The sequence below is a fragment of the Camelus ferus genome, chromosome 7, assembly GCF_009834535.1.
Source record: "Camelus ferus isolate YT-003-E chromosome 7, BCGSAC_Cfer_1.0, whole genome shotgun sequence".
NCBI lineage: Eukaryota > Metazoa > Chordata > Mammalia > Artiodactyla > Camelidae > Camelus > Camelus ferus.
In genome coordinates, this window is record NC_045702.1 from 71,912,285 (window position 1) to 72,056,463 (window position 144,179).

At 37.8% G+C, this 144,179-nt stretch overlaps 1 protein-coding gene across 2 annotated transcripts; it reads right to left on the reverse strand.

Annotated features, from left to right (window-relative positions):
• Positions 1-44,156: 44,156 nt before the first annotated feature.
• GNAI1 (G protein subunit alpha i1) lies at positions 44,157-115,163 on the reverse strand. Of its 2 annotated transcripts, none has more exons than XM_032484129.1 (8): positions 114,700-115,163; positions 70,420-70,462; positions 70,183-70,324; positions 62,116-62,273; positions 58,503-58,631; positions 52,773-52,902; positions 51,753-51,906; positions 44,157-46,185 (listed from the first exon to the last, which is right to left on the reverse strand). In XM_032484129.1, the coding sequence occupies exons 1-8, from the start codon at positions 114,815-114,817 to the stop codon at positions 45,995-45,997; spliced, it is 1,065 nt and encodes a 354-aa protein (XP_032340020.1). In that variant the 5' UTR covers positions 114,818-115,163; the 3' UTR covers positions 44,157-45,994. The 2 variants fall into 2 exon arrangements, with proteins under 2 accessions (XP_032340020.1, XP_032340021.1); XM_032484130.1 differs by lacking the exon at positions 114,700-115,163 and adding an exon at positions 114,136-114,198.
• Positions 115,164-144,179: the final 29,016 nt, after the last annotated feature.

A 144,179-nucleotide genomic window follows, 5' to 3' on the forward strand; every position in this document is an offset into this window, starting at 1 on the left:
GAGGAGTAAAGTTCTCCACCCAGATTCCTTCCAAGTCAAAAACATGCATCCCCAGCTGTTCCAGTTATTTATGGTTACTAGTGCTCACTTGTGCCCCTCAGTGGGAATTACATTCAGATACAGGGAACTGCCTTTACCAGAATTATGTCCTCCCACAGGGGTGAACCATAACCAAATAGTTCCTGATGTGAGAATAAAGACCTCTTGTCTCAGTTTAGGATAATTCTAAAAGGCATTTCAGTTCCATAGCTCTCATACTTTTGGCTGAGATGAATAAATTTCTCTGCTCACAACTCCTCTTATTAGAGTTCATTTCAGGAAATCTGATTTAAGAGAGCTGGTACCAGAAGTAGTCCTAGCAAGTGGATTCTAAATTAAACTTTGGACATAGATCTCACTGGCCAGCTGGCACTGAGGACCCCATCACCAGTAGTAGTGGGAGTATGACTGGCACGCTGTGATGGATAATGGACTTGTTAAAAACTTTCACTGATGTGACCTGGGATGGGATACCAGTGCATAAGGATGTGCTGACCAATGGAGCATCTCTGGCACTTGTGAGAAATGTGTTAACTTAGAGTCTAAAACGGAGTAGCTGTTGCTGATGATCATCGTTTGAGAGAAGTAAAGATGCTCTCAGGTGATAAATCACCCGTTGAAGACAAGATGTGAGAGTCAGAGAGCCTCCTTGGCATTTTAATGAAAATCCTAACCATTTGCAGCCAAAAGCAGACAGAGGAGAGGATCAGGTTCATGGTCTATTTGTAAGAGTAGAGGAACTTCAAAGAGGTTAAAGTCCGAGCTCTAAAAGCTCTTCTGTACACCGGTAGAGCCCTAATAGGGAAAGAGTGGAACTCGGAACGGATAAATGCTGTTGAGTGCCTTGCATTCCCAGAATCCCGTGAAACCACTGAGCCAGAAGAATTGTCTCCTTCCCTCATAATACAGTGTTTTCCCTCTTTAACCTTTACTCCTACTTCCCCTGTTGGCTACCATAGTAAGCTCAAATCCAGGCACAGCTCAGTGGGTCTGTGCTGGACCTAAGGGAGGAGAACAGCTATACACTGATGGAGCTGCAAGATGGGAGTAATATGTTCTGGCAAGAGGCAGGAGCATGTGTGTGAGACTGGATCCTGAGGGCACTAGAACAAGGAGGACCTAACATAAAGTTGGATGGAGAGAGTTTTTTATGTGGTTTAGCTTCATATCTTGATAGGTGAGTCTGAATTTCCCTTATTCCCTCTCTCTAGCATGATAGTAAATAAAAACCAACATTTTATCTCTGGAGAATGTGACTCTCAGAGATTTAAAGAAGGCAGGAGTGGTTGTCCCCATCATATTCCCATTTAACTTGCAAAATTTAGATAGATCGTGGTGGCTACTACTAGATTACCATAAATGTAAACAAATAGTCATCTCAACTGCAGCTACTGTGCCTGATAAAGTGTTCACTAAGGAAGATCACTAGGGCCTCTGGCATATGCTGTATAGCCATCCACCTGGCAAATGTCTTCTTTCCCATTCATATGAGGAAGTAGGATAAAGAGGAGTTAATATTCATGTTATGACCAGGTGGACAACAGGACATATTTATGGTCTTGCCCCAGAGCAATGTCACCTCTCCTGCGGTCTATCAGACAATAATCTGAAAGAACTTTAACTATCTGGACATTCCACAGAGACATAATTTTAATCTGATGGGATGAACGAACAGTAAACAGTATGTCAGAAGCTTGGTAAACACTCTATAGAATGGGAGATACAATGTTTTAGCAACCTACTACGTCAGTAAAGTTTTTAGGAGTCTAGTAATCTTGGTGTGTCAGGACATCTTCTCCGAAATGAAGGACAATTTATTGATCTCTCATCTCCCACAACTTAAAAATATCAAAATGTTTGAAACACCTTTTAGAGCTCTACAATTAGAAATACTGCTTGAACCCACTTACCAAGTCATGTAAAAAGCTGCCATCTTTGAGTGAAAGACAAGAATAGAAAAGAACTTTGCAGGAAAGTGCAAGTCCAGGCTGTAGTAGAAGCAGCCTTGCCACTTGGGCCATACAAACTAGGGCTCTAGTACTAGTAGTGGGAATGGACACCGTGTGGATTCTCCAACAAGCCCAATAAGAGAGAGCATTGACCTGGACCATTAAGTGACTGCATGAGCTGCAATCATAGTCATAAGTAGCAGAAGGCCCAGCAACAGTGCCTTGTAAGATGGAAATGGAACATCTGGAACTAAACATGAGCAGAGCCAGAAACCACAAGTAAAGTGCACGAGTCCACAGCCCAGATCCCCGGTCATCTGCCACTGTTGTATGACCCTTCCCCCTTAGCTCCTGCTGCTACTGCCTCACAGAGAGCCTTTTATGGCTCCTATGGAGGAGGGGAAAGAAGGAGCAGTGTTAACCGAGTCCAAGCTTGACTGCTACATGACAGGCCAATAAACTGAGAGATGAAGCGTTGGGGCAAGGAATAGAGACTTTATTTAGAAAGCCAGCGGACTGAGAAGATGGTGGACTAGTTAGTGATCTAAAGAACCATCTTTTCTGAGTTAGAATTGAGGCTTTTTTATACTAAAAGGGGAGAGGGCATAGCTTGTTGTTGCAAACTGTGCAGAAATCCTTTGTTCTTACAGCTGTCCACATAGGTCTGGTCCCCATGTTCCTATAAGCCTCCAACAAGACAATTATTTTCTGTTCTGCAATATTTTATCTCTATGTGAATGGGAAAGTGTTATACCTTTAAAGGTCAGAGCCTTGAGAATGGGCTAGCATGTATATTTAAGGAAATAGTCACACTTTTACGAAGGTGTAGAGCCAGTATGACTGAGCTCAGGCAACAGCACATGGATTAGAGCCAAAGGAATAGATACAGTATGGAGTCATGTTTGCTCTCTGTTACAGCAGGATTAATGGATGGATCAGCTGGTATGGTAGGTGCAAGCTAAAACTCCATGTTTCTTCACTGCAGGTAACTCAGAGCTGGCCCTGAAAGACTTCAGTGAGGAAAAGTCCTAATGGGCAGAGCTTCTTATGGTGGGCCTGGTCAGCCGTTTTGTGTGGAAAGAGATGTGGCGGGAGGTTAGTGCCACAGCCCCAAGATTGAGAGCCTCCTGAGTATTGAACCCCGGGTCCCTCCCTGGCCTCATACTGTATCAAGGGATCCACTGGTCCTGTCACATTACTGCACAACTCAGAACCCAGCAGCCTGATGGAGATGGATTAGCCTGTTAGAAGCACAGCTGCTTGGGGAGGAAGGATGCCGATGAGAACCGGGCCACCTTCCAGGATGTGATCTGCTGCCGGAAACAACTTCTGTTGTGTGAGGTTGTATGAGGGAGAATTCAGGGGCTTGGGAACCGAAGAGTTAAAGTAGGAGTGGCTCCGAGAATGTCCACTCCCAGTGATCCATTTGGAGGGAATCTGTGTTGTCCACCCATGAAGTTTTAGATTCTGCAAGTCTAGAGACTCTGGTTCCCGGTAACAGCACCACAGAGATTCAGCCTCCTTCCCGCTGCCGCCCGGTGTTCCAGGATCCTCGCGCCAAGAGCCCAGCAGGGCGGGAAAGCAGCCACCAGCCCAGCCGCGAGGACTGAGCCCATCCTCAGGAGGAGGCGGGACAGCCGCGGCCCAGCGCGGGGAGGGACAAACGTGTTTGGCCCGAGTTTGGCCCGCGGGGAGTCCGTCGGCACCCGGCGCCCGCTTCTAATGGTTACAGAAAAGCAGCCGCGGCCGGAAATGGCCCAGTGACCAGGGGCTCCGCCGCTTCAGGAAGGAGCGCGCGGGCCACCCGACCAGGCCGACTGCCCGCACCAGCAGGGGTGTCGGCTGAGGGAGAGGAATCTCGGATGAGTGGTCGCGGAGGGGATGGTGAGTATCGGTGGTAGCTTTAGGATCAGGTGCAGCAGCAGGGGCTGTGGTTCCTCCCGCCGACCCTTCTCTCACAGGAAACCAGGCCAAACAGAACCCTGGCTACGCTCTTCCCTGACGGGGAGAAATTACCAGGAAGCAAGTGGGTTGAGCCCCTCAGGCAGAGATGTGGCCGAAATTGTGGGCTCCACCCGGATGCCCTCTGTGGGGCCAGTGACTCCAGTCCTCAGCTAAGGGCCGCCCTCCCCTCGGTCACTTGTCCTCAGTTCAGGGCACCGCCGGGCACAAGCGGCGCAGGCCGGTGTCTGTCCGCTGTGGGATGTGAGGGCCCGGGCCCTTTGTTTCAACTGGAAGGATTCGGTGCTCGCCACAGACTCAGCTGAGGCCTGCGTAGGAAGACAGTGTAGGTCCCCTTCTCCCTCTGCTTCATTCGTCTTCTTCATCTCCTGACTAGGGCAACTCTAGGAGAACGTCCCCTCACCCCTTTCGTCCAGAATTCTGGTCACAGACTCTGTTTCTAGAGACCCAGCGGCGTGAGACCTGGGGTAGGAAGGAGGCTGTAAAAGTAGGGGTGGGGGGCACAGACAGTAACAGCCACAGCGCTATCAATCCAGACTTCAATTAAAAAAAAATACTAATTTATTCCTCCCCACCCCTGTCCCCTCTGGTAACCATAAGTTTGTTTTCTATGTCTGTGAGTTTGTTTCTGTTTTGTAAATAAGTTCATTTGTGTCATTTTTTAAGATTACACATATAAGTGATGTCATATGGTATTTTTCTTTCTCTTTCTGGCTTACTTCACGGGAAGGGATAAATTGGGAGATCGAGATTGCAGATACTAACTACTATATATAAAACAGACATACAAGAAGTTTATTCTGTGTAACACAGGGAACTATATTCAACATCTTGCAATAACCTATGATGAAAAAAAATACATGTATATATATGTATGACTGAACTATTATGCTGTACGCCAGAAATTGGCACAACATTGTAAACTGACTATACTTAAAAAAATAATCATAAGCAGAAAGGAATACGGTGGTAGTTCCAAGAAGCAGGTGGGGTTGAGAGAGTTTTTTCTTTTGTTGTTATTGGCTGTTTTTTTTAAGATGGGAAAGACTTAAGTATGCTTCATTGTTGACAAAACAGAGAAGGAGAGTCAGAACATACACAAAAAGATGAAAATGAATGGAATGAAGTCACAGAGGTGAAAGGAAGGACAGGGATCAAAGGCTTAAACAGCAAGTTAAGAGTTAACCTTATTTCAGTGTATGGTGTGATTTATAACTCTGACAATATTTTGCCAATGGTTAGTCACTCATTTCAACACTATTTTTGACTAGTTTTATCACAAACTTTTATCACAAACTAAATCCTCATATATTCATGATATGTTTTTAGACTCTTCTATTCATTACCTCTATCAAGTTCTCATCTAATATTAAATTGATAAAATTACTAGTTTTATATGACATTCTGCTAACTGGTAAGACAAAAACTTCCTCATCATTGCCCTTCTTTTTTAAAATTTCAAAATTTATTGCATATATATCACAAGTTTTATTTTGCTTTTTAGGTTTATTTCCAGGATATGTTTTATTTTTGTTGCTAGTCAGAATTTTTACATTGTATTTTCAAATTTTTGTTTGTTGAGATGGGGAGGGGATACAAATAGATTTTACTGCATTGATCTTTTATTAATCCCGTTATGGAATTTTTTTTTTTTTTGAGTTTTTCATTTGTTCATTTCCTTTAGGGTGTTTTTTTCCAGATAGCAATTTTTCTTTTATCAACAATTTATATATAATTTATTTTTTGTTAACTTGATTAGCTATAATCTACTATACTGTCCTCTGAGATGGAGATTTGAGCACAGGAAGATTTGGGAGTGGTAGTCTTGAGGGACGAGGGAAGAGAGGGAAATAAGATTGAGCAGATAGAGAAAGTGGGTTGTTATGCAATCACAGTAAAGGCCTTAACAACCTATATGGAGCTCTAAAGCTTCCAAGATCCTTGAAGAGTTTGGCAGGGGACCCCAGATGTCCAGTCACTGGGTGCTGGCTGGTCCTGAAAGGGACAGGGCCTGAGGCCAAGTGACACATCAAATTATGCAATTCCTGAGGAAAGCTGAGGGCTGAGGGTTTTTGACCAGGCAGCCCTCCCAGCAGCCCCATCAGCAGTGAGAAAATAAGTGCGTCAGTCCTGGAGGGGGGTCTGGGTAGCATGTAACAGCATTCATTACACTCATTGCATGATGAGGACATTTTTGCATTTATGTATCATCTAATCTCTACTTTCCCATTTTTGGGGTACACTGCCAAGTTTTTCTTTTGGTCTTTAATAGAGAGATTTTTAGTTTTGTTAGGTGGCTTTTATTTCAAAAATTGCAACTTTTATATTCTTTTCTGCTATCATATTCCACATTATTTTAGCATTAAGTCTGTGTTTCAATGGATTACATATTCATAACTGGTCTTCTACACAGTGACTTCTGATTGATGAATTATGTATGTATGCATGTATATACTTAGGACATGAATTTATTCTTGGGCACTTGTTTATTGGAGAATGTCTTTCTGATGCCTACAATTAATATATTTTAGTGAGACAAACTTTTTCATCACAACTCAGCAGATATCACTTCATTGATCTGTGGTATAAAATACTGCTGAGAAGACATCTGAAGTCAGGGAAGTCATGAAAATGTATGTGATCATTTTTTTTAATCCAGTATTTTACTGTTTAAGTGATAAATCTTTAATGTTTATAAATCAGAAGATTCATTATAATTTTTAAGTGTATTTGAATTAAAAATATAAGTTCCCCTTTTTCCCTTTCTTCTTCACTCCCAGTTTACCAGTTTAATGTATATCAGAGTCAGAGGTGCCGCCTTTGCCAGCTTACTGTCTATCTCTTCCTATTCCTTTTTTTTTTTTTTTTTTTTTTTTTGGTGATTATCCATTCTTTTTATAATTACCATCACAGCTTTATAGCTATCATCATGACAGAGAATAATAATTTGCCTTGGTGAAAAATAAGTATTTTATTTTGTAAACAATTTGAACTTCCACATCATAGACCAAACTCTCTTGAGGGTGGTCTCTTGCTCTAATGTTCACCACTTTTCCAGAAATAGGAGCTATGCATGTGTCTCTCTTCTCCATCTTTCAAAGAGTATACAGTTATGTTTCTCTACAGAATGTCTCTCACTTTGAAGTGGACCTTCTTTCGTTTGGAGAGGCTAGGAGTGGCTCAGGCAGTTTTCAGGTTTTTTCAGAGGAAGGTGTTCCATGTGCAACTGTAGACTTGTGTTTGTGGGAGGAGGTGAGTTCAGAATCCTCTTGTGTAGCCATCTTGAATGGGAAACCCATTTTTTAGTTTTACAAGATGTGGTTATAAGCATTCATATTATACAGCATTTTTTGTTCATTCAGTAATCTATCTTAGGCACTCTTTATTTCCAATATCCTTTTTTTAATGTAAAGAGGTTTTAAATTTTAATTCAAATTAAATTGTTTAATTTAATCTGTTTATTATCTTTATGAGTTCTTCTATTTAAGCATTTCTAAATGTGTAAATGGAACCTAAAATATATTTAGATGTTACAGCAATGTGGGGCATTTAATTTTATTAACAGCAAGGAATATTACTTTTTCATGTCTCTAAAATATAACTGAAATAAGGATTCAAGAGAAAACTGAAAAGAAAATAGTGTTTGAAAGTCTGCTTCTGTGCTAATGTGATTATCTGATTATCCTGAGCCACCCAAATCTGTGACAGCTTCAGTGTCCCTGTTCAGTGTCATTTTGTAAAACTCAATCTTTTATGCCAGGGATATTCTCTGTTTCAATGCCTGATTTTACAGTGGTGTCTGTACAAATGCAGACCTGGCAGAAATCAGTCATGTTCACTACAATCTTAATAACTTGCTTCTTTCCATTCACTGAAATCTTAATTTCTAACACAAAGCTTCTTGCTTTAGCTACTGCTTTCCCCTAGGGTTATGTCTTTAACATTTGTTTATTTCTCTGTCCCTAAAGGTTTTTTTTTTCTTATTTTTATTTTTATTACTGCATTATAAGTGCATTCATTTGCCTGGTGAGTGTGAGACTTACACACCTTATATATTTAGAAAGGATTTTAGTCTTTTATTCTCTTTTATATTTTCACTTGAAGGATGCCTGATTCTATATAAGGCTCTATTTTCCCAACACCATATCTGTGGCCTTCCTTAGGGTCTGTTTTTGCGTCCAAAGCCTACTCTTCATATTGATCACTTGCACGTGTAAGTAATGATGGTTTTCAGATGTCCACGTGGGATTCTGCCAACAGAGCAGTGACTTCTTTCACATTGAGCCGTCTGGTCTCACCCTGCTCACTCTAACCTTCACATTTTTTTCTCTCTTCTAGATATATTTTTCCCCCTTTTCCTAGGCCCTCAGACCCTACTAACCTTTCATATTCTGAATACGTTCAGGGATTAACTGACTTCCACAGTATGGGAAAAACTGCTGCTAAAATGTACCGGTATATTTGTGCTACCTTTTTTGTTGGGAGTCGAGCACGACTTCCCTCTCCCAGAGTCTAGCCTCTAGTTCCCTCCACCCCTCGCCCAGCGCTGCGCCCAACACGTGTAACAGCCAGAGGCCTAGGCATGACCTCTGCCAAAATCGCTACCAGGAGGTTCCAGTTTAGGTTCCGCTGATCAGAAGCACCTGCCAGAGGTCTGGAGGCCGGAAGCGGCGCGGAGGCCATTTTGTTGCACTTCCGGCAGCAGAAGCGCGCGCGCGGGTTTCAGCGGAGACGCGGCCGCAGCCTCTGGGCGTTTTCCCGGGAGTCCTCTGCCTCAGTTTGCACGGCGTAATCCAGCCCTGCGGTTTTCAAAGCGCCATCAGCGTCGCCACATTCCTGGACCTTCCCTAGACCTACCGGTTCGGAAGCTCGGAGGTAAGCGTTTTTTACTGGCTCCTTCAGTTGTTTCTACAAACCAAAATTGAGAGCATCTGAAGCGGATTTTGATGGAACAGGTATGACGGGAGTTTTCAAACTGGGTTTGGTTAACATAGTCACCAGGAGTGAGTCTAAAAACTACAGATTCTTGGGTCCAGCCACAAATCTCCCCACAAACAAGACTCTCCAAGAAAAGGCCCCGTGAATCTGTAGTCTTACAAGTTGATTGTGATTTTGTGGAAAGTTGGTCGAGTATTGCTCTGTGGTCTCCCCAGTTTCTTGTGTAAACATTGCCTTTTTGTTATAGTCGCAAAGAAAGGGGAAAACAGTTATGTTTTAACGGAAAAGCTCTGACTTATTTGGTAAAGTGTGCACTCAGAATAGTATCCCCCTTTTAAAACTTGCATCCTAGGTTCTGTATTTCTCAGAAAGACTAACCAGCTAAGGATGGTTCCATCACAATCACTGTTGAAATTGCAGACACCTGGGTTCCATTTAGACTTAATTGAATTGGCTCTCTGAGAGTGGGGGCATTTTCAGCAAACACCAGCACCCTAGAATGTTGAGAACCACCAAGCAGTTTTTCTGTAATTTATACTAGACTACACTAGAATGTATCACAAGATATGCTGTCTATACTCCAATTAAATGTGATAAAAGGAAACCTACAGAGTCCTAATATAGGATCTGGGCTTCAGTTTCTTCATGGAAAGTTGAGAGTGTGAAAATAGATTATCTCTTATTTCTCTTTCTGTTCTGAAGTGCTTTGATTAAATTGTGTGTTTGTCAACCTGTACCACAGCCACTTACAGGAACCATAAATAATGTTACATTGTTTTCTTTGGGCCTTCTGCTTGACCGCGTTATTTACTGCATTGGCTAGGGGCAAATATTTCAGCTTTATCACCATTGGTGCAAAACAAAGGGAAGAAAGAGGGGAGTGCTCTAAGTATTTCGTTCATACTTGAATCCATTTCTTACAAATTTGTTATTCCTTTTTCTAAAAATATTCAAAATGATGGTCATATTCTTGAACAGTTTTACAAGATGATTTATGTAGATTTTAATTCCAAATGAAAATATTAAAATTCTTAATGAAAAATCAAAAAGTCAAAAAAATCCAAAAACATGCAATTTTAACTCAATGTTTAATTTTAGTCAAATATTATTTATTATAAAATACAGTCTGTATTAATGTTATATAAATGGCTAACATGACTACATGTTTAATCATTCAGGCTTTTTATTGTTGTTTTGAGTTAAAATGTGTCTTCTTAGCCTACGAATAAGCAATAATAAATAATCTATATACTGGAAGAGAAACTATTGAGAAGCATTAGCACCGTGTGTTGCATTGGTATTTAGTAAATGCTTCTTGAATGGTGGTAAGTTACTTCGCAAATTATTTCTGACACAAATGATGATTTTTAAAAATGCCTTTGCATGATTTGACTAATGAACAGTAAATCCTTCTGTGGGCTTAGAGATGTTTCAGGGATTTTTTTGGTCTACAATTTTAATTTCTTAAAACAATTTCCCTTTGCCCTGAGATGCTGAAATTGCTTTGGATAAATTAAGAGTTCTTAAGGACATGGAAGTGACAACCATGAAACTGCAGAAACTGCATTATTTCTTCTGTAATTTTGGGGTGTACAGGGACCATCTGATTGAAGAAGGATATATCTGGAAAAATTGGGATAAAGGAAAAATCCAGCAACCATCCAAAATTGATTAAAAGGTCTCATGTTGTTTGGTGACTTAACCTGGAATGATAAGTAAATAAGAAATGTTGGTTTGTTGGCTTTTCTTGTCAGTTTTTAGGCTGCTTCCCAAAGCTAATTTACCAGTTACCTTACTTCTGGAGCATTTCAGTCTGGTCAGGTGTTCTGAGTTAATGACAAGGAAAGGGCGGAGCCATGGCTAAGGGTCACTGTTCAATAAAACCAAGTCTGTAAGCCTTCAGAGCTCAGTTCAGGTTCTGTCTGTTTAGCCAGGTATTTTTCCTAATTGAGGAGACATCAGCCAGTTTCTTAACTTCAAAATTACATTATTTAATTTTATTTTGATGATTTATTTTGATAATTATATTCACAGTTCTGGTGATGTTTGATATTGGTACATTTTTACTAATGAAAGTCTATAGTGATTAATGTGTTTTTGGCCTTTAAGTAGATTTCATTTTGTTATTGCTAAGAATAATACTGGTACAATAAAATGTATATATATAGGTTGTACAAAATATGCCAAACATTTTAAAACATGTAATTTTTGTAAATTATTCAAAATGAAAATTTCCTCCTTTCTAGAGACTTTATTCACCAGCTGGCATAAGAAATGTTTGTGTGCGAAGCAGAAAGAATAATATTAAGACCTTTGACATTGTGGGATTCATATTTTTTTTAAAGAGTAAAAGTTATTTTATATAAAAAATTAAATTCCTATCCTGAGTTATATTTGATGTAAAATAATGCAAAGTTAAAGAAAAAGTGGATTTTACTTTTAAACAAGAGCATTGAAATGGTTTGTGTATATTTGAGAAATACATCAGGCTTAGTTGTAAAATCAGATTTTCCTTGGTAATATTTTGTTGGAAGAAAAATGGTCTTTTGTAAACTAACGAAGTTTCCTAGGGAACTGAAAGAATGATAATGCCATGTAAAGAATAATGAATTAGCACGAGCAGAGTAAGATGTGCTTGATTCTGACTCTGAGTTAGGAGATAGCCGACCAGCTCCAAGCACTGGTTTTGTCAAGAGTTGCAGAATAGTTTCAGGTGGAAAAATCATGACCAACCTTTTTCGCAATCATGAGCAATAGTGAACCATCAGATTATTATATATTCTCTCATTAATATGCATCATTCTAAAGAAAGGGTCTTTTCCTTTATTTGAATCAGAATAAAAAAATTTTAAAGCAGAAAGATCAGCACAAAAAGTATTTTGAGGAAATTCTTCAAAAGTCTGTTTACTTCTCACATCTATAATAAAATAAAAGCACACCATAGTTGCCTCATCTGTGTTTCCATTTTGGTGTTTGGGCAGTACACAAGGTGTGAAACTAAAAAGACTCCACATATCTAAATTAATGAAAGAATAGGAAAAGTTAGTTCCTCTCGCAAAAAATAAATCATTTTTAAACTTCTCATTTCCACAATGATTGCCTTAGATAGTGGTTCTTGAAGTCTGTTTTCTGGACCACCAACCACAGCACCTTAAGACTTGTTATAAATGTAGATTCTCAGGCCCCACCCAGACCTACTGAATCAGAAACTGAGAGTAGGGCCCATCAGTTCTGACAGCTCACCACAGAATTCTGATGCCTACTGAAGTTTGAGAACAACCACCTTAGACAATGGACATAAATTAACAAAGCTGAGATAGATGGGTCTGAATTTCTGGGTAGACTCATTGGTTCTCCTTGGATCTCAGTCCTGCCTGCTGATCCCACTTTGGGATGTTTTCAAGGCCCTGACTCAGATCAGTTAAATCAGAATCTCTACCTGAGCATCAGCATCTGAAAAGTTCTCTGGTGGTTCTAATGAGCAGCAGGGTGGACAGATGCTGTTGTAGGTTACACACACTTGCTCTGTAGGTCAGTTGCTGGCCGCGTGTTCAGCACAGACTAACCTGTGGTTGTTCCTGTTGCCCTTTTCTGCTGACACTGCTTCCCTGCTTTTCCCTGTTATCCCAGTAGCTGAGTACACAGAGCCAAAGAGTGTGGGCCAGCTGCCAGAGCAGCTTAGATATGAGTTCCTCCCATCTTTGGAAATTTTATATTCACTTGAAAAATAAACCCACTGTCCCTTGGATTATTAAAACAGGCTCCACTACTGATTTTCTTAGACTTAAGTCTTTCCAATCTCTTCTCTGCATTGTAGTCAGTGTCATCTTTCTAAAATGCAAATATGATCAGCTCCAAACTCTTAAAAATGGCTTGCAAGACTGCATAAGCTCCCACCTACTCTGCCTACTATACCCTCCCCCATTCCTCTGTGCTGTGGCCACACTAATACTTAGTTTAGGATATTAGTTTGAATCCAGCATGTTTTCTCTCTCCTCCTGTTGGCAGAACACATGTTATTCTCTCTACTTGGAACACTGGTCCCTGACAGATGGTCACCTCACGATCACGCACTCATTCAAGTCTTTGATATGATAGCTTCCAAGAAAACTTGACTGACCATCCAAGCTTGAGATAACATTTTCTGAGGTACCTTAGAATCTCCCTTATGACACTTTGTTATGGCTTCCTTAATTAGCTGAAATTCCCTGGGGACTGGAAAATTAAAGAAGGTATTCTTAATATTTGATTGCTAAATTTTTATTTCTACACCTGGCACAGAGCCTGGACATAATATGTTTTCAGTGAACTTTTATTGAATAAATGAAAGGATGAATTTAAAACAACCTCAAGACAGGTAACACAACCAAATAGCAAATTAAAAGTAAACAAAACATGAACCAAAATTTTAAGAAAATGTAATCTACAGTCAGGAGTGAAAATTATGCATTAAATGTGTTAATGACAGACATAAGGCCCAGATGACTCATCTCCCAGGTAAATATCCTTTTTCTTACACCATCCTGACACGTTAATCCTTCAGTTTTCATCTGTGTGAAGTAACTGGCTTCTGGCAAAACATCTCAGAGATGCTATTTTCTTATTAAAAAGATGTCCATTTCTCTTAGTTTGTCAGTATTTCCCATACTATTTTCCTCAGGCTCTAGAGTCACAGGATTTTAATAGACATTTCATATAAAATGTTCTCTGGTCAAATAAGTTTGGGAGGTACAAGGTTAAATTAAGTTAAGCAGCTTCCTTTAGTGCAGACACATTCAGAGTCTTTATTATGTTTGTATGCTTTGTAAATCTCCAAAAGAGAAAAATAGTAAGCACTAAAGAGCTCTTATTCATGGAACCATGGAACTCATTAGTATAGAACCCCTAACTGGTCTACTTTAGAGGGGCCTAGTGGACATTGTGTGTCTGTGCATGTGCACATGCACATGCATTCATGCTCCACTACTCTTTCCTTGGGGAATGTTTCTCTTCTATTCAGTGTAGTTCTAAGGGAGTGTGTCAATCACATGGTCCTACCATCTCCTACCCACCCCTCTGGAACCCAGATCTGACCTATATCATCAGGATAATCTTATTTCCCTAGTCAACGAGTACAGCAGTCCAAGGGTGGATATGCAACCCAAGCGGGACCTACTTGAGTCCGTTATGAGATTAGATAGACACTGGGAGAAAGAGATGCTCTTTCTTTTCGTTCCTAAACTATGGAGATCTTGACCTGAGCCTGACAGCAGCCATCTTTCCTACCATGTGGAAAAGCTTGCATAAAAGAATGAAGTCATTGCATAGAGGCGAGCAGAGGCCAGAGATAGAAAACTGAGTCTGATAGCTTTGTTAGAGACCCTGGATCGAAATGTGCTCAAAGTCTACCCCGTGCTTAGACTTCCTAGATGTATGAGTCAATACTAAATTTATTTACTTGATTATTTGCTTACTTCCTTATGCCAGCTTGAATTTGCATTCAGTTTCTTTTGAATATGTGTATGTTTTTATTGAAGTATAGTCAGTTTACAATGTTGTGTCAGTTTCTGGTGTACAGCATAATGCTTCAGTCATGCACGAACATACATATATTCCTTTTCATATTCTTTTTCACCATAAGTTACTATAAGATACTGAATATAGTTCCCTGTGCTATATAGTATAAGCTTGTTGTTTATCATTATATATATATTAGTTAGCATCTGCAAATCTCGAACTCCAGTGTATCCCTTCCTACCCCCTTCCCCTCCCTGGTAACCATGTTTGTTTTCTATGTCTGTGAGTCTGTTTCTGTTTTGTAAATAAGTTTGTCTTTTTTTTTTTTTTTAAAGATTCCACTTATAAATGATACCATATGTTTTTTTTTTCTTTCTCTTTTGGCTTACTTCGCTAAGAATGACATTCTCCAGGCCTATCCATGTTGCTGCAAATGGCCTTATTTTATGGGGGTTTTTCATGGCTGAGTAGTATTCCATGTAAGTATACCATAGCTTCTTTATCCAGTCATCTGTCAGTGGACATTTAGTTTGTTTCCATGTCTTGGCTAGTGTAAATAGTGCTGCAGTGAACATTGGGGTGCAGGCGTCTTTTTGAATTAAGGTTCTCTCTGAATATACGTCCAGGAGTGGCATTGCTGGATCATACGGTAAGTCTGTTTTTAGTCTTTTGAGGAATCTCCATACTGTTTTTCCATAATGGCTGCACCAAACTACATTCCCAGTGTAGGAGGGTTCCCTTTCTCCACAGCCTCTTCATCATTTATCATTTGTGGACTTTCGAATGATGGCCATCCTGACTGGTGTGAGGTGATAGCTCATTGTAGTTTTGATTTGCAGTTCTCTGATAATTAGCAATACTGAGCATTTTTTTTTATGTGCCTATTGGCCATTTGTTTCTTCATTTGAGAATTGCTTGTTTAGGTCTCCTGCCCATTGTTTGGATTGAGTTGTTTGTTTTTTTCTTATTAAGTTGTATGAGCTGCTCTTATATTCTGAAGATTAAGCCCTTATCAGTCTCATCTTTTGCAGATATTTTCTCCCATTCCATAGGTTGTCTTTTTGTTTTGCTTAGGGTTTCCAGAATTGTCTATGCAAAAGCTTTTAAGTTTAATTAGGTCCCATTTGTTTATTTTTACTTTTATTTCTATTACCTGGGTAGACTGCCCTAGGAGAACATTGCTGAGATTTATGTCAGATAATATTTTGCCTGTTTTCTTCTAAAAGGTTTATAGTGTCTTGTCTTATGTTCAAGTGTTTCAGCCATTTTGAGTTGTATTTTTGTGTATGATGTGAGACAGTATTCTAACTTCATTGATTTATATGCAGCTGTCTGATTTTCCCAACATCGTTTGCTGAAGAGACTGTCTTTACTGCATTGTATATTCTTGCCTCATTTGTCAAAGATTAATTGACCAAAATTTTGTGGATTTGTTTCTGGGCTCTCTTTTCTGTTCCATTGATTCATGTCTGTATTTGTACCAATACCATGCTGTTGGGATTACTGTAGCTCTATAGTATTGTCTGAAGTGTGGAAAGGTTATTCCTCCAGCTTTATTATTTTTCTTTAGTATTGCTTTGGCAATTCTGTGTCTTTTGTGATTCCATATAAATTTTAGGGTTAATTATTCTAGTTCTTTGAAAAACATCCTGGGTAATTTGATAAGGATTGCATTAAATCTGTAGGTTGCTTCGGGTAGTATGCCCATTTTAACAAATTGATTACTCCAATCCAAGAACGTAGAGTATGTTTGCATTTCTTTAAGTCATCTTTAATTTCCTTAGTCAGTGTTTTGTAGTTCCCTGTGTGTAAGTCTTTCACTTCCTTGGTCAGATTTATTCCCAAGTATTTTATTTTTTTGGACACAATTTTAAAAGGGATTGTTTCTTCACTTTCCCTTTCTGATGTTTCATTGTTAGTAAAGAAATACCACTGATTTCTCTATGTTAATCTTGTATCCTGCTACCTTGCCAAATTCTTTTATCAGCCCTAGTAGTTTTTGTGTGGAGCTTTTAGGGTTTTCTATATATAGTATCATGTCGTCTGTATATAATGACAATTTTACCTCTTCTTTTGCAATATGTATACCTTATTTTTATTTTTTGTCTAATTGCTATGGCTAGGACATCCAATACTATATTGAATAGAAGTGGTGAGAATGGGCATCCTTGTCTTAGTCCAGATTTTAGCGGGAAGACTTTCAACTTTTCACTGTTGAGTATTATGCTGGCTATAAGTTTGTCATAAATAGCTTTTATTATGTTGAAATATGTTCCCTCTGTACCCACTTTGGTTAGAATTTTTATCATTAAATAGGTGTTGAATTTTATCAAATGCTTCTTCTGCATCTGTTGAGATGATCATGTGATTTTTGTCCTTCCTCTTGTTGAAGTGGTGTATCACGTTGATTGATTTGCATGTGTTGAACCATCCTTGTGTCCCTGGGATGATGTTGGATTCTGTTTGCTAATATTTTCTTGAGGATTTTTGCATCTATGTTTATCAGTGTTATTGGCCTATAGTTTTCTTTTTTGGTAGTGTCCTTGTTTGGCTTTGGTATCAGGGTGATGGTGGCGTCATAGAATGAGTTTGGTATGAGCTCTTCTTTGTATGTTTGATAGAATTCCTCAGTGAAGCCATCTTGTCCTGGACTTTTATTGCCAGGGTGTTGGTTTTTTTTTTCATTGTAGTGATTGTTCTGTTCAAGTGATCTGTTTCTTCTTGATTCAGTTTTGGTGGACTGTATGTTTCTAGAAACTTGTCCATTTCTTCTAAGTTGTCCAATTTATTGCCGTATGGTTGTTTGCATTTGGTTTCATTTGGAGAGAGGTCTTTAATAATGGATAGACCATCTTTCTTTTTACAAGAAGGAGGCAAGGAATGAATGAGGCCACTGGCAGAAGTTTTCATCGGGATGTTGGAGAGCATGGCCTTAGGGACTTGGGAAGAGGGGATGATGTTTAAGTGAGCCACAGACTTGCAGAATGCCCAGGATTTCCCATAAAGTTAGCAGTGATATCTTATGTCCAGTTGCACCATTGGGAGGAACAGCAGTCAGTCCCTGGCAGTTCCACATGGACCATAGTACCCTGATGGAAGAGAGGAATTAGAAATGGAGTTTGGCTTCTAGGAGCTTTATTTGAGCTGTTCCTCCCTTGGAGTCTTAAGGGTAAGACCAGGACAAATATTTCATAATTCACTGCAAGCAGGTGTTGGACATTTCTAGAAAAGGGAAGTCCTTACATATATTAGAATTTCTATAAGTAAGGTTGGTGGTGACTTATAGCTATTGTGATTTAAGGTACAGTCTTAAATCTAACCTCACACTATTTATATTGAGAAAGAAGTGAGAAGAGATCATTCCAGAGAAAGGAAAATACTGACAATGAAACTTTGGAATTTTCATAACGTTTTGAAGAGACCAGACTGACAAGACTAGGTGAAATTTTGGACGAAGTTGTGAGAAGTAAGTCTGGCTCGTTTTAAGAAGGCTGGGCTAGGTTGCACCTTGCAGAGAAGTTTAAATTGGATTTAGTAAGAAATAGGAGGTAAGAGAGAAGGGTTTTACATCACTGAGTAATGTGAATTTAGCATCACCTACTTGTAATATAAATAAAATCACACTTCTTATTTTCCAGTTGTTCAAGGTTTCAAGTTTCGTTGTACAACATAAGGTCTTCTATTTCCCTTTTTGAGACTTTAAGTCTATAGCCTCATCCCAGTCCCACACCGAATGGTCTCAGAACCAAGGGTCTTACTCAATACAGAGGAGACTAGTTCTACTTTGAAACACCAGACAGGAAGTGAGGACTGTAAGGTCAGATTAGTCCACATCTGCCATTAGTTTGGTTACGGGCATTTCAAACAGTCAGGTATGTTTCCCCCTCCCGCAGGGAGTCCCATGCTAGTCCCGATGCTGGCACAGGATAGAGTTGTGACCATCTTTCAGCTTCAAGGATACAGATTTTAGGTAAATATTTTCTCAGACATTGTTTCCTAAAACAGGACACCGTATCTCTGGTGCTCGCTCACAGTGAAGCAAAAACACAGAGATGTTCTTAGAAGGTGAACTCAAAATTCCACAAGCTCTGCCTCCCAGCAGCTGATTGTGGAGTAAACTTTGCTACTCTGCTGCAAATTAGCTTCAAATTTAACAATACTAAGTGTTCTTGAGGCTGTGAATAAGCTGCAAGTTTTATAGAGTGCTGGTAGGAGTACAAATTGCTACACCCACCTTGAAAAACAATTTCACATCTAGTGAAATTGGAGATGTGAATTTGCTTGTACTCAGTAGTTCTACTTCCTAAGTATGAGGATTCCCAAGATGAGCATGTTCATGGATGGCAGTACTGGCAAAAAAGGGGAAATGGTTGAAACGTCCAGCAATGGAGAATGACTACATAAATTATGATACGGTCAGGCAGTGGATTAAAATTCAGCAGTGAGAATGAATGAACAAGGGCTACACACGTCAACATAGATAAATCTCACAATGTTGAGTAACAACAAAGGCAAGTCATACAAGAACATGCAGTTTGAGGCCATTCATCATTTCAAAAATAGGAAACACTAAACAACATACAGTTAAAGGATATGTGCATGTGTGATAAATTAATAAAGAAACATAACGGAATAATAAACACAAACTTCAGCATCCTGATTAACTCTTGAGGGCATGGAGAGAGATGTGGTCAGAGAAAGACCTATGGGGGACTCCAAAGATACTAACTATACAGTATAGAAAACAAAGTGTTTATTGTTTAAACCAGACATTTTAGGTTTGTACACACCCATCTACATACATACACATATATAACTTCATAATTAAAAAATTTTTTAAAGAATTGTTTAAGTCAGGAAATGAAAAAACATGTGCCTAAGGGTCTCAGGAGCTTGCTGAGAGGAAAATCAAAAACATCAACTCTTACTTAGCTGTTCTCTGCAAATAGACATTTGTGACTATGACATCAGACAGTGGGAGAGTTTCCTCACACAGAAGCCTTCCTGTAGTTCATGCCCACCCACATCTTCCAGCAGTTTTACCTCCAAGCCTGTTCTCTCCAGGCATCCACAGTTATGAAATGTAGCCTCTTGTTTACCCATCTGGTCTACCTTTGTTAAATATTTCTAGTCTTCTGACTTCTTTTGTCCGTCTATCTTCCTTTTTTGCCCTACTTCCCAATTTTTTTTAACCTTGATTCTCTACTTGCCAAACTCTTAAAGCTCAAAGTAATAGGGGAAAAAAATGGGGTGGAAAGAACAGAAAAAGAAAAGAAAGTTCTTTCAAACAGTGTTCTAAATATACTCATTGTGTCCCTGTAGGTATTTGAGAGGGATGGAGCCTCCTTTATTAAATAAACAAAGCAGATACAAAAAAATGTTTTGTTTTCAAGCAGGCTTATCAGAGTCCTTGAAACTCTAAGAGGAGGATTATAGCATGCTGTTTATTTCCAAATTTGTTTGACACAAAGTTTCCCTGTTTTCCAGATGCCCCTCTTAGATAATACTATGTTCAGTGGAAAAGTTACGGAAAATGCTGAGTTTGAATTATGACCAAGAATGTTCTTTCAGAAAGAGAGGAGTCAAACATATTTTTTCTACTTTAAATATTTGTCATAAAATATTTTAATTGGATTCTCCTACTTTCTACAATGGATTCTTTTTTGATATGGATAGTACAAAGTCTTTATGGTAAATATTGCAGTTTAGTGAATACTGTCTCAATATAATCACCTTTTAAAAAATTTTATGTCATGGTTTCTCCCTCAATACTGAATGAGTCCCTACTCTATTAGATGCTGTCTTAGTGCTACGGACACAAAAATAAAAAATATAGACATCACTTTTCTTATGGAACTTGTAAGAAAAAAATTAATAGAAATTAATCACTTCACTGTTAAATGTACTTAATATAATAGTAAAATAAGAAACAAAATTTTAAGGCAACTTGAATATGACTTTGAGTCTCAGGTGTATTTTTTCCCAAATTATTACAACTCTTATGCAAGTAGAAGCCCGAATTGGTTACCGGGGTATTCATTACGTATTTGAGTTCCCCATAGTAAAAAATACTGCACAGGGAAGAAAAAGTCATCATATGATGAAAAATTCATTTAGAGCTTTTGATGCAGTTAGTCCCTGCTCAAACATCCCTCTTCTGTTAACAGGACTACGTTGTATCACCCATGATGGCAATATCTTTACCCATCCAGGCTTTTAATTATTCTATTTGTGTTTTATGACCTGATGTTCTATGTAAATATGATTCAAACTATGAATTAAAATTACCAGCGTCATTCAGACGATAAGATTTAATGCCATTGACAAAAATAATGTTGGCGAAATACTATAAACAAATCCCATAAAGAAATGAAAATCTGGCAGAGTAAAAATTGTTAGCAAATAAAGAAAAATATAAGAATGGTAATACAACGGATTATTCAGGGTGAATTATTAAGAGAGGTACTTGAGAAATTTGGTATACTCAAATAGATTTTTAGAAATGACTCTGTAAGATCAGTCCATTAAGCCAAATATGAAGGCAGTCATACTCTATAAAAAAAATTTTTTTTAAAAAATGCTATACCAAAAGAAGTACTAAAAGACTTCTTACACCTAAACAAGAATTTAGAGCACAATTGAAATGTAATGTAAATTTGGTTAAACATATGTATTTTTTTAATTTTCAATTTTATCTGTCAAGAAAACATCTGGTCAGACTTGTTGATCATTATTTATTATGAATTTCCCCCTATTTTACAAGTATTTACTTTAAGTCTTTTTCATTGTTGATTATTCTCAGATAATGAAGATTTCCAACACTGGTTGGAAATCTCCTAGTTTAAACATATGCATAAAAGTCACATTGAACTTTGGAGCCCTATGTTCTCAGTAAATGAGTACCTGATTCTGGTTTTGGCAGTTATAGCTGATGTAGTCATATGCCTGAGATTCTTAAACTATTGAACCTTTCATCTTTAATAGGGTGATACTTGGTTCCAAGTACTATGTTCTTGATACCAAAGCAATGAACACAGTGAGTCTCTGTGTAGGCCGAATAATGGATCCCCAAAGTTGTTTATGCCTGGAACCAGTGGATACATTACTTTACATCCTAAAAGGAACTTTGCAAATGTGATTATGTTAATGATCTTAAAATAAAAGAGAGGAACCTGGATTATCCAGGTAGGTCCAGTGTAATCACATGAATCCTTCTAAGAGGGATGCAGGAGAACCGTAGCACTTGTACAAAAATATAAGGATGGAAGCTGAGGTCAGAGGGAAGAGGTGAGGCTGTAGGTTCTGAAGACAGAGGAAAAGGCCATGGGGCAAGAAATGTAGGCCTCTAGAAACTGAAAAAGAGCCTCCAAATGACAGGCAGTCCTGTGAACCCATTTTAGACTTCTGACCTCCAGAACTGCGAGAGAGTCTATCTGTATTGCTTTAGGGTGGTGATTTGGTGGTGATTGCTACAGCAGCAAGAGGAAACCAACAGTCTCATGTGGAATCTGCTCTGCTGAAAACTGAAGGAAAACTTAGCTCTCGCTTGCCCAGTCCCCTTTCAGGAGGAACTTGGCAAGGAACAGAGAAATGGCTCTCCTTTGCTAACCATTCCTTGTATGCATCAGCTCCAGAGTTTTTTCCTCCTTGAGGCCTTAAGCCCATCCCCAGCCTCTCAGGTCAGGTTGCCTTTATTGACAGTGACCATAGGTCAATTCTGAAGGTGCAGTGGGATGATTATGCTAGAACAGGGCTAAACTGGAACAGTGTTGGGCAGATGGTCACCCTACTTATATTTTCACTGTGGTGCTCATTTCATTTTGTTTAAAATTACAGTTAAATACTTGTCTTTCTCCCCATCTCCTTCCTCTTCTGCCAGAGATAAGAGAAGTTTTCATTTCTGTTCTCCATAATATATCCATCGTCCCCTTTGCCAGCATCATCTTTGTCGTCGTCACCATCACCATCGTTATAACTGAATCTTCCATCACACTTACTGCATGTTAGGCACATCCTGTGCATTATATGTAATAACTCAGCTAATCCTTGCAACAACTTATAGGAAGATGGCACTATTATATCCTCGTTTAAGAGAGAAATTACTGAGACACAGAGAGGCTAATTAACATGCTGAGGTTCACGCAATGGGAGGTGGCAAGACCAGGATTCAGTTTCAGACAGTTTGATTTCTTTATCACTATTGTCCCCAAATAGGACTTTTCACAGAGAAGAGTAGGTTGTCATTTGAAAAGTAAGGGAAACCTAGATTCACATGCTTATACCCTTAATTCTAAATTTTAATAGGAAAAAGGGGCTTGGAAATAAACAAGAATTTCAGTGTAATAATTTGTATTTTATCTATTGCAAAATTTAAAAAAGGATATCCACACAAATTGTCCCTGGTCTTCTGATAAATGAAAATTATTAGAATTGATTTAGGGAAATAGAAGTTACTGGAAGGAACATAGGCATTTTTATTTATTTTCTAGTTTTACTGAGCTATGTGTAATGACATACATCACTGTCTAAGTTAAAGGTGTGCAGCATAATGATTTGACTTACTATTGTGAAATTATCACTAAGTTTTGTTAACATCCATTATCTCATATTGAAGCAAGAAGGAAAAAGTTTTTTTTTTTGTAACGAGAACTCTTCAGATCTACTCTCAAAAACTATCGAATATACCACATAGTAGTGTTTACTGCAATCATCAAGTTGTACATTACATCCTCAGTATTTATTAATCTTATAACCCGAAGTTTGTACCTTTTGAGTACCTTAACCCAATCCCCTCCCTACCCCGGATGCTTCCCCCACTCTGGTAACCACAAATCTGATCTCTTTTTCTGTGAGTTTGGTTAGGGTTTGGGTCAGGGGTCAGAGGTGGGGGGGATTGTTTGTTTTTTAGATTCCCCAGATAACTGAGATTATACAGAATTTGTCTTTCTCTGTTTAACTTATTTCACTTATCATAACCTCAAGGTCCATCTGTGCTGTCAAAAATGGCAGAATTTCCTTCTTTTTATGGCTGAATAGTACTCTATTTTGTGTATGTTTATGTATCAATTTTTTTATCCATTCATCCATCAGTGGACACTTAGGCTGCTTCCTTCCTTGTCTTGACTATTTTAAAAAATGCTTGCTATGAACATGAGAGTGCAGATATCTTTTCCACATGGTGTTTTCATTTCCTTCAGATATATTCCCAGAAGTGGAATTGCTGGATCACATGGTAGTTAAGTTATTAATTTTTTGAGGAACCTCCATAATGTTTTCCATAATGGTTGTACCAATTTACAGTCCCACCAACAGTGCACAAGGATTCCTTTTTTTCCATGTCTTCTCCAGCATTTATCTCCTCATTTTGATGGTAGCCAGATAGGAGTTAGATGTTATCTCATTGATTTTTGATTTGCATTTTCCTGATGATTAGTGATGTTGAACACCTTTAATGTACCTCTTGGTCATGTGTGTATGTTCTTTGGAAAAATGTCTATTTGGGTTCTTTGCCCATTTTTAATTAGATTATTTGATTTTTTTTTGTTGAGTTGTATGAGTTGTTCATTTATTTTCATTGTTAACCCCTTATCCATTATATGGTTTGCAAAAATTTTTTCCAATTCTGTAGGTTGTCTTTTCATGTTGTTGTTTCTTTGGCTGTGCAGAAACATTCTAGTTTGTTATATAGTCCCACTTGTTTACTTTTGATTTTGTTGCTGTGCTTCAGGTGTCATATCTAAAGCAGTTGTTGCTATAACTGGTGCCTGTTGCCTGTTGCCTGTGTTTTCTTCTAGGAGTTTTATGCTTTTCAGTCTTACATTGAAGTCTTTAATCCATTTTGAGTTAATTTTTTGTGACGGGTGTAAGTTAGATGATCTAGTTTCATTCTTTTACTTAGGAATATCCAATTTTCCCAGCTCCATTTATTGAAGAGACTCTTTTGTCAAAGGAGTTTTCTTGGCTCCCTTGTCAAGTATTAGTTGACTGTACATGCATGGGTTCACTTCTGGACTCCCTATTCTGTTCCATTGGTCTGTATGTCTGTTTCTCTACCAGTACCGTATTTTGATTACTACAGCTTCATAATACAGCTTGGAAATGTGATACCTCTCCTTTTTTTCTTCTTTCTCAGGGTTGCTTTGGGTATGAGGCCTTTTGTGGTTCCATATAAATTTTAGGGTTTTTTTTTTGTTGTTGTTTTTTCTACTTCTGTTAAAAAATGTTACTAGAATCTTGATAGGAATTACACTGAATCTATAAATGGCTTTGAGTAGTAGGAACATTTTAACAGTATTAATTCTTCTGATCATTGAAAATATAATACCTTTCCATTTATCTGTGTCTTCAGTTTCTGTCATTGATACCTTGTAGTTTTAAGTGTAGAGATTTTTCATCTCCTTGGTTAAATTTACTCCTAAGTATTTTATTGATTTATGTTCTTTATTTATTTTTCAGATAATTCATTGTTATTTATAGAAATACTACTAAATTTTGTATATTAATTTTGTATTCTGCAACTTCACTGAATTTGTTGATTAGATCTAACAAGTTTTGTTTTGGTTCTGCCTTTAGGATTTTCTATATATAAAATCATGTTATCTGCAAATAAGGACAATTTTACTTTTTTTCAGTTTTGATGCCTTTATTTCCTTTTTTCTCTTTTCTTTTTCTTTTTCCTTTTCTTTCTTTCTCTCCTCCTCCTCTCCCCCTCCCCTCCCCCTCCTCCTCCTCTTCTTCTTTGCCTAATTGCTCTGGCTAGGTCTTTCACTACTATATTGAATAGGAGTGGTGAAAGCAGGTACCCTCATATTGTTGTTCCTGCTCTTAGAGGAAAAGTTTTCAGTCTTTCACTGTTGAGTATGATGTTAGCTGTGGTCTTGTCACATATGGCCTGAATGAGGTACATTACTTCTAACCTAATCTATCACGAGTTTTTATCATGAGTGGATATTGATTTTTTCAAAGCTTTTTCTGCATCTATTTAAGAGGATCGATTTTTAATATAATTTTTTTTCATTCTGTTAAGGTAATGTATCACATTTATTGATTTCCATGTGTTGAACTATCCTTGTATCCCAGGATAAATCCCACTTGATTATAGTGAATGATGCTTTTAATGTGCTGGTGAATTTAGTTTCCTAGTATTTTATTGAGAATTTTTGCATCTATATTCATCAGTGATATTGACTTGTAGTTTTCTTTTCTTACAGAGTTGTTTTCTGGCCTTGATATCAGGGTAATGCTGGCCTCCTAAAACAAGTTTGGGAGTTTTCCCCTCTCTTTGATTTTTTGTAAGAGTTTGAGAAGAATTGGCATTAATTCTTCTCTAGATGTTTGGTGAAATTCAGCAATGAAGTCATCTAGTCCTGGGCTTTCCTTGACTGAGGATTTTTGATTATTGATTCAGTCTCCTTAATAGTAAATAGTCTGTTTAGATTTTCCATTTCTTCCTGATTCAGTTTTGGGTTGTATATTTCTAAAAACGTGTCCATGTCTTCTAGGTTGTCTGGTTTGTTGGCATATAGTTGTTCATAGTAGCCTCTTAAGATCCTTTGTATTTCTGTGGTATCAGTTGTAATGTCTACTTTTTCATTTTTCATTTTGTTGATTTTGGTCCTCTCTTTTCCTTGGGTAGTCTAGCTAAAGGTTTGGCCATTTTGTTTATATTTTCAAAGAACCAACTTTGAGTTAGGTTAATCTTTTGTATTGTTTTCCTGTTCTTGATTTCATTTGTTTCTGTTCAGATTTATCATTTTCTTACTTATGCTAACTTTTGGCTCAATTCCCTTTTTTTTTTTTTTTTCTGATTCCTTGAGGTACAGAGTTAGGTTGTTTATTTGAGATCTTTCTTTTTAATGTAAGTGTTTTATTGCTATGAGCTTTCCTCTTAGAACTGCTTTTCCTGTATCCTGTAAGTTTTTAATTTCCTCTTTAATTTCTTCTTCTGTTCATTGGTTGTTCAGGAGAGTGTTTAATTTTCATATATTCATGAGTTTTCTAGCTTTCCTTCTGTTATTGATTTTTAGTGTCATATCATGATAGAGAAGATGTGGTGTGCTTTCAGTCTTCTTGAATTTACTAAAACTCGTTCTGTGGTCTAACATGTGGTCTGTCATATAAAATGTTCCACGTGTGCTTGAGAAGAGTATGTATTTCGCTGTTATTGAATGTTCTGTAGGTCTGTTAGAATCATTTTGTCTATAGTGTTGTTCAGATCTGCTGTTTTTTACTGATTCTCTGTCTAAATGATCTATTCATTGCTGAGAGTTGGGTATTAGAGTCCCCAGCTTTTATTGTATTGCTGTTTATTTCTCCTTTCAGCTCTGTTAGTGTTTGCTTATATATTTAGGTGCTCTAATGTTGGGTGCATAAATATTTACACTTGTTAAATCTTATCGATAAATTGTTTCCTTTATTATTATGTAGGGATTTTCTGCCTCTTTTTACCCCTGTTAGTTGAAAGTCTATTTTGTCTGATAAAAGTATAGCAACCTGTATTTTTTGTTTTGTTTTGTTTTTGTTCTTTTTGTTACCATTTGTTTGAAATGCTTTCTTTTAATCCCTTCACTCCTAGTCTATGTTTGTCTTTAAGGCTAAAGTGAATCTTTTGTAGGCATCTTATCATTGGTTCTTGGTTTTTTTTTTTAATCCGTTCGGACAGTCTGAGTCTTCAGAGAATTTAATCCATTTACATTTAAAATAATTAATAGGTAAGGACTTACTATTGCCATTTTGTTAATTGTTTTCTGACTATTTGATAGATGCATTGTTTCTTGTTTCTTATCCTGCTGTCTTTTTTTGGTATTTCATGTTTCTTTGGTATCAGTATGCTTTGACTACTTTATCATGGTCTTCTGTATAATAACTACAGGTTTTTCCCTTGTGATTACCATGGGGCTTATGTAAAGTATCTCAAAATTATAACACCCTGTTTTAAACTGATAGCATCTTAACTTTGATAGCATTCCTAGAGTTTATACTTTTACTTCTTTTCCCCCTCACATTTTAGGTTATTGACGTTATAGTTTACATACTTTAATATTTTATATTCAATAAGAGATTATTATAGCTATGGTTATTTTTGCTACATTTGTTTTTTAATTTTTAAAATAGAGTCATAAGTGAATTATGCACCATCATTACCATATTACATACTTCTTCTGCATGGTCAAGTCTGCTTTTGAAGCTCTCTATTCAGGTCTTGATCAGTCATTTTATTTTTCAGCTCTGGTATCTCTGGTTTTTTGGATGATTCCTATTTGTTGAACTTCTTGTTTTGTTCATGAATTGTTTTCTTAATTTTATTTTGTTGTCTGTGTGTTTTTGTAGTTCACTAAACTTCTTTTTAAGAGAATTATTCTGAATTCTTTATCTGACAGTTCATAGATTTCCATTTCTTTAGGGTCTGTAATTAGAGCTTTTTGGTTTCCTTTGGTGGTGTCACATTTACTTCATTTTTTGTGATTCTTGATTTCTTACATTGGGATCAGCATATTTGAGTTAAGTGGTCTCTTCTTCCAGACTTCAGAGCTTCACTTTGGCAGAGACAGTTCTTCATCAGTGAACTTAGTCTGAGCTTCTGAATGTGTCCCTTGCAACATTGTTGGGCAGGTGGAGCTTGCTATCAGGGTCTGTTTTTGGGTGAAGCCACTGCCCAAACTGTGATGTTGGGGGTACTCTTGGCTGAGAACAGTTAGTTCTATGACTGTGACTGCTGACTTGGTCCCCCTACCCAAGTAAGGCTGTAAGATGGTTTCTGCAGTTGTGTGGGTTCTCTGGTCAGGCTTGCTAGATGGTTGAAACTGTGTGCTATACTCAGTAGTAGGCAGGCCTATGAATTAGCTTCCCTTTCTGCTGCCCTGGCCAGACAGCAGAAAGGGCCCCAAGGCCTGCGTGGCTCATTGTTTGGGGACCAAAATCAGACAAGACTATGCACTGAATTTCCTGGCCAAATGGGACCACCAGTTTGCTCTGCAGAGGGAGAGAGCCCTGGGCTGGACTCTGTTCAAGTGCCACTGTAAGCAGGGAGGTTGGATGGATATGCAGCCTCCCAGGTACTCTAGTTGAGCCTGATCAGACCTGCTGAAGGCTATCTTCAGCAAGAGGTGGAGCCACAACTTAGTTTCCCTTCTCCGGTAAAGTGGGAATATCAGCTCTAAGGCTGGAAAGGTCTTGACTTTGTGGTCTTCACTCAAGCTGATCCATCCACCAAGTTTTCTGCCTGAACAGGGCTACCCTGTGAAAGATCAGCTCTGCCTGCTGAACTCTGCTCAAGTGTTGCTGGGCTATGCCGATGTCCAGGTGCTTCAGCCAGGCTTTGTGGTTATTCAGGGTTGGGAGCTATACTTAGCAAGCAGTACACTGGGCTATGACTCAACCACACTCCTTCCCCCCAGTTCACGTGTGTGGGGACAGACCAGGTCCCAGAGCCAGCAAGGTCCTTATTTGAGGACCTGAATCAGGCAGACCTGTATCCCAGCTAGTTCCCTGACCAGACTGCACCATCATCTTGGTTCTGCAGATGAGCAAAGCTGCTGGTTGGGTCTTCTACCTGGGTACAGAAGTCGGAAGTCAGTCTGTCCAGATCCAAGTTCTGGTTGTTGCAAACCCCTCCTCCCTTCTCTGTCACAATCCGGTCCTCAGTGGTCAAGTCTGAAAGATTGCTCCATAGTTTCTATGGGACGAGAGCAGAGTGGGGCTCCCAAGAAACAACCCACAATGCTGGGGGAGCTAGATGTCCACCCAGGGATCTTTTCCCACTAGAGGAACCATAGGCTCAGGGGAGATGTCTCAGGGTGGTGCTGCGCCAGCCTGGGGGAGGGGCAATGCAATCAGCATGGAGGTGCTCCTCTTACCCTTTGAATGCAGTCTGTCCTGGTCTTTGTGATGCAAGGGTATGCTTCAGTGTCACCCCTTTGTTCTAGAATTTTCTCCGTGGTGTCTTGTCAATGAACAATAATTGGGTTGTTTTTATCACAAAGTCAGAAACCACCTTGGTGGTTTACCATCTTGGTGACGTCATTCTTGCATTTTTAAGTTGTTTTTTGATTAATAGTTAATCATAGTTTCTATAAGTGGAGCTGGTTTAACAGGTCACATGCTTCCCAGCTGTCCTTGACAAGAACTTTAAAAAAGGACATTTTTGCCAAAGATTCGAGGAAAAGAAAGGTACCATTTAATTAGAAAATATGGAACATTTATACAGCTTATTAGATGAACTCTTTTGCCAAATTTGAGACAAGTCATGTTGAGAAAGAACTCTGGGCTGAAGCTGCCAGCCAAGTGTGTGAAGTCTTCTGCTTAATAAACAGAATAACCACTGATTTGGGTTATCCACACACTTAGGCCAAGAAAAATTACAATCCTAAAAAGCAAAGTTGCACTCTAGGAAATTATGTGAAAGACTGATGCTAATTTTTTCCCATGGAAAATACTGTTTCCTATGTGAACCGTGTTGTATTTAAGTAATGGTTAAGTGCAATCTGTTGGTTTAGTGATATGAAGGATAGAAAAAGGTGAAATTACCAGAATGAAGATAGGGCTTGTGTGAGTATGAGTATGCTTTGATTTCATAAAAACAGATTCTTTCAAACATTAGATTGTTTGATATAAAAATATGAATGTAAATTTATTTAAGTCTTAATACATTTATCGAATACATAATCAGTTAAATGATAATTATGTTGATATAAAATCTTGTCTTTGTCTTATAATTGTTAAGGCAACTTAAGTCAACTTTAATCATTTAAGCTGTTCCAAACTTAAAAAACAAAACTACACGTATTTCTAAAATGTCTCTTGATAATTTCACCTATTTACAAATGAAATTGTTCACATATAGTTTTATTTGGTACTCGTTGTACCAAGTAGAAAACATCTTATTTCTCATGAAATGATTTGTTTGTGTACTCTGATGAGGAGTATACATAATATATGCATATATGTAAAATAAATTTTTTCATGATACTAGTAAACGAATGAACTCAAATCCTGAGGGAAGTTTGAGAATTTAGAAAGCATGTAAGGTCATGGAATACATGGAATATCCTATCCTGCTCCAAGTCCTGCAGAATATCAGATTCTTGTCCTCCTCCGCACCTCCAGGGAGCTACTCTTTCTGAAAAAAGTTCGAAAGCTTTTTTAATGCATGGCTGTGCTCAGCCCAGTCCTGTGGGAGGTGTGGAGGAAGAAAGGAATTTGGCCGGGGGAACTGAAGCATATTAAAAAACAAAACAACACAATAACAACATTAAAAAAAACCCTAATATTGTGATTTGGCTTAAGGACACTGAAGAGATGGGTTTGTAAACCAGGATTTAGCGATTTTCCAGGACCCTGATGCCTCTATTTCTATTCCATATATTGTAACTAAAAATAAAGATACGGCTACTCAAAAACTCAGTTTTAGAGTATGCATTTAAAATGTGGATTGCCGTCTTTTATCAAAGCTGACATGTTTGAGAACGAGAGAGCCAACCCTGCTCCCCTCAGTAAAGGCCATATTACATCAACCCAAACCATAGCATGTTATAACTGGGATAGTCCTCAAATCTTAGCTTTTTAACCATGGTTTCTGCTTCTCTAAAATTTGGGAATTTTTCCATGGGATGCAAATAGAGTGTGGAAGAAAAAACTGTGTTTCACTTCCCAAATAGAATTGTATGTAACGCAAGATGCTTGATTATTTTATACATTCCAAGAGGCACATTAACCATGTGAGAAAAACAGGTGGAATTTTAAAGATGTATTTAATTTAACCCAGTATATCCAGAATACTAGATAAACATGTACATTCTTTATTTGTGTAAGTCTCTGAACTCCTGTGTGCATTTTGCCTTCACTGCACACCTCAGTTTGTACCAGCTACATTGCAGGTGATTCAGAATCACTTATGGGTGGTGGCTGCCTTACTAGCACAGTGCTAGTGTTTGTAAAACAGTAGGTTCACACACACATGGGCTTCTTTGCTTCAGGCCTTTTTCAGGGCCTTTGACATGCTAATGTACTCCCAGTAGGCTTCTTAACATCTGCTCAGGCAACACCATTTGGGATCCACTGCACTGCTCCCTGGGGCACTCTTGGGAAAAACTTCATGCACTGCATTCTGAAGACATGGCTAACAGGTGACTTACAGCCCTGGATTTTACTCCCACTCTGCCACTTAGCAGGTAGTCAGCATTACAGCAGATACTTTAACCTTTCTTAATTTGTCTCCTTATCAGAAAAATGGAACTTTGACCAAGGACATTGCAGGACTGCTCTGATGACTAAATGAGAACATTAGTAAAACACCATGATAAGTGCCTGGCACACAGCAGACACCCAGGAAATGTATTAGGTATCCATTTTCTGTGTATACTTAAGATATTAGAAGGGATAGATAATCTATAATATATTTTAAACTTATGTATGAGTTTATGGTGTTGAATGGATCCTATTTTATTCAAGTAATTCTTATAAAATATTATAAATTCTTCTCAAATTTCTCAGTGGACTCAATTTAGATCTATGTTTCTTTTTCCATATATATATATTTTAAATTATGGTTGATTTACAATGTTTCATTTGTTCCAGGTGTACAGCGAATTGATTCAGTTATACGTATTCCATTTCAGATTCTTTTCCATTATAGGTTATTATAAGATATTGAATATAGATTCTTGTCTATTCTATATAAAATAGAGAAAGCCCTTTGCTGTTTTAAATCTGTACTCAGAAGCCTTAGGTGCAAGAGATCAGAAGTGGGCTCTCAGAGAAAAGAAAGGGCCCTTTATACTGGCTCTGTGCTGTCCCTTCTACCTTCAGCCAGAAGAACTCTTTGTTTTTTTTAAATATATTTTTACTGAAGTACAGTCAGTTTACAATGTTGTGTCAATTTCTGGTGTACAGCACAATACTTCAGTCACATAGGAACATACGTACATTCATTCTCATAATCTTCAACATAGGTTACAAGATATTGAATACAGTTCCCTGTACTGTACAGTATAAACTTGTTTATCTATTTTATATATATTACTTAGTATCTGCAAACCTTGAACTCCCAGTTTATCCCTTCTCATCCCCTTTCCCCCTTGGTAACCATAAGTTTGTTTATGTCTGTGAGTCTGTTTCTGTTTTGCAAATAAGTTCGTTTGTCTTACATGTAAGTGATACCATTTGGTAGTTTTCTTTCTCTTTCTGGCTTACTTCACTTAGAATGGCATTCTCCAGGTTCATCCATGTTGCTGCAAATGGCATTTTGGTTTTTTATGGCTGAGTAGTATTTCGTTGTATAAATATACCATAGCTTCTTTATCCAGTCGTCTGTCAATGGACATTTAGCTTGTTTCCATGTCTTGGCTGTTGTAAATAGTACTGCTGTGAACACTGGGGTGCATGTGTCCTTTGGAATTAAGTCCACTGGATATATGCCCAGGAATGGGATTGCTGGGTCATATGGTAAGTCTGTTTTTGGTTTTTTGAGGAATCTCCATATTCTTTCCCATAATAGCTTCACAAAACTACATTCCCAAGAACACTTGATCATTTGTGGACTTTTGAATGATGGCCATTCTGACTGGTGTGAGGTAACAGTTCATTGTCATTTTGATTTGCACTTCTCTGATAATGAGTGATATTGAGCTTTTTTTCATGTGCCTATTGGCCATTTGTATGTCTTCATTGGAGAATTGCTTGTTTATGTCTTCTGCCCATTTTTGGATTGGGTGGTTTGTTTTTTACTTTTTAAGTTGTATGAGCTGTTTAAATATTCTGGAGATTAAGCCCTTGTTAGTCTCATCTTTTGCAAATATTTTCTCCCATTCTGTAGGTTGTCATCTTATTTTGCTTATGCTTTCCTTTGCTATTATGCAAAAGCTTGTAAGTTTAATAAGGTCCCCTTTGTTTATTTTTGCTTTTATTTCTATTGCTTGGGTAGGTTTCCCTAGGAGAACGTTACTGAGATTTGTCAGATAATGATTTGCCTGTGTTTTCTTCTAAGAGGTTTATAATGTCTTGTCTTACATTTAAGTGTTTAAGCATTTTGAGTTTATTTTTGTGTATGATGTGAGAGAGTATTCAACTTCATTGATTTATATGCAGCTGTCTGATTTTCTGAACACCATTTGCTGAACAGACTGTCTTTATTTCATTGTGTTTTCTTGCCTCCTTTGTCAAAGATAATTGACCAAAAGTTTGTGGGTTTATTTCTGGGCTGTCTGTTGTGTTCCATAGATTCATATGTCTGTATTTGTACCAATACCATGCTGTTTTGATTAGTGTAGCTCTGTAGTATTGTCTGAAGTCTGGGAGGTTTATTCCTCCAGCTTTATTATTTTTCTTCAGTATTGCTTTGGCAATTCTGGGTCTTTTGTAATTCCATGTAAATTTTAGGATTATTTGTTCTAATTCTGTGAAAAATGTCCTGAGTAATTTGATAGGGATTACATTAAATCTGTAGATTGCTTTGGGTAGTATGCCTATTTTAACAATATTAATTCTTCCAATCCAAGTACATGGGATATCTTTCCATTTCTTAAAGTCACCTTTAATTTCCTAGTCAATGTTTTGTAGTTCCCTGTGTATAAGTCTTTCACTTCCTTGGTCAGATTTATTCCTAAGTATTTTATTGTTTTGTATGCAATTTTAAAAGGGATTGTTTCTTTGCTTTCTTTTCCTGATACTTCATTGTTAGTAAAAAGAAATTCCACTGATTTCTGTATGTTAATTTTGTATCCTGCTACCTTGCCGAATTCTTTTATCAGCCCTAGTAGTTTTTGTGTGGAGCCTTCAGGGTTTTCTATATATGGCATCATGTCATCCGCATATAATGACAATTTTACCTCTTCTCTTCCAATTTGGACTCCTTTTATTTCATTTTCTTGTCTAATTGTTATTGCTAGGACTTCCAATATTATATTGAATAGAAGTGATGAGAGTGGGCATCCTCATCTTTTTCCGGATTTTAGTGGAAAGGCTTTCACCATTGAGTATTATGCTGGCTGTAGTTTTGTCATAAATAGCTTTTATAATGTTGAGGTAATGTTCCCTCTATGTTCACTTTGATTAGAGTTGGATGTTGAATTGTATCAAATGCTTTTTCTGCATCTGTTGAGATGATCATGTGATTTTTGTCCTTCCTCTAGTTGATGAGGTGTATCATGTTGATTGATTTGCGTGTGTTGAACCATCCTTGTGTCCTTGGGATGAGCCCAGCTTGATCATGATGTATGATCTTTTTTATGTGTTGTTCGATTCTGTTTGCTAATATTTTGCTGAGGATTTTTGCATCTATATTCATCAGCAATATTGGCCTATAGCTTTCTTTTTTTGGTAGTGTCTTTGGCTTTGGAATCAGGGTGATGGTGGCTTCATAGAATAAGTTTGGGAGTATTCCCTCCTCTTCAGTCTTTTAGAAGAGTTTGAGAAGGATCGGTATGAGCTCTTTGTATATTTGATAGAATTCCTCAGTGAAGCCATCTTGTCCTGGACTTTGGTTTGCAGGGAGGTTTTTATTGCTGATTCTATTTCACTTCTAGAGATTGGTATTGGTCTGTTCAAATGATCTATTTCTTCTTGATTCAGTTTTGGTGGATTGTATGTTTCTAGAAACTTATCCATCTCTTCTGAGTTGTCCAATTGATTGCCTTATAGTTGTTCATAGTATTCTCTTATAATTTTTTCTATTTCTGTGATACTGGTTGTAATTCCTCCATTTTCATGTCTTATTTTGTTTATTTGTGTGCTCCTTTTTTTCTTCTTCTTAAACCTGGCCAGATGTTTGTCAATTTTGTTTACTCTTTCAAAAAACCAAGTTCTTGGTTTGATTGATTTTTTTTCTGTTTTTTTAATCTCTATTTTATTTATTTCCTCCTTGATCTTTATTATTTCTTTTCCTTCTGCTGACTTTTGGTTTTGTTTGTTCTCCTTTTTCTAATTCTTCTAGGTGGTAGGTTAGGTTGTTTATTTGAGATTGTTCTTTTTTGAGCAAGGCCTGTATCACTGTGAACATCCCTCTTAAGACTGCTTTTGCTGAATCCCATAGATTTTGTGTGGTTGTGTTTCAGAAGATTAAAGAGTTCATTAGATATTAGATAAGCTTCCTTTTGAAGAAGAAGATACACAGGTAAAACTAATCAATGGTCTATTATAATAGGGAATTTAAGGATGGAGTAAAACTTTTACCCAATCCTGCAAAAAAAAAAAAAAAAGTTCCATTTCTTAGGGGTTAATTGCCTTCCAAAGTAGGCTGATATGAGAAATGGTCCCTTAATTAACAGGTGCATATGTCTGTGAAAAGGGGAAACATGTTATAGTCTGGTAGAATATTGTACAAGTCATGTACAAATTAAAGAATCTCTTGCTAGGATGGTCCACATTCCACAAGCTACAGAATCAACAATTCAGTACTATTTTTTTTTTTTGCTTGAATGAATTCATTTTTATTCATAGATAGAAGTTTAAAGCTGGAAGGATGTCAGATGTCTATTCCTTATTTGATTTATTTTTTATGGAGATGTAATGGACATACTGGTTTCAGGTGTACAATTTAATAATCTGATATTTGTATACATCATAAAATGACCATCACAGTAATTCTAGTTAAGATCCATCACTACACAGTTACTTTTTTGTGTGTGTGATGAGAACTTAGAAGACTTACTCTCTGAGCAACTTTCAAGTATTATTAACTGTAGTTACCATGCAGTGCATTACATCCCCCAAGAATGCCTTATTTTATAACTCAAAGTTTGTACCTTATGACCATCTTCACCCATTTCACCCACCTCCTAACCCTGACTCTGGCAAGCACCAGTCTGTTTTTTGTATCCATGAGCTGGATTTTTGTTGTTGTTGTTGTTGTTTTTAGATTCCATATATAACTGGGATCATTCAGTATTTTTCTTTCTCTAACTTATTTCACTTAATAGTCTATCCTTGAAGTACATGCATGTTTATCTTAAATGGCAGGATTTCCTCCTTTTATTTGAATAATATTCCATGGTGTGTATGTGAGATTATATACATAATATCACATTTTATATTGATATATAAATATATATGTGAGATCACATTTTCCTTACCCATTCACCCATCAGTGGACACATAGGTGCTTTCATGTCTCAGCTGTTACAATGCTGTGAACATGAGGGCACACGTATCTTGTCCACACAATGTTTTTGTTTCCTCTGGATATATTCCTAGAAGTGGAATTACTCGGTCATACAGTGTTGAATTTTGAATTTTTTAAGGAACCTCCATACTGTTTTCCATAGTGACTGCACCTGTTTGCATTTCTACCAACAGGACACAGGAATTCCCTTTTCTCCATGACTTGACCAATGCTTGTTATTTATTGTCTTACTTTTTTTCAAATAGCCATTCTAACAGGTATGAGGTGATTGCTTATTGTAGTTTTGAATTGCATTTTACTGATGATTAGTGATGTTGAACACCTCTTCACAGACTTGTCCATCTGTATGTCTTCTTTTGAATAATATCTATTCAGATTCTCTGCCCATTTTTAAATCAGATTGTATTTTTTTGCTAATTAGTTGTAATGAGTTCTTTCTATATTTGGATATTAACTCCTTATCAGATATATGGTTGCAAAATTGTCTCCCATCTGTAAGTTGACTTTTCAGCTTATAGATGGTTTCCTTTGCCAAGCAGAATCATTTTTAGTTCGATATAGTCCCATTTGTCTATTTTTGGTTTGCTGGCTTTGCTTTTGGTGTCAGATCTAAAAAATCATCATCAAGACTGATGTCAAGTTGCTTACTGCATATGTTTTCCTCTAAGAGTTTTATGGTTTCAGGTTTCTGCTCAAGTCTTTAATCTACTTGTAGTTAATTCTTTTGTGTAGTGTAAAATAGTGGTCCAGTTTCATTCTTTTGCATGTGGCTGTCCAGTTTTCCTAACATCATTCATTGAAGAGATTGACCCTTTTCTCACTGTATATTCTGGGGTCCTCTGTCATAAATTAATTGACCATGTATATGTGCGTTTATTTCTAGGCTCTGTATTCTGTGACATGCATCTGTCTGTTTTTTATGCCAATGTCATACTGTTTTGATTACTATAGCTGTGTAATACAACTTGAAATCAGGGAACATGTCTCCAGCATTGTTCTTTCTCAAGATAGCTTTAGTTATCTGGGGTCTTGTGTGATTCCACACAAAATTTAGGATTGTTTGTTCTATTTCTGTGAAAAATGCCATTGGAATTTTGATACGGATTGTATTGAATTTGTAGACTGCTTTGGGTTGTATGGATATTTTAACAATATTAATTCTTCCAGTCCATTGGCATGGAATATCTTTCCATTTACTTGTGTTTTCACTTTCTTTCAACAGTGTCTTATAGTTTTTAGTGTACAGGTCTTTCACTTTCTTGGTTAAATTTATTTCTAGGTATTTTAGTCCTTGATGCAATCGTAAATGGGATGGTTTTCTTAATTTCTTTTTCTGATAGCTTGTTATTAGTGATAGAAAGGCAACAGATTTTTGTATATTGATTTTGTATCCTGCAGCTTTACTGAATTTGCTTATTAGTTCTAACAGGCAGCAGCTTTCAAAGTATGAAAAGATACGTAGTTCTATGGGACTTACAAGCATGAATCCTACTGGCCATCAGAGCCAGGTGATTTAGAGTCATCTACTAGGTAGAAATTGCAAAAATTAGGGCATCAAATGAGTGTACAAGCCCTTTCCAGGGGATACTGATGACCTGGACTGAGGCAGGGGAGAGCACAAAGATGACATCCCCTGGCCTCCCTCCCCAGAGAGCATGTCAGTCTGCCCCTAGGTATGTGCCAGATCAGCAGCCTGCCCCCTAGGTTGCAGTTCCAGCATAAGCAAATAGGCCTCTTTCGCGTAAAGACTGGGGTGTGTTTCAGTCTACTGTCTGCACTGTTCCCTGGGGGTGCTGACCAGCTAAGAACTGCCTCTCCATTTATTACAGTCCCATGAAAGCCCTATCGGCCACCAGAGACAGGCAATCAAGGAGCATCCCCTGGTTGACAGCTAGAAAAACTGGGCCACCAGACTCTTGTACATGCTGCCCTCTGGGAGATGCTGTCATTCAGGAGTGCAGCAGAGGGAGAGTGCAGACATAGTGCCAGCCTTCTGAAGTCTCTGGAGAGATTAGAGTTGGCCCTCAGATGTGTGTTTAATTAGAAGCCTGCCTCCCAGGCTGCAGCTATGATGATGAGCTAGTATACCTCTTCCACAGAAACACTGGGCGCCTCAGTCTCTTGTCCCTTGCTGTGCCCTGGGCATGGTAGCCTGTTCAGAACTCTATTTTTGTGACAGTCCTATGGGAACCTTGGGTGTAAACCTTACTGACCACCAGAGCCAGGCATTCTAGAGGTGTCCCCTGGGCAGTAGCTGCAAAAATTGGGGCACCAGATGAGGGTGCAGACCCCTTTCCAGGAGATGGCAGTGACCTGGAGTGAGGAGGGAGAGCGCAAAGATGGCGCCTGCTGAAATCCTCTCTGTTCCTGGAGAGGATTTGAGTTGAGTAGTGTCTAGATGTGAATTAAATTAGATGCCTGCCTGTCAGACCCATTGCTTTAAGATAAGCAAGCAAGTTTCTTTCACAGAAAGTCTAGGTGCTTCTTAGCTGGCTGCCTCTGCACTGGGCCCTGGCGAGGGTGAGTCTGTGTGCTCCTGCCTTTTAAGAAGTGTTTCTCAGTTTGCTGTCATCCTGTGGGTCTCATGGATGTGAGCCCCACTGGCTTTCAAAGTTAGATGTTTTGGGGGTTCATCTCTCAGGTGCAGGCCTTAAATGTTAGGGTGCCCTACGTGGGGTTCAAACCTTTTGCTTCTCAGGGAGAAGCTTGGGGTTTTGAGTTCTCTCCTGACTGGGTTGCCATGCTGGGGGTGAGTTTTACAGTGAGATGGCATCTCAGGCTCTCCTACCTGCTTCAGTGGATTTCGTTTTCATTTGCCCAGTGAGCCAGAGTTGCTCAGCTGTATTTCAGTTATTTTCAGAAGAAATTGTTCCATATGGAGCTGTAAATTCAGCGTGTCCATAGGAGAAGATGAGTTCAGGATCTTTCTATGTTGCCCTCTTGAACTGGAACCCAATATTACTTCATTTAATGTGAATTAAAGACAGAATTATTTACAAGTAGTTTTGACTTCACTCATTTTTTGATTTTCAAAAGTAAGGAAAGGCTCAAAGCTGAAATTACTTTGACTTTTTCACAGAAAATAATTAAAATTCAAGAGGGCATAACAAAATTCCAGGTAATATCCAGTCTTCACAGTGGCTTATTTTTAAGAATAGCTTTACAGTGAAATTGTACAAATGTCAGTTTGGTAAATATTAACTGCAGAATCATGTATCTAAATTAATTTTTTAAATCCTAGTAAGATAGAGCATACATATAGTGTGTTTGTGCAAAAGTAAAATTAATCTTAAGAATCTCTTCATGGACGGCTCTGTTGGAAAAGGAATTTCTTTGGTTTGGATTCTAAGGTTCTCAAGAGACCTACTCCATGTACTTTATTTCAGGTGAGGCAATATGCAATTCAGAAGGATATAGTACCTTCTTTTGCTAAAAGTGGCACTCTGTCACCTGCTAAAATAGTAGTTTAAATCTGCTTTGATTTATCTTCAGTGGATGCTTTGCTAAATACTTTTGTTTCATTTGTAATCAGTTACCATGCATTGTTAATTTGAAGAACTCTCTGTTGGCAATGGCAGTGTTTCCATTCAGTTCATTGGTATGGAGCCCCAGGAAGATGGCCAGTGAATCAAAGAAGTTGGAAACATTTGACCTTATGTATGGTGCTCAAGGTTTATAACATGGTAGAGTGTCCCCGGTCAGGCCTCCTCAGCCCTGGCCTGCATGATTGCAGTAGATTCCTGCTTGTGCATATTTGGGTGTTTCTGGACTTGATGAAATGTGTTTCATAATTTTTAAAGTAACTAAGACATCCAAGTAAATAATACAACACATCACAACAGATACCAAAGCAAGCAGTTATTGGTTATGGGAAAAATGCCATGGAAACAGGCCAATGGAATTATGAAATATAAAACTCTTGATATAAAGGTATTTTAATTATTAAGATAGGGTTTTCAAAAGCAACTGCAAGAGAAAGTTTCCCAAACCAACTTTAACATAACCAAAAATATGGGAGGTTTATGTTAAAATAACAGAAAAGTGTCCTGAAATTAAGAAGATGGCTTTTTTCTTCTCAAATTTTCCACTGTCGTTATCAATATGAGACACTCTGAAGTTTTAACTATAAAAGTGAATTATGATAGTTATTTTGTTTTGAGACATTTTATTCAAAGCTCTTTCTTATCAACAACTATTGGTTAAGCACTGATTGTGATTTTAAAGTTATCCCCAAATTTAATAGTCTTTGTAGTCAAATAGCTGTAAAACTTACTGTTTAGCACATGGCAGACTCACTTCCAAGTGCTTAACATGCATTGTGAACTTAATAGTCTGATTATTTAACAACCATTAATATTAATGGTCTAATTATTAACCTCTATTTTTTCAAATGATAAAAAGGCTGAGAAAAATTAAATAACTTGCCAAAGGTTAACCAATTAATAATAAGAGAGCCAGGTTTGAGCTCAGACTGAATGCCAGCACCTCGGCTACCCCCACCCCAACTCCTTTTCTCTAAAATAACACACTACACAATGAAAGTGCTAACATCTGTAATACAGATCACATTATTAAGTTCTACACAAAGCACATGGGTGGTTCTGTAGATAATGATGTAAGAATAAGAATGTCCATAACTGCCCCGTTAAGTACCTTCAAATCTAATGGGTGTTAATATGGGTTTGATATAAGATACAGTAAGTATTATATTTATATTTTTTGAAGTCTTAATGTATTTTGAGGTATATTTGACATATTGCATTTGTTCATCTGTACATGAGTCAGTATGTGTATATATTGCAAAATGATCATAGTAAGCCTAGTTACATCCATCACTATATTTTGTTCCAAATTTTTCTTGTGATAAGAACTTTTAAAATTTCCTCTTAGCAACTTTCAAATATGCTATACAGTGTTATTAACTGTCACTATTCTGTACATTATATCCCCATGAATTATTTCGTAGCTAGAAATTTCTGTCTTTTTACCCCTTTAGCCTGTTTGACCCCTCCCCCCATACCACCTCTGGCAACCAGTATTTTCTCTGCCATCAATGAGCTGATTTTTTTTTTAGATTTCACATATGAGATTGTTTATTGGTCTTTCTCTGACTTACTTCACTTAGCATAATGCCCTCCTCAGGGTCCATTCATGTCGCTAAAAATGGCAAACTTCATTCTTTTTATGGCTGAATAATATTCCTCTTTGCATGTCTGTATCACAGTTTATCCATTCATTCATCTGTAGACACTTAGGTTGTTTCTGTATCTTGGCTATTTGTAAATAACACCATTAACATGAGGTTTGTCTTTTTGAGTCATTGTTTTCTCTCTCTTTGGATAAGTACTCAGAATTGCTGAATATGGTTGTTTTAGTTTTAATATTTTGAGGAACCTCCATCCTGTTTTCCATAGTGACTGCACCAATTTACATTCCCACCAGTGGCACAAGGGTTCCTGTTTCTCCACATCCTTACAAACACTTCTTATTTTGTGTCTTTTTGGTAATAGCTATTCTAACAGGTGTGAAGTGATAGCTGCTGGTGGTTTTAGTTTGCAATTCCCTGATACTTAGTGATGCTGGGCAACTTACTACAAGCCTGTTGGCCATCTGTATGTCTTTTTTGGGAAAATGTCTTCAGGTCCTTGGGCCATTTTTAATCAGATTGTGGGGTTCTTTTTTTGCTATTGAGTTGTCTGAGTTCTTTATATATTTTGGATATTAACTACTCCCTTATAAGATATGATATGCAAATTATTTCTCACATTTCACAGCTTGCCTTTTCAATTTGCTGGTAATTTCCTTTGCTGTGCAGAAGCTTTCTAGCTTGATGTAGTCCCACTCATTTTCACTTTTGTTGCCTTTACCTTTGGTATCAGATCTAAAAAAGCATCACCAAGATCAGTGCAAGGAGCTTACCACCTGTTTTCTTCTAGGAGTTTCATGGTTTCAGGTCTTATTTCAGGTGTTTTACCCATTTGGGGTTTATTTTTGTGTACAGTGTAAGATAGTGATCCAGTTTCATTCTTTGGCATGTGGTTGGCCAGCTTTCCCAAAACCACTTATCGAAGAAAGTGTCCTTTCCCCACTGTATATCCTTGGCTCCTCTGTCATAAATTAATTGACCACATATGCCTGGGCTTATCTCTGGGCTCTTGACCTGCTTCTCAGCACTGTTATGTCTGTTTTTATGCCAATATCATACTGCTTTACTTTAGCTTTCTAATATAAACTGAAATCAGCACAACGCATCCAGCTTTGTTCTATCTTACGTATTTTTAATCCAAAAAATATGGTTCAGATAAACCGAGGTGAGAGTGGGAATGGTTAAAAGAGTACTTACACATTTTCTGGAAATAAGGTAGCATTATTTAGAGTTCTCTGACAGACATGAAGTCAGAAGGTTTGAAACCTTGATCTTGCTCATTAACTCCTCTGTGTTTTTTTGGATCTATCTCAGTTACTGCTGGCATGCAGTAAGAACATGCATTTGAGCCAGAATTTTTTTCAGTAAAAGACTGAACCTGAATTAATTAGATGAAGCATAAGTTTTTTGTTTTTTGTTTTTTTAAGAAGGGTAATGAAATGAATGAAGGGGATTTTAGAAACCAGAACAGCTTTATGAAACTTAGGTTGGGAACTGGGACTATGATTGGTTCAGTTGGGCCACTCGCCCAGTGATGCGGACCGGGACTGGTCAGACCCAAGCCTCTGACCTGGGACGTGAAAACTGTGACTGGCAGTCCCGTGAGAACCTGTAGTTCCTGAGAGGGCAGATTGAAGAACAGATGCCGATTTACCTTAAAAAAAAAAAAAAAAAAAAAGGTACCACAAACAGAAGTGCTAATAAATAAAAATAATTAAAGCATTAACAGACATGAATGAACACATCCCATGGTCCAGGCATTGTTTAAAGCAATCTCAGGCAGTACAATGCTTGAAGGAAAGCCCAGGCCATGCACAAGCACTGTTAGAGTGATTAGGATGTAGTGTGGGAGAGAGTGGGGACGCTGTGAGGTGGGCTCAGATGATGAAAAGCCTGGAATAGAAAGCTAAGTTAGATTTCATTCTGTTGACAAGTCAGCCAATGCACAGAAGGGAACACAGCCGAGGTTCTGGATTAGGATAAATAACCTGGACTAGAGAAGGGAGAAATTTTAAGTGGAGATTTTAATTAATAAGCCATTTTAAGTGGAAGTTAAACAGAGAACTGAATTCAGTAGGTGGTAGTGGAAAGGGAAAATAAAAACAAAAAACACATGTGAAGCACTGGGAAAGTAGACTTGTGAGCAAATCATGGCTTGTCAGAGATGGAGATGGGGATGAAGAAGAGTTCCAAAGGGTCGAAAAACCTCCCCACTGAGAGAGTACGTGACTGCTGGTGCGGCTAAGTCAGAGGGTGAGAACTGGTTTAAAAGTAAAAGGACGATGAACTGGTTTGGGTGTGCTGAGTCAGAGCGGGCCGTCAGAAGGGGATCTCAAGCAGGCAATTCCAAATGTGGCCCCACACCTCATGAGAAAATTGGGGACAAGGAAAATTCAAACTTCTGGAGTAGATGAAATTGCAGAAGGATAGCAATTAGGTAAGGAAGAAATGAAGAGACTACAGACTGATACTTAAGTTCTAATGCTAAACACGAATTTAGCCAACAGATTTGTAAAATTTTAAAAATTCAAATTTATTAGGTTTTATTAGTAACACAATTACACAGAATAAAGTTCAGGAAATCATCAATGATGGTCACCAATATGTGCTTCTTTGTGGCTTTTTGAACTTATTTTTCATGATTCAAATTTATTCATAGGATAGTTGAATTTTATATATAGCTTCATAATATGAATATAACAGTTCTTCCATCTGTAAAATTAATGAAAACATATCTTTCATGAAAGGCACATAAAGAATCTAAACTAACACATTTAAGGAATTTTGATAACTCTGAATTTCTTTACAAAGAGGAAAAACAAATCCCCAAAGTGAACAGATGTAAATGCAGTTTCTAGTTACACACATACACACTGGTAGACTTCAACTAATAGACTTCAACAAAATGATAGGACACAACTAAATTTAGAAAGTACTTACCCACAAAGCTTACTGAAAGCCTGACTTTTTCAAGGTGAGTTATGAAAGAGAAATAAGGTATGGAATGCTGTTCATTTTGCTAAAATGAGGTCACAGAGACACTAAGTAACTAAAAAATGACCATCACAGTTCAATATCTAGCTGATATGTAACACTTACTTGAGTATACATACAATCACTGAATACTTACTCTTTTTCTAAGTGTAATTGCCCATTTCATTCTCAGAAATAAAAGCACAATTTAAAAAGAAAGAATATAAACTCAAGCAAGTGGAGGAAATTGAATAAGCTAAGGGGAAAAAGTAATTTTAATATAGCGTGATGATTAAATTTGAAACTAGTTACCTATATGAATTTAAAGCTTGCAGCAGAATATTCAAAGATTTTCTTGTTATCTTCCAAACAAGGAGCTATCATGTATGGTAGGTACAAGGGATTTCCCAAAGGAAATACACAAATGAATGTCTCAAAATTCATTATGCTATCTTAGTTTCTACCCACAAAAAATGCTCTCACATCCACCTAAACTTAGTTATAAATAAAAATGTAGTTATTTAAAGTGTATAAAAATTAATCTGGCATCACCTTTAAGGCAATGCATGAATACCATCCAAATATTAAAATTCAAAGTGAAAACAAACCAACTAAATAAAAATTAAGTGTTTATTAGTCTAAGATAGTATATCCTCAAAAATCTGCAATTTTATACTTTTCAAACCAAATCTAAAGTAGCATCAGATGAGCATGCACTCTTAAAAGTTAAAATGCATACAATGTTTAATTGATCCAAAGGCAGGTATAGTCGTCATCTTTAAGAACATTTCAATGAAACACATCAAATTTGAGGAACAAATCATGTTATTAAAATAGTCTGTGCAACGTTTGTACAAATAACATTTTTATGATTACGAGTATACATATAATCAAGATAAGGGCTGCAACGTGTCCTAATGTTAATTACTGTACTTAAAAATTTACAGGACATGAACATAAATAAAGCTGTTTAAAACTGGCAAACATAGGTCTGTCATTCAGTACAAAGTACTTAATATTTCTGTTATTTCCAAAGCCATCACGCTATAATCACTTTTAATACTTAAAAGTCATGTGGAAAACTAAAGTCATAAATACATGTATACATATATTTGCATATTTACACTTACGTAGAAATCATCAATACACTAGAGCCCAGCTTTAACACTGCCCTTGGTTTCATCCTGCAAGACCACCTCTCACATTTAAGAAAGGTCCTTCTGCTACTTTCAGTTAAAAAACACAATAACTTTGGTCAGGTCCCAGATGCATTTGCCATATACTACATTCTGTGTTGCTGCAAGACTCTAGTCTAGAGAGATCCACATATAAGTACTCATTTGGTTTGAAAATGCATTTTACCATTAACTGCAAAACTCAGAAGAGACCACAATCTTTTAGATTATTTTTTATGATGACATCTGTTACGGCATCAAAGACAAACTGCACATTCTTGGTATCTGTGGCACATGTGAAGTGGGTGTATATTTCCTTTGTGTCCTTTCTTTTATTGAGGTCTTCAAACTGACACTGAATATATGCAGCTGCCTCTTCATACGTGTTTGAGCCTGAGATGGGAAAAGGAAAGGAACACAAGGTGAAAAATTGAAATGAGTATAGTGCTGAGCAACAGGGACCTTAAAATGCTGAAATTAGTTTCATATGTATAAAGTATGTGGACTCTGTAACTGTTCCCTTCCAGAAAACTATTTCTTCAGGGGACTGAGACTTCTGACTTTGATACTTGGCGGTACATAAAGATAATCACACAGTCACTCTGTGAGCCAGCACTTCCCTTTCTAGGTGTGCCTTTGACAGACCTATATACCTGTGTTCCCCAGAAGGCATACAAAGACTGTTTAGGAAACAACTCAAAAGCTCGTTAACTGTAGACTGGCTATGACTTGAGTGGTGGTAGACAACATCAGGATTTTCACTTTTTAAAATTCAGTGAGTTTCACATTTGTGCTAAGTGTGTATCTATATAATTTATATATGTACATATATAATACTTAACAGGTTTTTTCAGATGAATATTTTATTTATTTCTTTTGCAGTAATAATACAAAATTACATGCCTGGCCTTCAGGGTCCTCTGTTACCCAGCCTGCTTGGTAAAGCCATCCTGAGACCCTCTATTCCACGTTTGAGGCTGACTCCATGTCAGGGAAGACCCTATGTACAGACCACCTCCTGCGTTACTGTAGTGCTTCCCCTGTCCCGTACTTCACCAGTTGTTTTCACATCTTGGCTACTGTAAGTAATGCTGCAATGAATAGAAGGGTGCATATCTTTTCCAGAGAGGTTTTACTCTCTCCAAATAAATACCCGGCAGTGGAACTGCTGAACCATATGGTAGTTCTCCCTTTAGTTTTTTGAGGAACCCCTCCGTATTGTTTTCCATAATGGCTGTACCAATTTACATTCCCAACAACAGGGCACAAAGGTTCCCATTTCTACATATCTTCACCAATGTTTGTTATTTCTTATCTTTATAATAGCCATCCTAACAGGTGTCAGGTGACAGCTCACTGGTTTTGATATGCATTTCCCTGATGATTAGTGATACTCAGCACCATGTTGGCCACCCGTATGTCTTCTTTGGAAAAATGTCTCATTCAGATCATCTGCCCATTTTGTAAATCAGATTTGTGTTAACTGAGTTGTATGAGTTCTTTATACAGTTGGTCCCCTGTATCTACGGATGTGGAACCAGCAGATATGGAGGACCACCTAACTGTACTATGCCATTTATGTAAGGGACTTGAGCATCCACAGATTTTGGTATCTATGGCAGGTCCTGGAACCAGTTCCCCAATGGTACCTCGGGTTGACTGTACATTTTGGGTATTAACCCCTTATCAGATAAATGTTTTGCAAATATTTTCTCCCATTCCTTAAAGCTGCATTTTGTTGATGGTTTCCTTTGCTGTGAAGAAGCTTTTTAGTTTGATGATGTAGTCCCACTTGTCTATTTCTGCTTCTGTTGCCTTTGCTTTTGGTGTCCAACATTAAAAAGAAAAAAAAAAAAAAAAAATCACAGCCAAGACCAATGTCCAGTTGCTTACTGCCTATATGTTTTCTTCTAGTTTTATAGTTTCAGATCTTATGTTCAAGTCCTTAATCCATTTGGGTTTATTTTTGTGCAAGACAGTAGTCCAGTTTCATTCTTGCCTGTGGGTATCCAGTTTTCCCAACACCATTAATTGAAGAGATTATCATTTTCTCGTTGTATATTCTTGGGTCCTCTGTCATAAATTACTTGATGGTGTATGTGTGGGTTTACTTCTGGGCTGTTTTGTTCCTCAGATCTATGTGTCTGTTTTTATGCCAGTACTGCACTGTTCAGATTACTACAGCTGTGTAATATAGTTGGAAATCAGGGAGCAGGATGCCTCCAGCTTTGTTCTTTCTCAAGATCGCTTTAGCTGTTGGGAGTCTTGTGATTCATAAAAATTTTAGGGTTATTTATTCTCTGTGAAAAAGGCCACTAAAATTTGGATAGGGATTGCACTGACTCTTATCTTAGAGCTTTAGGTGATACAGACCAGTTTAACAGTATTCTTCCAATCCATGGGCAGGGAGTATCTTTCCATTTATTTGTGTCTTCAGTTTCTTTCATCTGTGTCTTAATTTCAAATATACAGGTCTTTCACCTCTCCTTGGTTAAATTTATTCCTAGAAATTTTGTTCTTTTAATGCAACTATAAATTGGAGTGTTTTCTAAATTTCTTTCTGATAGTTCATTACTAGTGTATGGAAACAACAAATTTTGTATACAGGTTTTTATATCCTGCGGCTTTACTAAATTCATTGACTATGAGTTTGAACAGTTTTTTGGTGGCCTTTAAGATTTTCTATATATATATAATAATATCACGTCTTCTGCAAATCGTGACAGTTTTACTTTGTTCTTCCTGATTTGGATGTCTTTTTTTTTTTCCTTGCTTAACTGCTGTGGCAGGACTTCTAATTACTATGTTGAATCAAAGTGGTGAGGGTGGGCAACCTTGTCTTTTATTCCCTATCTTAGAGGAAAAGCTTTTAGCTTCTCACTGTTAAATGATATTAGCTATAGGTTTGTCATATATGGCTTTTATTATGTTGAGGTGCATTCCCTCTGTACCCGTTTTGTAGTTTTTTTTTTTATCATAAATGGATGTTGAATTTTGTCAGATGCTTTTTTTTGCATCTATTGAGATGATCATAAGATTTTTACCCTTCATTTTGTTTAGGTGGTGTGTCACATTAATTCATTTGCAGATAATGAACTATCCTTGCATCCTGGCAAAAAACCTCAGTTGTAGTGTTTGATCCTTTTAATGTATTGCTGAATTCAGTTAGCTAATATTTCGGCTTGTGACTTTTTTTCTCTTATGGCATCCTTGCCTGGTTTGGGTAACGGGGTAATGCTGGCCTTGTGAAATGAGTTAGGGAGTATTCTCTCCTCTTCCATATTTCAGAAGAGTTCGAGAAGGACTGGTAATACGTCTCCTCTAAGTGTTCGGTAGAATTCACCAGTAAAGCCATCTGGTTATGAGCTTTTGTTTGTTGGGAGGTTTTTCATTACTGATCCTTACTAGTAATCAGTCTGTTCAGATTTTCTATTTCTTCATGATTCCATCTTGGAAATTCTCCATTTTCTCTAGGTTGTCAAAGTTTACATTAAACCATATACTTTACAAATAAAATTTTAGCTTATTAAATCATAGTAAGGTTGGTGCTCTGAAATTCTGTCAATAAATAGTGTCTTGTTGACTCACAAAGCTAATGTAATCTCTAAATTAAAAATATGTTTTGGGAAAACAGTTTGCACTGAGTGCATGGTTTAATTTGCTCTATCTATCTATTTTGGGTAGCTAGTTAGATTACTGAATCTCCAGAGCTACAAGATACATGAACGAATTAAGTATATTCCTCAATCTGACTTTAATTTTTGGAACAGAATGACCTGAATTGGGGTTGGAGGTGGGAATGTTGATAGAACTGTCTTGAATAAAGGTTGAGTATAGATGATAAGACTGGAGAATTGGAGGGTTAGTGATAGAATTCAAAGGGAGATAAAGGAGATTTGAAAGAAAAAAAATAACATGAGTTCAGTCTGAGTTTCAGGTGGTAAAAAAACCTGTGTATGTTCAACAAGCAGTTGGAAATGGAAGCCTGAGTCTCAATAGAAAAATTAGAGCTGACAACAGAATTTAACATGATGAGAATAAATATGACTAAGAAAGAATGGAGTGCTAAAGGATTGTAAGACTGCAGATGGAATTTGGTAAAATGTTAGCACATAAATGTGAAGAGGATAAGAGCAGAGAGAGGTAGGAAATAAACCAAGTGAGTAGTTTAGAGGCTGCACTGAGTTCTTCCAGAGAAAACAGCAGCCACAGGAATTGGGAGCTGAGGATAAAGCAAGAGGCCACTGCATCAATACTCAGCAGGAGATGAAGATTTTAAGTTACAGTCTTAACTCTGGGACTGTGAAAGAATTATTCTGAGATCAGTAATTCTTATTAACTTGACAACATAAGAACATTTTGAACACAATGTATACATGTTAAAAAAATTTAACATTCTTGGTTGCTCTAAAATCACTGTAGGGAGGTAATATTTGTGGATTCTTTTAGGTCCTCCAATAAAGATAAAACTGAGCCACCTTGATTCGGGATAACTTCAATCTTGGAACTAGAACTATAAATTACGTTTTTTCCTAAATTGACACAACATTGTAAACTGACTATACTTCAGTTAAAAAATTAATAATTAAAGCCCTAAAAGTGTTTCTGAGTAAGGTACCTAGGATACTATGACTTTCAAAAGAAAATGAAAGTTTTAAAATAAGCGACTGAAATTATTTTGACTTGAAGTATAACTGCAATGCACAAAAAGGGCTGGCTGTACTAATGAGTACTGTATGATTGTATTTATTGAAGAACCTTCCCACTCTGGCTCCAGTGAATATAATTAAATGTGTTCTGGTAGTTAAGTGTTCTGGACGCAGGACTGCAGCAGACTTGGGTCTGGATTTGGACTCTGTTGCATCACTGAGCCCCGGTGCTCTCACCTGCCTAAGTGGGAATACGAACACTGATATCACATGGTTGTTTTAACACTGCCTGTGAAAAGGCAGTAAGTACTCATCGTACAAAACTGACTAAAATTTTGTTTCTAATGAAACAAATGCTTGAGATTTTTTTTTTAAACAATTAGTATGGAATAAGGGCAATTAGCTGAATGAACCAAACTTTTCAGAATGTTTAGGTTTAGAGATCATATACACTATTGGTAGTCAAGAAAAAAATTTAAAGGCACAGAGCCTTCATCATTAAAATAAAATAAAACCTTATTTAGTAACCCAATATGTAAAACAGATGAAAGCTAGGTTACTCTGCTTTAATGAGGGAGAAGTTGCATTGGTGGGGGAATAAAAGGGGATGAATACGTCTGTTCCTTGGACTCCCGTTCAACAGCAGCCAGGGAGGTGTGCCAAGGAACCAAACCAATGGTTTAGGCCAACTTCTGATTTCATGGATGGGTACTGAGACTAGGGAAAGTAACTGCCTTGTTCAAGATCAAAGAGCTAATTATGGAAAAGCCAGGACAGCATCTCAGGTCTCCTTTTCTCACTGCAGACAGTTGGTCTCATTACCAAAGCCTGGATTTCCTGTGAAAGCCGCCTGACTCCTCTGAGTGGTTAGCTAACCCAGGACTGCTTTCCCATTCTTTCTCTTACTTCCCCTTACTCTTACTGCTCACATTCTCCAATCGTTGCGTGCTGCACCACCACTGGGTATTTGTTTAGGAGTATGCCTGTCTCTCAGATCAGTCGGTGAGCAGAGACACGTCTTACGTATTGTGCTTCACGCTATACCTGACACCGGATCCGTTAACAAACCAGACTTCGAATCATCACAGAAAATTATCTACTAGCTTTTCCATAAAATGAGTATGTTATTTTTAATCATCTCAGCCACACTTCAAGAAATTATTTGTGCTTGAATGCAGTTTGGCAAATAATTTCTCTTAAAGGTAAGAATTACTAAGCCCAGAGATTCAAATCAACAACTGAAATCTTGCCTGAGGGAACTTTCACTTAGAAATACAGGCGTTGACAAGTTATCTGCAGAAAGTAAAATACCTGCATATTCTGGATAGCATATAGTGAGAGGGCTCTTTTTGATCTTTTCTTCGAAGAGATCCTTCTTGTTTAGAAAAAGTATGATAGATGTATCTGTGAACCATTTGTTGTTACATATGCTGTCGAACAACTTCATGCTTTCATGCATTCGGTTCTGTAATAGAAAAGAATACAGCCAATTGTCATAATGACAAGGATTTTGAGAAATAATCACTTAAAAAATACCGTGCTTTGTCAGCTGAAAAGTAGATAACATACCACAAAAATACATTTCTGCCATTTAAGAACGAGAACACACACTTTGATTTTTGGTGAGATGAGTACCTAAGTCACTCATGACTTATGGCATTCAGCCAGAAAACGCGCTGAGCGCCGCGGCTGTCACTGTGCCTGGCGCGTCCTGCTGCAGGCCCTGTGATCTACAAATGCCAGTGCGAACATTTGAAAGGAGACCTCATTATTAGAGTTAACCAAGTTTCCTTTAAGAGATAAGCAGAGATTTCTCAAGATTCACAAACTAAAATACCTGAAACAATTAGCCCAACACCCTAAATATAACTGTATATTAGGGAAGGAAACTTGTAATTTCCTGCCCTTCCAGTATTTGTGGTTTCAAAAAGTCAGTGCTGTATTTTGTAGTGCCAGACGACAAGAGATGAACGTGTGTGCTGCACCTCCTGCACAGTAACTGTCTATACCTTATTTTAAAATTCTGCAACTGACATTTATAGCTTTCCCCCCTAGTCTGTACCAAAGTTAAGAGTTCTAAATTTCTGTTTAAAAATACTTCCTCCAGATTAATGGTTCATTGATACACATCTGAAAATTACATGACTAGCAAAGTATCAGACAGATCAAGGCTGAGCTACTCTCTTAACTTACTACTCCTGCTTCTGAGCTGGCACAAGTAGTAAGTTAAGAGACGTAAGTCTTGGACTAGAATTTTTCTCAGAAAATTTCTTGGCAACATCTCCAGCTTTTCATATTCTGTGCTCCGTCTTTCAAAGTGGCTCTACTTGCCATTTCTTCATCTTCAGCTAGAACCAGGTCATAGTCACTCAGTGCCACACAGAAGATGATGGCGGTCACTCCTTCAAAGCAATGAATCCATTTCTTCCGCTCAGACCTCTGTCCTCCCACATCAAACATTCTGTTAAGACGAAAAGAATGAGTTTGACATCATCCTGGATGTTCAGAAGCTCTGAGGAGTTCTATAAAATGAATCAAAAAGCTCCACATCACATGGGGAATGTGGGATGGGAAGAAAGGAGAAAAGGACTTCATGGGAGGAAAACAATGTCATAAACTGACTTTGAGAAAGAAAAAAAAAAATCTCCTGGTTTTTAGTCTTTGAAGGGAGGGAATCTCAAAACAAAATACCCAAAATACCCTAAAAAAACAGCACTTTCCTTGACAAATGAGAACACTTTAGAACAGAACATTAAAACAAATACCAGTGAAAGAGCTGCACTATGTGTAAACACGGAGAAGTCACGTGAAGCATTTAGCGAGAGTATGTTCAGTTTGCCACAGTCATGGAACATTAGAGGCAGAGAACATGGTCCCGTCATCTCACTACAAAATGTTTTCTCTCAGAAGCAACAAAGCAGGCAGGACTTTGATGTACAGGAGAAACCACTCTGGGTAAGAAAAAGCTGAGCAAGCAAGTCCTACTGAGACAGGGGTGAGCAGGTTGCCTAAATTAAAAAGTAAAACCATGGTATAGGAAAAAACAATGAGGTAAAATGAGATAAATGGGTGGTCTACTGAGCAGTCCAAAAATTAAGTGAGTAAACTCATTTTTACATGATATACCACAGTACCACTGTAGGACAGTGTACAGGGGAGTAACACAATTAACAGTATAACGACAATGATCTTTTCCTCTTTTTCTTGTAAGAGTTTATTGTTAAACAAAGTTGAAATTCATTATGCAACCTAGAAGCAACCACTTACATAATGAAACACTATGCAAAGTGGTACATTTTTTAAAGGCTCCATTTATTTAGATGGTGCACTAATTAAAATAGTCCCTATTTAATTCTCAAGGAAAAAGAATTTTCCCTGCAGAGTAGTACTGGCCTATAAACCAAGTCCAAGTCCAAGTCCATCAGACATGTGCTCTACAAAAGCCACTAGTGCTGTTACTTTTATCATTATTTTCAGTGGCCTTCTATTGGTTTAGCTAGTAAACTGTTCATTAAGCATGCTATGTAATGAAATGATTGCAGTATACACTGAATTAAAATGGATAATAAAGATCAACTAGGAACAAAATAAATTAAAATGATAAAAGATAACTCATTTGTTAAAATGCCAAGGAACATAATTTGAAGACAACTTTACTTAAAAAGATAATATATTTTAGATAAAGTCTCTGATCAACAGTCACATTATTTCCTGATTACTCAATATAAAATAACCACCAAGCCCACTGTGTCCCACATTTTCCCTCTGTGATGGTTGACTTTAAGTATCAATTTGGCTAGGCCATCACCCGCACCTGTTCAGTCAAACACTAGGTGCTGCTGTGAAGGTATTTTATAATTTTATAGTTGCAATTAACATTTTTAATCAGTTGATTTTTAGTAAGATTATCCTTGATAACGTGGGCAGACCTCATCCAATGAGTTGGAAGGCCTTAAGAGCAAAAACTGAAGTTTCCTAAAAGAAAAAGAAATTCTGCCTCAATAGTGCAAGACCAGTTTCTATCTAAGCCTGCTGTCCTGCCCCACAAACTTCCAGTCTGCCAGCCCCAACCGTCATGTAAGCCAGTTCTCGAAATATACAAACCTTACTGGTTCTGTTTCCTGGGAACCCTGACTGATGCAAATTTTAGTGCCCAGAGTGGGGTAATGCTGTAAAACGAATACCCATAACTGGAAGTGGCTCTGAAAGTGGGTAATGGGTAAAGGCTGGAAGAATTTTGAGTTACTTGACAGAAAAAGCCCAGGTTGCCTTGAAAAGGTGAGTGGTTATAAATATGGATATTAAAGGTGATTTTGAGGAGACTTAGAAAAAGTGAAGAGGATAGTTTAGAAAAGCTTCTAAGATAGATATATATTTATATATATATATATATATATATATCATCATGAATACAACGTTAAGAGATGTCAATGTTAAAAATATTTTTGATGAAGTCTTAGAAGGAAATAAGAAATCCATTATTGGACACCAGAGAAGAGGTAATCTTGGTTTTACAGCAGCAAAAAACCTGGCTTAACTGTGTTCCACTGTTGGGTATAAGGAAGATGTTAAGAGATGCACTTGGATATTTAGATTTAGCTGAGGATATTTCCAAGCAAAGAGCACAAGGTACAGCCTTGTTTCTCTGCGCTGCTGAAGTAAAATGCAAGAGGAAAGAGAGACACTGAGAAGTGAAGTACTAAGCAAGAGGAACCAGACACGCAGGGAAGAAGGCCACGTGATGAAAGCCAAGGAACACCAAGGCCGACAACCACTGGAAGCAGGAAGAGGCAAGGGAGCATCCTTCCTTTGAGCCTTCAGGAGCATAGTCCTGCTGACGTACTGATTTTAAACCTCTAGTTCCCAGAACCATCAAGAATAAATTTATGCGGTCTAGTTTGTGGTAATATGTTACAGCAGCCTTAGGAAACTAGTACATCCTCCTCTATGGCTTTTAAATAGTTACTTCATCTCCTCTCTGCTCGGGCCATTTTATATCCCCTCCACTTCCTAAATATTTGTTGAATGGAAGAATGAACTGTGTGTCTACAGAATATTTTAAAACACTTTCAAGCAGCAACAGACTAGTTTTCCTATATTAAAGATCTAGATCTTTCAGTTATGCTGTGGGAATATTAAATATAAAAGAGCTTTAACTTGACAATCATGTAATTCTCTCCAATTTAATTTAGAAGCAAAAGAGGGTCATTCATATATTGGTCATAAACAAAGAACCTTAAATCTAAGCCAGTGATTCTCAAACTTCAGGGTGCATCAGAATCACCAAGCAGACAAGTTAATGCTGCCAATCAAGGGGCCACACTTTGAATATCACTGGCCTAATTAAAAAGTTAAAGCACAAATGACTAAGAACTAACATGACAAATGATCAGACTGTGCACAAAGCATTATTCATTCTTTCACACATTCATTAGCATTATCTTCCAATTCTGAACATCTGTTTTTTTTAACCCAAAACAGAACAATTTATAATATGTTCTCCTTCATGAAAAGATGAGACTTTTGACTAGCATCCAACAGGGAGTGGAAACCGAGTTTTCTTAGGTTTCTTTTTTGAGGGGGAGTGGAAAGACAGAGGGAAGGTGGAAGGGGATATTGGAGATCCCGATATGGCTGACTTACCTGCAGAATGTCATCTATACCACTGTGACCAAGACTGCTACAATGCTAGTTGACCATATATGAATATTAACCCCATAAATGTGACACTGCACCCCAAAACCAATCACACATTTACAATACTAAGGGAAAAGAATAGAAACTTATCTGTTATAATTTTCTAATAGAAAAGATGCTTTAATTCTATATTTAACAAAAATATCAATAAAAACTTGATTCTAAACCAAAATAAGACACTTGCCACAAATGCAGTCAGAGGTGATAGTATATATTCTTAAATTATAATGCCTGGTTATTGCCTCATTTTGCATGTTAGTTCCAATCATACCACAAAACTGAGTACCAGCAGTTAAAATCAGACAATGAATTACAACACAAAACACACAAAATGATAAATACACTAAAGGGTTCCCAGTAGAATTATTCTAAGTATATTTTTGCCCTCATTCTTCTGAGGCTCACTTAACATATAAAAAGCAAAGCTGGAACCATATGTTAGCAATGATAGTAATTTAACAGAATTCAAATCCAAAATAAGAAAAAGCTTATTTGAAGTTCTTGACAAACCTATGTTTAAGTCAGCAAGTGGAAACAGTAAGTAAAAACATCCTATGAAATTCTGCCTCACCCAAGGAGACTAAATAGAGCAAGATAAGTGGACTTTCTGGAAAGATCGTGATGAGAGACAACTTTACTAAGTCCCAGTACTTGCCTGACATTAAAATGACAACCTTGAGAAACCTAGGCTGGAAGTGAATGTTTAGGGTGCATCTAACCAAGAACGAAACTGAACTAACTGTGCACAGTTAGGTTGCCTAAAGTACCAAATAACTGACAGAACATTTACCTCCACCATTTCCCATCATTTACAGAGCTCTCCCCTCTGTTTCCTTTATAGACAATAACTCATTTTATCTTTAAACTTCTGACAATGGGCAAGACTGGAACAGTCTGTTAAAAATCTTAAACAAGTTTGCACTTACCTAATACGGGCCTAAGGCTAGATTCCTTATAACCCCAACCTCATGACAATTTAAGTTTGTTATAGAACACGGTCTTAAAGCAAGGTAAATCAAAATAAAAATTTAAGGTGTACTAGGTTTAAAAACAAACCTTAAAGCCTAACTCTTAAAAGTGAATTTCCTTATAATTAAAATCACTTCATAATTTTTAAATAAATATATTAACAGTTCTCAAATAAGACAAATCTGGTGACTTAATATTTTAATATTCCTGAGTGGTTATTTAATATTCTAGAAGTAGTAGGCAAACTAAAAGAAGGTAAATGATTTCAATAAGGGAATATCAGCAGCCCAAAAAAAAAAAAAAAAATGCCGGCTGACAACTAAAAAAATGATGAAAACAGAAAGTAATTAAAACCAAATGCAAAACAGTACCCATGTATTGAAGCCCAAAGTCACATGGTCAGCTAAACCAATTCTGACCTGCATCTCTGTTTAAGAAAGCAGGGCAATATTTGTACATCTGAAGGGAGGCTGCCATGGGAAACAGAAATTAAATTTTAGTTTTCCAGAAAATTCAATTACATGAACCACTGAATGTGGGATAACTTGGTGATAAAGGATAATAACAAATGAATTATAGTTAAAATACTTACGGAGGGAATATATTTAACTGTGCTTCCCACAGTGAGCTGCTTACGAGGTGAGCTGGTGAGTACTTGTTTATAATCTCTGACTAGGAACCTTTTCTTAAGATGGTTTCAGAAATTCTGCTTTATTATCATACTGTTTCAGTAGAGTTAAGTGAAGCTAAATTCAGCAGTTTTTCTCATACTTTGAAAATTGTTACTTATTAGAAAAAGGTAAACACAGTTCTGTAAAACTGAATGTAATGTTTCATTTAACTTCCCTGAGCCTGGTTTGGGACAAAATGAACTCCTGGATCCCACCCACTACTATAGGCTAAAATTCAGTGCTTCTCTGGTCAGACCTCAGTAAGTTACAGTACACCCAAAATTAAATGAACATTTTTCATCATGAAATAGTGCAAACATGAGTTTGCATAAATAAAAATCATCATGGAAAAATTTTGGAGGGTAACTGTTTAAAGTATTTCCATAAATAAGCATATATTTTATCAGTAACTCTATTTCTTTTTACATAAAAATGGATGGCAACACTTCCCCAAAATATACAATATTAGAACAGTAGTTTCTATTTAAAAATAAAAGCCAAAAACTATTTTTAGTTAGATCACTGTGAAAAATACAGGCAAAAGGAATTTGCCTGGCTACTTTTTCTGAAATAAAAATATAAACATTCCTCCTAAAAATGTTTTTCCCTCTTTCACCCCGAAATTCTCTTGTCCAATGTGACAAGAGAAACGGTTTTGTAATTTCCAACTCTAAAATATTTTAAGCTTGTAACTTATAATTTTTTTCTTAAAGAAGTTACTTACTTAAAATGAAGATCTTTGAAAGTAAAATGTGTTTCAACAATTCCTGTAGTCTTTACTCGAGTTCTGAGAACATCTTGTTGAGTTGGGATATAATTTGGTTGTGCAATTCTGTCCAAGTCATTCAAGTAGCTGAAAAAATAAACATGTTAATAGTTAATACTGTCAATAAGGATCATCTAAATCAAAGAATAAAACATTGTGATGCATGCAGTATGCCAAGTTACTGTTACATTTCTGTATAATGATGCAATACAACCAATTTAAGTTTATATCTTACACAACTCCCACTGAAATGAAAATGTACTTCTCCAGCCACAAAGCTCTTTTAACATTTTTTAAACGTTGTGTAATTTGCTTCTTAAGGACAGTAATTAGTAATTCTCCTTGTTGGAAAAGAAAACAAAGTAATAACTTCATAAACGCCCAAACTAACTGCACACCATGAATCTGTCCCTTAAAATTCATTACACTTTTTTGATGTAGCACTGTTTATGTTCCAGACATTACTCTTTTTGTTGAGGATTTAGAAAGCCTTCATTTTTGAGAAAGCAGTGAGGAAACCTCTGGAGAAAGGCCGAATTCGATGTTGTTCTCCACCAACCAGCCCTAAGTCACAGATGGACACAGTGCACGTGCTCCTGTCCTCCGCATTTTACTGGCTCTCTGAATCAGTATTCACATTTCACTTCTCACTGATTTGTCACTCATTCAACACTCTCTGCCAATGATGTCAAATATGCTGTGATATAAAAATGTAGTGGTGTCATCCCAGCAATTATTTCATTTTGTGTCAAATTCTTCAGTAGAGTTGATAATATTAGATCCAGGTATGGAGAGACTGATGTGAGCCTGAGTGGTTAAAGGAGGATTCATGGATAGTGAGGGGTATAAATAGAAATCTGAGCGGGACAATGAATAAAAGGAGTGTCATGCAGTAAAACAGCATGGAGGTAGGAACAGTCACATCTTGTTTGTCAAGTAGGCTATGCATGGAATTAATCGGGGAGCACCACTGCAGTGTTTTCTAATTCTAGAGTGGACCGGCCTGATATAATTTAGAAGATACATCTAGGTTTATTACAGAGAGGCACCAATTACTGCAACTTTGATGTCATACTCTGAAACTGTTCCTTAGCCATTTACAATGGGGTCTTACAAACAAAAGGAGCTCAATAAATATTTGATGGGTGGAGATGGAGTTGGAAAGCTATCCACTGAATTAGTAATCAGAATAGTTTAGACAGTTAAGTGTATGTATGTGATGTTGACACTAGAATACACAGAGATGACAGCTTAAGTTATCTGTGTTATATTTACTGAATTTAAAATAATCTTATTATATTTATTTGCATTGGTGATAAACCCCTAGTACTCTGTGTTTTCAGTTCCATATAGGTAACATTCACTTTACTATCAGAAAATCTGACTTTAAATAAACAGGCCACAGCAAGATTTTACTGACTGTCCCTTTGAATAGTGAGCTGTTCTTATTTAAAATGTGCTCTGATTACTCACAGGTACACTTCTTTACCTAATACTGGCACAGTTCTACTAGCCTCTAAAATAATGCACCTTTATATTTCAACACTACAAAAAAGAAAAAAAGGCATTGTGAAAAACTCCAATTGTTTTAAATGATCACAAATTTAAAATGTAAACTGGTGGTTGGATGCTCTTAACGGGCAACTTGACAGCATCCCACATCTCCAGCCAAAAACTCAGAAATCAAGATGCCTTATAACTACTATGAAGAAAAAACTTTTTATGACTTTCTTCATTCTTGAAAAATGGCCCCATCTTAAGGTCAGAACTACTAGTAATGAAATTAACAGGGAGCCAAAATGACACCTTTTGTCCAAACTGTGCACAGGACATAGGTTTTGGTCAATATACTGAGGAGGTCTAAGAATAAGAAGATGGAGGAAGTGAGGAAGTGAACCACAATCTATCATCCTTGGGAAGCACCCCTTAATTACCGAAATAGCTCTCCTTGCTGGGCTCAGCTCAGTGCAATCTTCTCACCATAAGTGATTTCCACTTAGATCTTTCTGCTGGTGCTGGTGGTGCCAAAGCAAGTACTGTGGACTAAGAGTTGTGTTCCTGCACTAGGTAATTTTTTTCCCCTGATTTTCTAGCCTCTGTAAAATCTGGTTTATGAATTTATTCATTATTAAACAGGGGCGTATTGCACGATGACTGTGTGTCAGGCAATGGAGAGAGAACACTGGGAAGAAACAGACCTTACTGAATCTACAGTGTGGTAGCAGAGATAGAAAAGAATCAAACAGTCCCAATACGAGTATAAATCAAATCACCTCAAAATAAATGTAAATCTGTGAGTGCTATGAAAGAAAACACATGGTTATCATGAGTACATAAAACAAGGAGGCAGAAAACTACTCACTGAGTCAAGGAATATTTCCTTGTAGAAGTGAGAACACCAGTTGGAGAGACGGGCTACGCAAGAGGAAGATGCTAACACACACACATGTAAACCACATGCTTTAATGTGTAGTAAATACAGTTTAACCACATGTAATGATCTGTAGTGTATGTAATATGTGGTTTATATGCTTGTAAAACATTAAAAATTCGTATCAAGAAATACAGCATTATAAAAGCTGTGATGGGTTATATAATAACTTGTATTATGTATTCACTCACACTGACTCGGACGTGCAGTACATGACGTGCTATACATAATTGGGTCCTCGGGAGCCACACCCGTTTAGTTTTTCACTGTGGCCAGTATGTGTATTTACCTAGACCTTCCAGTACCTGTCATCTTCTATCTAATCCTCACTTGTGTCCCTAAGAGCCAACCAATAAACAGCTCTGTCAAGAAAACTGACGAATTCTGGAAAGTAAAGTGAGTGCACAGCGCATGATTCTCATCATATCGTCTCTGACATCTGAGTGTGTTACCAAATAATGGAAACAAATCCCTGATTTTTTAATTCTGTGCAGATCACCAAGCAGAAAGCTCCCTGACGTTTTTAATCACAACTTGCTTTAAAGATTTTTTGGGGCCACTACCTGGAAAATAAGGGCAGGTTTTTCTTCTAAAAAACTACACTTAGATATCTGTAAACAAAGTCTAACCCAACAGGGCACATATAATTGACACCTTTCAAAATGTAGAGCTATTATATTGCTCTCAGTGAGAGACTATCTTGGGGTCACCATGCACCCTTCAAAGGGGGCACCGGTCACTGGACAAGTAACTCTTCTCAGGCACCATTAGTAAACGAAAAGCACTCAAATTGGTTGCCCTCCCCTTTAGCCAGCCTCAGGCAAACTAGAGATACACCCGATTTCAGAGTAAACTTTGGTAAGTTCCAGTTACTTTCTTGGAAATATACTGGGAACAGTTCCATCCTGCATGTTTCAAGTAGAATAGCATGAGTCCCTTGAGACACGAAGAAAATAACAGCACTGCTACCTACAAACACACACATACAAAAGACAAAATGTTTTCAAATACTGTCATCCTGAATATCCTGAGTTGTACAAGAACGTGTCAGCCGATTCTGCGCTAAAACTGACTTGGAGGTATATTTGACTTGCAAGTAATTATTCATGATAGTGTAGTTCTGAAGTTATGATTACTTACTATGCTGCAGAATCATTAAGCTGGTACTCTCGGGATCTGTTGAAGCAGGCTTGTACACCACTGTCTTTCCACAATCTCTTTATCACTCCAGCAAGTTCTGCAGTCATAAAGCCTTCTTCAGCAGCGCCAGCAAGCACGAAGAGCTGGCGGGCATCATCCTGCATATTCAAAGACCATTTTTTTAAAAAGGCAAAAAGCAGACATTACAGATAAAGTACATTATAGATTACAAAAAAATACAATGGAATTTCCTTTATGCATTTTATTGGTGCCATAACTTGGTTTTCTCTAAAGCACTGCTTAAAAAATTGGCTTAATTGAAAAAGCATAATCTTAAATCATGAGTCCACATTTTGTGGGATGAGTCACAGTCATCAAGGCACTGAGAGCTGAAAGAATGACTACACTCACAGCTCATGAGGGAAAATATTAACCAACCAACTACTCCCTGACAGTCTGTTCACTGAAGATGATCACTTCTAAGAAAACAGAAGAGGAATGTATGCTTTGTCCCTCCCTCCTCAAAATGCTTCTAATCTAAGAGGCACATTAATACCATTAGAGGTTATTTTTACAATCTAATTAAAGGTCATACTTTCTGATATACTTTGTAGATGCAAAAATAATCTCAGAGAAGTGAGAAATCAATGTGGAATAAGCAACAGTAGTTCCACAAAATGGTATACGATTTTCAGAACACCTTGAAGATATGTACATTAAAATCAGTGGGTCAGGAGGTGGGGACAGGTGTTTGCTAATCCAGGCAAAAGAAACAAAGTAAGTACAGCTTTGGAGTAGAAATATTCATGATGCATACAGAAGACAGCATGCAAAGGGTTTTAAATGAAAGAATACTGCACATAAAATTAAATTCTGCCTAAGTTTTGAGGCTAGAAGTATTTCATTATTGTGATGCACAGGTAATCAACCCCACCAAGTCAGTGCTGTCCAAAAGAAACAGGAGCCACTGACGCAATTCTAAATTTTCTAATAGCACATTTTAGAAAGTGCCAAAAAAAAAAAAAACTTTTAACAATATACTTAATCTATATATAAAAACCACTTCAACATGTAATCGATATAAAGTTAGAGATATTTCATATTTTTATATGTATTTAGTCTTTGGATTTTGCTGTTTCATTAATAGAGCACATCTCAATTCAGATTAGACACATTTCAAACACTCAACGGCAGCACACAGTAGTGGCTGCAGTGCTCTGTAACACAACCCTAGTCTTCAGGTAGTGTAACACAGGTAATCCACAGCTAAAGGAGATGTGAAGTTACTTTCTGGCCTGAGGTTTGCAGCTTTATATTAACTGAGTAGACAATTTCTGGTTTTTCCAACACAGTGTAGGTGCTCTTCATAAAGTGATAGCAGATACACAGTAGGGTGTACAGAAGAGAAGCATCTGGTGATACAGGCTAGCAGAGGGTACTAGCTGACAACATAAATTCATTCTGCTGCCAATTTGTGATTTTCAAATGGGAACCTATCGTGAAAAATAATTAAGTCACTCAGCATGGGAACATATTATTCAAGCATATGTTTCCCTTTTTAGTAAATCACAAGAGAAATGCATGCAAGCAGGCAACACGTGTACAACATCCTTAAACCTCAACAAAACACAGTTTCAAGTCATTCTTAGCAACATTTACCTAATTCCAGTAAACAGTTCAGTTTTACAGATAATGACTTACATATGAAAAACTTCTAAATTTGGTCAGTTTTAACTGACATCAAACATACTTTTCCCCATCCATTTTAGAAAAGTGCTTTTCACTCAAGTGGGCTTTAAAATGAGCATTCATTATGACATATTTATTCAACTTCAATAAAATTTCTTGATAGAAAGGACTAATGCCCTCTGGTATGGGTCATAAGATCATGTTCTCTTCAGACTTTCTAGGAAAGAAGCCTGAAAAGACATGGGAAACTTAGGAAGCTCTATTTATAAACTGCATTGTCTCTGCAACATTCAAAAATGTTTCTTCACAAAATGTATAATAGTCTCTTTTCCTTAAAATGCAAATTGGAATATTCACCTCCATGTCATTAGCCAGGACATTCCAGTGTCTGCGGATGAACTTAGAATAATTTCTAAAGTACCTTCTTGCTTAAATTTAATTTTTTATTTTGTATAAAAATAACCTGAGGCACAGAGAGACTGTGCAATTAAAGTTCCAAAAAGTCACTTAGTCATACATATTAGTCAACAATTACTAAGTAATTGTTTACATACAAGATAAATTTGAAACTTGCAGAATGATGACAGTAATCCTATCTCATCATGGACTGAAGTATTTTCAAGATTCATGTAAAATATTACGTAAAAACATTTAAGAAAAACACACCTCAGTGTACCAAAACAGTGTGATGCAGAAACAGGGTAGAGGTCACTAAAGGGCCTTAGGTAAGTAAAGCAGGTCACAGGAGCTCTCTGGTGGTGGTAGAAAGAAATCTATTTGCCAGGCAGTTATTTGTGAATAGCAAGAAAAAAATCCTAGGATGTAGGCAAGTTAGTATGTTTTCAGATGACTAAGAACTAAATGAAAATAAAATGTGTAAAGAATTTAAGTTCTAGTTCATATAACTGTATGTTTGGAAGACTCAGAAAGAAGATATGAAATGGTTATCAGGTCAAGAGATACATAATAGCCTCTCACAGAATCAAAAACAGTAACTTCGTCATTTTAGTTCTCAAACATACACCAGACTACTACTATAAATAGCTCAAACATTCATCTGGAAAAATAACAAGTAGAAATAACTAGAAACATTTTGAGAAAAAGTGCTAGGGAAAAAGTCTACAATATGTAGAACAGTCTGCTATTAATACAGATCAAAAGGGGGAAAAAATCTGAAATCTCGAGTAATGTAAGATGGCAAGATAAATCAGCAGGGAAGAATACGATCATTTAAAAAAAAAACCACTTATGAATAATTAGACATCTGAAGGGGAAAAAAATAATGTAGATCCTTATTCCATGCACACAACAAAGTAAATTTCAGAGGGATTAAAGAAGAAACAGAAACTCTGTTAAAATTCACTCCCCAAAAAACTTTTAATATAGCATGAATATCTGGTAAATCTTTGAGAGATTTTTTAAATTTAAATGTAATGGAAGAAATAACAGGGGATGATTTTTAAAATGAAAACGTAAGAGGGCGGAGGGTGGGAAGGGATAGACTGGGATTTCAAAATTGTAGAATAGATAAATAAGATCATACTGTATATAGCACAGGGAAATATACACAAAATCTTATGGTAGCTCACAGAGAAAAAAATGTGACAATGAGTGTGTATATGTCCATGTATGAAAAATTGTGCTGAACACTGGAATTTGATACAACATTGTAAAATGATGATAAATCAATAAAAAGTGTTTTAAAAGATAATTTAAAAAAAGAAAACGTAAGATTAAAGGCAATAAGCAAAATGTGAGGGAACATTTGCATTGCTGGACAGAGGGTCAATATATATGCAGATACAAACAAGCAAAGAGATCATCAAAACACCAAGACTCCAATCAGTAAATAACTAAAGGATAAAGTAGGCCACTAACAAACAGAGAGAAATAAAAATAGAGCAAATAAAGACATGGAAACTGTAGTTACATTTAAAAACCAAAAATGCAAATCAAACTGAAGCCAATATTTTTAAAATGTAAGACTTGTAAATTTTGGCTACTCAGAGTGCTAAGAAAAAGTGCTGCTGCTAGGAAGGCAGACTGATACAACCTTTCTCAAAAACAATCTGGCAGATTCGGCAGACAGACATAATCTGACTAATGAAATTATAAAATTAGAGGAAGGAAAAGGGGCCATTACGCAGCAGCATGCCTAGGCTGGGGGGGTGGGGGTGGGAGGGGAGCTTAAGTCAGTTCAAGGCCAGGTTTCCTGTTCCTTACAGCCTAGCTTATTCTGAGGAAGTGCTTCTCAAGCTTTCTGTGATTAAAGACCAGTCTTGTGTTGTATCTATTTTATTTTGTCTCTAGTCTATTTCAAAACTAATACTATTGAAAAAATGTCATTTAGATGACATCAAATACAAATACATTTCTGTAAACTATTGGAGTTAATATAGAAACTACTCTGTCAATGGCTCTAAGTTTGTCTAATTCCTCACCTTTACTTCTGCACTCACGTGGTACACAGGCGTGTGCACAGGCACTGTCCATGGACCACACAGAGCAGCAGTTTAAGTGATGCAGTGCATGCTAAGACATGCCGTTAGGCCCTGTGTAATGCTTCCTTAACTGCACATTATTAAAAAAAAAAATAATCTAATTTATCAACATGCTGTCATCCACAGATTGACTACACTCATTATGAGAAAGTTTTGAAAGGATATTGGGCACAAAATTTGATTGCTCTATGTCAGCTTTGGAAACAATTTTGTTTCCTCTCATTTTAAATAACAAATGCATAATCTGCTTTGCAAATCTGCTAGCTGCCTAATACGAAGCAAACCACAGCAGATTAGTCACTGTCTCTTAAAATTTTCCATCTTTTAGTCAATTTTTGTCCAATTAACCTACATATTAAAGATGTAATTCCAATCAAGATACCAATAGGCTTTTTCTTGTTTGTTTTGTTTCAACAGGGATGTGAGGAATTAAGTTAATTCTCAAATTCATCTGGAAGAGAAATGCAGAACAGCCTTGACATTTTGGTAGAAAAAGGAACAATGGGATGGGTGCACTTACCCTACCAGATACCAACATCCTATGAAGCCACAGACACTAAAATAACTAGACCGATGAAAATAACAATAGTAGTATAAGCATTATAAATAAAGCAACAGCAGCTAAACATTTACTGAGCATCTGTTATGACCAAGGCATGTAGTAAAGGGTTGTCATTATTTCCCATAGGTAGATACTATTATTTCCATCTGATTATGATGAAACAAACTTAACCTCTCTAAGTAATTTAATAAGTGGCTAAGCTGGGAAAGAAAAGAATCTATCAATGAGAGAAAAAATGGAGTCCAGAAACACACCCAATTTAATCTAAGGGTAGCACATTCTTTTCTTTTCTTTTTTCTGTTTTGTATTTTTTAAACATTTTTTTACTGAGTCATTTTAGAATGTTCTGTCAAGTTCCAGTGTAGAGCACAATTTTTCAGTTATACATGAACATACATATATTCCATGTCACATTTTTTTTTCACTGTGAGCTACCACAAGATCTTGTATATATTTCCCTGTGCTAAAGGTAGCATTTTCAAGTCTCTCAGGAACAGAGTTTTTAATATGTGGATGTAAGGCAAGAGATGATCAGATTATAAAATACACTTAGATTCCACCCAGCAAATAACATTTCCAGGTGGGTTAAGAGAGAAACCTTAAAAACAAACAAACAAAAAACACAGAAAACCAAACATTCTAGAAAAATAAGAATTTTTAAAAAATTGTACACACAAGTCAGAATTGACTGCAGAAAATTAAGAATTCTTAACAAGAAAAACCATAAAAAATTAACATCCCTGTTGTTTAGACTCAGTATGAAAAGTTTAACAGAATCGGGTAAAGAATACTAAGAGGAGTCCACAGAAAAAATGCAAAAAGGCAAAAAGATTCTTAACGTCTCTAAACATTAGGAAAATAAAAACTAAAAAGAAAAAAATATTTTTCACTAATATATTAAAAAAATGTTGATATCTAAGGTGACGAGACTCTGGGAAAGCAGACACTGATGTGCAGCTGTTAGAAGAGATTTTCACACTGTTTTTTCTGAAAACAAATCCATGATACCTGTCACTGAAACACGCAGTAACCTTCAACTTAAGGCTAATACTTCCAGGAATTGATACTTAAGGAAAACATACATTCAGCCTTTGTTTCTTCTAGAATGCCCTTCCTGTGTTTTTGTCTAGAAAACTCTTAACACATATTTCAATACCAGGTTCAAAAATCCTCTCCTCATGTCCAGGCCATGTTGAATTCATCTTTGTTTTCCTTAGCACATTCTTTCAAGAGCCTTACAGTATCTTAAAGCTTGCGTGGAGGCAGGGCGACATAAGACATGGAGTAGACCAGTCAGAACCAATGAGGGAGCCTGAGGACACTCATGTGGATGAGTTAGGAACCACGGCTAAGGCAAAGAGAAGGAACAGTTGGAAGGAGGAAGAAAACAGTTACTAGGGAACAGCTAGAGTCTAAAAAGAGCAGGTGAAACTAGCACCAGTGACCAACAAAGAGCAGAGAGGCCCACACGTAGATTCCAAACCATCAGAAAACCAGTTTTAAACAAAAGCCTGTGGTGAGAGAGCAGTTATTCTCAGTAAGGCCTGAAACTAAGCCCAAATCTGCCCCAAAAAGGACAGAAAATGACAACATTCCTTGACAGAAAAATATGAAAAATAAAACCTCATAAAAAGCTGCTTGCATTGACCCTACATTACCTCCTAGCATGGAGGCTACAAAACCTTTCCAATAATCACATGTAAGATCTGAATGCTGAACACTGTATATGTGAACTGGAATTAATGCAAAGTACAATTTATTCAATTCTCTACTTTATCTAAGGGCAGTTCTCTTTTGTGTAACACCAAGCTCAAAACGTATTTGTTGAATGAATAAATGATTAAGTTACAGCCTGAGTGGATAGTAGATAAGGCAAAAATTGTCTAGATATGATCAAATACTATTTCAGAAAAGATAATTTAGAGGAATGTTATGAATTATTACTAAAAAGATCTTGAAATCTATTTTAAAAGTTTAATTCATTCCACTAAGCTTTTTAATCTTTATTTAAAAGGAAAAGCTTAGTAAATTAGTATGGGCTAGCAACTCATAAAGAAATTTTAGGGTAACATAAAAAGCACACCAGGTTTGTTTTACAGATTTCTCCAAAGTATGTTCTCTAATAGTGCTTTCATTCATTTTTTTTTCCATTAGGCATGAATTGAGCCTCTATGTTTTAAAAAAAAAAAATCTAGCAGATACTAAGAAAACAAAAGGCTTACAGTCTCTGTACAAAAGATCTTCACAGTATTATTAGGGAATAGCACACCATATATTGGACACATTAAAAAGGAACTATTAAAAGAGTACTAGTAGTAAGAATAATATACCTACTTTGCACAGAAATATTAAAAATTAATCTAGAGACTCAGTTAAAGTTTTCTGGGACTTTCTGGGGAAGGCCAAGTTTTACCTCAGTTATTTAAAAAGAGTAAGTGAAGAAAAAATGATACACAAATAAAACCTGAAATAAACAGATTAAGCAAACTGGGGCTGGGGGAAAAGAAGAAGAAATAGAACATATCCTATGGGCTAGGCTGGTTTGGGCTGGGGCTGCTTCCAGTCAGACTGAACTCAAGTTTCACACTGGGCCAAATACGCAAGCACGGGCACAGAGCCTTGGTTGCCACTGTGCAGCACTCTTTCTGGCATGAGATCTCCTGGGTACCGGTTTACTGATAAAATAAAGGGGTGGAACTAGCTTGTCTCCTGAGGTCCTTGTGCCTCTAGCTCTGAAGTTATGAAAGATGTTTTCTAACAGCTAGTATTTTCTGATCCAAAGATAGGCAAACTTTTATACTGTCTTCATTATATGAGATTAGACTGCTTTTTAGTCTGGGCATGAATACCAATAATTAGATCATTCCAGCATTCCAAATCATGAATTTTGAAGAATGGCAGTGTAGGCAGTTTACTAAACTCAGGAGTAACTACTAAAAATTGCTCTGGAGACACAGAGGTACCCAATCCGCCACATGATAAAGAAAATACTGTAATAGTTACTGAGTTGTCCAAATCATCTGATGGATAAGGAAAGTATTCTAGTTCTAAAGGGAAGATGAGGGGGGAGGGTATAGCTCAGTGGACAAGCGCATGCTTAGCATGCACGAGGTCCTGGGCTCAATCTCCAGAGCTTCAGTAAAAAAATAAAGGGAATTATACAAAACTTCTAAAGCTTCTAATCTGCTTCACTCACTACTATCCTTTTGGTCCTGAGATAGCTGATAACACCATACTGTGTAACACAGATTTATCATGCAAGTTGTGTATTCTTTTCCATTCATCAGGCCAGCTGCAAGGACTCCAGTAACTTACCGCCCGAGCTGAGTCACCGAAGTCAATCTTCAACCTCCCCATGGCCCTGATGATAGCGATAATTGACTGGATGGTGTTACTGTAGACCACTGCTTTGTACTGCTTGCATTCCTCTTCCGAATAACCAGCCTCATGGATAATTCTAATGAGACAAAAGGAGACAGGGAACGCTTACTTCCTTTGATGGAAGGGTACATGTAAAACATAAAAACCATTTAATGTTTTAAATCTACTTACTTCATTTGCTTCACAATTGTACTTTTCCCAGATTCACCAGCACCTAAAAAGAGTAAAATAAAATAAAATAAGGGATTTCTAACTTTATTACTTATGTATATCCAACTCCCAGTACACACACACTCATTCTCTCCCCTTCTCTCACAGTTGAATTTTCTTTTATCTCAAAATGATCTTTATTGGTTTCCAAGCATACAGAAAAGTTCTCAAAAATAAGCCCCAACCATTTATTACTTTGCAATACTTAAACTCAACTGAAAAAGTTTTCGTTCTTGTTTGTGTGTATTCCCCTAAAGCATTAAAAGCATTAAAAGAAATTCAGTTTTCTATAACTTACACTGAAGCAGTATCAATTAATTTTATTCAAGATTTTCCCCACTGGAAGATGTTCAACTGTTTGACCAATTATCGTGATTTTAGCCTTTGCCTCCTGTGAAGTAGTTGGCCAGTGGTGACAAGAAGCCATGAAAATTATTTTAAAATATTATTTTAAAATAGCTATGTCTCATGCATTATATATTCAACCACCATTATTAAGCAACTGACACGGAGCCAATATGACTTGCTAGCACTGGGGAAGCGATGGTATGCAGGACAGAGATGTCTCCCCCTGTGTTTTCCTATATTCCCTCTCACCAAGTCATAAACCCATTCTAAGAACTCTCCTTCACTCTTACACATACAGGCTCTCCTCAAAACTTAAGTCTCTAGAAAAATGCCACTGGAACATGAAAATATTATTAACAAATGGCCTTTTATACAATAAGAACCTCCAGATACTGAGAACATCTGAGCATAGGTGACGAAACAATGAAGAGAGGACAAGTCTATCATTTGGCTTCACCCTGTCTTTGGCCAGGGCTACACATCATGGAGCTGTTATTACTGTCTGAGAGAGGGCTCAGGATTTTCATTATCTGGGCCTTGTATTCCCATCTTCCCAAGGCCACTCCCTTCAGTGTTTTATGCTCCAGAATTACTGAACTTACAGTTCCGAGAACACCTGCCACTGATGATGCCACAAATCTTCCAAAACACCGTTTTCCTGCCAAAATGTAATTTGCTCTGTTTCCATGCGCCACCCTGGTGATCCTGTATCAACCATCAAACCCACCTCCTTCATCCACCTTTCCTGACCCAATCCCCCCGTTAAGCCCTGCTGCCTCGCACTTTGCACGTTTCTCTTTGAATGCTCAGCAGCTAATTTGTGCTAGACCGACAGTCAACCAGGAATGCACTTGAACTCTTTTCAATTGTGGCCGGTACAGTTCGGTAGCAAACTTCTGGACTTTATTCCCTTCTCCCCTTCCCCCTCCAGCTATACACACATCCAAATCATCAGAGGCATTTGAGAATAAGTCATAGTTAATGGCCTATTTGAAAAATCTGGGGGAAAAACTGCTTAAATTTTACTTGTGATTTGATATTCAAGAAAATTTCCCAAGATAGCTGCATATTAAGTAGAAAAGCAGGAGCTGAATAAACAGTGAGGGCATTCTTCATTTACAGACAGCCTTTGAATCTGTCAGGGCATCTGCCAATACAAACAACTCCAAGATAAACAACCCATTATCTATTAATCAACAACAGTATACTTGGCTCTAAGAAAAGCACGATTGTTGACATTACGGTTCACAAATTTCTCTAATTCACAGGAGGTCCACCCACGCAACCCCCCCCCCCCCGGCGGTTTCCAGCAGGGCTATCTTCAAGAGGGCCCTTGGCATTGCCAGAGCACAGCAAGTGGACTCAGCCGGAGCCATGATGTGATGACAGGACATTCTAGAGCCCAACATCCATCCAGAGGGCTGGTGGTTCCCTAGGCACAGTGAGCTTCGATGAACAGCCATCCACGGCCCAATATTTAGAGAAACAACCCAATGACTCCAAGAAGGGCTCATGTGATACAAGCCTGTAAGGTCTGAGGGCCACACAAGGGGAAAAATCAGAAACAGTAAAGAATAAGACTGATACCAGCTGAACTATGTGTACACATGAGAATTTTTTAATCTTAATAAGAAGCAAATTTTCCAGACATTATCTTTGAATTCTAATTCACTTCATATCTCATCAAACAGTTGGTGATATGAGACAGCTTACTGGGCAATCAGCATCAGTCAATGGATTGTGGTTCAAAAACTCCTGAAAGATGTTTAACATTAAAAAGTGGGGATGGCAATATTATTAGCTGGATGTCTACCTAATTTATTTGCTACTCACAAAGTACTACTCTGTGAAATAGACATCCTAGAGGCAGAAATGCTTAAACAAAATCTTTCAAAGGTTAGCAATTTATGTAATTAGTTTTCAGTTCTCACTTCCATGCAGACAGGCTCCTAACAGGAAAATCAGAAATGCTGCCTGGTTATGGTTCCAACATTCTAAACACTGGTGTTCTTTCCACACAGCGTACAGGAAAGAGTTAAAAGTTGTTCTCTACACGTCTCAATTGGCACAGTCATGTCTGAGACTGGCAGGAAGTGATACTGTAAAAAAGCAACAAAACAAAACCCCTTAGAGGTAGTGAAGGGACAGGAGAAGGGAGAAAAGGGTGAATTTTCCCAGCAGTATTCAGCAAGGCAGCTACTGCTTTTCAGTTTAATCCAAAGGAGAAATTAAAATAGTGGAGCATCCTTCTTTCAGGAAGAAACAAAGAATACAGAACACATACCGGTCAGGAAAGATCAAAGCGTGTGACCACTGCGATCAGAGCCAAGCTGGTCAAGGTGACTGGCTGGCTTGTCAAGAAACTGTGGTCAAGCTGGTCACTGGGAAATGAGCAAGACTTTAGGGCGGTGGGAAGGGAGCGTGTGATTCCTGGAGACTGAGAACGTGCACGCTGTGGCCACGGTGGCCCAGGGACGATGAAGCCCCTGAGGGGGATCCCCCAGGCCTATCTTCAAGGAGGAAGTGGCGGATGGAAGCAAACACCGAGCCGGCAGGCGTGTGAGGTGGAGCTCGGCGTCTGGCACAGATGGTGAGAGGGAAAGGAGCAGCGTCACAGGAACACGGACGGGGAGCTCACCTGCAACCCAGGGTCTCCGGCATAGGGCTGCTCCTTAACAGGACCCAGAAAAAGGAAATGCATCAAGCTTGGACCAGGAGAGGGAGGAGGGAAGGAAAAAACTAAAACCAAATCAAGATCTAAGTAAAGTGGCTAGAGTCTTGGTCCTTGAATAACATTACATAATTTACTGTTATAAAAATGATAGGTAGTGCCTACCTCCGATTTTTGCTGAGGGGCAGTCTAGGAAATGTGGAATTTTAACTGTGGCAAGGTTTAAAAGAAAAAAAGAAAACATCTTTGACCTCAGAAAACAAACACTTTTTTTCCCCCAAGAATACTCTTCGTCCACCTCTCTGCTTAGGCCAACATTTATGTCATTTATTTCCTGGTTTTAGGGGATGTAAGCTGCCCAGCAGCACAAGCTGTTAAAATGGTGATTTAGTCAAGTTACCTTATTGCTGAATTCCTGACACCACTACACCTTTAAAAAAACCCCAACTTTTATGCAGAATTTAACAACTTTTACATTGAATGAAACTAAATTACAATTTAAACTAGAATACAACCAAATTTATAAGAACATGTAAAATCACTTCTGTTTATCACAATGCTTCTATAAGATGAACAAGATCAAGGTCCTTACTTTTGAGCTAGATGCAAAGACAAAGGATGCAAGGGCAAACAAATTAAAAATAAGAGGCTTATTTACTCCTGCTGAAAGTAAGGGAAATTTTCCCTCTCTTCTTACTTTTTAGAACAGTTACTTTAGAAAAACTGTAATCATAAGCACTTTCTCCTCTTTCTGAAACGTATATACAGTTGTCGACCTTTGAACAACATGAGTTTGAACTGCATTGGTCCACTTATTCGTGGATTTTTTTTTCAGTCAATTCATACAGCACTATACAGTCCAAGGTTGTCTGAATTTGTGGCAGGTCCTGGAACCAATCCCCTGTGGATACCAAGGGACAACTATGTATCCTCTGAAAGCTAAACAGGCCTTTTGGGGTCAGCTTTACAATCCAAAATGTCTTTCTCAAGGACCTGGGAACCATCTCTTTGAAAGCCTATCTCCTGGCTTCTGTGGGTGAGGAGGAACCTAACTTGGGTGGGTGCCTTGCTCTAAGTTGCAAAGCTTCCTCTTGTCATAAAGATAAGAGAAGTTTGTTCCTCCTCTGGAGAAGGCCAATTAAGTAAAAGATGATCACCTCAATTACCAGGTGAAGTCAGGATGAACTAGGTGTGCCTGTAAGGGCTGTAAAGCCTCTTAGGACTAGTCGCTATTTATCTTGAAAACATGTATGTAACAGCGTGGCTATATAAGGGGTGAGATACCTTTCTGTCTTTGCAGTCTCTTAAGGGACTGCCTGTGGTGTAAAAATAAGTGTTTTCTTTCTCTATTACCTTTGTGAAGAGAATTTCTGAGTTAGGAGAAGATTCTGTTTTTAATTATAATTCCCCAATAATGGGTAATCTAGAAATCTTTACTATTTAGCTGTAAGAAGCTCTGAACTTATATCCCATAAATATGTACATATTTATTTAAATATATCTGACATTCTGGGATATAAGAATACTTTGATAGTGACTATAAACACCACAATCTGGATTCTCCCCCAAAGATCCCCTTTCACCAATATTAACTCTCGATAGAATTACTCCCTGAGCCATTCCTGCCTGAGGCAGGTATCATACTATTACACTGACCAAGAATGACTGCACATACAAGACTATTCTAGAAAGACTGGACAAAAGGAGAACTGTGGGCAGCACAGGAAGCTGTTTCTTGGTAGCCTGGTCAGAGAGACCACGTAAGTAGCTAACTGAACTGAGAGCTCACTGTCTTCACGTTGAGTCTAAAGACTCACAGGTGAGGGGGAGAAGAATAGAGGATGGGGGCCACAAGCATGTTTGGAGGCTGGGGGGGGGGTGGTCTACAAGTTTTCTGCAAGTATTTTTAATTTAGTTTTTATCTACATTAATAAGAAATAGTTTAAGAAATTCTGAGTCACCTGAATACCTCCATCTCGCTGAACAAAGCCATACAATTTCAGATTCTGTATTGGTTGGAGTTTGTGGTTATAGGTGCCTAAGATGCTTAAGCAAGTGCCACACACTGTACCTTTGCTTGGGAATCCATCCATCCATCATCACTGTCCGGTATGGCTGTCAATCACTCAACCCCTTACCCGAAGAAAGGGTCATCTGTTTCCAGCTGGCCAATCAGAGTTGTCTGGAAGTAAAATTCCCTATGCTTATACAAACCATCAAATAAATCGTTTTGCAAATTAATATATGTAAATACACATTATATATATATATACACACATATACATATATATACACATATATATATATATATTATATATTTTAAAAACTCATAAAATGATCGCTTTGGATGCAGTGATTTCTTTTTTTTCCTCCAAGAAAGGAATGAAATCGAGGTGCCAGAGATCTTCCCTGACCTTTTATGAGAAAGCTGTCAGGAAAAAAAAAAATCACAGCCCTGGAAGGATAATGTGAAATCTGGCCCACAGAAGCCTTTTCCATGATCACATCAGAGAAGACACCATTAAAGGATGGGGCCTTCAGAGGGAAGCGGCCCTCAGAGACTGAGAGAAAGCCAGATGAGAGAAGCCTGACATCATGTAGTCATACTCTGGGAGACAATCACAATTTACCAAAGGGGGACACAGGCATAAGCCAGGACTGACCTGGGAAAAGGAGAAAATATATCACTCTAGTCAGAACTGAAGACAATCTCAACTTGATCTCCAAGCTGTGAGAGTCAGTTATGAATTTGCTTTCTGTTACAAGGACCCAAAGAAAGTTTGGACTAACCCTGTGCCAAACAGTTTTACTTTAATTATCTTTAGCTAATGAGGGGAAAATGAAGGAGGTTTATGGTACATTTGCAACACATAAAGGTCAGAATTACTGCATGCGTTATAAAAGAAAATTACAGAAGATCAGATAGAGATGTGGGAAAATTAGTCATGATGTAGTCCACTGCAGAAGAGGTATGTCTAATCCAAAAGTCGTACATGTAAGTGCAATTTATTGTGACTAATATATCATTATTCATCTCACCAAATATTAATTTTACTTTTAAATGTTCATGTATATTATTTTATAAAGTTGATTTTTGTTTTATATGTCAGAGAAGAGCATAAGGAACTTTGTTATCAATGACAGTGACACACATTTATGAACATAATTTAGAACCCAAACAGAGAAAGTTGTCCTTCATCAGGGAGCCATACATTGCATTGTCTAAAACTAAAGTCTAATTGTGCTCGTGTTTTTGCTCACCTGTTTACTATTAAGGACCAACAGATAAGTAATATATGCAAACTTCCCCAACTTTTCCCATGCTGCCCTACAGTTCTCCATGGGTCTCTCTCACATTTCTGAACATGTCAGTGGAGGCACTGACTGCCTCTTTTCTCAACCATCCTGTCAAGAATGTTTATACAGAGAACAGTCTTGCAAAACAGATAACGCCTCCCTCTGGAAGAGAGCAGGTCTGTTTGCTGTCCTGTGTACAATAAAGATAACGTTCCCTCCCACAGTGTAGGAGGCTCCCTTTCTCGACACCCGCTCCAACACTTACTGTTTGTGGACTTTCTAATGATAGTCGTTCTGACTGGTGTGAAGTGATACCTCACTGTAGTTTTAATTTGTATTCCTCGGATAATTAGCAATATTAGGCATCTTTTCATGTGCCTGCTGGGAATATAATTTGGTGCAGCCATTATGGAAAACAGCATGGAGATTCCTTAAAAAACTGAAAACAGATTTACCCTTATCCAGCAATCTCACTTCTAGGCATGTATCCAGAGGAAATATTCAAAAGGATACATGCACCCCAATGTTCACAGTAGCACTACTTACAATACCCAAGACATGGAAGCAACCAAAATGTCCATAGACAGATGACTGGATAAAAAAGTTGTGGTGTGTACACACACACACACACACACACACACACACACACACACACACACACACACACACGATGGAATACTACTCAACCATAAAAAGAAATGAAATGCCATTTGCAGCAACATAGGTGGACCTTGAGATTATTATTCAAGTAAAGTAAGTCAGATAGAGAAAGACAAATATTATATGATGTCACTTATATATGGAATCTAAAAAGTGATACAAATGAACTTATTTACAAAACAGACATTCAGACATAGAAAACAAACTTATGGTTACCAAGAGTGGAAAGAGGAGAGGGATAAATTAGGAGTTTGGGATTAACAGATACTTACTACTGTATATAAAATAGATAAACAACAAGGTCCTACTGTAGAGCACAGGGAACTATATTCGGTCCCTTGTAATAACCTATAGCGAGAAAGAATACACACACACACACACATATGTATCACTGAATCACTACACTGTACACTAGAAACTAGCACAACACTGTAAATCAAATACACTTCAATTAAAAAAAAAGATAACGTATCCTCTGGGACAAACGTCAGGCTGGCTTACTGAACACTATGGAAAAAGAAAAACCGGGGACCTCTAAGTTCAGGGCTCCTCTACTGCAACACAACCCACTGCTTGTGTCGCCATGGCTCTCTTCATGTTGCCCTTGGGGAACTGGGGCTTGGTAAATCGCCATAAAGGCTGATGTTCTGGCAACTGCAATTGTAATAAAGTCATTTTTGTCTCTGAACCAGTACACCTATGTCTTCTGCCAGCAACCATGAAACTGGGGTAGGCTGACTTGTTAGTTTCTAAGTAGGGTAAAGGAAAAGCCTCAGGTACTGACTAGTTCTTGATGTGCTCTTCCGCTTCAGTTTTAATTAATTCCCAGATTTCTGGCAACTAAGGACGCTTGCAGCCATTATCTCTACATTTATCTACTATTTTTTTTCTTCTCTCAAATGGCAGCTCAAACAGGTTTGTCCAACAAATCCAAAGAAACAGCAAGAACACTGGTTCTCAAAGTATGCTCTGGGGACCAAGTGTATCAGCAAGGTTAAGAAATGCATTCTCAGGTCCCACCCAGAACTTACTGACTCAGAAACTCTGGGAGGGGACCCCAGCAATTTGTGTTTTAACACCCACTCCAAGACATTCTGACACAAGCTAGAGACTGAGAACCAAAGAGATAGAATATTAGTGATCTTGACTAGTGATCAAAATGATTATTTTGATTTTTTATTAGTGATCAAAATAATTATAGTCGTTAAGTTACTTACTAGCTATAAAAAAACTATATAATTATTTTGATCACTAATCAAGAAAATAATATATGTCGTTAAGTTGCTGACTAGCTATAAAAAAACTAATATATTATTTTTATGAAATATTTATATTTCCCTCATCCTCCCCAAAAGTGAGACAAGTAATACTGTTTTACATTTCTGCAAACAGCTTATTAAAAGACAGCTGGATTCTCACATTTACTTCTGCATTTAATATAATAAAATGTATTCTCTGGTTGAATGGAGAAAATCCATTTTCACACATTACCTACTTAGAAAAGGAAAGAGCATTTTAATAGCATTCGTGGATAACTGTGGGTAGTCTTTGATTCTATATCAAAATTTGAAGAGTAGCTTAAAGTTCGGTTATAATGCATTTCTTTTCTGGTAGTTTACAATCCATCGGTCTAATCTTGTACTTGGAATATATATCTTTTACCCATGTCTGATTTGGAAACTAGTTCACTGAATTATAGAGAACTGACTGTTGACATTTTCAATATTAAAAAATTATATACTTTTAAAAACTGCCTTTTTAATGTTACCCATAATTTCGTCAGAAAAAAACTTTAGGTCTTGAAATGATATCAAGGTCCCAGTGGTAGGGACAAGGTTCTTTCTTAGGTTTCCATTTCAATTTTTTTCTTTTTGCTTGAAACTCACATTTTATTACTGGTAACAAATACTGTTAGCTATTTTCCTTCCAGTGAAAACTGGCTAACTCTGCCAGATCCCCAAGTTGGATTAACCATAATTTGTTTTATCAGTCATTCTTTCAAGTGCAAATGGTATTCCAGGAAAAGAGCAACTAGTTCAATTAACAGCTCAATCACACAACTGCTCGTCCTCCAGACAACCAGCGTGCTCTGGCACACGCAGTAGTTTGGGTGTACTTCCCATTTGTCCACACCGAATATTAACGAGGTGTGTACTCAATGGTCAAGATTTAATAAAAATAATGATGTTCATTGACTTCAGCATTTTTTAATCACAAGTGCACAGCAGTGAAGATGACAGTGACTACTGGGACAGTCTGGTGCTGACCTGATTTCAGCAGTTTGACACACTATCACTTTGGTGCCCTTAGAGCAAATAACACAGCAGAAAAAGCAAACAGCATCTTAGTATTATGAAAATGGTCTCGGGGCCCCAGAATCCATGGATCCCTCTAGAACTGTTGATTTAATGTCTTTCTCACCCAGTGGACTATAAGCTATGAGGGAAGAGAGCCCTTGGTTGTTATCACCATGAGATCCCCAAAGTGCACTCCTATGCTTAGCACACGGCAGGAGCACAATACACACGTACTCCCCGGCTGGATCACAGGGAGGGAGGGAATACACCAGCAAGAACGTGTAAAAAAAAAGTAACTGAATGTTTAAAGAAAATTTAATGAAATATTTATATGAACTTTGGGAAGAGAGAATTTTGTTAAAAAGACCAGAGAAAATAAAGAAGTGTGGAGGAAGCTGGTGACTGCCCATTATTAAAACTGGTTCTCTCCTTCTATTGTAGTAAGAGGAGTGGCTGGAAACAGGGCAGCTAGAGACTACGTTTCTAATCCTTCCTTGCTGCCAAGTGTAACCACATCACCACATTTCTCACCAAATCATGATGCACATAAAAGGAAAATGCTGCCTTGGACTCTCTTCTGCTCCTATACATGAGGCAGAAAATGGGCGTCCGTGTGGTCTTGTTCCAACCGTGTGGATTAAGACAATGTCCAGGGATGACGGGGCAATGAGAAGGAAGGCATGTGGGTCCCTGAACACCCACGTGAGGCCGAGCACCCCGCACTACTTAACCTTAGATCCGTTACTCGGGAGAAACAAACATCTACCTTCTATAGGCCATGGTCAGGTTAGGGTTCTTTGATACAGAGCTTGGCCTTTATGCTGACAAATTTTTTAAAAGTTGCCTGGGCTTAAATATACAAGCAAATATATAGACATGCAGATAGATAAACTAAAAGGTCCCCAAACCTACAAATGTTCACAAAGTAGGGAAAACTATCAGTAATTAATCAGTATCAAGATGCAGATTTCTTTAATTCATAATGAATTTAACATTGATTGACAAGAAAAATACCAATATTCTAAACAGCAAAAGACACAAACATAATTCTCAGACATATATATAGTAATTTTAAACTATATGTAAATACCCATGTATTCATCCAAAAAATTACCTTGAAAGAAATATAATGAAGAGTTTATATCTGAGTAATGCAATTTTGTGCCTCAAACATTTCTATAATTCCAAATTTTTACACTGTAAGACTGAACCAAAATTATGCAACTTGTTTAGAAAAATTTGGTCGTATCTCTCCCATGATTAAACTTGAATAAGATTATCTTCTTTAATCTCATTTGTTTCAACGCACGTTCCCATCTCATCACTCATGCACGTAAATCTCACATTCTAATCACAGTAAATCACTTTTACTTCCAGAAGTTTCATGCTCATCCCTTCCTCCATTCCTCCCCCATACTTGCCCGCGAGTGGAGCCCCTTATCAACACAGGCACCAAAAAGGACCACACCATGTTTAGGCAGGGAGCACCTGGGGTTGAACTCCCCCAGTCAACGCACGTCCAATTCCAGAGCGTGTGAAAACTGAGCAGACAGACATTGGCCTGCAACGTGGCCCAACATGCAGGCGGGAATCCACCAAGATCGCAGCCCCGCAGAAACTTGGGTGAGAGATTTCCAGGCCTGCACTCAAGAGGCAGCTCAAGCAGGCCGGCTCTAAGCAGGCCATGAGTTAAAGAACCACACTTTAAATATTGATGCCAAGAGCATCTAGGTAAGAGCCATCACCTCCAAGACCAGAGGAGGCAGAGCGCACTGTAAGGGACTAGACCCTGTCCTGCTGCAGTGGGGTCAAGAAAGTCAGTCTCCCCTCCCTTCTCACTCACTGTCGCCCACAGCAGTTAGGGAGACCAGCAGGAGGGGAGGATGACACTACATAAATGGAGAGTTTAAATGATCAGGTTGGACTAAGGCTTAAGTAACACTGAACATCTTGTAATTTTCCCTACTAATCAGCAGGAGGTAAACTGATTTTAGGCTAAATTAAAATTAAAATAGTTTAAATTAACTCTTGTAACCCTCACTATTAAAATATAAGCAGTGATTTTTAGGCATATTTTTTTAAAAAGACCTGGATATTATTCTTTCGTCTACCAAGCATCCCAGATTTTACACACAATCTCCAAGCCTCCTCTCAGGAATTATCAAACTGGAGGAATGAGCATGTTTCCCATCTGATGTGAGCTGACATCATTCTTACACCTGAACACTTCCCTTCGGTAAGTAATCCAATGCATAGATTACCATTCCCTTTTCTACTTTAACCAACTCAGATTAAATCAATTCTGTGAGGCGCCATGCTTTTGGCACGTATACATGTACCTTAAAGTTTTAATTAGGACTCTGGTTCAGACAATGGAAGTGTTTAAACAAGAAAGAAAGAATGTCGTCGCTCTTTCATACAGCCGTCCAGGTATAAGCAGTTCAGGGCTCTTGGTCAGCGTGATAACTGTGAGAGATCCAAGCACCTTTTATCTTATTGCTCTGCCATCTTCATGACATGGCTTCCAACTCAGGTGCAGGTATCTGTTCAGGATCCCACTGGGACACGACCTTGCAGACAGCGGGAGGGACAACAGGTAGAGGGAGTGGAGGAATGTGCTTTCCCTTTAAGGGTACAGCCCCCAAACTGTAACTCTCTTCCCCCCACCCCCCATCCCCAGAACCTAGGTTCCTGGCTTCTCCTGGCCACCAATAAAGCTGGGAAATACAGTCCCTAGCTGTGTGGCTGTGTCCAGAAAACAGGCATTGTGAGACAGCCAGAAATCTCTGCTGACTTCATAGGCCCATTCTTTCCTTTCCTATGCCGTATGTCCGACCTCTAAGTTAAAAAAAAATTTTTTTTAAATTCAACATTATGCCAGTCAATATATACAAAATAAAGGAGCCGGGTTTGTGTTTTGTTTTTTATTGCTTTTGATTTCCTCCTGAAAACTAAGCTGGATGCCTTGGAAAGACGCAATAAAGCAAGTTGCTAAAAAAAGGCTACTGAATTAGATAAGGGTGAGACATTGTTCAACACCAGAAAAATTAAATCTAAAAGGATTCTTCATTCAGATTCCTTTGTAAGTTTCTTTAAATTCTCATTTGAAAAAAAAACAGAAACTGGAAATTATGGGTCCATTTTGGATATGCAAAAAAGACAACTCTGAACTATAATCAGTGACTCATACTCTCCAAAAAAGGCCATGATCCTACATCAAAAGATTGCTGAATAAAATTATACCTACATGTTTTCAACTAAAACAAAATACTCAAGTTATAGCTGCAAATTTTTTTTAAAGATTTCCCCTAAAGACAAGTATATCTGACAGATAAATTCTGATTCCATCAGTAAAGAGGACTTCTACAAAGGAAACTTCCCCCTGCAGATCTGCATATCCAGAACTTAATTACCTTTATCTCTCAATTGTTAAACTCCTCTTATTTTTCTAAAATGTTTAAATTTGCATCAACTCTTTAATGCAAACTTCTGACCATGGCATTCCAAGGATTCTAGGATTTGGACCCACATGTCTTTTAGCCTCACCTATTTTATATCTCTCCAATCATTCTCTAGCCAGATTAAGTCTTCAAAATAATCTATGTAATCTATACAGCAAGAATTCAGGCATCTTTGTGTTGAGGACTATGTTAGGCAATCAGGTCAAAGTTGAAAAGTCATGGGTCCTGCCTCTAGAAAGTTATATCCAGAATAAAAGGAGACAGTTAAGGAAATAAACAAATTTTATACATTTTCTTTCATTCAAAAATATATATATTAAGTACCCATTATATGGCAGGCGCAACACAGGGCACCAAGGACAGAGTGAGTGGGAGTAAGAGTTGTGGTCCCTCGACTCACGAGGGAGGAACAGGTGGCAGGAAACACTTCAGATCGCGTGGTGAGGGAAGGCTACTCAGAGGAGGCGATTATCATGCCGATCATTTACTTAAAATATTAACACCTGCTAATACAGCTTAGCCAACTGATGTATCTAGTAAATCAGGGAAAGAGTTAATGAAAAGGAAGAAAAGACAGGAAAAGGTTATGGAAAAGTTTAGCACAAACAAAACATGTAAAAGCACGTATCATTCCAAAGCATGAAGGCTACAGCCCTTTTACACGTTTCACTGGTCCACTAACCTCTAAAATACCCTCTTTAACCACTCTGCTAGGAAGGACACAGATAAACAGGATTATGTCCAGAGAGGTGGTGTGGAGGACTATAAACTACTTCATTTAAGGCAAGGCTGAGGAGGGAGGGATGTTTAGGGAAGAAAAAAACTAGGGGAAAACAGGATGTCTGGTAAATATTTGAGGAGCCCTCACGTGGGAAGAGAAGTTATCCTGTGACACTCAAGGCTGGATTAGGATCAGTAACAGAAATCAGACACAAGCAAATCTAACTCAATAAAAGGAATAACCTATTAATAATCTGATGCCAGAATCTATAAACAGCATCATCTGTCAGCAGGACCGTTTTCCTCCCCAGTTCTTTATTCCAGGAGGGCTGTGTGTGTGTGTGTGTGTGTGTGTGTGTGTGTGTGTGTGTGTGTGTCTAAGTGTGTGTGTATGTATATACGTGTGTGTGTGTATATATGTGTATATGTATGTGTGTATACATGTGTATATACATGTGTGTATGTGTATGTATACGTTTGTGTGCGTGTGTGTGTATATATATATAGCTTTGTTAGATGTCATTTTACATCATTAAGATATAAGTTAAAAAGAAATGGGGCAACTCCCCACTTCCCACAGTTAACAATACTTTACTGCATGCTAAACATTTTGTTAAGAGGGTAGTTTTCATTTTAGGTGTTTTTACCACAAGAAAAGGTGGGGGGGGTGGGCTGTGGAAGGAATGGGGTAATACAGAACTCTGGATTACACTACTGGAAATCATTAAATTATTTGTATTTACCCTGATTTATGTAATTGTGTTAAAATATAGGTTTCATACAAACAACAACAATAAAAGGTTCTGTTGAATTCATACATTCCGGCCACAGCCAGTTTCCACATGGGGGCAGAGTCCCACAGAGAACAATAAAAGACAAGCCCTCACGGCTTTGTCTCATCAGCTCTCTCCACCAAAGAAGAGTGAGTCTAAAAATGAGAAATGACGGAGCAGCTCTGACTAGATTCCTGCACTCCTTCATGCAAACTGATACACACAGACCTGAAGTTGATCAAGAACAGGAAAAAATTCCTCAGTCAGTATCCAATAAATTAACTTTTTATAAGGAAATAGGTAATTATTTGTATTAAAAATGAGGATAAGTATTGCATCAAATCCCTCATAATTGGCTGGGACATGATATAATAGGTTGGCAAGTATTGACACCCTAATCAGAAAAGGCTCATATGTAAAGCAAAGAGGCTTCACATCACGAGTTACTTAAAAATTTAATCTGGTGACCTGAAAGAGAGGGAATGACTTGCTCCTAATTTGAGAATACTTTTAGTTTCTAGTTGAACCAGCTGCTCTAGGACCAGAAACAGTAAACTTCTTAAATGCAAACTGGGTTTTCTTTTTTCAAACTGTCTTCATTAAAACCATATTACTTCCCTTAAAATGTGCTGATTTCAGTGATGTTAAATGTGAAAACTGTGTATTTTATAATTAGTGAAATATATGTGTTGATTCATCCTCACTAATGGAATATCAGTGCCAGGTCAGAGCTTCCATTAGGGCTCTATAGTTCTATTCCTGATTTGTGTATCTGACTTTTATAATGACTTGTAGTTGTGGCTGAGCCACATACTGAAAACACAGTATAAATTACTCTATTTCTCTTAATATATTAGAGTTAAGAGCATTACACATTGATTGATTTTTATTAAATACAGGTTATTATTATCCACAAATTTTGTTTCAGATTATGGGGCACATTAAAATCATTTGCTACAAAAGAGGGCATTGGGTCTGCTAAGAGTAAGAACTACTGCTCTAGGGCAAGTGACATACAGACCTGTTTTCCTGTCAGACACCTAACTCCATCCTCACCTCAGCAAACACTGACCTCCACGTCAAGTCGTCCCAAAAAGAAAAGCTAACTCCACACGACTCTATGTTACAGACATGGTAAATGTCTGTTTTCCACAGAATGCTAAGCATTGCAAAGAAGAACTTTCTTCTATTCCCTCCATCCATTCATGTGCACTGCTCAGAGGCAGGATGCCCACCAGTCAGAGATGCAGAATGATAAAGGTCACTCTTAAATTAGCTGAAGGCTGGACAAGGGTCAGCTTCAAGTTCCTTTCCAACTCCAAGAAGTCTATGAAACTACCAAGGGTTCTCAGGTGACTTTAGGTTATGGAAGCCCAGGAAATATCAAGCTATTAACTCACTCGCTCTGAATTTTTTTTTTTTTAATGATGTAAACCACCTCATCAACTCTCATGGTTAGCAGACATCTGGTCCTGTCTAAAATGTCCATAATATATTTGATCCATGCCCAAAGATCATGGATATTTGCAGGACCATTTAGTCCTGTCCAAAAAGTCCTTAAGACATCTGGTCCACACCTAAAGGTCCTTGATATTTGGTCCTGTCCAAAACCATCTGGCATGGACCAATTGTGCACACAGATGTTTTAAATAGGACCACATGCCCTACAAAGGCTCTTACAGGCAACACAATGCCCCAGGTGATATACCCCAATGATGGCAGACAAACCTGTCATGACAACCTTTATAGACTATATCAACCTATAAACCAGAAAACTGAAAAGGAAACAGCATTTGGAACTTGCTTGGAGAACTGTAGCAAATCACTTTTTTAAACCACAGGTATATATTTTATAGAGCATTATGTGTAGAAGATCCACTTCCATCCCCAACCAATGACATTAAGAATAGTGGGGGGGAAATAAAACTGAAAATAACTTTATAAATAGGTAAGCATTGTGTCACTACTGTGTTATACTATAAACAGTGAAACTGAAGCTTAACAAAGACAAAGCCAGTTTCCCAAGGTCACACTACTTGTAAGCAGAGATCCAAAAGTCAAAGGTTTTATATTAATTTACCTTCTCTAACTATAATGTATTAAGAGAAATAAAGTAATTCATAGTATATTTTCAGTATGTGGCTCAGCCACAACTGCAAGTCATTATAAAAGTCAGATACATGAATCAGGAAAAGGTAAATAAATGAAGTACAAAGTAATAAAGGTCAAATGATATAACAATGCCTGTCCAAATGGTGCAGTAACTGTTACAGAAATACTGTACAATTTTACTTTGGTACTTTGATTATATCTATGGTTTATTTTATTTCCAAATCCAATAAAATTAGGGATGATAGTCCCAAATAGCATTTGTTCTTTTGAGGCAGACAGATAATATGGCCTGCATAACAGTAATCTAGTTTTTAAAAATCACCATAGTGAAAAATACCTCCAGTTATAGAATAATTTAGCTGAAGAACTAACTACTTATGAAATATTTGAAAGATAAAGAAAAAATAAATGCATGGCATATTTAATGTCACAACAGATAAACAACAAGGACCTACTATATAGCACAGGGAACTATATTCAATTCCTTGTAATGGCTTATAATGAAAAAGAACAGATATGTAAAACTGACTCACTTTGCTGTACACCTGAAACTTACACAACATTGTAAATCAACTATAATTAAAAAAAAAATCAGAACAGGAAAAATGCTCAGCCAAAACTCTTAAGGTGAATTGAAAAATAAAGACTGTCATTAAAAATAGTTTATCAAGTATCTCCTGCCATTTAAATTATGGAAATATTACATGAAGCATTTATATTTTATACAAATAAATAAAGTAACATTTTATTTTTACACACAATGGCACATTAAACTGCACAGTCATTTTTCCATTAGCAGATTCATGATGGAAGGTTAACAACAGCACTTTAAATGATCAAAAGAGAAAGAGTAAGAGTGACTCTAATGCAACACATCTCTAGACATGAGATTTGTGAAAAGACAGATCACTGGGCCAGAAAGGACTCGTAAAGGTCAGCGATGATCTCTTTTGGCCTTGGAGAACACTGGAAGACCACACCATTAGTGAGAGATGAAAATTGGTTATTTTTAGACACTTTAGAGGGGAGGAAAAAAAATTTCCAGCTTCCTCTAAAAAGTCATTCCACAGATGAATCCACAGTATTTTAGAATCATAAAATCCCTATTTATATGTAATATAAATCCTTGCCTAGTCCGGCTTAAATCCATTTCCTTTTGTTTGGTCTTTGTGGAATGAGCAAACCAGCTGGCCATCACACTACAATGTGAAGCCTTCAGCTTTCTCTTTTTGGGGACAAATATGCCGTGTTTAGCTTTTTCTCATAGGCCTAATTTTCTAACTGTTGTACATCCTCTTCTCTGATCCCTCTCTACTCCTCTTAAAAGGCCGAGTGAGGAAGTAGGTGGGATCTCATGTCAACCCACTGCTATTTAGCCATCATTCTTGCTTCACCAACCTCTGGTACCTTTGTAAAGGCATCAAATGAAAGCTGAAAAATTGTGGCAATTACCAGAGAAGAGGAGAAAAAAAACAGGCAAACAGGGGCAGAGAAATGAGGTAAGCCTAGAATCAATTTCTAGCAATTTTGAGGAGAACTCACTAAAACATAAATCACAAGCACTCAGAAATCACTGTCAGGAGGAAGTAGCACAGGTTCACTAAAAAGGTCAGACTGTGAGACAGAAAGGAGAGGCATGGCTACAAGTGAGCCCAGGAGCAGCTTAGTTTCAGCAAGGCTTTAACAAAATGTCCCATCAGAGTCTTGTGCTCAACACAAGAATACAGTGATCGACTATAGTTTGTTCAGGTGAGTTTGTATCTGGTATCTATTTAAACAGTGTTCATTAATGAATTACTATTAGTGTGTTACAGAATGTATACTTTAATCATGAGGTAGGAAAAAATGTAGACGGAAAACCACTATCTCAAAATTCAGAAATAATGAGTTAGAACAAATTGTCTCTGCATGTTAAAGCGGATATAAAATAGAGAACTTAAGACACAAAATGTCCAATTTCTCAAATGTGTGTTACTGGTTTGAGCTAAGTAGTTACATCATGAATTTCAGTGGAGTAGAATTAACCTGCCAACAGTGAAGAGTTTGCTAGACACAAAACAGTGATGGAGAATCAAGTAGGGTCTAAGTACTTGCTACTATTCAAATACATCTGGCATTTGCAAATAGGTACAGAAGGCTACCAGGATGCTAAGGTGTCTGGGGGCAATGTGATCAAGATGATTACAGAACTAAAATTATTTAACTTAAATAAAAGATTGAGGGGTTCCTGGGTAGGGATCATGCTATCCTTTAAATATCTAAAACCCTTTCAGATGCTATATAAAAAGCGAAGTGGCACATAAACTGCCAGAGGGAAATGAGTACAAGGACCACAGAGACCCTCGGAACCCAGATGTGTCAGCCTCCCTCGGGTCACCTCAGCAAGTCAGCTCTGAGTCTCCCTTGAAGCTGTTAAGTCAGGACTCGGCCACATTCCCTAAAACAAATCCAGCTTCACTTTTTTTTTTTTTTTTAAGTTTACTAAAGATTCTATGGGGAGACAAGGAGTAAGAGTTGCATCACATCATGCCTACCAGGAACCTAACAATATTACCCCCACACATCCATTCTTCCTTTCCCTGCTTCTCTTCAATGAAAGTCACCCCAACTCTCTTTAATTCTCTTTTCACATAGTTTCTCAAAATCCATCCACCAGGCTCAACCACCCCAAATCCTAGTCTGTGGCTGAAAAAGAGCCACTTATTATTTCTCCCACATGTCTTAAACATCTCTCCCCCAATCTCAAAGAGCTGTTCAAAGTAGTCCTTCAACCCAACAAGGATATGCTTCTAGGTGGAGAGATTGACCCTTGCGACTGAAATGGCAGCCCAAGAGAGCAAACCCTCTTTGAAAACATGAAACTGAAGACAAGAGAGAATTCTGCTGATTTTGCTTGTGCATCAACAAAGCCAATGCCAGGACAAGCTGCGTAGTTCTTTTCTTGCTGTTGGTATTAACCATGGTATTCAGGTGTGTGCCCTCACTGTAACAGGCATGAGAGGATTATCTGTTCCCTCATCTATAAAATGAGTATAGTAACACAAACTTCCTCAGCCAGTTGCTGTGGGATTTAATAAAATACCTTAAAAATCCAGGCAAACTACCTGGCACATTAGCAGACACTCAGTAACTATTAATGAAATAAGCTGTTATTTACAGATCCCTTGGGACACTGCCTGGCAAATGCTAAGCAATGTATAAGCATCTCTAATAAACTGAGCACCTTTCCAGAGACTTTCAACCACACTACACAATTCCATGATCCAGTATGAATGCTGCAGGGATAATTTCAGCTTTTGGAAAAGGAGGATGGATTAAGGGACATGGAAAATCTCTTTGAGCTCAACTTCCTGTGAGTCTATGATTCCAAGTGTTTTGGATTGTGGAGCTCATACTTTAGAAACAAACACAGCCTGCCTCAACAAACAATAACATTATAGATTAACTTATATTTTAAATTTTATTTTAATAAGAATCCAGGGAGTTTATACTGCAGTCCCATAGTGTACTTCTAAAAACATGCGATATTTAAAGAAATTCTTGTTGACACAAACATAGCTAAGGAGTGGAAAATTTCACTCGCGTGCCCAGTGGTAAATAGTTGACATTCTTAAAACTCTCATGCTCTAAATCAACATCTTGTAACACATTTCTCTTTAGTCACCAAAGCTGTACTCAATTAATTCTCAAAAACTTCTCAAAAAAACATGCTATTGCTGATTTAAAATCTTATTTCCTTCTGAACATAAATCTCCAGCTAAGTAAATACGTGCTTTCTGACACAGCCACGGTTTCTCCAACAGTTGTTTACCTGACCAGTAAAACAATACCTAACAGGGCTGTGAAAATCAAAGGGGGTACTAATGCAACAGTACTTTATGCACTGTCAAGAACTATGTATGAATGAGCTTCTCACAGCTCACTGGAACACTAATATTGCGAAGAATGCCAACAAGTGTTCTGTGAATACTAGGCTATACAGTAGAATAAGATGTGTACTATACTTTCTTTTTGAGGAGACACACAATGCACATTAGCATATTAAAGACTCAAAAGTGTCCTACACTTACGTCTGTTAACTTTAACTCAGCCCTTTTAGAGTTAATTAACTGAAAAGCCATTTTACTTGATTTAAGGAAATTTGGAAAACTGTTGGAAGATATACTACACAATATCAACTATTATGCTAGCTATCAAAAATTTTTTTCTGAAAAACAGTATTACTAAATGGAAAGAATAAAGCAAAACTTCCTGGCTTTCTTAAGAAATACTCAAATTGTTTTACAAAAATATTCTCTTTAATAGATTTTCACATTGCTCTCAAGAATATAATGTGTTATAACAATTCAGGGTAATATTCTTCTTAAACTGGTAAAGTCACTCCAGATAACACACTGGCAAATAACTTGAAGTCTCTGATTCGCAAACAGGTATCCTAAGTACTACCCATTGTTACAATGAACTGAAAATCTTCAAAGGCAACAACCTAAAGGAGTTGGAAGCTGTTGGATCAGTTTCCCCACTCTGACTTGTAGTAAGTTTCTCCTGGATACTCACTTTCTCCATGATGGGAATACCAGGATACGTCCACTTACGTGCAGACCACCTGCCTAAAACACAAAGTTGAGCACAGACCTTGTCGTACAGAATAACAGATTTTTTTTTAACATGGAAAAGCTCCTAAAAGATCATTTGGTTCATTTCTCCCATTTTTGTTAAAAACCAAACTGAGGTCCAGAGAACTACAGAGAAGATGGGACCTGTGAGCTGCTGCATTTTAATCTAAACTCTCCTGACTGTCACATGCTCACATCATGTGCAAACAGTTCTAATGTTTTCCCCCACATTTTAAAGGGAAATTGTCTGTAGTGAGGTCACCTAAGAGAGTCAACCAATGATATGTAAAAGTCACTTCTGGGGTGTTGGTGGGATCATTTAAACGACAATCAGCCATTTTGCAGACGGGCTGAAGGGAACTAATTTGCAGCAGAGTTGCCTCTAAGCACAGATCTATGAAGAAAGTAACAAAAGGGATTCACTTACTTGCTGATGGGTAACGAATGATCCACCTAAACCAGGAAGGTCAACATGAGCGACCACGTAATCGGCAGCAAGCTCGTGCCCGGCACTTGACACGTATCTAACCCTCATGACAATCCCTATGAGACAGATGTTCTCTGCCAGTTTCACAGATGAGGAGATTAAGTTCTCCAGAAACTTAGAAATGTGTCATAGTCATCCCACCGGTTAAAGTGTTGAAGTTGAGATTCAAACCGGATTCTGCCTGCTTGAAAACCAGGATCTTTTAGCACAGAACAGTGAAATGGAGAACATCGACCTAGAGACAACCACAACTAAAGATTCCTGGCCAAACAGGAAACAAAGCATATTTCAAAACATTAGAACAGTCTGCTGAAAAAGAAGACAGCAAACAGAAATGTCTCTGTGTCTCCTAGGAACCAGCACTGAGTGTACTGCTCGACCTTGAGCTGTGGTCATCTAGGATTTAGGCTTTTCTAGACACCAGAAGACAAAAGAAATAGTGGGGTGAGGAGTCAAGCCACAAAGTCTGGCTCCAAAACAAAGAACCAGCCTCAGGGCTCTGGTCCCTTTCAGCATGGTGTCACTTAGCCAAGCCTACCTGGACTCGGGCCTGAATAGGGCACAAGGGCACTGCAACAAACAAGCGAGTGAAACATAAAAACAACTTTACAGAAGTCTCCATGGGACTGTGAGTGCACAGGGCACTTGTGTCAGCAGCTGTAGCCCAAGACAGTACTCGACTGGACATGGGAAACATCACAAGAGACGTGGAGAGGTCACAAGACAGACCAGCGAATTCAAGCTTGGACACTAGCAGTCCCAGCATGGCTGGGTGGGCAGTGAGCAGTGGCAAAAGCTAGGCCATTGCTGACCTGGACAGCCTCAGACAGCATCACCCCTGCGAGCCACGGCCAGTGCAGGGAAGTGACAGTGTCCATGCAGAAGCCAAGAGAGAGAACACAGCGGGGAGATTCTCCCTGACAAACCCCAGGATGGACTAGGAGGAATTTGAAAGATATGGATTTTCGGAGGCTGGCAAGAGTGGCTTAATGCATATTGAGAAAACAGTGTTTTGCCATTAGCACTGTGACTTTTTATTTAAAGGTCACTCTTTGGAAAAGAAAAATTTAATTATCTAGAAACACCGTTAAGTATTAGCATACTGATTATGCACACAGACACCTCGTTAAGAATTTTGGAATTAAAAAGAAATTATTTCATTTAAATACTCAAAAGCCCTCCTTTAGAATAAGTACACTTATGCACATACTTGGGGGCCTGTTTCCCCCTAGAATGATGTCTTACATCTTAAATCACCTACCACTAGATCCGGTGGTACAAAAACCTCTTTTCTTGTTTTCTTTCACTTCTTCCAGCAGGATGCATGGCACATGATAAGCAGCACACAGTAAGTGCTGACTGAATACAGCATATTTATTTAAGACGGGGAAGACTCTGTCTGGGAGAATTGTGCAAAGGAGCAAGGCCAGCTCCAACAGCCCTGGTTTTAATGTCACCAGAAAGAGAGGGAAGCCTGCCTGCTCATACGTACATTCACTTCCTAATAGTCTGCTCAGTGACACGCTGAATTCTCTATTCTCTTAGACATTTAGCTGCATAGCTGTTATCATTCTTTCTGGAATGCCATTGCTACTTAAAATTTCAAAACCTCAATTATAATCACTGATCTTTAATAATAAAGACACCAGCCTACTCGTTGACTTTGACACCTTAATGACTAAGAGTGCAAAGTCTTGAAAACTAGACTATGTAAAATATATTTAAGGAAGGTAAGCACATAGGAGTTTTTGTTTAACCGTGATGACATCATTTGATTTCAGAACAAAAACACCACCCGAACAACCAAATTCTGAAATCACTAAAATCTTTATTATAGACCTGGCACACACCAAAAAAAAAAATCATTTTTTTGCTTTATATATGTATTGTCTGATAGAAATAGAGAATTGGAAATTATCTGAAATTGATAATACTATCAAAGAAAATTTTGTTTCCTTTTTTATGTAGGAAAAAACAATTCAATTAAATTGTTTAATTTGTTTAAAAAAAACAAAATAATTCATGTATTTAATTAGTATCAACAGTTTGTCCTTATTCATGTAAAGAGATTCTATTAAAAGCATTAAAATTTTCCTTTTACCAAGGAAAGCTCAATAATTCAAAAGTTGTATAATCCCATCTATTGAGTCAGTAATTTTGAAAAATCTCTGCACTTTAGTTAGAAATACATTTATAGACAATCCACTTAAAAACGAATTCAGAAGCAGGCTAAAATGAAATAAAGAATAACCAGTACTTTATTTTTTCCTGTAATGTGTAATAGGTATTTATGCTCATAGTAATAGAGTTCATTAAAGATGACACTATATTTTATAAAAAAGAATGTACTTTTAAGATGGTACATCTATAACTTAATAAGTCCAAGTCTTTCACAATTAGACTCCATATATAATTCTGGAACACAGCCCAGAAAGCTACTGCTGAGGCCAAAGCTCTAGTTACAATAATCAAAATCTTGCTAAGTTCTTGCAACTTGGAGAAAACATCATTTTCAAGAGAGATTTTATAGTTTTCTCTTAAATGTAAAATGTACTCATCATTTTCATTACCATAAACAGAGAAAACAACCTTAAAAATGATACAATTGGCACAACATTGTAAACTGACTGTATACTTCAATAAAGGTATTTTTTTTAAAAGATACAATTGAAGTGTGTTATCTCTCAATTGTGATCCTAAATAAAGTTACTCTAGTAAAGAATACAAATTATGGTAGAAGCCTGTTTATCTAAGAAGTATCCAAATAAAACACCAAAAGCCCAGATAACTTCTGTCTGGAAATTAATGTATACACAAGAGTTCACAGAATCAGGTTCTGTCATCCCATCCCTGCCACTCTTTCCAGGACAAACTCCCAAGAGTCTGGGAAAGACTTGGGCTTTATTTCTAAAGTCCTTGTGTACTAAGTGCAGTTTATCACAACTGCACCAAATACAAAATTCACCGTATCTGCACAGAGGCTTTAAAGCACACCCTTAACATTTAAAGCCCAGAATTCAATTAAGCACAAGCCATTATAACCATAAAAATAACAATTATAATAAAGGTGTATTTCTCCATTTCTTTCCTTAAAAAAAATCAGTTTAGTGACTATATAAACCTGATTTCCAAAGAAACTTTCAAAAGCTGGCTGCTTTAAATTTTTCTAGGAATCTTACTAAAAGAAACAAAAGAGAAGTCACAAAAGATTGAGAATGGGAAAACTAGACAATCTTCTAAATGCAAGAAAATAAAGTATTACTTTCAGCTCATTAAAAAGTTGTTCCTTTCCTTCCCGACCACGGCACAAGGGATGTATCTCTTTTGGACAGTTTCTGGAGTGAAGTACCTAGGGCCATATTTCAGAATGTTAAGGCCGTTAACTAATATGACCCTTCAAGATCACCAGAAACACTCCTTTGCATATTTACAGTATTTTAGCAACTGGGAGGGAGTAAGTATCCTTCCCAAGAATCTTTGACTTACTAATCATCTGTTTTTTCTTGTACAGAATCAGAGCAAAAGAAAACCCTCAAGAAATTCCGGGTTAATCTGTAGAAATGTACATGGTTTTAATTCCCATTTGATAATCAGACATCAGTGTTCAAATATACTCACAAGGTTAGAAAAATACAAGCATTAACTACAGCTTACCAATTTATAAGATATACATTTTAAAACCAAAACCTTAAACAAATAATGTAAAACTGTGCGTTACGTCTGTATCAAAGGAAAAAAAGAATTCACAGTTAACATGAATACTTTGATTCTTCTTGAAGTGTACACTAGACATGATGAGCTTGATTGATTTCATCTGCCCTCTTGGGTCTGTCATCATCATGCAGGGGCCAGTTTGTCAGCGAGAGGGGTATTTTTAGATTGTGGCATATTCTTAACAATTTAATATTTTAGCTACCTTGGCTAATGGGAAAGTCACTGATGTAGGAAGAAGGTCGTTCTAAAATAAACAGTCCATAATTTTTCTATGGTAAATATAGTAGAGTAAGTATAATTAACTTTCTTCAAAGATTCAGGATATTTAATCAGTTTTTAAAAAAAGAGTAAATTTTTCATTTGAAATACTTCAGCCTTAGATTTAGAGATGGGATAGATGACAGTGAATCTATACTAAACTGAGATTATTATATCCTGAGGTAGGTTTCTCATGCTTAACAGACACTATTTTAATGTGCATGTACGATTTAGTCTCCCCTTAAAAAAAATCCAGTTAAAACACTTATGTATATCAGTTAATATTTGTGTTTTAAATTATAGTTACTCTTTCCACATAAGACATATTTGTTACTTTGTTCAACCAATATTTACTAAATGTCAACTCTTTACCAAGCCCTGCCCCCCAATACACTCTTTAATTTCACAAATGCAAAAGCCCACATGAGATAACAGAAGGACAGCAGCTTACCTGAGATCTAACCATAGAAAGCACTGTCAGGCAGCACACCCAGAGGGGTAAGAACCTGGAACCTGACAAGGAGCTACACAAGACCCAGCCTGGCCACGTACTAGTTGTATATCCTGGGGCAAACTGCATACGTGTGGAAGCCTCTGTTTCCTGCTTTGTACCAGAAAATTAACATTATCCACCTTAATTCTAGAAAACTGAAGGAAATAGGGTCCATGAAAAAGAAATAGAGAGAGGCAATGAAGGTAGAATGAAGAACATAAATATTAAAATAGAGAAATGAAGTCAAAATAAACACATCATCCCAACAGTCTTGCACGCATCCTTTAACAACTTAAGGGCTGAACAGGGATGAGCTCTGAATCTGAAATCCAGGTGCCTCCCTGTATATGTTCACATACCACCCCCTGGCATTTATCCCTCCCATAAATAATGTTTCCTCTTGCTTTGTTTTGCCACTAAACTCCTTGAGGGCAGGAACCATGTTTGATGCATTTTTGGATCCACACACTTGACACAGCCCATAGCAGACAGCAGCTAATTTAATGTCTGAGTGATATCTGCATGTAAGTCCAGATATACGGTCTTCGCATATAAAATTAGGCTACTTGGTGGGAACAGTACTGGGCCTTATGATTCATGACATTACAGATGATGCCTCAATGAGGTATTTATTCCAATGAAGGTGGAAGGAGGGTTTTGCAATAACTCAGAGAAAGTAAGAGGCAGAACTGGGACATCTGGTGGCATGTGGCCAGACAGGTATGCCAAACGCAAAGTCAGGTACACAGCTGACTCATATCACAACCAGCACAGAACGAGTCACGTTAATGAGAATTGTATACATAGTTTTGTAATCTTTTTGGCTTTGTGGTTGCTTAGGAGTAAGAAATGTGTGATTTTTATGCCTAATTACGTGTTTGCATAATTGTATATACTTAAATGATACTGCAATACATTTAAATCAATATTAAGAATCTATAAGAATTGTTTCCTCTTTACAATAAGAATCCAGATATTCAATTTTGACAAAAGTTGTCCCAAACTCTACTAATGAACAGACATGGGCAGAACTAGAAATAGATAAGGATGGAAGAGTATTCCTAGAAAGAGGAACAGCATGAGGAAGGGTATCAATACAGGAAGGCATGTGAAGTGCTCAGAGAGTGCCTAGGGACAGTCACAGGAAACGTGGAAGGGCAGGGGAGAAGCCAAACCACAGCAGCTCCTGATGACCAAAGTCATAAAGGTGCTATCCTGGAGATAATCAGGGCTACTAAAGACTTGTGAGCAGTTACTGATAAAATCAAAGCTGTCATTCAGAAGGATTAATGTAGAATGAAGGGTGGAAAGTGTGTGGGCATGAAGACCTGGTAGGAAGGTCTGACAACAGATTAACTTATATGAAAATGGGAAAAAAAAAGAGGATGATGGACAAGGCAATGGAAATGAGAGTAAAGAGGCTTAGGAAATTAACAGATGTGAAAGCACAGAAAAAGAAGATGCCACAACTGACATGAGTTAGCCCACAATCACAAAGCTTCTGTATACTTATGAAATATTTGTCATACAGAAATATAAGAGAATCACCACCTGTGTGGAGCATCCAGGACCCTGCTTGAGAAATAAAGCACAACAGCTCCCTGGATACCTCTCCCTGATCCACTTCCCTCTCTCCGTTCTCAGAAATAACGAGCACTTTGAATTTGATGTTTACCCTCCCCTGCATTTCTTTATACTTTTGCTATATACGTCTGTACCAATAACACATAAGCTTTCAAATCTTTTAAGCCAGTATTTAAGGAAATACTCAGGAATACAGGCAATATCTGCATAAAATATGATCATCTCTGATTATAAAACAGAAGATCTCAATTTTCAACATTAGTGAGATCAAATCAATTATAGCAGATCTATAAAACAGATTATTATGTAGCCACTAAACTCGAGATTTATAGAAAACACTGAATGACAGATAAACATTTAAGCCAAAAAAAAGTATGCAGTTACATAAATACACAGTATCTTGTCAGCTATTAAAAATACATAAAGAAACAGACTCGCAGACATAGTAAACAATCTTATGGTTACCGGGGAAAGGGAGTGGGAAGGGGTAAATCTGGGAGTCTGAGAATTGCAAATGTTAGTCACTATATATAAAAAATAGGTTTAAAAAAACAAATTTCTTCTGCATAGCACAGGGAACTATATTCAACATCTTGTAATAACCTGTAATGGAGAAGAATATGAAAATGAATATATGTATGTATAAGCATGACAGACATTATGCTGTACACCAGAAATTGACACATTGTAACTGACTGTACTTCAATAAAAAATGCATAAAGGAAAGAAACTTACTCAAAGGTTTATTTTCCCATATGTCCAAAGTGCACACATAATACTTTATAATTAGAAAATATAAAACAGTCTGCTAGCCCTTTCCTTGGCTTCACTGACAAGCAAGCTCAGTGACCCTGCACTGCTCTCCCACCACAGCTGCCTGGACCAGAAGAGTGCATACTTGACCAAAAGGTGGCCTGACTTCACCTACCCAAGACCTAGGACTCCACAGCTTGGGGCAAAAGTTGAGACGGGCAGATTCGATTTATCAGATTTTGGGAAACTAAGAGTTTGGGGCAGCGAGTGGTATGAACTGAGCTTAACGGTCTGGAGTGAGGAAACCAGAAGCTGGATGGAAATCATGAAGGCAGTGCCATGCGGCCCCAGAACCAAAGGTACCAGTCCTGGCTGCCAGCCCAACAGCTTGTAACAGTTTCACCCGTGGGCTTCACCTGAGGTTCTGTAGTAATGACGCCCTCTTTGCCAGAGCGAGCTTGAGAAATATCTCTTCCTGGCCGGCAAAGAGCCCCACCTAAAAACAGAACTGTTCTTCACACACTTACCCTGTCAGATATTTACTGTATCTTTCAGCACAGATGTCATTTTATTTTAAGAGAATGATATATAAACATTAAATATAAAATTAGAAAAACACCTAGAAAGGAAGAAAAATACTTTGTGAATATTTCATGCCCAAGAAAGGTGAAATGTGTCTTTTATAAAGTTTCTATACTCAAGTTTTAACAGTAGACTGCATTAAAGTATGAAACAATCTTGGGTCCGTATCATATAGTCCATTATTAGAAGACATTCTGAACAGTACTACATTAACACAGAGGCTCTGGCTGAATGCTTCAATTTAAGGCACACTCATCAAGTTCAAGAAACTTAATTATAGTAAACTAAACCTTGAAAATGCAATAAGTGTAAATGATATCTACGTTATTAAAAACCTACTTTTCAGCACCCAAAGTAATAAAATACCTAGGAATAAATCTAACGAAGGAGGTGAAAGAATTATACATGGAAAACTATAAACCATTGATGAACGAAATTAAAGACGACTTTAAAAAATGGAAAGATATCCCATGCTCTTGGATTGGAAGAATCAATATTTTTAAAATGGTCACACTGCCCAAGGCAATACACAGATTTAACGCAATCCCTATCAAATTACCCAGGACATATTTCACAGAACTAGAACAAATCATAATAAAATTTATATGGAACCATCAAAGACCTAGAATTGCCAAAAAGTTACTGAGAGAAAGAAAGAGGCTGGAGGAATAACTCTCCCAGACTTCAGACAATACTACAGAGCTACAGTCATCAAGACAGTATGGTCTTGGTACAAAAACAGACATATAGACCAATGGAACAGAAAAGAGAGCCTAGAAATGAACCCACAAACTTTTGGTCAACTCATCTTTGACAAAGGAGGCAAGAATATACAATAGAATAAAGACAGTCTCTTCAGCAAATGGTGTTGGGAAAACTGGACAGCAGCATGTAAATCAATGAAGCTAGAACACTCCCTTACACTATACCCAAAAATAAACTCAAAATGGATCAAAGACTTAAACGTAAGACAAGATACAGTAAACCTCCTAGAGGAAAATATAGGCAAAACATTATCTGACATACATCTCAAAAATTTTCTCCTAGAAGAAATAAAAGCAAGAATAAACAAATGGGACCTAATGAAACTTACAAGCTTCTGCACAGCAAGGAAACCACAAATAAAATAAAAAGACAACCTACGGAATGGGAAAAAATTTGCAAGTGAAACCGACAAAGGCTTGATCTCCAGAATATATAAGCAGCTCATACAACTCAATAAAAAAAAATAAACAACCCAATCCAAAAATGGGCAGAAGACCTAAATAAGCAATTCTCCAAGGAAGACATACAATGATCAATAGACACATGAAAAAATGCTCAATATCACTAATTATCAGAGAAATGCATATCAAAACTACAATGAGGTATCACCTCACACCAGTCAGAATGGCCGTCATTCAAAAATACACAAATGACAAATGCTGGAGAGGCTATGGAGAAAGGGAAACCCTCCTACACTGCTGGTGGGAATGCAGTTTGGTGCAGCCACTATGGAAAACAGTGTGGAGATTCCTCAAAAGACTAGGAATAGACTTATGCCCCGCTCTTGGGCATATATCCAGAAGGAACCCTCCTTCAAAATGACACCTGCACCCTAATGTTCATAGCAGCACTATTTACAATAGCCAAGACATGGAAACAGCCTAAATGGCCATCAACAGATGAATGGATAAAGAAGAGGTGGCATATGTATACAATGGAATACTACTCAGCCATAAAATCCAACAACATAATGCCATTTGCAGCAACATGGATGCTCCGGGAAAATGTCATTCTAAGTGAAGTAAGCCAGAAAGAGAAAGAAAAATACCATATGAGATTGCTCATATGTGGAATCTAAAAAAAAAAAAAAAGAAAGAAAGAAAGAAACAAAGCATAAATACAAAACAGAAATAGACTCACAGGCATAGAATACAAACTTGTGGTTGCCAAGGGAGTGGGGGGTGGGAAGAGATAGACTGGGATTTCAAAACTGTAGAATAGATAAACAAGATTATACTGTATAGCACAGGGAAATATACACAAGATCTTATGGTAGCTCACAGAGAAAAAAATGTGACAATGAATATATATATGTTCATGTATAACTGAAAAATTGAGCTCTACACTGGAATTTTACACAACATTGTAAAATGATTATAAATCAATAAAAAATGTTAAAAAAAAAAAAACCAAACTTCTCTTCAATCACAGACTACCTATGTGGGAAACACGTGACAAGTAATTACACCTATTTCTAATCAAAATGTTTCATCAAATTAGCTGGCTCCCTCGTCTGCACACTTATCCACATGATATTTAATGACTGAAACTATCATAATTCTAAATACCTAATCTTAACTTTCAGAATCCAGACAAACCATTACATTAGCTGATTTTTAGCATACCATAATTCTTAAAATATTAAAGTTCAGCTCTCAAATTACTCCCCCCTGGATGTGAACCCATTCTAGAAATTTCTCCCAGCCTCTGCTATATTCAGAAAAAAAGTAAGCTGCATATCTGACCTCATTCAGATGTTTGAATTTTCTAACATTTTTGTTTTTTATTATAACGTCTGTTCACTAGTGAACAAGAACATCCACACACTCAAACAGAATTCAGAGTCACACAAGTCTATGAATTGTAAAGCATAAATCCTACTGATTTTCAAAAGGTAGCCTCTATGAAGAATTTCATATTTTTCAGAATCACTCTTGTTATACTGCTTACTTTTTAGACTAGAGCCTAACTTATTTCAGATGTGACTGCTAAAACTACAATGGGCTACGTCTGTTGGCTGATAACCTTTCAGGAAATTAGTTCTGAAATACTAAGCAGCACCATGTGCGTGGTATAAATTACATGGCATTCATTACTTATTCTCTGGTCTGGAAGTTTCTGAACAGCTTTTGGCGAAAAGCAATAAAATTCAACCTGACATATAAAATGCAATCATCCAAAGCAAAGTTAAAATGATCTACTACAAAGGCTTAGTAAGACAAATGGCAGAGAGGAAGAAACCCAGAACCCATTTTTATACTTAAATTTACAACTAAGCAGGCCAAAATAACCATACTGTTCTTATCTAATGATAAAATGCTTAAAGAATGTTTTCTCTACTTTAATTAATATCAACTTCCCAAAGACTGCTCCATTCCCAGATACCCAAATGCAAGCCATAGGGTTGGCATTCTGTAAGTATTTCTTGAATGAATCTACATGTTTCATAAGAACCAGATGCCATAACTAACGTAAGGTAAGCCCAGCCAGCTAATGATACTATGATGAAAGCATAAGTTACAGAACATTTATCCTGTATTTAATCACATTTTGTAAGTACCTGTCAGTAAATATTAATGTGACGGATGGTTTTCTAAGATCAGAATTCCCATTTAAGGGCAATGGAAATCATGTTTGTGTGCATCTAGACTAGGAGAGCTGAGGTTATATAAAAATACCAATGACTATAAACCTCCTCAGAACTTGCAACCATCTTTTATTTATTTCTGACAAAGGAATTTCATCATGAACTTTACCAGATGAAAACGTTCATAAAAAAGTTATTATAAGGTCATATTCAACCTGACCTGAATAATAATATCATCAAAAGAAGGAATACACTTTAAAAAAGTCTTGCTAAATACAAAGATAATTATCACTAATTACAGTTTATGATCACTTTCCAGGAAGCACATATTTCTGTGCAAGATAGGATCAAATAGTTTTTCTCAAAATGCACTATTAAAACAAGGTTCCAGATTATCATTAGAAGTTTAACTACATGACAATAAGTGGGTACATATGCACACACATATGTGAATGTATAAAACATGAGTGCTTACTTCATGCAAGGCACTGTTAAATACTTTATTGATAAGTTTATGGGAGGCTTCACAAATATGGCAAAGACAGAATAAGTGTTGAAAAATGCTTATAAAAAAGGCAGAAAGATCCAGGAGGATCACGTGCTCTAGGACTTGGCTTTATGGAGTATGGCCTGTGGCTCAGCAGCCAAGGCAGCCCCTCTAAGCCTGTGAGAGACGCAGACACTCAGCCCCAGTCCAGACATCTTGAATGAGAACCTATGTTTTTAAAAGATTCCAACTTATTTCTATACATATTAAAGTTTAAGAAGAGCTGTTATGAAGATAAAGGTGAGCATATGGGGAGCAGGGAGAACATACAATTAGGACAATTGTAAAAGAAAAAACCTAGCTTCAGAGTAGGAATATAAAGGAAAACAGAGAATGTAATGGAGAAATATTTTGAAAAATTATTGTGTTTCTTTTATCTTCTGTATTTACATGAAAAATGGGAAAGAGGCAGATGGGGTACATGAGTGCCATCCAGACAGACATGGATTAAGACAAGCGGCTGACCTTCCAGGCGCTACACGGCAGAGGCTGCGTGATGGTCTAGGAGCGCCTGCACAAGGCAGGGGGGGATAAGGGAGGCGGGAGTCACCTCCATCCTGATCCCCTCTCTGGGCCAAGGTTTTAGGGTGAACGGTATGTCAGAGAAGATGAAGAGACTGCCAAAGGCAGAGGGGCCTATTTGGGATCCTGGGAGAACAAGGTCGCCTAGGCAGCAACACAACCAAGCAGCCTGGTGGAGAAGCGAGGTTCTGCAAAGAGAACACCTGAGCTCATCAAGTCTCCGCAGCGTCTCGGCACCACCGCAGAATCAATGCAACAGAAAACCTTCCACATGCCTGAGGTGACTGGAGCGGGCAGAGCACTCAGGATGGCTAAGACCTGGCTACCATGTCCTGGCTCTGCAGTGAAGGGCTGGCTGGGGAAAAGTGAGATCAGGAGTGCCACAGCATTCAAGAGAGACAAAGAAGGGACAAGACAGCAAGAGAGATGGTCCTGGCTGTGACAAAAATGAGACATAATGGACCAACAAGGAGGTTCACACTTAAGCAGTGGATGCCAGCAGACAAGAAACAAGCTGGCTGCCAGGGTCATGGGCACGATGGAAGTAAATGAGGATCCCCCAGAGAGATCCAGGAGACCTTCCCCACTGCGTGTGTGTGCACACGCATGCACGTGCACACATGCACACACACAGCCCCCAAATCCTAAGCTGAGGCCACATAAGTAAAGGGTGGAGGGAGGCAAAAAAAAAAAAAAAATGCACAGGAATAAAGGGAACCATAAATAAGCTTCATGTTGCTGGATGATAAGTGAGGCATGAAAATAAAATATTTAGAAACTGAAGTCAATGAAGCTTCTGACTAACTGGATGTGAATGCAGAAAAGAAGTCAAGGACTGGTGGTGCCACAAACTAAGAAGAAAACAGAAGGAGAAAGTGTTTGACTAAGTGGGTGAGTGATGATGCCTTTCGTTTTTGGAACATAGTGTTAAGAAAAATTAGAAATAAACCTGCCCTCCACCTTCAACCTGCAAGACTAAAAGAAAAACTGCTGGCAACCCAGGGATTCACACAGACCATGTGCTGGTTAATATACGCTCACGACTGAAAATTCCAAGAGGATATAACCTACTTATCATGAGAGACTGTCAAGACACTTCAAGTAGCTAAACCCCCCAAAATTCAATTTTTCGCAAAGAGACTATGAAATAAGTGTAGTATTAATGACAGTGACTTTTTTTTTAAAGAGCTAGAAAATACAATAAACTATTTTTAAAAGAAAGATTAAAAAGAGTTCCTAGAAACAAAAATGTCACCATTAACAGTAAAAACTCAATTACGCTAAAAGGCACATTAGTTTATTACTAAGGAGAGAAAGTAAACTAGCGGATACCTAAGTAGTACAAAAAAATAGGGAGATAAAAAACTGGAGAAAGGTTGATACAGAAGAAGCCCAACTAATTATAAAAGAAATTCCAGTGTACTGAGACTGGTCCTAAGATATCGTCTCTTTAAAAAAAATATTGGTATGAGTTACATGAGTATCTGTTGTATTTCCCAGTACTTCTGAGTCGTTGAAAAAGTCCACAATTTTAAAATAAAAACCAGTTTAAAGAGTGAATGGAAAGTGAAAAAGTAAAGAAGGGAATGCAGCCTAACATTTCAAAAAGTTGAGATGATAAAATGTGAGATTAAAATTATTCAAGGAGGGTATGAACAGTTTTGCTTGGATTTTATTACTTTTAATGGTGGGCATGTCCTGAGAACGTTTATGGACCAGGACACAGGAGTCTTTAAAGAAGTATAAAGACGGCAGAGAGAATCAGGGAGGACGGGAAGGTCCGGGAGGATGAAGGGGTGGGGCGAGTGCCGAGTGCTGGCCTTGAATCAGTTCCACCAACTCCACTGACCGGTATCACCACTTTTTACTCTCACAATACTTCTCCTGTGGGCATGTCTTGATTTGGCTGCTGATGACAGAGGCGCACAATTTGTGAAAACTCAGTAGATCAATTTAAAAATGCACAGAATTGTATGTAATTCTTAAATAAGATTAGCTTCAGAACTACCAATCAGAGGGCAGTTTACTTCTAACTACTATTATATTACATTGGTCTTAAGTGCCATCTGCATACAGGTTCCTTGCTTCTCAAACACATGAAAGGCTGTCAAGCAAAAGGCGTATGTCCACACAAGAAAAAATATAATATAGGTAAGTATATTACTAGGAAAAAAATCCGGAAGGTACCTTAGAAAGGCAAGGTAAATAGAGAAATTCCAGGTAACTCAAGGCTAAGTCTTAAGGAACTCCTTTGAAAAATTATTAAAAGGCATGAATACTGTCACAGATTCAATGCTTCATTGTTTCTGTTATCACTTTACAAGGAATGCTGCTTCTCTTAAAAATAAGTACATGGTAATTCTGGAGTTTTCTTAGGAATCTCTTTGAGTTATCAGCAGAGGGAGTTTCAGAAAAGTTTTAAAATTTGTGGGAAATAATCATAAACTTCCCTGATAAATGGCACAGTACATTTGAATCAACTCAACGTTTCATAATTTATACTAACAGCTGTGTTCTATTTTAAGAAAGATAAAAGAAAAGTACGCAGGAAATTATTGTATTTATTCTAAAAATGGGTAATAAAATCAAGATAAAATTACTTTTAAATCATTTGTAAAGTTTTATAATTACTTAATATTCACTCTCTACAGAACTCTTCGCCTAACACAGATACTGACCTGGTCTATTCCCAGTAGGGAGTCTGTTAAGAGAAATCCAAGTCCCACAAGGAAGCTGTGGTGGGATCAGAAACTAGTAATTACGACTGATTTCAGACTTTTTGACATCTTTGCTATGTATACACCCTTTGCTAAGAAGAGCCAACAAAAGTAATGTCTGTGACCATAAATGGATCAAACTGCAAGGAGTCAGGGCAAGAGGGCTGATCCCAAAGTGTCTCTGAAGTATTTACAGTAACAAGCTTCTGTTTATTAAGAAGTTACATGCCCTGCTCTACTGCAGCTGCATCAGCTTACTTTGTCCCCCAGCCTTATGAGGTAGGGAACTTCATTATCTGGCTTTTATAGAAAAGAAAACTGAGGCTTAAAGAACTGGATAACTTGCCTAAGGTCTCAAGGAAACCATTTTGCTGCCTAAGTTCTGGGTCAACCACCTTTCCCAACTGGAGTCTTCCTGCAGAGCTAAAAAAACAAACAAATAAAAACAAAACAAAACAAAAAACACCTTGGAGGGATAAAATTCCTTACATGTGGAAAATGGTAAGAAAACTAAACTGTAAAAAGCGAAGTCTCTTCTGGATTGTAGGTTTCTGTACAACACAGAGCTACGGCCAATCAGGAGCCAAAGTCAGCTCAGAAACACATGAAGGAAATGAGCAGATTTATAACCAGTCATTTCTGAGAGGCTTGCTACCCCCACCCTCACCCCACAGATAAGAATGAAGACCTCGCTATTAAAACTCACCTCTCCTGCTACGTCTTACACCACTTCTCCTTCATTTTCCATGATGATGAGTTATCTTTATGTACAATTTATTTCCCTAAGTAAACTGTAAATTCTCTTAAGGATCTGGTAAACTTAAGGCATAACTGGACACCAAACACATGGGACACAATTTACAACTGCCACGAATGACAATTCTCACACAGAAGGACAGGTTAAGACGTAAAGAAGACTGTAGTGAACGTCTGAGCACCTTGCTGGCTCCCGAAAGCCCAAGTTATGCACACCCACATTGTCCTGCAGGACAGATACGGTGTGATATTATATGTAATGTCTGGTTGCATTACTGTGTGTATTTTAAGACAGCATTCAAATTAACATGTCAATTAGCAATGCAACAGCCCTGTTGAAAACAGTGTGTCCAGAACAGACAAATATAAAATCCATATTTTACTCCACCATTTAATTTACCAAGAATCAAAATATTTTTTCTCATCAAGAAACAAGAATTTGGTCCTCTAAATTAACTTCATTTTTTTAGAACTCTGTTAGGAATAACGTAGCAGGCTTCAGTTACTCTAACCAGCAAGGTATGAAAGAGATAAATGGGGATGCAATGGGCCAAAATTCACTGAAATTACCCAAAGCATAAGGAAAATACAGCAACTTTTTCCCTTTAAAAGGCTATTACTAACAATTCATCATTTGACTAGTCACTCATTTAATTAAACTTTATGAAAAGACTAGTATGTGTCACCTCATTAGGTGATAAACAAGTCAGACAGGATTTGTGTTCTGATGAAGCTAATCCCCATGAGAGATGCAACAGGCAACAGACAACAAAGAAGTAAACATATGAGGTGATTTCAAAATGGTGTGATCTGGAAGGGAGAGGAAGGAAGACTACTTTAGACTGGACAGTCAGGAAGAACTTCATCAAAGATGAGTCAAAAGCAAAGTCTTTTTCTTACACACAACGTCCCGAGTGAGATGCCATGATTTCAGTACGAAGCATCAGAAACTCGTGGTTCTGCTGTTCCCTGGACAGTCATAAATTACAAAGGACCAAAGAATATAAAATTACCATCTTCATGCATTCCCTAGCGTTGTATATGAGATGTCAATGAGGATGCCTGAAGTAGGGTGTTGCTACAACGAATCCTAGAACTGTGGACATGGCTTTGGAATTAGGCAATGGGCAGAGGCTGGAAGAGTTTTGAGCAGGCACAATTGAAAAGGCCTAGGTTGCCCTGACATGCTGTTAAGAGTACAGATGTTAAGGGCTCTCCTAGTGAAGGCTCAGAAGGAAGTGAGGAACATGGTAAAGAAACTCCTGCGATCTTAGAAAATACCTAAACCACCATGAACAGACTTTCTACATGCTGCTGGGGAGGACTTGGAGGGAAAGAGGGGAACACGTTATTAGAAACTAGAGGAAAGAGGATCCTTGCTGTAGAGCAGCAAATCTTAAGTCAATTATGTCCTGCAGTTTACAAGTGGAAAGCAGAACCTGAAGGTATGAACTTGGATAAATAGACGAGGAGCTTTCCATGCAAACTGTTGAAGGTGCGACCTGTTCTTTTCTTGCTGGTTATAGAAAAACGGGAGAGGAAAAGATAAATTAAGAGACTACAAAATGAAAAGAATGCTGTAAAATCACCATCACACAGGCAAAAAATAGGCTGATAAATGTACTCAGCCGCAAGCATGTGCTACCTTTCATTAAAAAGGAAGGATGACTTGAAGGGAGGAGTCCAGCGCCCAGAAGGTGAAACAGGGAGTCCCAGAGGATTATTCCTAGGCCTTGAAGCCTAATGCAGTCTGCAGAGTGCAGAGAACTGATGACTCCTTTTTTCTTTCCACTTTCTCCCTTTTTGAACGACTATAACTGGTACCCTATGCCTGCCCTCCCATTCTGCCCAACAGTAAGCTGTATTCCAGGAGTCATGTTTTCTAGTTTCATGGGTTCACAGATAGAGAGGAATCTGGTCCCAGTCTGGATTACACTGAGAATCTTACCCGTTCCTGAGTTAGATTCTGAGATCTAGATAAGATTTGAGAGGTCGAGTTGATGCTGTAAGAAGTTGAGAATTTGGGAGATGTTGGGATGGGGTAAATGCATTTTGCATGTGGGACGGACACCAATCTTTGGGAACCAGAGGGCAGACCACAGGAGGCAGAATGATAGCCCCCGAAGATGCCCATGTCCCAGTCCCTGGAACCTGTGAACATGTCACCTGATGAAGCAAATGAATTTTGCAGATGTGATTAAGATAAGGATTTTGAGATGAGACTGTTATCCTGGATTATCTGGGTGGGCCCAAAGTAATCACAAAGGTCCTTATAAGTGAAGGAGGGAGGCAGAGAAAGTGAAGCTATAAGAGAAAGACTTCACCAGCCATTGCTGGCTTTCAATAAGGAGAAGGTGCCATGAGCCAATGAAAGCTGGCAGGCTCTAGATAGAGGCTGGAAAAGGCAAAGGCAAGGATTCTCTTCTACAACCTCCAAAAGAAAAGCAGGCCTGCTGGCATCTTGATTTCAGCCTGGTGTAACTTTCCGATCTACAGAAATATAAATTAATAAATTATGCATTGTTTTATGCCGCTAAGTTTATGGTAATAAACATTCATTTTAAAATTATTTTTGCCCATTTCTGTTAAGCTTTTAAATTAGTATTTAACAAATTAGGACAGAAAGCAGCCTAAGCACTGTGAGATTAGGTGCAGCTGACCCTAGCTCCTACAACTCAAATGACATCTGGGATCCGAGCTTCACCAACGTCACACTCTGGGAAGTCACACACTGGGTAACTGCATGCCAGAACAGGTAACCAAGAAATATGTAACCTAGAAATGTGACAAATACATTCAGGTCTTCCCATGTGAACCTGTGGTATCTTGAATTTCTCATGGCAGAGAGAAACGCATAACAAAATAAAAATTAAGACTGTTTGGATACTCAACTGTTGTCTTAAAAATTACAGAAATCTTTTTCAGGTTTAAATAATACCTCCCACTAGATCCTGTCATTGATAAATTAACAAGACTCCTGCTCTTTATTTATAGCTAAAAGGCCAAAAGTAAAGATTAAAAAAAAGAGATCTATCCTTACCAAAAAAAATTCTTTTAAGGAAAAACACTACAAAGCTGTAACAACATAGCAGACCCTTCTCCAGTGAATATCCTCTGTCATTTTCTCAAGTTTATCTAACTTATCAAATAATGACTGCCTTTTCAAGTTCTGATAAATATAAAAAAAAATTGCTTAAACCAAACAAGTTACTTTTAGTTACCATGAGCTTATTTTGGTTGTCACTTCCTCATTGTTTGCATGGTTTGGCTGGTAGTTATTTATTCCCATCAATACTGAAAATGGTAAAGTGTAAGGTTTATATTCTAGGTAAGTCCTTATCCTATGCAAGATATTCACTTAACATAATTAAGAACTTAATATGCACATGACAAAGTATAATGGTTGTTAGGGAAACGGATGACTCAGGGAGATCCTGCCCCTGAAGTGCTCACACTAGTCGGGGAAGGAGGGCATAAAGCTAAGTAACACCAGAAACCACAGTGCAAATACGCTCTGCTGTGTGCCAACTGTTCCTGCTTGGAGGAGAACAGTGCCCTGAGGAAAAGAGGATAAGGACAGAGGGAAGCCAGGTCCAGAAGAAAGTTTCTATTCTGCAGGCAATGGAGAAATCAAGAATGGTTTTCTGAGCAAGAAATTAGCATGATACCTACAGCAGGAAGAACAGGCTAGAGGCAAAGACCAGAAGCAGGGGAGTCCACTGGAATTAGGCTGCCAGGGGCAGAGGAGAATGTGAACTGTAAAAGTGAGAGTGAAGAACAGAGGATACAGAAAAGTCAACACTTTCAAAACATATGTGAACACCACCTGTGGCTTCTATCAGAGTAACTGCTAACACAAGGCAGATGAGGGAGAGAGAGGCATATTACCTGCTGAAACACCAGGTCCATTCACTCACTTAAGGAAAGGGGCTTTCTGACACCTAAGATCCCAAGCCAATTTAAGGAAACAGCTACAGCAATGCAAAATCAGAAGTCCCACAATGCCAGAATTTCTCAACTAGGGGAGTCATAGGGCAAGTTTAAAGGGAGCAAAAAAAAGATTAATGGTGTAGTTTCTCAAGTAGCTGGTGGGTGGCAGTAATGGAAAAATATTCACCAAGCACAAGAGATCAAGTCCCTCACCTCATTTTCAACCAACTTGTAATATTTGAACCGAGTTAAAGGAGATAAAAGGTGTGGATTTTTATTTGTTTGTGGGAATGAGTGGAGGGAAGGAAAATGAGGTGGAATGAAGGAGAGTACCAAGCTCAAAGCTTCACACTGAAATGACTTATGAACAATTAATTCATGAAAATTTTACTTAGATAGAATCTAACCCCACATGTCTTTGAAAATTATCATAAAATATTTAATAAGTACCTATATGCACAGCATAGTCTCACTGAAACAACAGTCTAGGCCTAATGGTATACCCTTAAAAGGATAAGTTGTAATATCCTCAAAGACATAACAATAATGATGATTTCCCCTGAGACAATTAGCCATATATACTGGAGAGAGAACTTCCATTATTAAAATGTTTCTTTATTTAGGATTATATTCTAATACTAAAGCCTGAAAGCTAAATCTAAAAGGCTTGAACCACCCAAACCCTGACCTAATTTCCTTTAGGTCAGTGATTAGACTAGGTCCTTTTTTTTTTAAAGGCCTAATTCACTGCTCCTAATAAGGATAATGAAGTACTTCTGATTTAAAAGATACACATATATATAACAGACATCCAGTACCTAAATCTTCTTACTAATAACATTTGTCTCATATCTGAATTTCTCAACCCAGGTGTCTAAAAAGACAATACATGCCTTAAGAAAAAATGAAATATAATGAACTATTTAATATGCTGTCTTAAATGTAGTTTAGAGGCTTTAAGCCTTAAATGAAAAAAAAATCATTTGATGAGAAAAACAAAATGACTTAAGAGGAAGGAGACCTGATGTAAAGAAAACTGACATTGGTAAGTTACCTACAGAACATTTTATATTTCTAGTTGATTCAGTTGCCGAGTTTTATATGGAATGATTTTACTGACCTGCTTACACATACAACTTTAAACATCCAAAAAACAACCAAAGGTTAACACTTCACTGCTAAAGTCAAATTAGGGGGGAAAAATGTTTTCAAACATTCCAAGAATTAAGATTTGTGAAATAAGCCAGCATTCTATTTATGGAAAGTAGAGTGTTGGAACTCTGGGCAAAAGGGTAGAGCAGAAAGAGAGTAAGACAGATGAGGAGGAGGAGAAGGGGAGAGGGAGGGGCAAGAAGGGGAAGAGGACTGGGAGGGAGAGAAGAGTGTTGGGCCAATAAGACAGGGATGTGACAGGATTTTTACAGAGAAAAGATGTAGGGAAAAGCAGAGGGCTAAAGCTAGAAGAGACTTGAAGGAATTCAGTTATCCAAAGATTAAAAAAAAAATCATTTTGAAAGCTTTCTAATGTTACTGGCGTGGAGAAACAAAAATTCCCTACTTCTAAAAATCACGATTGTGCTACACCTTTATCTTGACTCTCACTACAGTTGGCTGTAGAGATACAACTTTTGGTTCTATGTTAGACATTCAACTATACTTGTTAGTCTAGAACAGTGAATCTTGGCCAAGATTAAATTTTGCTCCTAGTGGTCATTTTTGGGGGTTATCTGGAAACATTTTCTAGGGTCACAGGTGGAGGGGACTGCCAACTGGCATCTAAAAGGTGAAGGCCAGAGATTCTGCTAAACGTCCTACAATGCACTGGATTGCCTGCACAGCAAAGAATTATCCCATTCAAAATGCCTGAAGTGTTAAGGTTAAGAAATACTGATCTCTTCTGAATATAAGCAAAATCCAATTCCTTGGACCTTTATGCCACTCCCATCTCTCTAACATATCTATTTAAAGCACAAAACACCAAAGGACTCATTTTTCAATTGCTTTAAACATGGTGGATGGCTGGCTCAAACTGAGAGTCACCCAACACACTGAAATAATATGCCAGAGCAGGAGTGCAGAAATTGTAGGAAAATAACTTTTTAATCCTTTTTTTTTTCTTTCCAATTTTACCTCAAGCACATTCGATTCGAAAGAGGAACATCTACATGTTTTCATATCAAGGTGTGTCTCTTCTGTGCTTAATACACTAAAAATACACCGACCTCCTCAAATGACAGTATTTCTTATTAACGTAAAAACTTAAGTAAACAGTATTAAATGAGGAAGATTTATGCTGGGGGTGGGGGTGGGGGGTGAAGAAAGCCACCAGGTCTTTAAAATGCAAAGTTATTTCACAGTTTGCTTGCAGAATGACTCAGATCATTAATACTTTTAGTCATCCCAAGTTTGCTGCTTCTAAACCTACTAGTAATGGAGAAAAAAACCCACCATTTTTCCTGCAGTCATTAAGCCAATGAAACAGAAGCTTACTGAAAACAGGTTCGTGCAATAGTATTTCTCTTTTATTCTGTTATAAAAATAAAAGCAATCACTGGGAGTGCAAATGAAGATTCCGAGAAATCTTTCACCTACTTAACTACCTGGAGAAGGGGGAGCAAACAAAAGAAAGCCCTAACTCATACATCTACGAATGTAGATACATCTTAAACTGTGAATATTTTCCTAAGGTATCTCAATCATTCTTACTTTTTTCACGTTCCCTCCCTTCAAACAACCGGAAAAGACCTCCACATAGCGTTTCATCTGAAGAACACTAAGAACAAATAAAAGCCTTGGGTGTACCTGGCAAATCTCATTCATCACAAACTGTGGCAGCTGAGAGAGAACCCAGTTGTCCGGTGTTACCCATTCGCACTTTTCACATCGGTTTTCACCGCTCGAGTATCTTACTGAAGCCAATTTTACCAAACTTCGGTGGCTTCCAGGTCCTCACAGTATAATCAAGTATCCAGCACAGCCTACTTCCTCACGCAAGGTAACTATAATCAGTGCTCCTTTAACACTTACTGAGTCGCCACAGGAAGTTCACAAGGAAGACACATTTCAGCCCCACGGAGGCCCCACAAAAGGCGCACTGATTTCACAAAACGTGGCACTACTGACATGGAAAAAACCACAACCTCGATACGACACCTAGTGGGGGGGCGGTGCTTTTATTTTCTTGTCGCTAATGCCCTTTCATCTTTGTAAAGCTGAGGTAACTTCAAAGAAAGACGTTACTCGCGATCCTCGGCTCCTCGCGCGATCCACACGAAGGCACGCGAGTGAAGGGAGGCTCCTGCCCCATCGCGGGCGAGTCCCCCGCCCGCCAGCGAGGAGGGAGGAAGGCACCGGGGAGAGGGGTACCCGCCTCGGCGCGGCGCCGCACCAGCTCGCGCTCCCAAACCATCCTCCCGCGCTACAAGATGCGCCCTCGGACGCTCTGACACGTTCTCTCCAGGTTTCCCAACGCCGAGGAGCCCGCAGCGGCCGCCGCGTCGCGCCCGGCACACCCGCCCGACCCCCAAGGCCCCTGGCCCCGGGGCGCCCCCGCCCGCCCCCTGGCCCGGCGTCCGGCCCGGCAGCCCTTACCAAGAAGCAGCAGCTTGACCTCGCGCGCCGCCTTCTCGCCATCCTCGCGGAGGTTCCGGTCGATCATCTTACTCCGCTCCACCGCCGCCTTGTCCTCAGCGCTCAGCGTACAGCCCATTGTGCCAGGAGAGAGAGCCGGCCGCCGCTCCCTTCAAGTACGACGCGCCGCCTCGAAACACAGGTGAATTCTATCTGGATGCGGGCGTTCGAATTCCTCCCGACGCCAGCCACACCACCCCCACCCACTTCCAAGCCGGAGCGACGAAAGCGATGTCTCCAACAGAGCGAGCAGCACCGCGCGGCTCTTCCCAGTTGCCGGGTTCCGTTCCTCGCCTCCCTCAGCACCCCCAAAGTCTGGGTTCCGAGCCTTGGGTACAGCGCCCACCGCCCTCCTGCCGGTGGCCGCGCTGCAGCCTCAAGAAGCCCGGCGGAGCTCGGCGTCCGCGCGCCGCCGCGGCCCCGCCCCTGCCCGCCCCTCCCGCCACCCGGCGACCACTCCCAGAGCGCGCGCCCGCGCAGCCGCGGACCCCGGAGCCGCGCAGCCCCCGAAGACCGGCCACCCCCGCGCGCGCCGGTGGGGCGCGCTCCCGGAACCTCGAGCTGACCGGCGATCTCCCCTACCTCGCTTCCTCCGCGGGCGTGTGATAATTTCTTCCCGTTTACTCACACCCTGGGATGTGTGCGGACCTGCCCCTTCGGGGTGCGGGTGGGAGAGCTGCCAAAGTTGGAAACCGAAAAAAGCCAGTCCTGGGCGTTTGAGCATGCCCAGCTCCGGCAGCCGCGCAGGGGCTTTCGAAACGTAAACCCCTGTCGGCCGGTCTTCAGGGCTGTGGGAAATAGAGGGAGCTGGGGAGCGAAAGGAGCCGCGGCGAAGGCAGAGGTAGGGACAGCTCGGAACAGAAAAGCCTGGGGTGGAGAGCCGATCAACTTTCTTCCGTTTTTTTCTTTCCTTCTCTCCTCCCTCCTTCCATCCATTCTCACGGTCCTTTTGACAAGGAGGGAACATTTTGAAGGATTTCCCCAAACCTGAGAAAATGTAAAACAAAGAATCACAGAGTATACTTTTAAATGACAAGACCAATAAAACATACCCACACAAACATTCTGCTCCACGACATAACCGACCTCCTCTGGAGAGTCAACTAAGCTTTTAAGCCAAGTTCTGAACCAAGATTTATGACCATGTTCGTAAACCATAAGCCACAGGGCATGTCATTCCTTCTTGCAGGCCTTGGCTTTAACTGACATGCAGTTGATCCACATTATGGCGGATCCACCTCCTCCCAGCTGTACCTGGTCTGGGGGAGAAAATAGCTCCTGAAGCCACCGCGCAAAGAACAAGCGAAGGTTTAAGATGTGGTCTCTCCCTGTCACTTGCACTACTACACCTTTCCCTTACAGACATCGCAGGAGATGTTGATTGGTTAGAGGATGGGATTGGTGGCAAAGAAAAACATCTTTGATGCGTTAACAAATTAGGAAATGGCTCTTTGATTTCCATCTAGAAGTCTTCCTAAAAAAAAAAATTCTAAAAACTGGGCTTGAGTTTTCAAAAAAGGTAAAGCTGAACTGATACTACAGGAAGAAGTGCTTTAGAGTGGATCTTCTAAGCAAAGCCTGTAGGCTAGCAGAGGGTGCCAGTTTCCTCCTAATGCGACATGCCCTTTCCTGTTCTCCTGCAAGAGTCAAACCTGCTGAGCTCAAGAGATGCAATTTCAAGAACTGCCTCAACTTTTCCTATGGCCTTTTGTAATATAACAACGAAAAGGAACAAGCCTTAAGTTGTACTAAATCACCTTCTAGCCTCTTTGTATTTCTTGGCAGTCTAAATGCTGATGTTCATCAGAAACTCTGTTATTGGACTTGACAGAGTGAGCTTGCAACATAGTGTTTGTGTATTACCATTTTGGATTATCTGTTATTGTCTTTCCTTTAAGCTCCCAGCCATATAGAGTGTGGGGAAGTAATTGCAAGAAAAGAGGAAGTAATCATGACTGAGAACTAGTGGAAATGACAAAAAAAAAAAAAATGGTATTTTGAAGAAAAGAAGGTGTAACAATGATACACATTACCCCCCTCATTTCAGAAACTTGTCTAGTGAGGAGTTAAAATATATGGATGGATAAGAACTGAAAATTAGCTTTATTATGAAACTAAACATCTGAGAGGATGCAGAGTAATGGAGTGATCAGTATGAGAGGGAATTCCAAGAGGAGAAAGTTTTGAAAAACCTTTTGAAGGAAGCCATGACTGGGGGGTTGATGGGGAGTTTCGAGGGGCTTTTGTTGGTCAACTCAGGCTGCCATAACAAAATATAATAGGCTGGGTGACTTAAACAACAGGAATTTATTTCTCACAGTTCTGGAGGCTGGGAAGTCCAAGACCAAAGTACCAGCCAATTTAGTTCCCCCTGAGGACTCTCTTCCTGGCTTGCAGATGGATACCTTGTCACTGAGCTCTCACATGTGGAGAGAAAGGGCTCTAATCTCTCTTCCTCTTCTTATAAGGACACTAATCCCATCATGGGGCCCACCCTTATAACCTCATCCAAACCTAATTAAACCTCATTCAAACTTCCCAAAGGCCCCACCTCCAAATTCCATCATAGTGGGGTTAGGATTTCAACATACGAATTTGGGGGGGGGGGGGACCACAAGCATTCAGTTCATAACAGGACATATTTTGTTTGAGATGAATAACCAGCTAAAAGGATTAAAATGCAAAGTACATGATAGAAATAACAATTGTTTTATAATTGAAATGTAGTTTGGCTGTGAAGAATGATAGGAAGTGTGGCACAAAGTTGGAAGAGAGTTTTAAATGTTAAGGTGAAGAGTTAGACTTTATACAATGGGGACTAGGTGTTCCTTACAGTCTCTTGAGTTGGGTAATAGGTGTTTTGTTTTGGTTTGTTTTAAAAAAAAGCTCTTACCAAATGGGGGTTATCAGCAAGTGGATTATGTCAATAATCCAGATATGAGGTAGTAAAAATCACTAAAATTAATAATTTACATAATTATGGTGTTGAAAATGTGATTCAACAACCTTGTCAAGCAGATGGAGCAGACAATATTAATTCATCTATTTTACAGAGAGTGAAACTGAAATGCAGAGGTTAAAGCAATCTACTTCAGAGTTCTGTTTTTCCTTCTGGACATAATGTTTTAAGTGACTATATTGAGATATAATTCACATACCATATAATTTATCCATTAAAAGTATACAATTCAATGGCTTCTAGTTATATTCACAGGGTTCTATAACCATCACAACACCAATTCTAGAACATTTTCATCACCCAAAAAGAAACCCCATATCCTTATGCCCCAATATTTCCACCCTACCCAATATACCAAGTCCTAGGCAACCAATAATCTACTTTGTATCTCTATAGATTTTCCCATTCCGGACATTTTATATAAATGGAACCATATTGCATGTGGTCTTTTCTCACAGCCTTCTTTAACTTAGCATAAAGTTTTCAAGGTTCATCCATGTTGTAGCATCTATCATACTTCATTTCTTTTTATTGCTGAATATTACTGAGCATCATACGTTAAGAGAGTTAGAGACACATGTTAAAAAGCAATTTGCACCCTAATGTTCATAGCAGCACTATTTACAATAGCCAAGACATGGAAACAGCCTAAATGTCCATCAACAGATGACTGGATAAAGAAGTTGTGGTGTATTTATATAACGGAATACTATTCAGCCATAAAAAAGAATAAAATAATGCCATTTGCAGCAACATGAAGGGCCCTGGAGATTGTCATTCTAAGTGAAATAAGCCAGAAAAAGAAAGAAAAATACCATGTGATATCACTTATATGTGGAATCTAAAAAAAAAAAAAAAAAAAAAAAAAGACAAACGGACTTATTTGCAAAATAGAAACAGACTCTCAGACATAGAGAACAAACTTGTGGCTGCCAGGGGCAGACATGGGTGGGAAGGGATAAATTGGGAGATCGAGATTTGCAGATACTAATTGTCATATAGAGAATAGATACACAACAAGTTCATATTGTATAGCACAGGGAACCATATGCAATATCTTGTAGTAACTTATGGTGAAAAGAATATGAAAATGAATATATGTATGTTCATGTATGACTGAAGCATTATGCTGTACACCAGAAATTGACACAACATTGTAAATGGACTATATACATATATATGCACCAAAGGAAAAATAAAAAGACAGTTTGAGACACATTTAGCTGAAATCATCTAGGTCTTAAAGTAACTCCAAACTGTGTCATAAGGAATAACTGAAGAAACTAGGGATACTTAATACAAGAGTGGGAAGATACGAAGTAACATAATAGTTATTTACAGATGACTGAAGAAATACCAAAAATCAGAGAAAAAAACATCATCTGTCTGGATTCAAGGTGGTGGATTTAACGACTATGGAAGAAAACTATAGCAAACAAATTTTACCTTGACATAAAGAAAAAGAGTATACAATGTCCCCCAAAGGAAACTCAGAAACTCACTTATTCTTGACTGAGATGTAAAAATCTAGACTGGATGATCGCGTATTGGGAAGGATCTAGAGACAGAAGAACTTTTGGGATCCCTTCCAACCTTGACATTCTATAGCATTCAGAAGTCAAATGGGATTAGCATCAAAACTGAGATTAAAATCCAGAAACTTCTTCAGGCCTCCAACCCTCTTCCTACCCATCCTGCCATCAGATACACAAGCAAAAATGGCAAAGGAGAGTACCTGAGATATGTTGGCTGGGTGTGTTGCTGGATTAGTGTGGCGATAAGGAGGAACCAGGGAAGAAGAGGATTCAGGACACACACACACACACACACACACACACCCCTTAAGGGCAGTGTGTATGTTTATCTGGCTAAGCTGGGAGCAGACAAGGGATGTGGACTTTTCTCCATTGTCTCCACTGTCTCCACTGAGTGTTTTGCCCTGTAAATAAGGACAGAGTTTGGTTTGGGGAGAGACTAGAAGTAATAAGAAGAGAGGGGCTAGGATGACATCTGCACCCGTCTATGGTGAGACATATGAAGGCCCCAAACCAAAACCATTTTTATTAGGGATGTTGTGAGATTCTGGGCAAAGGTTGAAATACAAAAGCTCATTAAATTATTAGTGAAAGACTTCATACAATGAGCAGCATTCTTTGGGTGCACAGGTTACAACACTGTGGGGCAGAGATAATGTGGAGGCCATTGTTTCTGCATGGAACATACCACCACTCAGGTACCAGTGCACAGACGGACTGAAAGCATACAGACACAGTGGTTTGAGTATGGACATCACATGCTCCTGATGGCATAGCACCCCTGGAAATACTCAGCTTCCCTCAAGTAGCTTCACAGACAGCGGACACGGCAAAAAGGGAACTGAAAAAACATGAAGATATTAGGGAGTGACTTCAACCAACAGTCTGGTTTCTGAGCACATGTGAATATGATGCTACTTTGGTAGAATCTCAGAAATATCGTGGAACACTTTTAGGATGCTTAATTTCCTGGTGAAGCAAGTAAATCTTGGAAGTCACTGTCCATGAGGGCAAGGAGAATTGACAAATACAACAGTATGTAAGTAAAGGAGAGACGTTTAAGGAAAAAAAAAGAAAAAGGTTAATATATTCTCAAATGCATCAAAAAAAAAAAAAAACCAAAACACCCCAGGGGACAAGTATAGAAAAAAAGGAATTGGCAACAGTATTATGGTAGAAGAAGCTCTATGCAGGTAATCATATAACCTTGGAACAATCTAAAGCTCTATTTTCAACTGTGTATCTGTCCTTGAAAGTCCCTTAACTTATATAAACTGCAATAACCCTATCTATAAAAGTGTGTGTGTTGAATTAGATCACCTGCAAGGTCCCAGGAATTCTGAATTCTTATGAGTCTATCATTTCAACAGGAGATGTTGGCAAAGACACCAAAGAACTTTGATGTACTGCTGTGAATGGAAGCCGTACCATGTACAGTTAAGGAGTGAGTCAATGCTGAGAATGCAGAGGTTAATGAGGAAGTTTTCCTGAATTTTCACCACAAAGAGTGGTGTGGGATGGTAGATGGAGAGGTGGGTTTGGGATTTGCTGCTGTTTCATTTAAGCCATGATTCTTCTCAAGTATTATGCAGGGGTCAAAAAGGAAACTGTTACCATACAAAGGAAACAACATGGCTGTCCCACATTCTGACCTCTGCTTCTGACTTTTCCATCTCACATCCTCTGACACCTCATCACCCCCTGACACCTCATCACCCCCAATTCTTCAATCCCACAGAGACCTTCCATCCATGGAGCATATGCCTGCCCGTGTCCCTCAGGCCCTGTCATGTGATCATTTCTCTCTTTAGGCAACTGATGCATCTTGTACCAGGATCAAAACACCCTCACCACTGCATTCAACAAGAAAACCTCAAATTTGGTTAAATCAACCCTTGGCCAGTCTGTGTCTCTACAACTGAGCTTCACTGGAGAAAAACACAATCATCAGCAACTCCATCCTTCCATGTGCTCAGGCCCCAAGCCTGGCCTCATCTGTGATTCATCCCTTTCCCTCAAACACCTGAGGGAATCCTGTTTCCTCTGCCTTCACATATATCCAGCATTTGGCCAGATACCACCATCCACTGATCTATCCTTGCTTGAGATACTGATGGACTCTCACAACAGCCTGCTTTCTGGTCCCTTGGCCTCCACCATTATCCTCTATTTTCTATCTCGCAGCCAGAGTCAGCCTTTTAGAACTGTCACTCCTTTATTTAGAACTGTCCATTCACTTTTCATCTTACTTAGAGAAAAGCCCCACCTGGAGTTCTTATGATGACATACAAGGACTTACCTGGTTTATCAAATTCACCTCTTTCACCCTCCATACTACTTCCTACCACTCTCCTTGCTCTCTGCTGTTCAGCCTTACTGAGCTTCAGGCTGTTCTTTGAACTTGCCAAACACACTTGTCACTGGGCCTTTGTACTTATGCCTACCCTCCCCCCAACCTGGAACACACTTCTGTCAGGTATCCGCTTGGCTCACTCCCTTACATCATTCCAATCTCAGTTCAGATGCCTTCTTATCAGGGGGATACATTACCTAACCAACCACCTGTCACTCTTCATCCCCTCACTACACACTGCCATTTCTTTATAACTCTTATCGGCCCCTTTCACTCTCTCCCCTTTGGAGACGGCCCGCACTCTGTCTATGGATGGTGTACCAACTTTTACTTTAATCTGAGCACCCAATTCCCACACCTCTTTCCTTGCCTTTCTCTTGCCTTATACTCTATGCAGTATGTATCTCTCTAAATAAATCCACCTTAACTCAAAAAAAAAAAAAAAACTCTTATCACATCACATACATAGTTCTGTGATTTGTTTATTGTCTGTCTTCTCTCACTTGAACATAAATTCAGAAGAGCAGAGAATTTGTCTCTTTTGTTTACAGTTTTATCTCCAATTGCTAGAACAGAAAATACCCATAGTAAATGAATAAAGGGGAGGAGCTGGATTTAGAGTTTAACTCTATTCTTCCATGCCACTAATCTATTTACTCAACAATAGTAGTTGAAGACCTATCATGAGCCTTAGCACTGGGAATAAGGTGGTGAATAAAACCTATTACACTGGGGTGGGGGCAGTGGTAAAACAGAGATGCTAAATAAGTAGGTAAGTGGTACAATTAAAAATATTTGTAAGTGCTATGAAGATAACGAAACAAAGTGTTTTACATGAGAGTACACCAGTTCAGGTCTTCTGAGAAGCAGATGCCAAGAAAGAATTAGACATACAAGAGCTTTACTGGGGGAAGTGCCTGTGAAGGCCAAAGCAGAGAGGGGTACAGGGAGAGGTGGGGAGAATCTTCAAATGGGATGCAGCTCTGACACCTGGGGAAGGAGAGAAGGAAAGGAGGATTGGGTAGGAGGAACCTCAGATTATGGTGCAACTCTGAGAAAGTCATGGCTGGGCCAGCGGGGCTCCCTTCCGCTACCCCCAAGTAAATCTGCTCATTAGAGGAGCCCAGCCTTGGGCAGAAACAATCTGGGTCTAGCACCCCAGCTTGCTCAGTGACGGATTCTGGGCAGCCTCGGATGTGAACACTGCAGTGGAACTAAAAATGGGGCAGCTGGAGGTGGTCAGCCAACTACACTCCCCTAAAGTGTGATCTGAGTGAAACACTGTCATGGCCACAACAGGGAGTGACTCTGAGGGAAAAACTCCTTTCAACTGAGTGTTCAGGGAGATCAGTGCAAGGAGGTGACACTTTTGAACTGAGAATTGGAAGATAAAAAGGCACCAGATTTGGGGGAAGAGGATTCCAGTCTCTCTTATTGCAAAACACAAGTGCAAAGGCCCCAGGGTAGAACTGAGGTTGGCCTAATCAAGGAACCTGAAGGTCAGTTTGGTGAAAGCATGATAGAGACAATGAGTGAGGGAGGAAGAAGAGAGTGAGGACTGCAAGCTAGGTAGGGCCAGGTGCTCTAGGGGTGAGCAGACCATGCTAAAGTGGTCAGAATCTATCTGAACTTTATTTTAACTTGGAATTTGTAAGCCTCAGTTTTTTCTTCAAAACTGGATTTATCAGCAGATGTGTTTTGATGATTAAATAACATCATGTGTAACACAGTTCCTGGCACATCATGTGCTCATAGTTAGAGTGCTTTTTCTTTGTCAGATCTAACAATTTAAGTATTTTACACAAAAGAAGAGAGAGAAAAGTTTAAGATGGGGAGGACAAGTGAGGGCTTTGAGGGCAAAGATGAAGGGTTTGGATAAGATCCCAAGAAGAGAAATGACACTGTAGTCAAATTCATGATACAGTGTCTATTCGTACCTTGAGGAACACTGCTAAAATTTTGAATATATTTTTGTGACTCCTGTCTGCCTTGTCTTTTCCTGGTTCTTAAACTTCCTGCGTCTCTTTTTGAGAATAAGCCTAAGAATGAGGTCATGTCTTTTTTCTCCCATATTTGACCTTCCCAAGATTTCAAAATGCTGTTCTAAAAAAGGATCAAGCAAACCTTGGGCCAAACTTGAAACACAGGCCAGCTTCTCAAGGAAAGAGCCACCTGGCTTTATTAAAGTCTGTGTGTTTATTTACTACATTATATTGAAAAATAGCTATGTTGACACCTCTCCCTCAGTTGCTGCTGCCTGCTGGCTCAGCTAATTTTCTGTCACTGTAGCTCTCTCTTTAAACCATGAAACGTCGGTTTCTCTTGTTCAGCTCAGCAGGAGCTACAACAGAAAGGTTGATCAGGACTGGGATTAGGAGCCAGACCAAAGGAATTTGGGGAGGCACTGAGTGCTTTCCTGTGCTAATTACAGGTATCGGCGGCAATATTATTCCAAGTCACGGTAGTAAGGAGTTTAGCATTTGTTGAATATCAGCACCTTATTAGACTATGTATGGATTAGGAACTGAAAAGGAAAAAAATATGCTTTATATTCAGTTATTAAGAAAGGAGTTCTTTGTAAGAATTCAGAGTAATCAGATGGTAATAAAATCACACTGAGGAGCTGTAAGGCACGAAATTTTCCAGATTTTTCCATATACTCAACCACAGTAGCATGCAGCATAGGAAGCCCATTAGCCAAATAAGGATCAGACCCTGAATCTTCTGTGAGAACAGTGACTGGGGTAAATCTTACGTATTGGCAGAAAATCTTTGGTCACCCCTCCCTGGACCTGGTCTACCCAACTCCCTCTGTTCCCAGCTGACTGTTCGTCTGCCCCTCATACCCAGGGAGATAAACTCAGTTAACTCTGTAGACATGGCCTGGGTTCCAGGACACTGATTTCCTCATGGAATCCACACTCCCCTGGCCTGTCCTGCTTCTAGTCTCTGCGGGGTGGGGGCCTCTGCAGAGCTTCTCTCCCTCATCTGATGTGCTCTGGGAGGGTAAACGGGCTCAAGGCCGGCCTGGGGTCTGCTGTTTCTCACAAGCAAGCCCGAGTATGTTGGGCCACACAATTTTAGTATGTATTGACTTAGCCCTCAAAGCTTCAGCTCCATGTTCAACTTCATCCCTTCACCAAAGCTCTGCTTTAGACCCCTGGGGCTGCACAGCTGCTGACTGAAGACTGCTTTGATTCACAAAGTACTCCTATTCCTTTTCTAAACAGTTCTCTTTGGGAACTCCTGGGTGAGGAAGCACGCTCTGTCCACAAAGCACCTTCCAAGCATTTCTTGGTCCTAGAAAGTACAATGTAAAATAATTAACAAAGCTTTACACTTACCCTCTGAAATTCTCAAAGCAGAGGTGGACATCTGGTCTACATTAGGTTGGGTCACTAGCAATTGCTTTTTTGACAACAGAAAGTTTATTCTGAGAACAGTAGCTAAAAATCACAAAACAGAGCCAGAAAACTGAGAAAGGTAAAGAAAGGCATTGGCTCTTCCTTAGAAGTTCAGCTTCTTTAAGATCATCAAGACTCCTTTTTAACATAAAGTGGTTGCCTGAGGAAGTTTTGGAAAGCATGGGAAAACACTGAAAAGGAAGATGTAGCAATGGAAGTACTGTGATTGCCATGGAGTCAGTGTTCATTTTGAGAATGATTTTATTATCCTGAATTCTAGAAATGTGGTATGGTTAGTTTTATTTTTTTTTAATTGGGATATAATTCATGTATAAAATTCACCACTTTAAAGTGTTCAATTCAGTGGTTTTCAATATATTTACAAGATTTTGCAGCTGTCACCACTAATTCTGAGCCATCGTTATCACTCCAAAATAGAAACCTCATACCCCTTAGCGGTCATTCCCAATTCCCTACCCACTCCAGCCCTTGGCAACTACTAATTTTTTGACTCTGTGCATTTGCCTATTCTAGACATTTCATATACACAGAATCATACAATATATGGTCTTTTGTGTCTGGCTTCCTTCATTTAGCATAATGTTTTTAAGTTCCACCCATGTTACAGCCTATAACAGGACTTCATTTCTCTCTATTGCTGATACCATTGCTCCACTGTATGGGTATGCCACATTTTGTTCTTCCACTTATCAGTTGGTAAACATCTGGGTTGCTTCCACTTTGGGGCTAGTGTGAATAGTGCTGATATAAACATCTGTACACAAGTATTTGTTTGAATACATGTTTTCATTTACCTTGGGCATATACCTTGGAGTGGAATTGCTGAGTCATACGGTAACTCTGTTTAACTTTTTGTGGATCTGCCAAGCTGTTTCCCAAACTGCCTGCACCATTACATTACAGTCTCGCCAGCAGCGTACGAGGGTTGATGTGGTTAGTTTCGGAATCTTAACTCTTCAGTTCTGCTGTTGAAGCCAGATCAGCCTTTGTGTGATACTACAGTTTCAAAGAGGACTAACACAAACAAAACAATAACAACAACAAAGAACAAAAACAAATAAGAATTACTATTCAGTCTTTTTCTTTGACAATTTTAAGATTACTTTGGTCAAACTATTCTTATTCATAAGCAAAGGGCTATCACCTACAATGGTGCGGGTCACAGAACAGGAATTCAACAAATATATTTCAGATGAGTGGATGAATGAATAAGAGGTATCCTTAGTGGTTCACTAAAAGCATTAAAAAACATTAAAAGCATTTCATGAAATGCAGTGTGTTCTTGATTCTTGCTGCTATGGTATACTACACCTATTCTGTTGCTATCATAACATTTGAAGGAAATTTTAAAAATTCAGTGCAATAATGTGAGCCCAAGAGTGAGGAGACATAGAGGCTTTAGTCCTGCTCTGAGACTAATTTGCTGTAAGATGCTGAGTAAATGATTTTTAGTTTCCTCATCTGTCGAACAGTACTGATATCTGTTTTAATTACTTGCTAAGTTGTTGGACAGAGCATAGGAAATTATACATTTATAACCCTTCGTCAGCTGCTGCCTCCCTGCCCTTGAGATCCTGGATGTTGTATGCTCTGCCTCTACCTCTGCTTTTGCACACATTTCTTCTGTTCCTTACCTTACTGACTCCATCCAGACAGAATTTACACACACACACACACACACACACACACACACTTACCTCATTCACATAATGTGCACAGAACAAACATATAACCTAAATTACACAGTACCAATTAAAACCACATTAGGAAAAGACAATCTATGAAATGGAAGAAAATATCTGCAAACGATGTGACTGACAAGGGCTTAACTTCCAGAATACACAAACAGCTCATACAACTCAATAACAAAAAAACAAATAACCCAATCAAAAAATGGCCAGAAGACCTAAACAGACATTTGATAAGATGCTCAATATTGCTAATTATCAGAGAAATGCAAATCTAAACTACAATGATGTATCACCTCACACAGGTCACAATGGCCATCATCAAAAAGTCCACAAATGATAAATGTTGGAGGGGCTATGGAGAAAAGGGAACCCTGCTGCACTGTTTAGTGGAAATGTAAGTTGGTGTAGCCACTATGGAAAACAGTATGGAGATTTCTTAAAAAACTAAAAATAGAGTTATCATATGATCCAGCAATCACACTCCTGGGTATATATTCCAAGAAGAGTCCAATTTAAAAAGATACACGCACCCCAATGTTTATAGCAGCACTATTTACAACAGTCAAGACATGGAAGCAACCTAAATGTCCATTGACAGATGACTAGATAAAGAAGTTGTGGTATATTTATACAATGGAATACTACTCAGCCATAAAAAAGAATGAAATGCCATTTGCAGCAATGTGTATGGACCTAGAGATTATCATACTAAGTGAAGTCAGACAGAGAAAGATGAATATCATATGATATCACTTATATATGAAATCTAAAAAATGAACTTATTTACAAAACAGAAAGAGACTCACAGACAAACAAACTTATGGTTACCAACGGGGGAGCAGAGAGAGATGAACTGGGAGTTTGGGATTAGCAGATACAAATTGCTATATGTAGAATGGATAAACAACAAGGTCCTATTGTACAATACAGGGAACTATATTCAAGAGCTTATAATAACCTATAATGAAAAAGAATATATATGTACATATACATATCACTGAATCACTATGCTGTATACCAGAAAGTTACACAACATGGTAAGTCAACTATACTTCGATTGAAAAAAAAACCACATTAGGTGATTAGGTTACTTTTCTTCTTAAAGGATGTTTTGGGGGAGGCTAGGGCTGAAGCTTATCCTTCCTCCACAGAGATTTTTTACAAGTTCTTTATTCCATGCAGCTTTGATGCACAGCATTTCTTGGTCTCTTGGCCTCCCGTCTCCTCTTCTTTTTCCTCCCCAGTCCTCCTAGAAGCCAAATCCGATGCCTTTCACTTTCTGGAACAGAGCACCCTCAAGCACACTTTTGTTCCTGGGACTGAAGAAGCACCCATACCCTCAAGATCTCACATCTCCTTCAAAGCGATTGCTTGCTAAGGTATTTTTTCTCCTCAACAAAAATAGTTTCTTACCTCAGAGAAATTCTAGCTGTTGTATATTATCTGAATACATTTATTCATCTCATTCACATGTGAAAGTGCTTTGGAAAATTAAGGGAATAGATACCTAAGGGGTTTATGTCTGCCAACCCTTTTTCTCAGAAGGGAAAATGTCCTCTCTTTCCAGTCTATTGGAGAACAGCAGTTTTCACCAAACAGCCATCTTGTTTGTCTTGTACTTGATTATTCATCACAATGTGGGGCATGGCGGGCACGCCATCCAAGCATAACCAGATTCCCTGTGAATCGGTAGTTGGAAATGAGAGATCAGTGTCTTTAGGTGGCTGGATCTGTAAAATATATGCTCTGAATCTGTGGGTAGCCACATTTTCATTCATGGAGAAGCAGAAGAAATCTATCTTTGGATAATTAAAAAAATGCTTCAGCCAGACAGAGAATAGAAGAGAGAAGGAACTGGTTTTAGTTCTTCCCTAAGATCTTGAGGTGCTCCTGGTTTCAGATCCCAAGAGATGCTTTTGTATCCTTATAATACAATCCTCTCTCTGTGTTCTGTCCCCTTGAAGCTTCTTCGAGTTGATTTCTATTGCTTGCAATCGTAAGATTCTTAATAAAAGAAATATTTATAAAATGAGGACCTGCCACTGTTATCATTATTAAAATTTTTCTAAGCTTCCAGGAATAATATCTTTTTGTTTTCAAAATGTATTTATATGTTTCACTGCATTTGATTCTCATCACAACACTGAGCAGTAGGTAGCATAAGATTTACTGTCCCCATATTATATATGAGGAAATTAACCACATAATCAGTAACTGGCAAAGCCAGAAGGAGAGGACAGACCTGCTGGTGCTCATGTGACACGGTAGAAATGAATGTAGAGAGGAGCGGCTGCTAACTGAATTTACAATGTGTGTAAATGAAAGGTGTAGCTGTTGGAAATTTAACAATGCCTAGATCCCACTTAGTATCTGTTTAAGTTGAGTGAAATTATTATCAAATTCCCATGTAGGACACAGGAGGCAAAACCCTTACTGATGAAATAAACAGATGAAAAAGACGCAGCTGTACTGCTCTTAACCAAGAAAGTCATATGATTTTATTTATGGGGTAAGTAGCATGACTGGCTCCAATTTTCAAAGACTTTTTCTAGCAATGCTAAATATAGTATTATATTTTATTTCCATATAACACCATAAACTATATCCTCTTCTGTATCCGTAATTTTCTCTGTATTAGACTGGAATCTTTTGCTGTTTAGGAACCTATCAGTGGCCTGAAAACACTGGAATTTATAATTCACATGATATTGAAACATTGAGCATACAGTGTACTCAAACCTCTTGGAAAATCAAGTGGTCCTACTGTGTTCATTTCCCCTAATGTGGGAGTGTAGTATAAGTTCTCTGGAGACAATACTGTTAACAGATTCTAGACACCTGGCATAGATCTCAACAGGTTGGAGCACAAAGGATAAAGGCCTCCCTGAACTGGTCTGAGGACAATTCCATTCCACATCCAGATGGCAGCCCCCTGGGGCTGGCCTAGACGGGGAAATTCTGAGGAGTTATCAGAACAGAGATAACACACACTTTCTCAGGAGGGCTGGCCCGGGATACCTGTCTGTGCAGGCTCTTTGTCTTCTGATGCTATACTCACAGCATTTCTAGAATCAAGCAAAAATGACAGATATAGGCCAGAGATTTCAGTCCCTTATATCCACAAGCTTGTATTGTTTTTAAAAATAGTGGTATTTCATTTATTTAAAATATAAAAAAAGTTTTTCAGAGACATGAAATCATCATATCCCACATTTTCCCAGAAAATTAGAACTGTCTTAAAATTTTTAAAAATAATTTAATTGTTGATAGAAATCTTCACAATGTATGTTATTTACTATCTGTCTTAATAAACAAAAGGTATGAAACATAAAATCTCTTGTTTATTATTCTTAGGGGCATCCTTTTCTTATGACGGTAAGTGTAGGAGCTGGTAAGGTCATTTGGACCAGGTGTCTTCAGACAGCCGTGATGCCCCTGATTTTGGTCACTTCTATCTTCTGTTTGTTACCTGTCCCCACTGTCATTGAAAATAACCCTTGCCCCCACTCATGCTCCTCCTGGAACCCACTGTGACTGATTCCATCCATTCTTTCACCTACACACACAATAATACACTATTCCTTTTCTTTCCATTATTTTCATTAGTGATTTTCTAAAAATTTCTCCTTGTCTTCTTTAATTCCTTTAAAATTTAGCATTGAAGGTATTTGGCCTTTATAACCATCCCTCATAAAAACATCTCTTGAATTATTTCCCTAGCATTCTATATAAAAGTGAAAATTCAGAAATCATCTAAATGTTCAGTAATAGAAAGTGTATCTAATATTCCACTAAACAATCATTCAAAAAGACTAAATATAGATCTGTATTTATTAACTTCAAAGGATGTTTTATACAATATCAATAAGTCAAGGAAGTAACTTATAAAAAAACATGTTTTTTAAAAACCTATATATGTGTATGTATATGTATGTTACAGAAATGGCAGGCCAGCAAAGAAACAAACACCACTTGGAGGGTTGGAGTGCTCAGGTTTATTACACTGGCGGACTCAGAGAGGCTTATGCTCTGAAGCTCTGAGCACCTCCAGGAAATCTAAGTGAGGTTTTGTAGAGTCGCTTACAAGCTCGGGGTCCATCAACCAATAGGGTGAGTACAGCTAGGCAGTATCATAAAAGCAGAAGCAAAGGCTCGCTTGCAGTAACCCAAAACCAGTCTAGCAAGGTGAGACTTGAAATTCATGAGTTAGCCCAGCCCAGTCTTGGCCCAGCCCAACCTATTCCTTCTCATGTAAATACAGAGGTATGTGTATAAAGTGTTATTTAATAGAAGTATAATGTAAACCACAATTTAAATTCTGTGGTAGCCACTTTAGAAAAAATAAAAATAAGCAGATTAAATATATATTTTACTTAGTCCATTACATCCAAAATATTATCACTTCAACATGTAATCCATAAAAAAGTTATTACTAAGATTTCTTGGGTTTTTTATATTATCTTTAAAACTCAGTGTATATTTTACATTCACAGCACATCTCAATTTAGACATTGTATTTTTGATAAAGCAAAATGTAGTTATACCAAACAATAAAGTAGTATTTGGAAAAAATATTTTATACTGCTTCAGTTTTCATTTTAATTTTATTACAAATAAATATGTAAGTAACTAGGTAAACTAAAACTTTAGTTCCTCATTTGAACTAGCCATGTTTCAATTGTTCAATAACCATATGTAGATCTCCATGGGAAAAATCTGGAAATTATGTAAGAAAATATTAATTGAAATTTTAACCAGTTGATGGGCTAGCAGATAATCTTAGATTATTTTTCCTTATATGTATTTTCTAAGATTTCTGCAATTATACATACATTTCTTTATAACTTTTCAAAAAAGGATAAATGTGTTCGTCTAAACTTAATATATTTGCTTTATTTTTATTCTCTCGGCTGTGCTGTTGCTCCATATGTTCTTAGATTATTTATATTTTCCGAATTTTCTCAAAAGTTGAGGGTATTGGACCACTTAGTTTGGGTTAGATTGTGATGTCATCCAGTTTCACAATCCTTGACCTTTTTCATATAACAAACATACTTCATAAATAATCTCTTCATGTTGTCATACAATTATTCAACAACTACCTATCAATCACTATACAGGGCAGACATTGGCCTGGACCTAAAAAAATACAAAAGTGATCCAAAGAGACAATGTCCCTGTTCTCCAGGAACTTCTATTCAAATGGACATTGAAATAGATAAAGAGTGAACAAGAAACCAAATAGGATGTATTCAGGTAGTGGTAAGTGGGGCAAAATAAAGAGAATGAGAGGATAAAGAGTAGTAGACAGAGGCTACTTTAAGTGGTTTTGGGGGAGGGGAGGAATTCTGCAAAAAGGAGACATTTGAGCTGAAATATGAAGGACGAGAATGAGCCAGGTGAAGGTTAGGGGTGGGAGGAAAATGATTTCAGGCACAGAAAGGGAACTTGGATACTGGGAGAGCAGTACAGAGGCCAAGTGGCTGAAGAATGGAGCGTGAGCAAGAGGTCATGCAAAAAACCTGTATTTGCAGGGCTAAACAGGAGCCAGGAAAGAATGCCATGGGAAAAAATTAGAGAAGAGTAAAGAGAGAAGCAATATGATCTTATTTATTTTAAAACATCACTTTCACCACAATTTGGAGAATGGAAGAACTGTTCACGAGAGCAGGGACTATAAATAAGGAATTTCTGCACTATTTTAGGAAACACAGTAAGATATCTTAGAGCAGGGCTGGTATAGTTCAGAATCACAACTGACATCTTTTAGATAAATTCAAAAACAGATTTTAGAATTAATTAGACCAAGAGGACTTGATGATCAATGGATTTAGGGAGGATAGTGTGGAGCAAAAAGGAATCTAGTATGATTTTTAGATTTTTTTTTTTTTTTGGCTTAAGTAACTGGCAGAGCCACTGCATAAAATGGGAAAAGAGGGAAATAAATCGGTTAGTGGAGAGAATCATCAGTGACCTTTGAACACGTCCAACCAATTAGGTGTTTAAGTGAAGATGTCAGATAGGCAGGTGAATACATGACTCCAGACCTCATGAGCCAGGATTCAGACCTTGAAGATTGGTCTGACATAGAGAAACAGACTTGGAATGTGGGAGAACAGGAATTCTATCTAGAACTATTGGACAGAAGAAGCCTCCTAGGAAGAAGATGTAATAAAGAGGAGGAGCCTAAGAAGGCATTTAGGAAGATCTATATCAGAAACTAAGTTTAAGTAGACAATGAGTGAGGTAGGAGGGAAAGCCTGAAACTGTTAGGCCAGGGAATCCAGGAGGTAAGGTTTCCAGAATAGTGTTTCAAATGTGTTTAATACTGTCAAGAGGCCAACTAGGTTAAACACAGAGAAATTCCTGTTGGAACTGGCAACTCGGAGATAGTTGGCAACCTTGAAAAGAATAGAGTCAGTGGAAAAGGGAATAAAGTCAAATGTGCGTGGTTTGATTGATGAACTGAAGAAGTGAAGTTGGAGAAAGTAAGTAAAGCAACTAAATAAAGACCATTTTCTGGGAAGAGGAGTAGAAAAATTAGGACAGTAGCTGGAGGAAATGAAGGTTTTGGGAAGAGATTTTAAAATGGAAACAGTAGAGAATATCTGTTTGCTGATGGACTCATTCCAGTACAGAGGAAGAGCCTGATCCTGGACAGATGAAGAGACTGAGGAGGGAGGGGAGAGGAGGCCTGGCTAAGGAGATGAAGTCCTTGACAGGCAAGAGGATGGAGCCCAGTGCTCGCAAGGAGAGATTTGCTAGGACACTTCGCTCCTACTCCATGTACGAGTGCAGAGACAATGAACAGATTTGTTGCTGGGAATGTGAGGGAGTTCCCCTGTAGTAACTTTTCTCAGTGGACAATGAAGTGGCGTGTGCATCAGCTGAGGGTTAAAGACTGCGGGAGAGGGAAGGCAAGTATAAAGTAAATGGGTAATGTGAGCCACGGTGAACTGGGGGTGGGTGGGAACGTGGTACTTTCACTGGGAGAAGGAGGGGATGTTTCTGTCGTATTTTAATGTCATAATGAATGCGTTACTTTTCAAGATATGAAAGATGAGTGCATCAAGTGAGATGACTGACATATTTTTAAAGGGTCAGGACAACAAGGCCCCATGTAAAAGTTAGAATTAGCTTTCTAATATTTGTTGGAATCTAATTGATTTTGTTTCCATTTAGTTCACTTATTTTCCATTTTTAGTGTTCTGGCAAGCACTTGATTATCTACATTTACTGACACCTGACCAGACTAAATGTCTGTCTTCAATAAAGGGTGACACTTAAATAGAGTCCCTGAGCTGTAATGACAAGTATTAGAAATACGATTTACTGTCCTATAAATTCAGACATTATATTATTTAAGGATTCCACATCATATTTTCCACCAGGATTTTCTAAGATACACACATCTGCACACACACGAAAATTTCTTTTAAAGTATTCAAGCAGTGAATAAGATAAACTATAAAATAATTTGAGATCTTGAAGGACAGAAATCACAAAAACATGGATTTTAGTAACCATAAGATTATGTAAATAAAAAACCTAATACTAAGAAAACAATATCTAGTGACTTACTAAACATATCAGATGAATAAAATTAATCAGACTAAAGCTTAAAAGAGTCTTTGTTAGCCCTTTAAAATGCCCAGCTGCCCCATCTTTGTCTGTTATATCTGTACATTTTCAACTGGGATAGTATATATGGGCTGTGATTTCAGTGTACATATGTGCATGTACATTTGTACATAACAAAACTAAGTGTTTTCTTCATAAGTAATAAATTAATAGGAAATGCAAATACATTAATTTTTAATTTCCTTAGTGTACTAAATTCCAACAGATTTACTGCTTAGTTGAATTATGCATTATGTTTACTGGGTAAATGAAAATATAAAATTACTTTTCTCTATATTATCTTACTGGACTCTTAATTGATCTGACAAGGTCTCACACAAAATTAATATGTAAAAGCAGTTATTTTTTCTTTTTTATAAACACCTTTACTATGGTAAGATTCACATACAGTAAACTACTCATACTTCAGATATGCAATTTGATGAGTTTTGATAGATGTATACACCAATGAAACCACCACCACAATCAAGATAACATTTCCATCACTCCCCAAGAGGTGCAAATTTCAAATTCTCAATTTATTCCTTCCCACCCCCTTTACCCACTGATAACCATAAGTTTGTTCTCTATGTCTGTGAGTCTGTTTGTTTTGTAGATAAGTTCATTTTTGTCCTTTTTTTAGATTATAGAGCAGTATTTTTCTTTCTTGTTTATTAACTTGTTAGTAGCCTGTCATACCAACATAAATACAGCAAATGTTATCTCTTTCCTAACACTGTTTCAAAATTCCTAAAATAACTACATTCAGAGGTTTCAAATGAATAAAACTCTGTACATTTGATAGGAGACATGCCTTTGATATGATCATTTAGGAAGAATTCTGTCACTTCAATTTGTATCAAAATCTCATCTCTTGAGGCTTCAGTCCTCTGTCAAGCAACCCAATGCATCTTAATCCTCCCCACTTGAATACTTGCCTCCTATCAAACTCTATCTCTTTCTAGCTTTCCTTTTTTTTGTTAATCTCTGAAGGCCAACCCATCTATGAACGGATGACTTCCACTAACCAACTAAGTGTACTGACTAGCTAGTTCCACTAATCAAAATATAAAAGCTAGAGATGTCTACTTCACCTCCTATTAATTTTACTTAAATGTAATTGAACTCTATACACATTTCTCTGACAACCACCATCGACCCAGTTCAGACTACTATCATGTCATGCCTATACTCCTGAAATAGAAGTTTGATCATTTACTTTAAATCTGAGTCTAGGGTAATTATGAGAATGAAAGAGTCGAAATAAATTACATAGTGTTTTGAAATGTTCATCTCTTTAACCCCAAAATTATTTTATTATAATGCTGAAACTATACAAATATTTCTGAAAATAAAAATAGCATGTATCTCTGTTCATTAAAACAAGCATTTTAACAATTATTTTTATTGATTATATAAACATCAAAATATATAAGCAGAATAATTATTCTTATATTCATGTTGTTTAATCAGTTTGTCACATAATGCCACTGGCGTTTTTCTTAAGAATGTATTTTTCAGCATCTTTTCTTAAGAATGTCTTAATTATTTTTATTTTTCATACAGTTACCTACAATATGCCTCAAAGTTGTATTTTCTGGTTATTAAATTGAAATTGTTAACAATTTAGATTCATATTTCTCTGTGGACTGTGACATTTTTAATTAAACAAATAGTGTCTTTAACAATGTTAAGATGCCTGGTAAGGCCCTAGCAAATTTTGCTAAATGGAGGATATTGTCAATTCTTCTTTTTTTCATTGTTGCCATTCAAATGTGCAAATATTTAACATAAATATTTTGACAGGGTTTATCTTTTTCCCTCCATTCAGAAACCTTTCTTTGATGTATATTTTATAAGAAAAAAACTTGAAGTCATCTATTTTTATTATTTTTGGGATATTTCACCGTATTTAAAATTATAGGTCTTTTATTCAATTCTTGTAGAAAGTATAAATTTAGCCATTAAAAATAAGACCTCTGAAATTAAACATGACTTAAAGAAATGGAAAGATATCGGAAAGATATCCCATGCTCTTGGATTAGAAGAATCAATATCCTTAAAATGGACATACTGCTCAAGGCAATCTACAGATTTAATGCAATCCTTATCAAATTACCCAGCACATTTTTCACATAACTAGAACAAACAATCCTAAAATTTATATGGAATTACAAAAGACCCAGAATTGCCAAAGAAATACTGAAGAAAAAGAATTAAGCTGGAGGAATAACCCTCACAGACTTCAGACAATACTACAGAGCTATTGTAATCAGAACAGCATGGTATTGGTACAAAAACAGACTTATGGATCAATGGAACAGAATAGAGAGCCCAGAAATAAACCCACAGACCTATGGCCAATTAATTTTCAATAAAGGAGGCAAGAATATACAATGGAGAAAAGACAGTCTCTTCAGCAAGTGGTGTTGGGAACACTGGATAGCAGCATGTAAATCAGTGAAGTTAGGACACTCCCTCACACCATGCACTAAAATAAACTCAAAATGGCTTAAAGACAAATATAAGGCAAGACATGATAAATCTCCTAGAAGAAAACATAGGCAAAACATTCTCTGACATAAATCTCATCAATGTTCTCCTAGGGCAGTCTACCCAGGCAATAGAAATAAGAGCAAAAAACAAACAAATCGGAGCTAAATTAAACTTACAAGCTTCCACACAGCAAAGGAAACCATAAGCAAAACAAAACAACCACCTATGGAATGGGAGAGAGTATTTGCAAATGATGCAACTGACAAAGGCTTAATTTCCAGAATATGTATCAGCTCATACAACTTAATAACAAAAAAACCAACAACCTAATCCAAAAATGTGCAGAAGACCTAAACAAGCAGTTGTCCAGTGAAGACACAAATGGCCAATAGGCATATGAAAAAATGCTCAATTATCACTAATTATCAGAGAAGTACAAATCAAAATTACAATGAGCTATCACCTCACAAGTCAGAATAGCTATCATTAAAAAGTCCACAAATGATAAATGCTGGAGAGGGTGTAGAGAAAAGGGACCCCTCCAACACTGCTGGTGGGAATATAGTTTGATGCAGTTGTTATGGAAAACAGTACAGAGATTCCTCAAAAAACTAAAAATAGACTTACCATATGATCCAGCAATCCCACTTCTGGGTATGTATCTGGAGGGAACTCTAATTTAAAAAGATACATGCATCCCAGTGTTCATAGCAGCACTATATATAATAGCCAAGATGTGGAAGCAACTTCTATGTCCATTGACAGATGACTGGATAAAGAAGCTGTCATATATTTATACAATAGAATACTACTCAGCCATAAAAAAGAATAAAAACAATGCCATTTGCAGCAAAATGGATTGACCTAGAGATCATCATTCTAAGTGAAGTAACAGAAAGAGAAAGGAAAAACACCATATGATATCACTTACATGTGGAATCTTAAAAACAAGAAAAAAAAAAGACACTATGAACTCATCTACAAAACAGAAACAGACTCACAGGCATAGTAAACAATCTTATGGATACTGGGGAAAGGGCATGGGAAGGGATAAATTTGGGAACCTGAGATTTGGAAATGTTAGCCACTATATTAAAAAATAGATTAAAAAATAAGTTTCTTCTGTACAGCACAGGGAACTATGTTCAATATCTTGTAATAACCTTTAATGAAAAAGAATATGAAAACAAATATATGTATGTACATTCATGAATGAGACGTGCTGTATGCCAGAAATTGACACATTGTAACTGACTACTTCAATTAAAAATTTTTTAAACAAAAAAAATAAGACCACTGTCAAAAGATTCATCCCACAAATCGAGATATTTCAAAGTGCAATTATATAATTCAAAAATTAAAGTATGTATTCTGCTTGAGCTCTCATCCCTTAATTTACTGTTTTTCCTTTGCTTTTAAACATATATATTTTAAGACCCTCCTGATTTTAGCACTGTTTCTAATTTTTCTTTTCTAAAAGCTTGAAAAGCTGAAGTTTTTTACTGTTCCATTTGCAAAACATTTTGTTTAAATATTTTCAACTTTAATTTTGAACAGAATACAACAAAAAAATTAGAAGCTTTTCATTTTTTTTTATAAGTTCAATTGCATTGTAGGCGTTTAAGGTTGTTTTACAAATTGTCTCCAAGTCTCAAATATTTTTTTAAAAATGTATTCATGATTAGCAGCAAAGAGAAAAAGCACATGCTTCAAGGTTGAAGTACATTTATATTTATTTAACATCAGCTTTATCCCCCAAATTTTGTAGTTTATCTACTCTGTGAACATATTGAAGTGTAAAGCCTGACATCTCCATCCTCGGTTTTGACTATAGAGCACTGTGCTTTATGGGATGCACTCAATTATGTATGACCACAGCCAATTCCAAGTATATCTGTTTTTGAGTTTATTGCTTCCGAAAGGGTTTGTAGATTGGATGATTGCCCCAAATATTTGCATCCTTTTTTGTATCCAAATCCTTGTCAATCTGAGCAGAATCTACTTCCCCATCTCTTGACTTACGTTTGCCACTGGCATGTAGATAGATTTGATAGCGTGCTAGTTCTGATCTTTGGCTCTAAGAGGTCTGCAGCATTTCCGCTTGCCCTCCAGAGCCTTGGCATCACCATGAGAAGAACTGGTCCTTGTCTATCCCATTGGGACCAAGAGACACAGAAAATGAAATGGCAGCTAAATACAGCCCAGCTCAGTTGAAGTAAAGCTGACCCAGGCATTTAAATTTGGTCATTTCTTATCAGCCCCAAGTCCTCACTCCTATCATGCTAGCCTGAGCCACCATCATCTCACTCTTGATTACTACATTCATCTATTAGCTGGTATTCCTACTGTCAGCTAATCAAATATCCATGCAAATAAATCACTTTTGTCTTAGGCCACTGAATTTTGAGATGATTTATTATGCAGCATTAATGTGGCAACAACCAATTAATAAAGAGGTTTCTTAAATTAGCCAGAACATTGTTTTTATTACAGGGCTTTGCTCCATCAAAATTTGCATTCATTTTATCATTGTAAAAATAAATAATTATATCTTAAATATTAAACTTTTTAACTGAATTTATAACTTTCATGTAATGTTGTAAATATCAGATGTTTCACCTTCTTCAAAATTTTTACTTTATTTCCATGAATTGGGTGGAAATCTTAAGCATTACTGTAAATTAACTTATGTGAATTCTCGTCTGAAGCACCTAATGACATAGAAAACTGACAAGAGTTATTGCTTCACTTTCCACATGTGCTCAAGAAAAACTGGGATTGAAAATAAACTCAGTCATTTAGAAGAACAGTCATTTGATCTAAGTGAAAAGTCTTGCTTCTCAGAACGAAATGTTATGAGTTCTATACATTAAACTGTTGTCTTTGGGAACATTCTTCTTAAAACAAATATTAACTTTTGAAGTAGAAGGTGTTTCTTCAGAGACTGTGTTTTCTGGCTCTGTAGTGAGTATTAGCTTTACTCTGGCTCCTGGGGTGAATGGTTGATAAACTTTCTGTGCAAGTTCAAATTATATCCACTTGTTTGAAGAGTAGATGATTAGTATTTAAGTTTTTATTAAACATGCTTTTCATATTTTGAGTTCATTGAGGCCCAGAGTCTACTGCAAAATAAAAAAAGCTTTACTAAACTATAAAATAAATATTTGTACTTTACAGTATTTAATAAATGATCAAACTGCTATAGCAAGAGATTTAAAAGTACTCTCTTTACATTACACTGCAGAAGTATCATGTTTATTTAACCTTTAATTTTCCATATTTCCTGTTGACCCTGTTGACTATTGATGGTGGCTTCATGCATCTTCCAGACTGTGACATGTGCCACAAAACAGCTAACTAACTTACCAAGTGACTGGCACAGACCACAACTTCAAAAGCTTCTCCCATCAGCTCTGAAACTGCAAACTGAATTGTGCCTACCCATTCATGTCCAACTGTACTTGGTTTTATCAGTGAGTGTACTGTACACTGTTCTTGAAAGAGAGAAACTCCTTACACTGAATCTGAACAGGCTCAGGAGTAAGTGGGTGGTTATTGAAGGTTATATAAAAGATATAACCATGTTTATGACAGACAGTGACAGAGCTGGAAATACAAAGAGTAGATCTAACAAACTCATCCATGATTACTAATATAAATACTAATACTTTAATAAAAATAAAAGAATCCTGGACAAATGCTAAGTAGGTGTAAATGAGGCCTGTTCCAGCTAAACTGGGTCACAGATATACACACATACACAAAAACACACATGCATTAGTCTCCTAATTGCACTGGCTTCCCTCAATCCATTCTTCCTTCCATTCCAAACATTTCTCCAAATGAAAGGAAAAAAAGAAAAGAAAGGGAAGAATGAGTAGGATAAATAGCAATAAAATGTCTCTTGTACTGATCAGATGAAAATTTACCCTGAACCCAGAAAATCACATACCTATTCTGTGGCTTTAGTCTACTCTTATGGTGAAACACTTTTTATCAGTTTTTTAGGCTTGATGGCACCAGCCATTATAATCATCCATCTGATGTCTTTGGCTCACAGTAACTTTCTGATTATAATATTGTTTCCCACACATATTTGCCCCAGAAGAGAATGTGCTGATCAGCAAACATGAGTATCCTTTCTTCTTGATAATGTAATTCTCATTTTTAAGTAACAAATTGCCTTTCTGGTTTTGTAACAGTCACTGGATACCACTCTACAACTTTTTTCTGTGTACAGTCTATTCTAGAAAGAACAGCCTTCATCTCTGTTTCAATCCTGATTCACTAATTCAACAAATGTTTGCTGAGGATTCAGTGTGAAGGGAGGAAACCTTTTATCATTTCTAGTGAATTGCCAAAATAGGACCAAGTCATGTGTTCTTTCCCTACATCAGCTTCTTTAGATTTGGAAATCTTTTCAAATCATGTAAAGAAAGTGAATAGAATGCTAATTCACTTGAATACTTAAGGATGTTTACATTTAGTCCAGTGAAATACTGAATATTATTGAAATTCTGATTTACAATAATGAAGAAATTAACCAGAAAAATATATCACTAATAAATACTTAATATATTTTCTATTTTCTCCAAAGTTTTCCAACTTAGAGTATTATGCAAATAAAATCTCTTGTTTCTACTCATGCCCATTTGCTTAAGCTGATTAGCTCAATGGCCCATTTATAATATATTGATTCTAAAGAAAACATAAGATGTGAAAAAGTAGAGTTGAATATGATTTGAGTTATATTTCTTTGGAATTTATTTTCTTTCCACACCACCTGGGACCTTTAAACCTTCCAGCATACTAGGTTTTCAATTCCTTGAGCATTTCTGCTCAAATTCTAATGTGCATGCAAATCATCTGAGAATCCTTTTAAATTAAAATTCTGAGTCAGCAGGCCTAGGTGGAGCCTGAGATTCTTCCGGAAGTTTGTGGAGATGTGGATACTGTGGATCCAGGGACTACATTTGAATAATAAAGGCCCTAAAAGACAGACAAGATACAAACAACTTAAAATGTTTTATAAAGAGAATTCTGATGAATAGAAACACATGCAAATTGTGATAAATACTCTTGGTCATAAATATTGGCATGTCTTTAGGGTCTAAGCAACAGGCCTAGTGATGTCCAGAGATGCAGAACCACGGAAATGGGTTTTTATAAACTGAGAATTTACCCAAATTACCACAAACCAGTAAGTTAATCGTTCTGTGTATTATCAGATGTTTAGGTATATACAATTTAGGTTAATATTTAGGTATGTACTGATTTAGGTTAATCATTCAAACTGGTAACATTTACAACTTATCTAGGTTTTTCATGTGCAAACACAAAACTCATTTTGTACACCATGCTTGTGGACTTTTTTTTAAACATGAAAAATAGTCAAGAATATGAGAACAATAGCATGATTAATGTCCTATGTGTGTTCCTGTTCTATTACAAACTATTTAACACATTATTACTATTAATATTTGTTACTTTTCCCTTTGGTTTAATTATTATATTTTAAAAGAAAATTTCTATTGTGTAATAAATATTTTTTAAAAAATCACTCTTTCATCCTTTTATAGGAAAATAACAAATCCAATATAAAAGTAAAAAATATAAAACAGCATGAATGTAATGTTTTATTATCAATTAATTATATATTGAATGAAGTATACACGATCTTTTAGATCATGTGCTGCTGCTTCTAGTTCTCAATACAGTTGAAAATGTCTTGATATTACCCTGCTGTATTAAGAAAAGGAGCATTAAAAAATTCAGTTATTCTATTTTTATGGTAATCAGCACCCTCAATTTCTATCTGATTTTGGAGTTAAAGCAGTCTCATTCACACGAGTACAGTAAGTATTTTTACATGTGGCTAGGATCACTTCCATAGTCATATATTTTTTCTCTTTCCTTGGTGTTCTTGAACCTGACAGTGTGCTATAAACTGCAAAACTAAAATCCATTCAGAAATAAAAACCCTTGGTAGAAAAAGTAAAAACCAAGAAGGCAGCACCACATTCAATGCCGCCCCACTCTTTCATCATTAACCCAAAGGGCAGGAAGAAAAGTATCATAAAGCAGTTCACCACAAGGGCAGGACTGATCAATATGACAGAGACAGACATTGGTTTTATCCAAGTTTATACCAAAGACTGATTTCACTTGGAAATGGAACCAGCTACAAGCAGCCATGTGCCTGAGCTGAATACAGAAAGTACACCTGTGCTGTTACTCTCCCTTTTGGTATAGAAGATTTTTACAAACCTAATCATAAAAGCAAAGAGAAAATGCACAAATATTAATGGCAATATTACAATACTTACACAATTTTTCCTTGAGTTTGTGTGTGTCATAAATATCTCTATACAACTTATTTTTTTTCCAAACAAGAGCCTTATTCTGTGTCTCTTGTATTCTAGCAAACATTTGTATCATGTTTAATTATGAATTTGCTCTTTTAACTGAGAGGCCTGAATAAGTTATATGCTTAGCTGATGAAAGCACTTTTTCTAAATCAGCAGATTGACATAAAATACTTCAGTAAGTCACTTAACTATATTTGATTGATTTTGAAATCTGTATCAGGAACTTTCAGTTTATCTTCAAGAGCTGTGTATTTACTTATCAGTTTTTTCCCCCCTGAATTAAGGCAGGTTACCAGATGAAGTCAAATAAAATTTCCATGCAGCTTTTTCTTACACCCAGAAAAGCAAGCACTTAGGCAAATAAAGCGAAAGTGTGTCTCATAAAGCCACATCCTCAATGGATGTCTTTTAGAGGAAGCACTTTTTTTTTTTTAATCGAAACAGGATACTTAGAGCCTTCAGAGATAAAATAGCAGAACTTACCAGTCTCTTAGCATCTGAAACCACAGGCTGTACCTGTCATTTATTGTTCTGTAAATGAACTAAAAATACAAGGTTGATGGGCTATGTGAAATCCGTAAGTTCTGTTAATGGCCTAAGAAGCCATGTATTTAGGACACAATGTTATTCAATGATCCTCTTTCTATGATATTAAAAAAATATATTTTTTAACTGAAATACAGTTAATTCACAAAGTGGTAGTTTCTGGTTATATCCATGTCTTAAAGAGAGATCTTCGAGCGCTTGTTTAGTCATTTTTCCCAATTTCAATTTTGAGATAAAATGATAACTTTAGCTTATTCAATTTTGCTCTTTCTATAAATATACTCAGCACATGACTTTCCTTTCAAACTTCACAGAAAATCAAGAGTTCTCAATTTCCTGTCCCCTCCCCACTGAACTCCCTGAGAACACATCAGTTATTTTTCTTTCGTCTCAGGGGCTGTGCTTACATCCAAAGCTAGTGCTAATATATAGCATTGTCTGGATATGT

Excerpts from the sequence above, each read along its gene's own strand:
- GNAI1 (XM_032484129.1), bottom strand. The coding sequence starts at position 114,817 with ATGGGCTGTACGCTGAGCGCTGAGGACAAGGCGGCGGTGGAGCGGAGT. Across the intron at positions 70,463-114,699 it reads GGTCAAGCTGCTGCTTCTTG|GTGCTGGTGAATCTGGGAAA; the intron begins GTAAGGGCTGCC and ends TACTCTTTTTAG. Across the intron at positions 46,186-51,752 it reads ATGCTATCCAGAATATGCAG|GCTCAAACACGTATGAAGAG; the intron begins GTATTTTACTTT and ends TTCCCATCTCAG.